This window comes from Cannabis sativa, chromosome 4 (assembly GCF_029168945.1).
Source record: "Cannabis sativa cultivar Pink pepper isolate KNU-18-1 chromosome 4, ASM2916894v1, whole genome shotgun sequence".
NCBI classification, from domain to species: domain Eukaryota; kingdom Viridiplantae; phylum Streptophyta; class Magnoliopsida; order Rosales; family Cannabaceae; genus Cannabis; species Cannabis sativa.
Genome location: NC_083604.1, coordinates 831,228 through 975,406, shown reverse-complemented (window position 1 = coordinate 975,406; position 144,179 = coordinate 831,228). Strand labels below are relative to the sequence as shown.

Sequence of the window (144,179 nt, the reverse complement as noted above, 5' to 3'; positions counted from 1 at the left end):
GCAACGCTTGCACAACGATCAAACAATTTGTCTCCCCTACAACTTGGAGAAAAAAGTAATATTTATTATAAGTCAAATTTGATATAATTTTTAGTATGTGTTAAATTTAGTATATTTTTTAAAATACTATGTTAGAGTAATAATTTTTATTAAGTGTACTAAAATATAACTTTTACATATAATTCAACACTTAATTACATTAATAATACTAGTAGTGCCAATAATATATTTTAGTAATTTTCAATATTTGGAGTGGACCTTGGAGAGGTAAGCAAAGAAATATTTCCAAAATATAAATAAAATAATAATAATAATTTTAAGAAATTATTCTACGCGTAAACGTGTGCACGTGTGAATCATGTAGTAGTTGTCAACTTATTAATACTTATATTTTATTCATTTATTCAAAATTTAATTATATATAACATTATTAGAGAAAATAGTGACAGAAAATTAATTTAATTTCATAGAATTTTGCGGAATGATTTTTTTTTTTTTTTGTGAAAAATGAACTAATAATCAATAACTTATACTACTGTTGAGAAAAGTTAAAATGTCAAAGAAATATATATAAATGGAAAAAACTTATGTTGTGAATTGAAATAATGAATTTTCACCAAACTTTTTCAACTAATGAACAACATCATCATCATCATCATCATCATCATCATCATCATCATCATCATCATATATAATCCCTTGGACAGAGACATGTGAGAATGTTTCACCACAATAAGTACAATGTTTGTGATCAGAAGAAGAGTTTTGGGATACATAGAAGAGCACGAGTACGAGAATGTTTGAAAGGAGTGAGATTCACAAATGGACTCCGTACTGTGTTTTAAATTTTCACAAAGAACATGGATCGAGCAGAAGCTGTATTCCAAACAGTACTTAAACAAATATATATATATATAGATATTACATGTCAAACATACACATTAATTAATTTCGAAGAATCAAACTCACCAATGTCGGATGCTGCTCAAAATGGTACAAACGTACAGTTAACATCACCAATTAATAATGGTGAAATTAAGATTCTGAGATGTCGAAAGCCATGGCATCAAATGGTGAAACATATCAAATGATGATATGCTGAAACATTGTCACATGTCTCAGGAGTCTTCCTATCTTTAATTATCTGAAAAATTATAAACACTCCCTTTGTTAATCTTGCTTAAACGACAACAAAGTGAAAATGATAATAGTAATAATAAGTTAATGATGGTGAAATTTGATGGAGAGAGTTTGAGTGGAGAGAACGAAAACGACGATGATGAAGACAGATTTTTTTAATATTATTTATTCAGTACTTATTTATCTTTTTACATAATATATTATTATCTTTTTTCCACTTTCAAATTTAAATTTAATAATATAATATATCTGTATATAGTTTTTTACAAATTCAATTAGGATTAGGATTAATTAAGTTATTATATATATCAAAGTTCAACAAAAAATTATTATGTGTTTTACTTAAAATGATCGGCATTGAAGACTTGATAATCATATTGACCATAATGTTGTTAGTTTGGTGGTGTTGCTACAAAATATTGTACGATTGGGATGACGAAGAAGAAATCCTCATAGTAGATGTTGGTGCCAAACAAAGTAGTATTATTCAAATGTTTAAAAATTGTTTCATTGGTGAAGAAAATTACGAAGAGAATCCAATAATAATAAGAGATGGACTTGAGGAAGAAGAGTGTGCAATTTGTTTAGAAAACTTATTGGATAATGAATTGAAAACGAGCAAAAAGGTTGTTGAGTCCACACCGTGCATGCATGTGTTTCACTTGCATTGTATCACTAAGTGGACTCGAATCAATAAAACATGTCCTATTTGTCGGCTTAAAATACATCAATTGCATGTCATCACCTCTCGGGCTTCTCACAAATTTATTGATCAGCGTGATATTGTAGAAAATAAAGTTTAAATGAACAAGTTTATGTTATTTATTAGTCTATGTGTTTTTAACTTTTAATCTAGTTTTGTAATAAATATTCTTTTGTTTTTGAAAGTATATTTTTTTGATTATGTATTTTTTTGGTGGAATTTATTTTCTTATTTAGAAAAATTTACGGCAAAACTCTTTTATATTTTAATTTTTATACACTTAACATCTTTATTTTTTTTTGTGGCAAATCGGTTACACCACGACCAAGCAAATTGATTTTCAGTGTCACATTCTGCCATTGCTTCATTTTAATCTAATTGAGTGCCTCGCGAACCCCTATTGTCTCATCTAATTTCGAATCCACATTGTCTTGTAAATATCTGGTTTGAAGATAATTACATGAAATACTCCTATACAAATAAATGAAAATTTAAAATAGCATATTTGTCCAAAACTAATAAAGAATTATTTATTTATTTTTGAGTACATATTTTAAATGTTTGAGACGGCAAGGCTTTTATTTTTTCAATTTTAGAAACTAACTATGTTTTCAATTATATAAAATCATATAGTGTTAAGCACTATGTATTAGTAACTAGTAACCATGCATACTAAAATTTGTACATCGGTCGGTTTAGTCGGTTTATACTATATATTTTCCAACCCGACATAAAGATCGGGTTATAAAATTCTGCATGCAAACTGCCCAATTTAAAAAAAAAAATTCTAGACCCGACCGACGGGTTGGGCGGGTTGGGCGGGTTAACCCGCCAAAACCGAATTAGGATTTTTTTTTTTTTTTTTTTCGATTCAACTAAAATAAAAATTAATAACATTAAATACATAATATTCCAAATCTAAATTCAATTTAGGGATTGGGTTTTTTTTAATATATATTATATATTATTATATATTATATAATATATAATATATATATAAAAAAAAAAAAAACTCTTAATCGGGTTAAATCGGTTTGGTGGTTCATTGGGCGGTTTGGGTCAAAATTCAACCCACCCAATTTACAGATTGGGCGGTTTAGAATTTTGTCAAGTTATGTCGGTTTGTATTTTTTTTCGGTTTTATCGGTTTGGTTTAGTCGGGTTATTCGAGTTGGGCGGTTTACGAAAATTTTTGTACAGCCCTAATGCATACATCTATATAGCTGTACACAACGTGTGCAAACAATATTTAAGCCCACCATAATGTTTGATTAGTTGTTTTAAATAAGATAATATGAATATACTATATATTTTTTATGATACATATTTATTTGATGATATATATTTAATTTGATATATATATATATTAAGAAATCATACCATTTTATTAATAATAATCAATTAAAATATTAATTTACAATTTAATCGAGACATCTCTTCTATTGGAAACACAACTAGAATTAAAATTTGAAAAATGAACCAACTAATCGGCTGTCTAATTCTTAGATCATTTGACAAAAGAAACTAAAATAAAGTTAGATGAAAAAAGTTGTATCATCCAATTAACTTTAAGCACATTTATATTTAGTTTTCTCCACCGCTCAGAAGACGCAACAATATATTTGTTGCAATAGGTTCATCCAACTTCTTAACTTGAGCACTCAAATAAGGTACGTAATTGCACCACTAACAACCTCTTCAGTCGCAGAGCAAGGCCCACGCCTAGGGCCCACTCATCTCAGGGGTCCAATAAAAAAAAACTTTTGATAAATATACATATATATTTTTTAAATAACTTTTTAAAATGTCATTTATTTTTATAAAAAGGGCCAAAAAATTGTTTTTCTTAGGGTTCAAATTAACTCAGTCCTGCTGCATAGAACTTGTTATTCTCAATCACTAATAGTAATTTGATGGTTAGGAATTGAAAAACAAAGAAGTCGAAATAATATAAAACAAAACAATATTACAGAGACAAGACTAAAATTACAAATCCTGACCAAGCCACATCTAAACTCAAAAAAAAAAAAAAAAGCTGGTAAACATGATCAAAGAAAAAAACAACCTAAGGGGATTAAGAATTTAGAAAGAAAAATCCTACCAGATAGAATATTATAATATGTAAGCTAAAGTACTATACTATATGATTGATTAGTTGTGTTGAATATAAGGTGATATCGTAATATAATATATATTTGATGATGATTTTTGCCCTTATGTATGGATTGTAGTTTAGATTTAAATAGAATTGTAATGTTTTTATTATTATTATAAAATATCAAATATATATATGGAACCACAGTTCGTGGTCTTCATCATCATCATCATCATCGGCGTTGGCAAACTGTAAAATCAACCCTCAGTTTAGGCGATCAACTTCGATTGAACTTGCTGCCTTTGCAAGTTTGCAACTACTTGCGTGGTGTTCTATTGAGCTTGTAACATGGCAATGGTGTCAACATAGCTCTGATGACCAGAACATGCAATAAGTTTTTAAACTTTCAAGTTTATTTTCTCTTTTGAATCTGAAGATATAGTCTTTCATACTAAAGTGAGATGGGTATGGGTTGGGTGATGGAAGAAGAGGAAGAGGGACAGTGTGGAAGAGAAGTTGAGGAGAGTGGAAGTAGAAGCCATGGTTGAGCTTGATTTTCCAAATTAATCTGAACGTAATTGCTGCCATTTCTGGGTCTCTCGATTCGGCTAAACGGTTCTCCACTTTGACCAATCTCAGATCAAAATCCACACCTTTGAGCTTCAAACCGATTACTCCGATCTCTGGTTAGTCAGCGACGTCGTTTTCTAGCAATCTCTCTTGCGCTTCGCGATCGGAACATTCAATGGCTAGCCAATCCCACTCCGGATCTGTTCACGACTTCACTGTTAAGCTAGGAGATTGGGTACAAAATATGGTTAAGTTTAGAATTGTTGTGAGTGAGGAGTCGGTGAATCCCGAAGCTCCATCACCGATGACGAAGGACCGAAAGCCAAGCTTTGAGAAGATTTGAGTTCGTCGTCGGTTGCCATCGGCCATTGCGTAAATGAGTAGTGGCTGAAGTGGTAGTCCGCTTTTCATGCGTGATGGTGACTTGGAGAGAAACTCTAGCTTAATTAGTAACTGCTTTTTTTTTTTTTTATTATTATTATTATTATTATTATTATTATTATCTAAAATGTCTTGATGAATTTATTTTATATAATCTTACTATATAATTTATTTTCTATTTTCGTAAAGCTTCTTAAATTAAATATTTTTAAAAATAAATTAATATTTATATACATTATTTTTGTTATAATTAGTTTTTAAAATTCTATTATTTAAATAGTATAAGAAATATTGTATTAATTTTTTACTCATTTTGATTTACGCATATTATTAATTTAGAAATCATATCCATTTAATGAATTATATTTTGGACGGTTTTATTTTTCTTATAGTATATCTTCTTAACAAATTTATATTTTTTTAAAATTATATTTTTCACCATATTTTATTTTATTTCATACTTAAAAGAGGGTGATATAGTATTCTCACAAGTTCTCAGTTTGTCAGTGTATTTTTGTTGTGTTATGTTTATTGTGTTATTTATTTTTTAAGTGTATAGATATATATTTAGAGACTTTAAAGATTATTGGAGGATCAGTGAATATCACAGATAAGTCTTTCTTCTTATTTTAATTGTTATATTGAAATTTTGGTTTTTAAATTTAGTTTTTTATAAGTTAAATCCTTCCCTCATTTATTTATTTATTTTTATTTTTATTTTTATTTTTTTTTGTATTTTGTAGGTTGTTTACCTATACTTCAAAGGTGGAAATTTCACACATTGCAGAAAATCTAAACTTATTGGTTACTTCTTAGTCATTCAAGCATGAGCATTAGCCTTAGTGGTAGTGCTGGATTGGTTTCACACGTTGTTCTTCCTCTTAGTTATGTGGAGTCTGATTGTTTAGCTTTGGTTTCTGCTTTTCAAAAGCGCTCTTTCTTTTGTATTGAGCTAGATTTTTTTAGATTTTTTGTAATGAGCTAGGTTTTTCAATTTTTTTGCTAGTTTGCTTTCCAGTTTTCCTGAGGCATCCCTATTCATGTTTGTTTCACATGAATTAGTTGTGCATGCACTTAGGGTGGATGGTGAATTAGCTTTGATTGAGAATTTTTTATCTTTTCTTATTGATTTGTATTAAATTCTGGTTCTTGTTAATAAGAGTTTAATTTAAAAATATATATATATATATCAAATATATATTGATTAATACATACGACCCTACTCATGAAGGAATGATGTTTGACAAATTTCATTGTTAAATTTTTTTTATTACTATCATAACTAAAGAGTTTCTTAACATTGAAATTGAATATTTCAAGTAATTATGGTTTTGTTTTATGCATTTTATTATAATTGTAACACCACATCGATTGAGTGTAGGGGGGATTCATTGAGTTCATGAGTTATATTGTTTGGAGAGACTTATATATTTTGAATATTTAATTACCCGTGATATTATTTCTATATAAAAAATATATATTGTATAATAATAATATAATATGATATAGAGTGACATGGCTATATATTGCTAATTATACAATATTATTTATTCAGTTATTTATCTTTTCACATAATATAATATAATATTTTTCTAATTCAAATTTATAGGAACCATACAAATCCAATTAGCACTAGAATTAATTAAGTTATTACAATAATAATAAGAGATGGACGAGGAGAAGAAGACTGTGCAATTTGTTTAGAAAGATTATTCGACAATGAACCAATAACGTGTGAAAAGGTTGTTGAGTCGCGCCATGCATGCATGTGTTTCACTTGCATTGTATTACTAAGTGGACTCAAATTAAGAAAATATGTCCGATTTGTCGACTTAAAACACATCAATTGGATGTCATCAATTGTGGGGCCTCTCAAAAACTTGTTGATCAAAGTGATATTGTAGAGAATAAAGTTTAAATGAATGAGTATATATTATTTTTAGTCCGTGTGTTTTAATCTAGATTTGTAATAAATATTCTTCTATTTTAGAAAATATATTTTTTTGTTATGTATTTCTTTTTTTTTGGAATTTTTTTTATCACCATATTTAAGTACGCATACATAAAATTTCACATGTAATAATCAATAGCCTACTTTAATTTACATGTTAGTTTCAATAATAGTCATCAACAAAATGAAGCGAAACTAGTTAGAGTAGAAATCACATTAAAAGGTAATTACAGAAAATTATTAGAATATTCTCTCTTTGAATTAGATCCTACAAATTTAAAAGGTAATTACATGAAAATATATAGAGAAAAAAAATAATTTCCAATACTTTAGTCAATCAATCTTTAACTTAGACCTCATTTGAATCTATTAATCATTGAAGACACTAAAAAAAATGTGGGATCTTATTTAAAAAAATTATGTGAATTTTTTAAAAAATAAAATATTTTTAGGTTTTTGGGTTAGATATGGACCCTAAGTATGGGCCTAGCCTGCTTTAACTTAAGTACAGCCTCAAAAAGAGATCCATTTCATAACAACGAATTAGTATCAGAGCCTAAGAATAGTTAGAGTTTTTATGAAGAAGGTTTTCACGTTTACAGTGTTGCTGACTTATATTTTAAAAAACCTATTGAACAAAATATGAGTGGTAGTGTGTCTTATACAAGAAAAAATATGAGTTGAGTCGTTTAGTGCAATATTTATAAATTTATAGGGTAGGTGTGATACAATCTTTAAGTTCAGTAATTCATATTAAATTTTAGTCGACTTATTCATTTTTCATAAATAGACTAATCTATTTTTTTTATACAAGTTCAAATTCCTACTACATATTTTTACTATACATTTAATAAGCAAACTACTAATGTTTTTTTTTTAGTTTTAATTACTTTTATATAATTTCTCAATAATAATTACGGCTTGTTAGGTGTTGTTTTTCATTTTTTTTTTTGGATTTTTTCTTTTGTTGTAATAATGGTATTATCACTTTTGTAATATCGGTTTTATGTCATTTTTGTAAACCATCTTATTTTTGCCTAATTTTTGGGCTTTGTCCGGTTAAACTGTTGATTGTTACCCATTGTTATTCTTCTTTTTCATAAAAATAAAGAAAAAACAAAAAATCTGCAGTATTATTATTTTGTGTTTTTTCTTTAATAAATAATATTTTTTTGTCAATATGAATGGAAGTCCATTGGACTAACCCATAAAATTAATAAACTTTCTTGTTTAGGTTGAATATTTGGGAGCATTGTAGAGCAATGCATCTACAATAATCTTGCCATATATAAATGAAGAATTACATTTGTATATCCATTTTACTTTATTTATTTTAATTTTTACTTTTATTTTCATATTTTTTTTAGATATACCTACTTTTATGGATGATGTTTCCATTAGACTCCTGAGGTTATATAAATTATATGCTAGACTTAAATAAAAAGTAAAAGTATATTACGCAATCCACTCAAAAAAATGAGTATATTTTAATATAAAAACAAAATAAGAGTATTTTTGATTAATGTATAAAAAAAGAAGTATTTTTCAACCAATCTCTATATTATAAGTTTTGAAAATATAAATATTTAGTGTTACTCAAAAAAGACAATGACCATGTCTATCAATTTTTTTTTAGGAAAAAAAAATATTTTTACCAAAAAACTTCATTAATTTAACATTTAAAATGTGATGGTGAGATTATAGTGGACAACTTTTTGAGTTATCAATTATTGGAGTATTTTTTGTAAAAAAAAATACCAAATCTTATGTGGATGAGAATGAAAATTAAAAAAAAAAAATATTTTGAGATGATGTGTTACCTTTTGACAACTATAAGACCTCTCATTAGAGATGTTCTCAGGGTGTTGGACACAAGTGGTGGGTAACACCTTTTACAAGTGACACCTTATAATTATAATTAGTAATATTTCTCGAAAGTTATTGTCTTAGATTATTTCTAATGCAAGATGTAAAATTTGTATTAAATTTGGCAAAAAATAAGTTTGTATTATATTTAGCTCATTATTTATAATTGTGCTTCAATATACAAAATGTAAAATAAGTAAATAAATACTCAATTATATTGATAGTCATTTGATATTTTATTGAGAATATATAAAAATCATTATTTTTTTATTATTATTTAAATAATGGTAATATAGTATATATAGAGTGTAAAATTTAGTAAAAGTTAATTTTTTTTTTTTAAATGAATATTGATAAGCTTTATTAAACTTCAAACTCTGCTACCAAACATGATAGCAGTTCAGTTGGAATATTCCCCATACTAAAAATACATTCAGGATATAAACTAGAAGCTCGAGCAAAAGCATGAGCTACCACATTTGCTGAACGCATAACAAAATGAAAAGAAACATTTCTTAATTCTGCAAGCAACAATTTATACTCTTTGATAATCAAACCAAACAAAGAAAACATTTCAAAAGAATTCCGCAACGCTTGCACAACGATCAAACAATTTGTCTCCCCTACAACTTGGAGAAAAAAGTAATATTTATTATAGGTCAAATTTATTTTAATTTTTAGTATGTGTTAAATTTAGTACATTTTTTAAAATACTATTAGAGTAATAATTTTTATTCAGTGTACTAAAATATAACTTTTACATATAATTCAACACTTAATTACATTAATAACAATACGAGTCACCGAATAAAATACTAGTAGTGCCAATAATATATTTTAGTAATTTTCAATATTTGGAGTGGACCTTGGAGAGGTAAGCAAAGAAATATTTCCAAAATATAAATAAAATAATAATAATAATTTTAAGAAATTCTTCTACGCGTAAACGTGTGCACGTGTCAACTTATTAATACTTATATTTTATTCATTTATTCAAAATTTAATTATATATATAACATTATTAGAGAAAATAGTGACAGAAAAGTAATTTAATTTCATAGAATTTTGCGGAATGAATTTTTTTTTTTTTTTTTTGTGAAAAATGAACTAATAATTATGAATAACTTATACTACTGTTGAGAAAAGTTAAAATGTCAAAGAAATATATATAAATGGAAAAAACTTATGTTGTGAATTGAAATAATGAATTTTCACCAAACTTTTTCAACTAATGAACATCATCATCATCATCATCATATATATAATATTCCTTGGACGAGGTAGATTTCGAACAGAGACATCTGAGAATGTTTCACCACAATAAGTTAAATCTAAGACTAAGAGAGTTACTTAAACAAACATATATATATATATATATATATATATATAGATATTACATGTCAAACATACATTTCGAAAAATCAAATTCACCAATGTCGGATGCTGCTCAAAATGGTACAAACGTACAGTTAACATCACCAATTAATGGTGAAATTAAGATTCTCAGATGTCGAAAGCCATGGCATCAAATGGTGAAACATATCAAATGATGATATGCTGAAACATTGTCACATGTCTCAGGAGTCTTCCTATCTTTAATTATCTGAAAAATTATAAACACTCCCTTTGTTAATCTTGCTTAAACGACAACAAAGTGAAAATGATAATAGTAATAATAAGTTAATGATGGTGAAATTTGATGGAGAGAGTTTGAGTGGAGAGAACGAAAACGACGATGATGAAGACAGATTTTTTTAATATTATTTATTCAGTACTTATTTATCTTTTTACATAATATATTATTATCTTTTTTCCACTTTCAAATTTAAATTTAATAATATAATATATCTGTATATAGTTTTTTACAAATTCAATTAGGATTAGGATTAATTAAGTTATTATATATATCAAAGTTCAACAAAAAATTATTATGTGTTTTACTTAAAATGATCGGCATTGAAGACTTGATAATCATATTGACCATAATGTTGTTAGTTTGGTGGTGTTGCTACAAAATATTGTACGATTGGGATGACGAAGAAGAAATCCTCATAGTAGATGTTGGTGCCAAACAAAGTAGTATTATTCAAATGTTTAAAAATTGTTTCATTGGTGAAGAAAATTACGAAGAGAATCCAATAATAATAAGAGATGGACTTGAGGAAGAAGAGTGTGCAATTTGTTTAGAAAACTTATTGGATAATGAATTGAAAACGAGCAAAAAGGTTGTTGAGTCCACACCGTGCATGCATGTGTTTCACTTGCATTGTATCACTAAGTGGACTCGAATCAATAAAACATGTCCTATTTGTCGGCTTAAAATACATCAATTGCATGTCATCACCTCTTGGGCTTCTCAAAAATTTATTGATCAGCGTGATAGTGTAGAGAATAAAGTTTAAATGAACAAGTTTATGTTATTTATTAGTCTATGTGTTTTTAACTTTTTATCTAGTTTTGTAATAAATATTCTTTTGTTTTAAAAAGTATATTTTTTTGGTTATGTATTTTTTTTTGGTGGAATTTATTTTCTTATTTAGAAAAATTTACGGCAAAACTCTTTTATATTTTAATTTTTATACACTTAACATCTTTATTTTTTTTTGTGGCAAATCGGTTACACCACGACCAAGCAAATTGATTTTCAGTGTCACATTCTGCCATTGCTTCATTTTAATCTAATTGAGTGCCTCAAGAACCCCTATTGTCTCATCTAATTTCGAATCCACATTGTCTTGTAAATATCTGGTTTGAAGATAATTACATGAAATACTCCTATACAAATAAATGAAAATTTAAAATAGCATATTTGTCCAAAACTAATAAAGAATTATTTATTTATTTTTGAGTACATATTTTAAATGTTTGAGACGGCAAAGCTTTTATTTTTTCAATTTTAGAAACTAACTATGTTTTCAATTATATAAAATCATATAGTGTTAAGCACTATGTATTAGTAACTACTATCCATGCATACTAGGGCTGTACATCGGTCGGTTTAGTCGGTTTATACTATATATTTTCCAACCCGACATAAAGATCGGGTTATAAAATTCTGCATGCAAACTGCCCAATTTAAAAAAAAAAATTCTAGACCCGACCGACGGGTTGGGCGGGTTGGGCGGGTTAACCCGCCCAAACCGAATTAGGATTTTTTTTTTTTTTTTTTTCAGATTCAACTAAAATAAAAATTAATAACATTAAATACATAATATTCCAAATCTAAATTCAATTTAGGGATTGGGTTTTTTTTAATATATATTATATATTATTATATATTATATAATATATAATATATATATAAAAAAAAAAAAAAAAAAAACTCTTAATCGGGTTAAATCGGTTTGGGCTGGTTCATTGGGCGGTTTGGGTCAAAATTCAACCCACCCAATTTACAGATTGGGCGGTTTAGAATTTTGTCAAGTTATGTCGGTTTGTATTTTTTTTCGGTTTTATCGGTTTGGTTTAGTCGGGTTATTCGAGTTGGGCGGTTTACGAAAATTTTTGTACAGCCCTAATGCATACATCTATATAGCTGTACACAACGTGTGCAAACAATATTTAAGCCCACCATAATGTTTGATTAGTTGTTTTAAATAAGATAATATGAATATACTATATATTTTTGATGATACATATTTATTTGATGATATATATTTAATTTGATATATATATATTAAGAAATCATACTATTCTATTAATAACAATCAATTAAAATATTAATTTACAATTTAATCGAGACATCTCTTCTATTGAAAACACAACTAGAATTAAAATTTGAAAAATGAACTAACTAATCGGCTGTCTAATTCTTAGATCATTTGACAAAAGAAACTAAAATAAAGTTAGATGAAAAAAGTTGTATCATCCAATTAACTTTAAGCACATTTATATTTAATTTTCTCCACCGCTCAGAAGACGCAACAATATATTTGTTGCAATAGGTTCATCCAACTTCTTAACTTGAGCACTCAAATAAGGTACGTAATTGCACCACTAACAACCTCTTCAGTCGCAGAGCAAGGCCCACGCCTAGGGCCCACTCATCTCAGGGGTCCAATAAAAAAAAATTGATAAATATACATATTTTTTAAATAATTTTTTAAAATGTCATTTATTTTTATAAAAAGGGCCAAAAAATTGTTTTTCTTAGGGCTCAAATTAACTCAGTCCTGCTGCATAGAACTTGTTATTCTCAATCACTAATAGTAATTTGATGGTTAGGAATTGAAAAACAAAGAAGTCGAAATAATATAAAACAAAACAATATTACAGAGACAAGACTAAAATTACAAATCCTGACCAAGCCACATCTAAACTCAAAAAAAAAAAAAAAAGGCTGGTAAACATGATCAAAGAAAAAAACAACCTAAGGGGATTAAGAATTTAGAAAGAAAAATCCTACCAGATAGAATATTATAATATTTAAGCTAAAGTACTATACTATATGATTGATTAGTTGTGTTGAATATAAGGTGATATCGTAATATAATATATATTTGATGATGATTTTTGCCCTTATGTATGGATTGTAGTTTAGATTTAAATAGAATTGTAATGTTTTTATTATTATTATAAAATATCAAATATATATATGGAACCACAGTTCGTGGTCTTCATCATCATCATCATCATCGGCGTTGGCAAACTGTAAAATCAACCCTCAGTTTAGGCGATCAACTTCGATTGAACTTGCTGCCTTTGCAAGTTTGCAACTACTTGCGTGGTGTTCTATTGAGCTTGTAACATGGCAATGGTGTCAACATAGCTCTGATGACCAGAACATGCAATAAGTTTTTAAACTTTCAAGTTTATTTTCTCTTTTGAATCTGAAGATATAGTCTTTCATACTAAAGTGAGATGGGTATGGGTTGGGTGATGGAAGAAGAGGAAGAGGGACAGTGTGGAAGAGAAGTTGAGGAGAGTGGAAGTAGAAGCCATGGTTGAGCTTGATTTTCCAAATTAATCTGAACGTAATTGCTGCCATTTCTGGGTCTCTCGATTCGGCTAAACGGTTCTCCACTTTGACCAATCTCAGATCAAAATCCACACCTTTGAGCTTCAAACCGATTACTCCGATCTCTGGTTAGTCAGCGACGTCGTTTTCTAGCAATCTCTCTTGCGCTTCGCGATCGGAACATTCAATGGCTAGCCAATCCCACTCCGGATCTGTTCACGACTTCACTGTTAAGCTAGGAGATTGGGTACAAAATATGGTTAAGTTTAGAATTGTTGTGAGTGAGGAGTCGGTGAATCCCGAAGCTCCATCACCGATGACGAAGGACCGAAAGCCAAGCTTTGAGAAGATTTGAGTTCGTCGTCGGTTGCCATCGGCCATTGCGTAAATGAGTAGTGGCTGAAGTGGTAGTCCGCTTTTCATGCGTGATGGTGACTTGGAGAGAAACTCTAGCTTAATTAGTAACTGCTTTTTTTTTTTATTATTATTATTATTATTATTATTATTATTATCTAAAATGTCTTGATGAATTTATTTTATATAATCTTACTATATAATTTATTTTCTATTTTCGTAAAGCTTCTTAAATTAAATATTTTTAAAAATAAATTAATATTTATATACATTATTTTTGTTATAATTAGTTTTTAAAATTCTATTATTTAAATAGTATAAGAAATATTGTATTAATTTTTTACTCATTTTGATTTACGCATATTATTAATTTAGAAATCATATCCATTTAATGAATTATATTTTGGACGGTTTTATTTTTCTTATAGTATATCTTCTTAACAAATTTATATTTTTTTAAAATTATATTTTTCACCATATTTTATTTTATTTCATACTTAAAAGAGGGTGATATAGTATTCTCACAAGTTCTCAGTTTGTCAGTGTATTTTTGTTGTGTTATGTTTATTGTGTTATTTATTTTTTAAGTGTATAGATATATATTTAGAGACTTTAAAGATTATTGGAGGATCAGTGAATATCACAGATAAGTCTTTCTTCTTATTTTAATTGTTATATTGAAATTTTGGTTTTTAAATTTAGTTTTTTATAAGTTAAATCCTTCCCTCATTTATTTATTTATTTTTATTTTTATTTTTATTTTTTTTTGTATTTTGTAGGTTGTTTACCTATACTTCAAAGGTGGAAATTTCACACATTGCAGAAAATCTAAACTTATTGGTTACTTCTTAGTCATTCAAGCATGAGCATTAGCCTTAGTGGTAGTGCTGGATTGGTTTCACACGTTGTTCTTCCTCTTAGTTATGTGGAGTCTGATTGTTTAGCTTTGGTTTCTGCTTTTCAAAAGCGCTCTTTCTTTTGTATTGAGCTAGATTTTTTTAGATTTTTTGTAATGAGTTAGGTTTTTCAATTTTTTTTGCAAGTTTGCTTTCCAGTTTTCCTGAGGCATCCCTATTCATGTTTGTTTCACATGAATTAGTTGTGCATGCACTTAGGGTGGATGGTGAATTAGCTTTGATTGAGAATTTTTTATCTTTTCTTATTGATTTGTATTAAATTCTGGTTCTTGTTAATAAGAGTTTAATTTAACAATATATATATATATATCAAATATATATTGATTAATACATACGACCCTACTCATGAAGGAATGATGTTTGACAAATTTCATTGTTAAATTTTTTTTATTACTATCATAACTAAAGAGTTTCTTAACATTGAAATTGAATATTTCAAGTAATTATGGTTTTGTTTTATGCATTTTATTATAATTGTAACACCACATCGATTGAGTGTAGGGGGGATTCATTGAGTTCATGAGTTATATTGTTTGGAGAGACTTATATATTTTGAATATTTAATTACCCGTGATATTATTTCTATATAAAAAATATATATTGTATAATAATAATATAATATGATATAGAGTGACATGGCTATATATTGCTAATTATACAATATTATTTATTCAGTTATTTATCTTTTCACATAATATAATATAATATTTTTCTAATTCAAATTTATAGGAACCATACAAATCCAATTAGCACTAGAATTAATTAAGTTATTACAATAATAATAAGAGATGGACTAGGAGAAGAAGACTGTGCAATTTGTTTAGAAAGATTATTCGACAATGAACCAATAACGTGTGAAAAGGTTGTTGAGTCGCGCCATGCATGCATGTGTTTCACTTGCATTGTATTACTAAGTGGACTCAAATTAAGAAAATATGTCCGATTTGTCGACTTAAAACACATCAATTGGATGTCATCAATTGTGGGGCCTCTCAAAAACTTGTTGATCAAAGTGATATTGTAGAGAATAAAGTTTAAATGAATGAGTATATATTATTTTTAGTCCGTGTGTTTTAATCTAGATTTGTAATAAATATTCTTCTATTTTAGAAAATATATTTTTTTGTTATGTATTTCTTTTTTTTTGGAATTTTTTTTATCACCATATTTAAGTACGCATACATAAAATTTCACATGTAATAATCAATAGCCTACTTTAATTTACATGTTAGTTTCAATAATAGTCATCAACAAAATGAAGCGAAACTAGTTAGAGTAGAAATCACATTAAAAGGTAATTACAGAAAATTATTAGAATATTCTCTCTTTGAATTAGATCCTACAAATTTAAAAGGTAATTACATGAAAATATATAGAGAAAAAAAATAATTTCCAATACTTTAGTCAATCAATCTTTAACTTAGACCTCATTTGAATCTATTAATCATTGAAGACACTAAAAAAAATGTGGGATCTTATTTAAAAAAATTATGTGAATTTTTTAAAAAATAAAATATTTTTAGGTTTTTGGGTTAGATATGGACCCTAAGTATGGGCCTAGCCTGCTTTAACTTAAGTACAGCCTCAAAAAGAGATCCATTTCATAACAACGAATTAGTATCAGAGCCTAAGAATAGTTAGAGTTTTTATGAAGAAGGTTTTCACGTTTACAGTGTTGCTGACTTATATTTTAAAAAACCTATTGAACAAAATATGAGTGGTAGTGTGTCTTATACAAGAAAAAATATGAGTTGAGTCGTTTAGTGCAATATTTATAAATTTATAGGGTAGGTGTGATACAATCTTTAAGTTCAGTAATTCATATTAAATTTTAGTCGACTTATTCATTTTTCATAAATAGACTAATCTATTTTTTTTATACAAGTTCAAATTCCTACTACATATTTTTACTATACATTTAATAAGCAAACTACTAATGTTTTTTTTTTAGTTTTAATTACTTTTATATAATTTCTCAATAATAATTACGGCTTGTTAGGTGTTGTTTTTCATTTTTTTTTTTGGATTTTTTCTTTTGTTGTAATAATGGTATTATCACTTTTGTAATATCGGTTTTATGTCATTTTTGTAAACCATCTTATTTTTGCCTAATTTTTGGGCTTTGTCCGGTTAAACTGTTGATTGTTACCCATTGTTATTCTTCTTTTTCATAAAAATAAAGAAAAAACAAAAAATCTGCAGTATTATTATTTTGTGTTTTTTCTTTAATAAATAATATTTTTTTGTCAATATGAATGGAAGTCCATTGGACTAACCCATAAAATTAATAAACTTTCTTGTTTAGGTTGAATATTTGGGAGCATTGTAGAGCAATGCATCTACAATAATCTTGCCATATATAAATGAAGAATTACATTTGTATATCCATTTTACTTTATTTATTTTAATTTTTACTTTTATTTTCATATTTTTTTTAGATATACCTACTTTTATGGATGATGTTTCCATTAGACTCCTGAGGTTATATAAATTATATGCTAGACTTAAATAAAAAGTAAAAGTATATTACGCAATCCACTCAAAAAAATGAGTATATTTTAATATAAAAACAAAATAAGAGTATTTTTGATTAATGTATAAAAAAAGAAGTATTTTTCAACCAATCTCTATATTATAAGTTTTGAAAATATAAATATTTAGTGTTACTCAAAAAAGACAATGACCATGTCTATCAATTTTTTTTTAGGAAAAAAAATATTTTTACCAAAAAACTTCATTAATTTAACATTTAAAATGTGATGGTGAGATTATAGTGGACAACTTTTTGAGTTATCAATTATTGGAGTATTTTTTGTAAAAAAAAATACCAAATCTTATGTGGATGAGAATGAAAATTAAAAAAAAAAAATATTTTGAGATGATGTGTTACCTTTTGACAACTATAAGACCTCTCATTAGAGATGTTCTCAGGGTGTTGGACACAAGTGGTGGGTAACACCTTTTACAAGTGACACCTTATAATTATAATTAGTAATATTTCTCGAAAGTTATTGTCTTAGATTATTTCTAATGCAAGATGTAAAATTTGTATTAAATTTGGCAAAAAATAAGTTTGTATTATATTTAGCTCATTATTTATAATTGTGCTTCAATATACAAAATGTAAAATAAGTAAATAAATACTCAATTATATTGATAGTCATTTGATATTTTATTGAGAATATATAAAAATCATTATTTTTTTATTATTATTTAAATAATGGTAATATAGTATATATAGAGTGTAAAATTTAGTAAAAGTTAATTTTTTTTTTTTAAATGAATATTGATAAGCTTTATTAAACTTCAAACTCTGCTACCAAACATGATAGCAGTTCAGTTGGAATATTCCCCATACTAAAAATACATTCAGGATATAAACTAGAAGCTCGAGCAAAAGCATGAGCTACCACATTTGCTGAACGCATAACAAAATGAAAAGAAACATTTCTTAATTCTGCAAGCAACAATTTATACTCTTTGATAATCAAACCAAACAAAGAAAACATTTCAAAAGAATTCCGCAACGCTTGCACAACGATCAAACAATTTGTCTCCCCTACAACTTGGAGAAAAAAGTAATATTTATTATAGGTCAAATTTATTTTAATTTTTAGTATGTGTTAAATTTAGTACATTTTTTAAAATACTATTAGAGTAATAATTTTTATTCAGTGTACTAAAATATAACTTTTACATATAATTCAACACTTAATTACATTAATAACAATACGAGTCACCGAATAAAATACTAGTAGTGCCAATAATATATTTTAGTAATTTTCAATATTTGGAGTGGACCTTGGAGAGGTAAGCAAAGAAATATTTCCAAAATATAAATAAAATAATAATAATAATTTTAAGAAATTCTTCTACGCGTAAACGTGTGCACGTGTCAACTTATTAATACTTATATTTTATTCATTTATTCAAAATTTAATTATATATATAACATTATTAGAGAAAATAGTGACAGAAAAGTAATTTAATTTCATAGAATTTTGCGGAATGAATTTTTTTTTTTTTTTTTTTGTGAAAAATGAACTAATAATTATGAATAACTTATACTACTGTTGAGAAAAGTTAAAATGTCAAAGAAATATATATAAATGGAAAAAACTTATGTTGTGAATTGAAATAATGAATTTTCACCAAACTTTTTCAACTAATGAACATCATCATCATCATCATCATCATCATCATCATCATCATATATAATATCCCTTGGACGTGGTAGATTTCGAATAGAGACATCTGAGAATGTTTCACCACACAATAAGTTAAATCTAAGACTAAGAGAGTAGTTACTTAAACAAACATACATGGTGAAAAAACATGAAACATTTAACTTATTCTCACATGTCTCAGGATCGTCTTCCTATCTTTATTTGAAAAATTATCCAGACTCCGTTTGTTAATCTTGCTTAAACCTGATAATATAGTAATAATATAAGTTAATGATGGTGAAATTTGATGGAGGGAGTAGTTTTAGTGGAGAGAACGAAAACGATGATGATGATGAAGAGAGATTTTTTTAATATTATTTATTCACTTATTTATCTTTTTACATAATATATTATTATCTTTTTTCCACTTCCAAATTTAAATTTTCGAACCATTAATAATATAATATATCTGTATATAATTTTTTACAAATTCAATTAGAATTAGGATTAATTAAGTTATTATATATATCAACTTCAACAAAAAAAACACATAATAATACTTAAAATGATCGGCATTGAAGACGTGATAATCATATTGACCATAATGTTGTTAGTTTGGTGGTGTTGCTACAAAATATTGTACGATTGGGATGAAGATGAAGAAATTCTCATAGTAGATGTTGGTGCCAAACAAGGTGGTATTATTCAAATGTTTAAAAATTGTTTCATTGGTGAAGAAAATTACGAAGAGAATCCAATAATAATAAGAGATGGACTTGAGGAAGAAGAGTGTGCAATTTGTTTAGAAAGCTTATTGGATAATGAATTGAAAACGAGCAAAAAGATTGTTGAGTCGACACCATGCATGCATGTGTTTCACTTGCATTGTATCACTAAGTGGACTCGAATCAATAAAACATGTCCTATTTGTCGGCTTAAAATACATCAATTGCATGTCATCACCTCTAGGCCCTCTCAAAAACTTATTGATCAGCGTGATATTGTAGAGAATAAAGTTTAAATGAACAAGTTTATGTTATTTATTAGTCGATGTATTTTTAACTTTTTATCTAGTTTTGTAATAAATATTCTTTTGTTTTAGAAAGTATCTTTTTTTGGTTATGTATTTTTTTTTGGTGGAATTTATTTTCTTATTTAGAAAAATTTACGGCAAAACTCTTTTATATTTTAATTTTTATACACTTAACATCTTTATTTTTTTTTGTGGAAACAAATCGGTTACACCACGACCAAGCAAATTGATTTTCAGTGTCACATTCTGCCCTTGCTTCATTTTAATCCAATTGAGTGCCTCACGAACCCCTATTGTCTCATCTAATTTCGAATCCACATTGTCTTGTAAAAATCTGGTTTGAAGATAATTATATGAAATACTCCTATACAAATAAATGAAAATTTAAAATAGCATATTTGTCCAAAACTAATAAAGAATTATTTATTTATTTTTGAGTACATATTTTAAATGTTTGAGACGGCAAGACTTTTATTTTTTCAATTTTAGAAACTAACTATGTTTTCAATTATATAAAATCATAGAGTGTTAAGCACTATGTATTAGTAACTACTAACCACCATATCCATGCATACATCTATATAGCTGTACACAACGTGTGCAAACAATATTTAAGCCCACCATAATGTTTGATTAGTTGTTTTAAATAAGATAATATGAATGTACTATATATTTTTGATGATACATATTTATTTGATGATATATATATATTAAGAAATCATACCATTCTATTAATAACAATCAATTAAAATATTAATTTACAATTTAATCGAGACATCTCTTCTGAAACACAACTAGAATTAAAATTTGAAAAATGAACCAACTAATCGGCTGTCTAATTCTTAGATCATTTGACAAAAGAAACTAAAATAAAGTTGGATGAAAAAAGTTGTATCATCCAATTAACTTTAAGCACATTTATATTTAGTTTTTTCCACCGCTCAGAAGACGCAACAATATATTTGTTGCAATAGGTTCATTCAACTTCTTAACTTGAGCACTCAAATAAGGTACGTAATTGCACCACTAACAACCCCTTCAGTCGCAGAGCAAGGCCCACGCCTAGGGCCCACTCATCTCAGGGGTCCAATAAAAAAGAATTGATAAATATACATATTTTTTAAATAATTTTTTAAAATGTCATTTATTTTTATAAAAAGGGCCAAAAAATTGTTTTTCTTAGGGCTCAAATTAACTCAGTCCTGCCGCATAGAACTTGTTATTCTCAATCAATAATAGTAATTTGATGGCGAGGAATTGAAAAACAAAGAAGTCGAAATAATATAAAACAAAACAATATTATAGAGACAAGACTAATTGCAGTAATTTAAGAAAAAAGATACTCAAAATCATGACACAGAAGACTAATCACAGTAACAAAACTACAAATCCTGACCAAGCCACATCTAAACTCAAAAAAAAAAAAAAAAAAAGGCTGGTAAACATGATCAAAGAAAAAAACAACCTAAGGGGATTAAGAATTTAGAAAGAAAAATCCTACCAGATAGAATATTATAATATTTAAGCTAAAGTACTATACTATATGATTGATTAGTTGTGTTGAATATAAGGTGATATCGTAATATAATATATATTTGATGATGATTTTTGCCCTTATGTATGGATTGTAGTTTAGATTTAAATAGAATTGTAATGTTTTTATTATTATTATAAAATATCAAATATATATATGGAACCACAGTTCGTGGTCTTCATCATCATCATCATCAGCGTTGGCAAACTGTAAAATCAACCCTCAGTTTAGGCAATCAACTTCGATTGAACTTGCTGCCTTTGCAAGTTTGCAACTATTTGCGTGGTGTTCTATTGAGCTTGTAACATGGCAATGGTGTCAACATAGCTCTGATGACCAGAACATGCAATAAGTTTTTAAACTTTCAAGTTTATTTTCTCTTTTGAATCTGAAGATATAGTCTTTCATACTAAAGTGAGATGGGTATGGGTTGGGTGATGGAAGAAGAGGAAGAGGGACAGTGTGGAAGAGAAGTTGAGGAGAGTGGAAGTAGAAGCCATGGTTGAGCTTGATTTTCCAAATTAATCTGAACGTAATTGCTGCCATTTCTGGGTCTCTCGATTCGGCTAAACGGTTCTCCACTTTGACCAATCTCAGCCCAAAATCCACACCTTTGAGCTTCAAACCGATTACTCCGATCTCTGGTTAGTCAGCGACGTCGTTTTCTAGCAATCTCTCTTGCGCTTCGCGATCGGAACATTCAATGGCTAGCCAATCCCACTCCGGATCTGTTCACGACTTCACTGTTAAGCTAGGAGATCGGGTACAAAATATGGTTAAGTTTAGAATTGTTGTGAGTGAGGAGTCGGTGAATCCCGAAGCTCCATCACCGATGACGAAGGACCGAAAGCCAAGCTCTGAGAAGATTTGAGTTCGTCGTCGGTTGCCATCGGCCATTGCGTAAATGAGGGATTGAAATCCTCTGTCCCAATTGAATGTCCCATTGCCTGTCCCAATAATCAAAAATTGACACATGTCTTCCTAATTAATTCTCTATTAAGATTTGTTTGGAAAGAAAAAACCCATGCGTGCCTTTTATTTTTCTGAGGAAGTTGGAAGACATAACTTAATACCAATAAATAAATCAAATAATAGGATCTCAATGCAATATATATACTTAGTATTATTTTCATATCTCATATTTACATATATATAAAAATACATATAATTCTGTAAATTTTCATATATTCTGCAATGTTGTGAATGATGTTCAATTAAAATTACCTAAAGCAATATGTTTTAATCTATATGCCTAAGGAAATTGATGCACTTGTAAAAAGAAATTAGTTGATGCATATTTTTTTAGACATAATATATACATGAAAAATATGTATGATTCAAGAGAATGAATTCAATATATATTAATTTAATCTATAGCTGATTAAAAAAAATATGGGCAAGTAGAATTAGTTCCATAAATTATCATCAGATTTATTTCATCCATCTCCAAAAACAGAAAAAACACTTGTCTTCATTTTTCTATCATCTATATATATGTATAAATATTTTAAACAGAGTAATAAATGATTTAATATGTTGTACTCTTTGATTATACCAAACAAGTCTTAGTTGAAAATTAACTAAGAAGACAAGTGTCAGTTTTTGATTATTGGGACAGGCAATGGGACATGCAATTGGGACAGAGGATTTCAATCCGTAAATGAGTAGTGGCTGAAGTAGTAGTCCGCTTTTCATGCGTGATGGTGACTTGGAGAGAAACTCTAGCTTAATTAGTAACTGCTTTTTTTATTATTATTATTATTATTATTATTATTGTTGACCGAGATTTTCGGCAACTATTAAAACGTAATTATAATAATGAGCTGTAAGAAAGTGAGATGAAGACTTTTTACGTGGTTGGGGCGTTAATGAGCCTTAGTCCACGAGCCACTGCTATTAATGGATGTATTTAATATAGATTTTACACTTGAGAGAATGTTTTTCTCTTAAATACAGAGAATGTTCTTGGTGAGTTTTTCTCTTCTTGCTCTTTTGCAACCAAGATTCTCCGACCCCATTAAATGAGCTTTGAGGGGGTATTTATAGTGTTTTGGCGGGGTAATCCCTAGAATTGTTCTTACACATGTGTCTGTAAGTATCCATAAAGTTGGGCATTTCCGATGAATATACCATGGGTGATGCATGGTCAAATCCCTAGGTGCTGTAGGGTTTTTATGGAGAATGTCCTTTTTGTCTTATGATTGACGTGACTCTTCGCAGAATAGCCGTCGCTAGACTTAAATGATCATTACTGTAGCGCTGCTGTTTGGGGGTTGTGCCATCAGACTTTATTGCGTGTTACAGTCCCAACACGCTTCCTCCCATGCAGCATTAAATGCGACTTGATTTCTCGAGAGAGACCTGACACATCCCGGAGGGCCTTCACGCTATACTAGCTTCCAGGAGTAACTTGTACTCCGGATATCTCCTCCGGGACCCATGCTAATAGCGCTTCCTGATGGCATAAAAAGACTTAGCAAATCTTTCCAAGTTATCTGATCCACGTGTCCCCTCTTGACTGGTCCACGTATTTTGGGCGAATTTTGGAGCAACATTTACCCCCCAAGCCTTGTTTACTTAGTAAAAATAAACCAAGGCTTGTTCGAGCGTCTCCGGTTGACCCCCCGTTTCCCTAGCTCGAGCCTCGAGCGCGTGGGGGCACATTAAATGATGTTATTTAATGCAGCAATATGCTTGTTCGCAGGAATGTTTCCAGCCGCCTCCTCGGTCTTATGATACGACTTGGGGGCGCGTGAAGGTGTGTCTAATAATGGCATTAAATGCGGCGATTCACTTTTGCAGAGGTCGATTCGTTTCACGCCCCATGATTGATGCGGCGCATTGATGGTGTCAGACGGATACTCAAACGTTTCCACCGCCTTAATGGTAGATTGATCTGGTCCGTTGATCTTTTGGGAATTCGAATCGTGCGTTTCCCCCACCGTACGATTGGTAGGTGAAGACGCCTGTTCCTCATGCACTTTTGCCTATAAAAGCCACCACCTTTCCTTCATTTCGGTTACTTTCCATTCCTTGCCATTTCTGCTCGAATTTCTCAGAAAGAAAATTCCTCAAAGTAGCACAAACTGCTTTAACACTTAAACACTTCCTTTAATTTTCCAGTGTTCGATTCTTCCAGTGCTTGTCAACTCTCACCCAACCACGCTCAGTACTCCCAGTTCAACAATCAACTGTAAGTTTCTTGCATCTTTAGATAATAACATGCTTACATTTACTTTGTTTGTTTTCTGGGTTCGCACTTAGAGACTTCTGGGTGTGTGATTGTTTAAGTTCTTCGAGTTCTGCTTTATGTTTACTGTGTTAGTTGTAGAGTCGCCATTGTCATGCCTCTGTTGTAGGCGTAAAGCTTTGTTTGAAGAAGGCCATGTGTTCTTCGATTAGCAATTGCTTAGGGCATAGGAAGACTTTTCTCTTTTCTTTTCCTTTTTGCAAAACCACTTTTCTGCGATTTTACTGCACCCGACACTTGTTCAGGGATTCTTTCTTGAGTTTCCCAGGCGACACGTGTCCGGAGGGGGCCTCTTTCCAGCGGTTAGGGGACCCCCACTCCCTTTTTTCTGATTTAGGGTTTGGTATGGGGCCTAACTGCTGGGTTTTTTCTTTTTGTCTTTCTCAGAACATAAAATGTCTGCTTCTGGCTCGAAGTCTTCGAAGAAGAAAGGGAAAAACATAGCCACCCTGGAGGAGGTTTCTCTGGGGCCTGTTGCCCAGGAAGGGTACAAGTCCCGTGCCACCGGTTGGGAAGCGGCCGAGCTTCGATCGACCCTGACTTGCCCTCACCAGCTGGAGAACATCATTAATGTGGCTGGGATCAAACCTTCTACCTCAGGGACCTTCCACCGGCCTCCTCGTGACTCGGAGACGCCTAATCACAACTATGACGGCTTCGGGGCTTGGAGTCAGACCCACTTGATGGCCGGTGCCATGCTCCCGCTCAAGGATTACTTTGTGAATTTTCTTGTTTTTGTCGGCCTTGCGCCATACCAACTTATTCCTCAAGCTTACCGCCTGCTCTCAGGCTTATTTATTTTTTACACCGCCCGCGGCTGGGGGGCTCCCAGCCCGGCGGAAGTTTTATATTTTTATGAACTTGTATCCGTCCCCAAGAAAGGGGACAAACTTAAGGATGGTTTTTATGGGTTCCGGATCCACCCTGCTAACGAGGGGATGGTTCCATATAATAGGCAGACTCATGTCAAGGAGTACCGCCACCGATTTTTCTTCTCCTCCGGGTTCAGGGCCGTGGACCACCCGGAGCTTCTCACGGAGTGGGTGCGGATCCCACCTTACCAGCGGACGCTCCCCACTCAGGCTTTCCTTCGAAGGGCCCAAGCCTTCGCCTCCTACGACCATGCCGATCTTGATGTCGGGGGCCTGGTCACCACGGAGAATTGTAGAAAGGCTAAACTTATCCTTTCTCATCAATCCGTGGATGACTCCAACCTCTCCAAGGTCATCTGCCCTAATGTGAGGGCGCCGGTTGCGGAGAAGGAGTACCAAGATTATCTCTACCGGAAGGCCCAGGAGAAGGCGTATTCTAAGGCCCAGGCTGCCTCTGGGAGAGGGCTTCGCGTGGGGAGTCCGGTGGTGCGAAGGAGCCAAGCCATCGGCGGGAAGTCCGAGGCAAAATTTTTTGACAAGATTCTTCAAGAAGAGATTGGGGGTCCTTCCGCCGGGGGGCCCCTTCGTCTTGAAGGTTCTTCTGAGAACCAGACTTCCCGGCCTCAGCCTTCAGCCTCCGAACCAAACTCGGGTGCTCCCGGTGCTAGCACTTCCGGTGCTGGTGGTAAGTCTCCCTTGATAATTCGCTATGTTCCTTCCGTTGATGAATATACCAGTCATAGGCCCATAGGGTTTGACGAGCGTCTCCGTAGGTTTAAGATGCCGTCGACCCGGTGGGGGGATCATTTGAAGGAATTTTATTTTACGAACTTAGGAGATTACCTAGGTCGGTCCCGGATGGGCTCCGGCCCTCCGGAACCTATTCCCTTAGGTCCGTCGGCTTACATAGCGTCCAGCTGGTTTCGGCCCTCGGATAGTTATCTCGGAGATGATGCTGCCAGCATTAAAGTTCGGGACTTTGCTAGGGCCGAATTAGGAAGTTCGGGTAGGAGTAGTTTATTTGCTGCACCTTTTATAAGCAGTTTCTCACGAACTTCTAACACTTGCTTATTTTATTGGAACAGGTACCTCCATGGATGCCATCTTGGAACAGCTTGCCGGGGTTCATACTCCGGTGGCTCCTCCGGCTTTCACCCCCTCTCCCCCGGCTCCTTCCTTGAAGGTTCCTTCCGGCGCTCCTCCCGAAACCATTGACTTAGTGGATGACGAGGAGGTGCTTCCGGGAGATGGCCAAGGGAAAGGGTGGGACTTCTCTGAGGAAGCCGCCGAGGGTACTGGAGAGCCTCAAGCCCTTCCGGTGGTAGCAGAGGAGGACGAGGAGGAGCCTGAAGTGGCTCTGATTCGCAAGCGTAAGGGCAAGATGATTGCCCAGGACGAGCCGAAGAGGCCTCGGAGGGCCGACACTCCTGCTCATGGCCTAGACGGCGGGGTTTCTCCGATGGAGGAAAATCCTGCTCCTCCTCATATTGATCTTACCCCGATTCCGGGGGATGAGGTGAGGCAGGAGCTTCGCATAGCCAAACACAACTACGCTATGGACGAGTACTCCCGGGGATATGCCGAGGTGGAGGCCCTTAGGAGGATTCTGCGAGCTGAGGTTGAGGCGAGCATCAACCATCCGGACTATCATGATCCGTGGAACCTCAACCTGGACCCTTTAACGGACTGGTTCCGTCCCCTCCTAGGGCCCACTTTGGCTCCCTTTGCCGCGGAAATGACCGGTGAGTTCGCTTCTCAGCTTACACGCTGTGCGCCCAAGCGGTTTGCCACTTGCGCTTCCCTGAACTCCATCTTCCAGGTCCAGGACCTCAGCCATTCCCTCACAGTGGTAAGTACTTTGCAATTTCTTGCGTTTCCTTTTTGTTGTTTGTATTTTGTTTTCTTCCTTTGAGAAATTCTTCCTTATACCCCATTATGGTTCAGCTTGCTGCTGAGGCTGGTCGCCTCTCCAGGAACATTATAAATCATGGCTTCGCTCTGTCCGACTTTGGGGACATGAACGACGTCAAGAAGGTCCTCCAAGACCTCATAGCGGAGAGGCAGATCTACCAGGAGGCTGCCGAGCGCCAGGAAGCGGCGGCCAAGGCCAAGGAAGAGAAGGCCAAGGCTAAGGAAGAGGAGGCCACCCGGAGGGAGGCTCAGGCGGAGGCCATGATCCAAGCCGAGGCCCAGCGGAGAGGCAGGATGGAGGCCCATCATCAGGAGGAACTAAGGGCTCAAACCGAGGCTGCCGAGAAGGCCAGGCGAGATCTTCGGGAGGCCAGGGAGGCTTTGGATGAAATGGCCGCCAAGGTGAGGTCTCTGGAGGAGACTCACCAGTCGGATATCGAATCCAAGGCCGCTCTAGCTGCGGAGTTGAAGGAGCTTCGGGACTACAAAGATCAGTCTACCAGGAAGGCCAAGAGGGCCGAGCTCCTTTCTCCTGTCTCCTGCGCCCGGTGCCCGAAGCGCTTTGATGACGGTGTCTACATGGCCCGGGCCACCAACGATCAGAGTATCAAGCTTACTTTTTATCCCAAACCCGAGGACATGATTGCCAAATTTCGGGAAAAGAAGAAGAGGCTTGATGCTGAGCTTGAGGCACGGATTGGACCTCGTCTTCCACCGCGGGCTGACTGAGCTGCCATATTATTGACCCAGATTTTACCCGTTCTTATAACTCTTTTTTTTTTCTTTTTTGTTTGTACATACTTGCTGCTGCCTTAGAACAATTTACATACAGGCGGCAGCTTTTATTTGAAGGGGAGACAATTTAAGGCCTGTCCCCGGGCCATTTACATGTGTATGACCTACCCTTCGGGCTAGGTTTTTTATTTATATATATATGCAAAAAAAAAAATTTCACACTTATATATTTCGACCTGTCCTTTGGCTCAGGGTTTTTATACTTACGCTTTTTATTTTTGCGCATATGTTTTGACCTGCCCTTTGGGTCAGGATATTTTACTTAGCTTGACCTGCCCTTTGGGTCAGGATATTTTACTTAGCTTGACCTGCCCTTTGGGTCAGGATTTTTTACTTAGCTTGACCTGCCCTTTGTTAGCTTGACCTGCCCTTTGGGTCAGGATATTTTACTTAGCTTGACCTGCCCTTTGGGTCAGGATTTTTTACTTAGCTTGACCTGCCCTTTGGGTCAGGATATTTTACTTAGCTTGACCTGCCCTTTGGGTCAGGATATTTTACTTAGCTTGACCTGCCCTTTGGGTCAGGATATTTTACTTAGCTTGACCTGCCCTTTGGGTCAGGATATTTTACTTAGATTGTTTTTGTTTGTCCGTGCGGTATACCCTAGTACCCCCCTGAGTGGCATAGAAACTTTGTTTTTAAGGCACTCAGTTTTATTTAATATAGAGGAGGCATACATTTGGACGGTACAAACCCTTTGAACAAAATCTAAGTTTAATTCGCTACTGGTAATATTTTACGAGGTGATCGGCATTCCAGCTCTTGGGACGGTAGTTCCGTCCATTCTTTTCGGTTTGTAAGTGCCGTAACCGATTTCGTCCTCGATTTCATATGGTCCTTCCCAATTTGGTCCAAGTACCCCCACTCCGGGTTCTTGGGTGGCTGGGAAGACCCTTCTTAGGACCATATCCCCAATAGCGAATTTTCTGTTTTTAACCTTGGAGTTAAAATACTTGGTCACCTTCTTTTGATAAGCGGCCATCCGTATTTGGGACTCATCCGGAGTTCTTCGACTTGATCCCGCAGCTTCTTGGAGCGGGGCACGATTGGTGGACGGATCGTAAGTCGTCCTCCTGTGGGATGGGAATAATGTTTCCACCGGGACCATTGCTTCACAACCGTACGCCATTGAGAACGGCGAGTGACGGTTGTGGTTACGGGGGTCGTCCGGTAGGCCCACAATACCCTTGGCAATTCTTCGGCCGATTATTTTTACGGGCCGGCGGCTTCTTTTTCAAGGTGACCTTTAGGATTTTATTGACTGCTTCCGCCTGGCCATTTGTTTGAGGCCGGGCAACCGCGGAGAAGCTTTTCACTACTCCGTGTTGGTTGCAAAAGTCAGTAAATTCCTCGCAATCAAATTGCTTTCCATTGTCTGAGACTATTTTGTGAGGCAAGCCGTATCGACACACTATGTTTTTAATAACGAAGTCCAACGCCTTCTTAGCAGTTATTGTCTTCATAGGCTCAGCCTCTGTCCACTTGGTGAAGTAGTCCACTGCTACTATTGCATACTTTACTCCTCCTTTTCCCGTAGGTAGAGACCCGATGAGATCTATGCCCCAGACCGCGAAGGGCCAGGGGCTGGTCATCAAAGTGATCTCATTTGGAGGAGCTCTCGGTATGTTCGCGTACCTTTGGCACGAGTCACACTTTTGGACATAGTCTATACAATCTTTTTTCATTGTTGGCCAGAAGTATCCCTGCCTCAATATTTTCTTTGAGAGGCTGGGTCCTCCCATATGATCTCCACAGAACCCTTCATGGACCTCCAGCATGATTTGTCTAGCTTCAGGGTCCGATACACACCTTAAATAAGGCATGCTGAGTCCTCTCCGGTAGAGAATTTGATCCATCATCACGTAACGATGAGCCTGATACTGAATCTTTCGAGACAGTGCCCTCTCTTGGGGCAACTCACCTGTGGTTATGTATTTTATGATGGGGACCATCCAGCTGGGTTCTTGCCCAACCGTTTGTGTGGTCTCTTTTATTTTGATGCTTGGCTCTGCCAAGCGTTCCACTGGTACTACCCCCAGCTCTTCGATTTCGCTATCCGAGGCTAACTTAGCCAGACAGTCCGCGTGAGCGTTCTTTTCTCGGGGGATTCTTTCTATTTTATAGTCCGTGAACTCGTGGAGCAGTTCTCGGACTATTGTTACGTACGCGGCCATCCTTTCGCCGCGAGTTTGGTATTCTCCGGAAACTTGGTTTACGACCAGCTGAGAATCGTTGTAGACTTCCACCCTCTTGGCTCCTACAGCTTTAGCCAATTTTAGCCCTGCTATCAGGGCCTCATATTCGGCTTCATTATTCGAAGCTGTGAAGTTGAATCGGAGTGCTGCCTGGAGCCGCAACCCAGTAGGTGATATCATAGCCACTCCGGCTCCTGAACCGTTTTCATTAGAAGCTCCATCCACAAATACTCTCCAAGTGGGGATGGGTGGCTCCGGTGTATTGGCTGTGGCCTCGGCTTCGTTACATTCGGTGATGAAGTCCGCCAAGGCTTGGCCTTTTACGGAAATCCGGGGCACGTAATGTAAGTCGAACTGACTCAGCTCCATTGCCCACTTGAGGAGTCTTCCGGATGCTTCAGGCTTCTGGAGAACTTGCCGGAGTGGATGATTGGTCAAAATTCTGATCGGATGGGCTTGGAAGTATGGTCTCAACTTCCGTGATGCCATCAGGAGGCAGAATACTAACTTTTCAATAACCGGGTATCTTGTCTCGGCCCCTATCATGCGTTTACTAACATAGTACACGGGGTGCCGAATTTTTCCTTCCTCCCGGACTAGTGCAGCACTGACCGCATGCTCGGAGACGGCCAGGTAGAGGAACAAGTCTTCTCCAAGGACGGGTTTTGACAGGATAGGGGGCTTAGCCATGTGGTCTTTTAACCTTTTGAATGCCTCCTCGCATTCATCTGTCCATTCGAACTTTTGGCATTTCTTCAGTATGTTGAAGAAGGGTATGCACTTGTCTGTGGACCGTGAGATAAAGCGGCTCAGTGCGGCTACCTTTCCGGTCAAACTTTGCACGTCCTTATGTTTCTTGGGGGATGGCATGTCCAGGAGAGCTTGGATTTTCTCCGGGTTCGCCTCGATCCCCCTTTGGCTGACTATGAAGCCCAGGAATTTTCCCGACTTGACCCCGAAGGTGCATTTTTTCGGGTTGAGTTTCATGCCGTATCTCCGGACGATATCGAAACATTCCTCTAAGTCGCTTGCATGGCTGTTGCATGCTTTGGATTTGACGAGCATGTCGTCTACATATACTTCCATGTTTCGTCCCAGGAGGCTTTTAAACATCCGGTTAACCATTCTTTGATAGGTTGCTCCGGCGTTCTTCAGTCCGAAAGGCATGACTAGGTAACAGTATACCCCCTTATCGGTCCTGAAGCTAGTGCACTCCTGGTCTGCCGTATGCATTTTTATTTGATTGTACCCAGCATAGGCATCCATGAAAGATAGCAGCTTAAACCCGGACGTGGCGTCCACCATCTGGTCGATCCTGGGCAGCGGAAAGCAGTCCTTTGGGCAGGCTTTGTTTAGATCTGTGAAATCTATACAAACCCGCCAAGTCCCGTTTGGCTTGGGCACCAGGACCGGATTGGCCAGCCATTCCGGATAGTATACGTCGCGGATCATGCTATTGGACAAAAGTTTATCCACCTCTTTCTCTAAGGCCTCGGCTTTCACCGAGTCGAGCGGGCGTCTCTTTTGCTGTACAGGGGGCATGTCCGGGTTGACATTGAGTACATGGGTGATGACATGAGGGCTGATGCCGGTCATGTCTTCTTGGCGCCATGCAAAAATGTCGATGGCGCCCTTCAGTGTTTTTATTATTTTATCTTTTTCCTCCGGATCTAGGCTTCTCCCTATCCGGAGTACTTTGGTGGAGTCGTCGTCGCACACTGGTATCTCTTCGACGTCCTCCATTGGTTCTACGACCCTTTCGGATCCTATGCGAGGATCCAGCTCGTCTTCTTCAGCCTTCTCTATTTCAGGGGGCCCCCGGACCATGAGTACTGGCAAGTGGGTGGCAACGTTGTAACATTGCCTGGCCTCTCCTTGATTTCCCCTCACCGTTCCGACTCCGGCTTCCTGGGTAGGGAACTTTAGGCATAGGTGTCGGATCGAAGTTATTGCACCAAAGTCGACGAGGGCCGGTCGGCCTAAGATTGCGTTGTAGGCTGTTGGACAGTCTACCACCACGAAGGTGCAATACTTGAAGGTGCTTTGGGGGGTATCCGGGCACAGGGTAACTGGGAGCCTGACTTTTCCCATCGGGATTAGCGTTGTCCCGTTAAACCCTGTGAGCTGCGATCCACTAGGAGAGAGGTCCCGGTCGGTCAACCCTATTGCAGTGAAGGCTTCTTTGAAGAGCAAGTTCACGGAACTTCCATTGTCAATCAAGACCCTAGCCACCACTTTATTTGCTATGGGGGTCTCTATGACCAGCGGGTCGTGATGAGGAAAACGCACCGTCTTGGCGTCTTCTTCCGTGAACGTTATGGGTTGGTCCATTAGCCGAGGCCTTTGAGCTGGGAGTTGAGTGACCTCCCACACCTCACTGTGTCTTGCGGCCTCGGCATATCTCTTTCGCTCCTTTCGAGTGTTTCCTCCGATATGGGGACCTCCGGAGATCATGGCTACCCGTCCATTAGGCCGGGGCGGTAGTCCGGGTATATCTTCGGTGTCACTGCGGGAGCAGTGGAGGCAATACTCCTGCTGTACCCCCTGGTGTTCCCGAAGGCATACCCCCTGCCACCTGCCCCGGGTTAAGGTGGGGCAACCTATTTTTGATCCACTCATAGAGGTGGCCCAAACGGATCAGATTCTCAATCTCATCTTTGAGATTTTTACACTCGTTGGTGCTGTGGCCAATGTCGTTGTGGTACTCGCACCTTTTACTCGGATCTCTCCGGGAGCTGTCTCTGTACAATGGCTGAGGTCTCCGGTAGTGCGTATTCTGCCTTGTGGCAAAATATACACGTTCCTGAGAGTCCGTGAGCTCTGTGTACTGGGTGTATTGGGGTGTGTACCCCTTCTTTTGGCGCTTCTCTCCCGTTCGGGTGCTGCCCTTGGAAGACCTTTTGCTTCTCGACCCTTGGGTAGGGCCTGTTAAGCTAGCGGTTGGGGCAGCTTGTGAAGGAGTCCGTCCATTCACCCCGGACGGGTTGCCGTAATGGGAAGATGCCGGGGGCAAAGCTTGGCCCTGGCTGTATCCGGGAGTAGCAGAAAACTGTATGCCACTTATCGGAGGGGTCGCGGTCGGGACAGTACCCGAGGGCGATACTCCTGGCATGTATCCTGCTATCCCGGTGGGATAATAGCCTCCGTAAGCCACGATCTGGGCTTCTTCGAGGTTAATATATTTTTGGACTCGCTTCTGGAAGTCCTGAAGGCTAGCAGCGCCTTCTTGCTGTAATTCGTTCCAGAAGGTAGTCCCGGTGCGAATTCCTGCTTGGAGAAGCGCAAGCTGTTGTCCGTCGTCGACCTTCTTGGTCTTCGAGGCTTCCTCTCGGAACCTCTTGATGTAATTCTTCAAGGTCTCGGTGGGCAGTTGCTTGATGTTGGTCAAGGCACTAACCTCCAAGTTGACCTTCCTGGCGGCGACAAATTGTCTCCGGAAGTTGGTTTGGAGTTTGTTCCAACATCCCACCGATCCTGGTTCCAATTTCTTGAACCATTCCTCTGCCGATCCGCTCAGAGTGAGGGGGAAGCATAGGCATTTGGCGTCATTGCTGACCCGCATGACTGTCATGACTCGGTTGAATCGTGACAAGTGATCACTGGGGTCGGAGTTCCCAGTATATGCCGCCATCTCGGGCATCTTGAAGTTTTTAGGGAGCTCCGCCTCCAGGATATGTTTGGCACAAGGCTCCCGATCCTCACTGTCCGAGTCGGAGTCATCTCCCTTCTGCCTCCGGGAGACTCGGGCAATATCTTTTTGAAGTATGGCAAGCTCTGCCATAATCCCTTCGTTTACAGTACCCGAGGAGACTACGGGCCTGTATCTTTTCTGGTCAAGGTGGTCCCGGAGGTCACCTTGATTCCCATTGATTTGATTTCTCAAATCAATGGGTGGACATCTCTGTCCTCCCCTTCCTCTACCCCCTGGTTCCTGGTGCACGGAAACGCTTTTCCGGTCCCCTCGATCCTGAGGGCCAAGACTCCCTCTTTGGGGCTTGCCCCTCTGCGGACCTTTCCCTTTAGGGAAATCCGAGCGGATCTTTTGCGGATCCTGCGCCTTTTTCTTTCGACCAGGGGCAGAAGTAGGGTTTTTTGTTTGGTTTTCCTCAGCAGGGTGCCTTATAGGGCTAGGTCCCCTAGGCCTTTGCTGCTGGGAATTAGGCGAAGACGTCGCTGGCTCCCCGTCGAGTCCAGCGGCCATCGCCTTGGGATGTACGTGAATACCAGCTGCCTCCATGGCTTTCTGCATGGCTAGCATCACTTCATGCATTTTTTGGTTTTGCACTTTCTGAGCTTCGATCTCAGCTTCATGATCGATAGCTTTTTGTCTGAGGAGCACCAGCTCTTGGTAGCTTCCATCATCGTAAGCGTACTCGTCGAGGTGTTCCTCGTGGTTTTCATCTGGAACTTCTTCCTCGGACTCCTCTGCTGCCCTTGAGGCTACATCTTCCTCATTGGGATCTTGAGCGTCTTCCAGAGGGCGAGGATGACGTGTAGCTCGTGTCTCCACCATTATCGTGAAGTTAAATGCTCGTTGTGAAGCAGCTTTCCTCAGCTCTCAATGAAAGCACCAAAATGTTGACCGAGATTTTCGGCAACTATTAAAACGTAATTATAATAATGAACTGTAAGAAAGTGAGATGAAGACTTTTTACGTGGTTGGGGCGTTAATGAGCCTTAGTCCACGAGCCACTACTATTAATGGATGTATTTAATACAGATTTTACACTTGAGAGAATGTTTTTCTCTTAAATACAGAGAATGTTCTTGGTGAGTTTTTCTCTTCTTGCTCTTTTGCAACCAAGATTCTCCGACCCCATTAAATGAGCTTTGAGGGGGTATTTATAGTGTTTTGGCGGGGTAATCCCTAGAATTGTTCTTACACATGTGTCTGTAAGTATCCATAAAGTTGGGCATTTCCGATGAATATACCATGGGTGATGCATGGTCAAATCCCTAGGTGCTGTAGGGTTTTTATGGAGAATGTCCTTTTTGTCTTATGATTGACGTGACTCTTCGCAGAATAGCCGTCGCTAGACTTAAATGATCATTACTGTAGCGCTGCTGTTTGGGGGTTGTGCCGTCAGACTTTATTGCGTGTTACAGTCCCAACACGCTTCCTCTTATGCAGCATTAAATGCGACTTGATTTCTCGAGAGAGACCTGACACATCCCGGAGGGCCTTCACGCTATACTAGCTTCCAGGAGTAACTTGTACTCCGGATGTCTCCTCCGGGACCCATGCTAATAGCGCTTCCTGGTGACTTATATATTTTGAATATTTAATTACGCTTGATTATTTCTATATAAAAAATATATATTGTATAATAATAATATAATATGATATAGAGTGACATGGCTATATATTGCTAATTATACAATATTATTTATTCAGTTGTTTATCTTTTCACATAATATAATATTATATTTTTCTAATTCAAATTTTTAGGAACCATACAAATCCAATTAGCACTAGAATTAATTAAGTTATTATAATAATAATAAGAGATGGACTAGGAGAAGAAGACTATGCAATTTGTTTAGAAAGATTATTCGATAATGAACCAATAACAAGGGAAAAGGTTGTTGAGTCGACGCCATGTATGCATGTGTTTCACTTGCATTGTATTACTAAGTGGACTCAAATTAAGAAAACATGTCCGATTTGTCGACTTAAAACACATCAATTGGATGTCATCAATTGTGGGGCCTCTCAAAAACTTGTTGATCAAAGTGATATTGTAGAGAATAAAGTTTAAATGAATGAGTATATATTATTTTTAGTCCGTGTGTTTTAATCTAGATTTGTAATAAATATTCTTCTATTTCAGAAAATATATTTTTTTGGTTATGTATTTCTTTTTTTTTTGGAATTTTTTTTTTATCACCATATTCATACATAAAATTTCACATGTAATGATCAATAGCCTACTTTAATTTACATGTTAGTTTCAATAATTAAGAAGTAATAATCTCTTTAGTTAAATGGGTTATTGCTAAAATAATAGTCATCAACAAAATGAAGCGAAACTAGTTAGAGTAGAAATCACATTAAAAGGTAATTACAGAAAATTATTAGAAAATTCTCTCTTTGAATTAGATCCTACAAATTTAAAAGGTAATTGCATGAAAATATATAGAGAAAAAAAATAATTTCCAATACTTTAGTCAATCAATCTTTAACTTAGACCTCATTTGAATCTATTGGTCACTGAAGACACTAAAAAAAATGTGGGATCTTATTTAAAAAAAAATTATGTGAATTTTTTTAAAAATAAAATATTTTTAGGTTTTTAGGTTAGATGGACCCTAAGTATGGGCCTAGCCTGCTTTAACTTAAGTACAGCCTCAAAAAGAGATCCATTTCATAACAACGAATTAGTATCAGAGCCTAAAAATAGTTAGAGTTTTTATGAAGAAGGTTTTCACGTTTACAGTGTTGCTAACTTATATTTTAAAAAACCTATTGAACAAAATATGGGTGGTAGTGTGTCTTATACAAGAAAAAATATGAGTTGAGTCGTTTAGTGCAATATTTATAAATTTATAGGGTAGGTGTGATACAATCTTTAAATTCAGTAATTCATATTAAATTTTAGTCGACTTATTCCTTTTTCATAAATAGACTAGTCTATTTTTTTATACAAGTTCAAATTCCTACTACATATTTTTACTATACATTTAATAAGCAAACTACTAATGTTTTTTTTTAGTTTTAATTACTTTTACATAATTTCTCAATAATAATTACGGCTTGTTAGGTGTTATTTTTCATTTTTTTTTTTTGGTTTTTTTCTTTGTTGTAATAATGGTATTTATCACCCTTATCGTTTGTAATATCGGTTTTATGTCATTTTTGTAAACCATCTTATTTTTGCCTAATTTTTGGGCTTTGTCCGGTTAAACTGTTGATTGTTACCCATTGTTATTCTTCTTTTCATAAAAATAAAGAAAAAACAAAAAATCTGCAGTATTATTATTTTGTGTTTTTTCTTTAATAAATAATATTTTTTTGTCAATATGAATGGAAGTCCATTGGACTAACCCATAAAAATAATAAACTTTCTTGTTTAGGTTGAATATTTGGGAGCATAGGCCATATATAAATGAAGAATTATATTGTATATTCATTTTACTTTATTTATTTTAATTTTTACTTTTATTTTCATATTTTTTAGATATACCCACTTTTAATGTCTCCATTAAACCTCTTAGGTTATATAATTTATATGCTAGACTTAAGTAAAAAGTAAAAGTATATTAGGCAATCCACTCAAAAAAATGTGTATATTTTAATATAAAAACAAAATAAGAGTATTTTTGATTAATAGATAAAAAAAGAAGTATTTTTCAACCGATCTCTATATAATAAGTTTTGAAAATATAAATATTTAGTGTTACTCAAAAAAGACAATGACCATGTCATCAAATTTTTGTTTAGAAAAAAGAAAATTACCAAAAAAACTTCATTAATTTAACATTTAAAATGTGATATGTGATTATAGTGGACAACTTTTTGAATTGTCAATTATTAAAGTATTTTTTTTTTGCAAAAAAAAATATCAAATCTGATGTGGATGAGAGAGAATAAAAAAAAAACATATTTTGAGATGATGTGTTACCTTTTGACAACTATAGAACCTCTCATTAGAGATGTTCTGAGGGTGCTGGACACAAGTGGTGGGTAGCACCTTTTACAAGTGACATCTTATAATTATAATTAGTAATATTTCTTGAAAGTTATTGTCTTCGATCATCTCTAATGCAAGATGTAAAATTTGTATTAAATTTGGCACAAAAAATGAGTTTGTATTATATTTAGCTCATTATTTATAATTGTGCTTCAATATACAAAATGTAAAATAAGTAAATAAATACTTAATTATATTGATAGTTATTTAATATTTTATTATGAATATACAAAAATTATTATTTATTTATTATTTAAATAATACTAATATAGTATATATAGAGTGTAAAATTTAGTAAAAGTTAATGAATTATTATGAATAGTGTGTATTATAATAAACAAAAAAGTAATATTTATTATAAGTCAAATTTGATATAATTTTTAGTATGCGTTAAATTTAATATATTTTTTAAAATACTATTAGAGTAATAATTTTTATTAAGTGTACTAAAATATAACTTTTACATATAATTCAATATTTAATTACATTAATAAAAATAAAATACTAGTAGTGCCAATAATATATTTTAGTATTTTTGAATATTTGGAGTGAACCTTGGAGAGGTAAGCAAAGCAATATATGTGAAGAAATATTTCCAAAATAAAAATAAAATAATAATAATAATTTTAAGAAATTCTTCTACGCGTAAACGTGTGCACGTGTGAATCATGTAGTAGTTGTCAACTTATTAATACTTATATTTTATTCATTTATTCAAAATTTAATTATATATAACATTATTAGAGAAAATAGTGACAGAAAAGTAATTTAATTTCATAGAATTTTGCGGAATGAATTTTTTTTTTTTTGTGAAAAATGAACTAATAATCAATAACTTATACTACTCTTGAGAAAAGTAGTTAAAATGTCCAAGAAATATAAATGGAAAAAACTTATGTTGTGAATTGAAATAAGGGAAATTTTTATATATATACATTATATACATTAATATTACAAAAAAAACGTTAAATGAAAACAATGCATTTGTATGCCGTGACACGTCATCAAGCTTACCGTGATTAGCTTCAATAATTTTGGAACCACCGGCGATGAAGGAGACGCGCCCACAATTCCATATTTCTCGGCCATCTCTGCGCGTGGTTCTACTGTTTAAAACAGAAATCTATAAATACCGTAAGAATAATACACGAAAACGAAAAACAGAAACCAAACCAACCTTGAACGAAAAAACACCATTGACGGAAAAATACAGATCTCGACGAATCTGAAAATTAGAGAATCGATCATCATATCTCTCAAAACTGTTGCTGTATACAACAAGCAAATCATCGTCTCTCTAATTCGACCTACAATTCAATCCATCAATAAACCTATGAGCTGATCACAACAAACAAAAAATCGAAAAACCAGAAATCGTTGCTTCGAGGAAGAAGAAGAAGTCCGTCAACTACAACATCGAAAACTAAATCTGAATAAGGTACCTATTATACATTACGATACATACTACTGCTTATAACACATTACACCTTCCAATTCCTGAAAACACCTAAAAATCCATCATGTTTGTGAATTCTGTTAAACATGATTATTTGACAATTAATCAGTACTAATCAGATAGTTTACCAGTTGTAATCATAACTGATAGTAAACTAATCAATACTAAGTACTTTAAAAAATACAGTACACTATAAACCTTCGTAATTGTAATCGCTCCAACATTATAGTTCAACATATAGTCATCTAATTAGTAAAACTGCATATAAACCTTACTATAAAAAATATAAAATTTAGTTTATGAACATCACACCTATTACATGTTTATTATTTTTGTATATACATAATGTTTACTGTATACAATACTTAACATGATTAAACTAAACAAATCACGCAGGAATATGGATGTTAGAACAGTGATTCTTTTTTACAATGGAACTTGGGTTGACAAAACAACATACGTTGATTATGAAGTCGAAGGTATACTAATTCCAACAGATTGTTCACATTATGAGCTTTCTCACATAGTATACGAAGCTTTGAATTTGGACAGAAACAAATATACGATTGATCTTCAATTTCAAGTAACTGAAGGCATACCACCAATAAGAATCAAAGACAATAGTGGATGCAAGTTTTATGAACAAATACGAAGGAAAAATGATGATGAGACCAAATATCCTATCTGTGTTAACATCTCAACATCCACAACCGACAATGAACACAATGATAGAGTAAACTATACCTACAATGGGGAAACTAGTTTACAAACAAGGCAACTGCTACCAACAAGAACAGAATATGCAACAAAGATGGCAGATTATGTGATTGAACAAACTCAAATATCGATGGAAGAAAGCTCCGAAGAAAATCAAATAATTTTAAATCCTCGGGATTCTTTGAGAAATACACATTGGCCAAGTTTTTGCAAACAAGGAAACCCTCCAACAAGCAGTAAGCCTTCACTCAATAAGATACAATCAACCTTTCAAGGTAAAAAGATCATCAAAACTAGACTATAAACTAGTCTGTATTGATGATAACTGCAACTGGACATTCTTAGCATCAAAACATGGAAAGACTGACATGTTTATCATAAGAAAAATAGAGCATACTCATACATGTTCATTGGACATCACTTCTGGAGACCATCCTCAAGCTACAAGCAACCTGGTTGGAAAGGTTATAAAAAACAAGTTTGTAAACCCAAAAAGAGATTACACTCCAACAGAAATTGTGGATGACATGGCAGATGATTACAGTGTCTCTATATCTTACCAAAAAGCATGGAGAGCTAGAGAAAAGGCAATTGTGGATGCTCGTCGCTGCCCACAAGAATCATACAGTGAGATACCATCAATTTTATACATGATGCAAATATCAAACCCAGGTAATAAAATACTTCATCAACATAAAGTACTAATATGCTATATAGGAATTTATACTATAAACTAATTGGTTACTTTTGAAACAGGAACAATCACAGACCTAGTAACAGATGAAGATAACAAATTCAAATATCTATACTTTGCAGTAGGTGCTTCAATAAAAGGTTGGCAACACTGTACACCAATAATAGTCACAGATGGAACCTTTTTGACAAACCAACATGGAGGCACTTTGTTGATAGCAAGTGCACAAAATGCAAATAGACATATATTCCCACTTGCATTTGCAGTAGTAGATTCCGAAAATGACAGCTCTTGGGAATGGTTTCTTCACAAAATAAAGGAAACTTATGGCGAAAGAGAAGGTCAATGCATCGTATCAGATAGACATGAGAGTATACTAAAAGCAGTAAAAGAGACCTTTCCAGATATAATGCATGGGGTATGTTGTTACCATTTGATGAAGAATATAAAAATGAAATTCAAAAAAGGAGGTGATGAGCTCAAGATTGCATTTAATAGTGCATCTAAAGCTTACAACATAGAAGATTTTGAAAAGAGCATGCAAGACTTGGACAATATAGATGTAAGAATAAGAGATTACTTGGTGAATGAAATTGGTGTCGAAAAGTGGACAAGACTATATGGCATGAACAGGAGATACAAAACAATGACATCAAATATTGCCGAATCAGTCAATGCAGCCTTGAAAGCAGTAAGAGACCTACCCATCGCAACTCTACTAGAATGCCTACATTCATTGGTGCAAAGATGGTATTGGGAAAACAAGAATAGAGCCCAAAAAACTACAACAACACTGGCAAAAATACCTGAAAAAACATTAAAGAAACAAAGAGATATGAGTTTAAAGTACAAGGTAATTATGTATACAGAAAAATAAAAATTGCTTACAAACATATTTACTCTGTTGTAAACTTAATAATCGTTTACTTGATTAATACAGGTTGAAACAGCAAACCTTCTGGTATACCAAGTACACGACAACAACAGATCTCACATAGTAAACTTGGAGAATAAAACATGCAGCTGCCAACGATTTGAATATGATGAAATGCCTTGCTCTCATGCAATGGCTGTACTAAGCAAAAGGAACCTGTCTTGCTACAAATATTGCTCATACTACTACACGAAAGAAGCTTTTATGGCAACATATGAAGACAGTATACTCCCATTAGGTGAGGCAACATCATGGAATATACCAGATTTAATAAGAAATATTGTAGTCCTCCCACCTAAACATAAGAGAGCTGCCGGAAGACCAAAGAAACAACGATACAAAAATGGACTTGAAGCAAAAGCACAAGTGGTATGCGGTCAATGTCACCAGAGAGGACACAACAAAAGATCATGTAAAAATGACCCAGTACTAAAACCACCAAGAAAAAGAAAAAGATCATAAGATCACCGAGGTAAAATGAATAAATGTTGGTAAGCATCAAACATGGTTACTAAATAGACAGTATACAAAAACAATTTACAATGATAATTGTTAGTTGATAAAGCTTTTCAATGTATTAATACAAACTTTTAATAAAATGATTACAATTCGCTTAGATTCAAGTAAGTTTTTTTTTTTCCTCCTCTATATATGAACAGTTACCAAATATATGAACAGTTACTAACTGTAATTTATTTACAACCATTTTAAAGGTTAATAAACCATCACATTGGTTTATATCACTTAGAATGGTATACAGAAATGTCATTGGTTTATAAGATCAAACAAAATTAAACAAAAATCACATAAAAAATGCCAGAACACTAAAACTAAATTCTAAATCCAAAAAATTAACATATTGTCTCACAGAAATACATAACATAAAAACTGCAAAACATACTGTGCCAGTAAACCAAAAGGTTACTTCAAAATTAAAATAGGCAAGAGTCTCCTAAAATATTACTGTTCCAAACAGTTTCTTAAACAAACACAAACATAAACCTAAAAACAAAACAACATGACATAAAAATACACATAAAGTTCAAAAAAATGTAAACTAGGTTTCCAACATGTTGTTCTATTACATAAAACTATGGCATCCTTCCTGGATGCTCCGAAGTAGACTCGTACCCACCCAACTCCTTCTTCTTTGCATGAACAAACAGATCAACACACAACTTCTTCCGAGTGAATGCAATGTCCAACTTCTTAGGAATCTTATCAATCAATCCATGCATGAAGAAATGAGCATACTTTATGATAAAAACACCACAATCACTACATCACAAAAATAAACCCATAGCAATTGTCAGATAACAAAAAATAAACAATAACATAGAATCATAAATATAAAAAAAAAAAACAAAGATAGTTACCTATCCTCTTGTTGTGGCAAATTATCAACCACGACAATATCAAACGCATCAGTATCTTTTTTACCTTGCCAGTGCTTACTACTCCTGTCAATATCTTTTCTCCCCTCATAGAAATTAACATGTGACAGTAAGATAGGAATTATTACAGCAAATGCACGAACAAAACTCTCTGAGTTGTTCTTGTACCTCCCAAACCTCATAGAATTCAACACTTTTAAGCATCTCATCTTAATGTCAAGAATACACAATATCCAATGAGCAAGAACAATCACGTTAACAGGCATTAGTACGAAATCAAGCTCAGCCCAGGGTTTATTGCATAACATATAAAAACCCGCTATGTATGCAGCTGCCTTAGAATCCTTCTTAACCGAATCAACATTTTCACCACTTGCAACAAACTCATTATATAATTCAAAAATTTGAGAAGCAAAGAAGCAATCAGTAGTATTACCAGAAATTTTCACAGACTGGTCATACTTTAACTTCTTTCTCAAATAGTAGAAACAAACATCAATATGCTGCAATAAACATAAAACAATCCAAAGTTATAAACAAATATACAGAAAAAGTATACAATAAACAAAAAAAAAATATATAATAACACACTAACCGAGCATGACAAGTTCTTCCCAACAGTAAGCAAATCATAGAACCACATCTTATCATCAATTTGACAAACCACAAAATCCAATGGAACCTTAAGCTTCCTATGACATTCTTTAAACTTCTTCACTTTGTTTTTATCATTAAACCCAATCTTAAACCACTGATCAAAAGATTTAGCTTGCACATCATCAATCACATTGAAAAAGCCAAATCCAAAAGCACATGATCCAGGACGTCCACCTTTTGGTTTACCAATACTACCTGAACCAAATTCTGTGGCATACGGACTGTTGTATACAGAACTAGGTTTCCTCTCTCTATTTCCAACTGTAGGAGTTTCTTCCTCCAATTTTATAGACTTTCCCTAGCATTCAAAACAATTACAAACAAATAAAAAAAAAAGTAAGTGAAAAGAAAAAAAAAATAAACTACCAAATAACATAAACAAAATAAAAATAAACCTTTTTCAAACTGTCTTCATAGGAAACCAAATGATCATTAACAACCTCCATGGTAGATACAGAAAAGCTTTCTTGAGAACCATGCTTCTTCTCAACACCAACAACATCAGTCTTAAAATATCATGCAAAAAAAAAAACAAAAAATATGTAAACATAGTAAACCAAAAATCAATACTCAGAACATAATCAAGAATAATAAAAAAAAAAAGTAAACAAACCTTGTCCAACCCATAGGTAGATAAAACATCAGCATTTGTTGCCTCTAATTTATTTAAAGACTTATCCTAAAAACAAAAAATAAAAATAATTAAACATGACAAAATGATTCAAAATATAAAATAAACTAAATAAACAAAAAAGTATACAGTAAACAAAAAATGACAAACCTTTTTAATGCTTCCCTCATAGGCATCAATCTTTTCATTTATAATCTCCAAAGCAGACACAGTGATACTATCCTCAGTGCCTTGACTATCAAACAACTTTCCCTTACTACAAACACCTTCAACATCATTTACACTTGCATCTACATCAACTGCTCTGCCCTCAACATTATCTTTATTACTCCCATCTGCAACATCTTTTGCTTCTTCAGTATTCTTTCCCTCAACATTGTCTTTATTTGTCCCATCTGAACCAATAGCTTTAACAGCATCACCACCCCCCAAACCCTGTAAATATACAAAACAAACATAAAAAACATTTGACAGAGACAACAACAACAATAGTAACAAATCATCTAAATAATGAAAAAACTAAAAAATAAATAAACTTGCCTGGTCATCACCACCATCATCTTCATCCTCCTTAGATTTTTTAACAACATCCTTAAATAGGCCATGATCATCAACAACCTGTTCTTCATCATTCAATTTATCAGTATTCTTTTTTTCTTCAGTAAACCAATCAGGTTTACTAGAAATAAAACTCATAATATCAAATGAAGGAGCATCATCATTAAAAACCTACAAAAAAATAAAAAAAAACCCATTAAACAATAAAAACATTAATAACATAAATAAAAAATATTCAAAAAACAAAAAATATTCAATAAACAAAAAACAATATACTAGTTTACAAAACAATAATAACCTGAGTATATTGGATATTCTCATCGAGTCCAACAGTTTCAATTGCATCTTGACTTTTCACATCAAAAACTTCAACATCATTTAAATCATCATTCTTGCAACAAAAAAAAAGAAAAAACCAACAAAATCAAAATAACATATGAAAAAACAAAGAAACATCTAATAAACTAATAAAATAAACATAATCAAACCTTGCCATCGCTCTCATCAGGACTATCATTTCCATCTTTAGAAATTTTTGCATTTTCAATAGCTTCCTTCAACTCATTAAACTTCAATTCCATAAAAAAAACCAAGCCTTCACTGATCTTTGAGTCAATATACGACTGAAGACTTAACTGCAACTCCTTGAATCTACCCTCCAACACATTATTCAATACTTCAATAGACTCATCAGTCTTCTTTTGCCTAGAAATAAACTCCTTCATCTTACGCATCACACCATCGACATCAAACCCACCAGTAAACTCCTTCTGTACACCAGAAGATCCAACTCTATCAACATTAAACTTTGAGAATGGAACATCATCAAAGTCATCATCTGACTCTTCTCGGCCAATAAACTCCATTCCAGTAAGCACCAATAAACCTTTTATTTCATCTTCAGTAGGCACAATATGTTTTCCTTTCAGCTAGCAAAACAAAAAAAAAATAATTAGTTTACAAAATATAATAAAAACAACAAATAAACAATTTACAAAATATAAAAAATACCTTATTTGAAGATAGAACTTTCTTCTCAACTTCACTTGAATTAGGATTTCCAATACTCTTCCATCTACAAAACCTATATGGTTTACCAGAATCATAGGAACAAAACTTTGCCTTCAAGCACAAAGGAATGGTTTCATACAACCAAACCAAAAATGCAAAAGGTAACCCAGGAAGTTTATAAGATCGAGGACCCTTTTCCAAATGTTTCCCTTTAACCTTAGCAAGAGGCTTAGCAACACCTTTTCCACTTCATAACACCCCTCGACCAATCTTTAAATTGTGCAAAGTTAATTCAAACACTGGTATACCCCATGGAAAACTACCATACTCATCAACCCCAATTATGTTCAAAATCTCAACGGGAACTTTTTTGAGTAAACACTACTAATCAAACAATTAGTAACAAGGTACAAAACGGTACCATCTTCACAAGATACTCATCGACTTGAAATCACTATACATAAACCTATGCTCAACAAAGACTAACAGATCCTGTTCGATCACAAAAATATCGATCAACAAAAGCATTTTCTCTGTGTGTATACTTACTCAAATCGGCATCACCAACACACAAGAAACTGAAACAACAAAGAAACTCAGCTAAACTGAATCTGAAATTCTCATCACCAAACTTAAACCACATTTCTTTTTCATTTTTCTGATATACCTCCCTATGTAAGGCATTATGAACTAATTGAGACTGAAAACCAACAGGATGGCTATCCAAAAAATAACCAAAACAAGTATCACTATACAACTTACGTTTATCTTTAGTCAACTTGGAATTAATATTTTTGACAACAATGTTATCTGATTAGGGAATAACATCACTTTTCCTCGAATCTTTTCACCAGGCTTGAAATATAAATCCCATTCCTGTAAAAAAAATGATATACAAAGAAATCCACACATTAAACTAAAAATAAGCATCAATAAACAACTTCACAGGATACAATAATCATTTAAATTTGTAAACCAATACTTTCCACTGTAAACAAAAAAAAAATACACATCAATACCTAAAAAACTATAATAAACCATAAACATACAAAAATAAACCAGTAAGCTTAAACATAAACCTAAATAAACAAAATCGAAAAAAATTAACAAATAAACTAAAAAATCAATAACAATAACCTAAAAATAAATAATCAAACCCTATAATAAACAAAAACAGAAAATATATTTGTAAGCCAAAACTTTCCATAGTAAACAAGAAAAATACCCATCAAAAATCTAAAACCCAAAAATAAACAAAATAAACAAAATAAAACAAAATAAACTTAAACATAACCTAAATAAACAAAATCGAAACAAATTAACAAATAAACCAAAAAAACACATAAACAGTAACCTAAAAACAAATAATCAAACCTATAATCAACAAAATAGATTACAAACATCATGAAAAATAACAAAATAAAAACAACACCCAAAAACCCACAAATAAAAACCGACTACAATATAAACCAAAAAAAATATTACAAACAAACATCAAAAACATTTAAAAACATAAAACAATAAACTATAAAATCTAAAAATAAATTAAACCCCTAAAAATCGTAAACCCAATACAACCAAATAAAAAATTAAAAATCATAAAAATACCTTCAAATCATTACGAACTTCAACCTCCAAGTCTTCACTATCATAATCCTCAGGCAAATCTTCAGCAACTTGCTTCATCTTTTTCACATTTCGAACATCTTCTTTCTTCACTTTATCAACAACTCTTTTTCTCTTTTGCAATGCCGAGCCACGGCTACCATCCGATGATCCACCAGAACCACCAGAACGATCAGAATCATCACGATCTCCATCATCGGAGACATTTTCCATTTTCTTCTTATCAGCAGCTACCTTTACAGAATGCGAAGGAGAAATTGAGGAACGAGTTTTAACCATTTTTTAGGTTTACAGATGATAATAACAAGGCAATAAACGAAAATGATGCACTCAAACTCTCTTGCTAATACAAAAATAAACCACCCCAAGAAGAAGAAACCCTAACCCCTATACTCTGTATAAAACGAAAACAGAGAAAAGAAAAGCTCAAGATGAATATTTATAAAACACACTTACTTTCCTTTTATACAAACACTTAAAAAACCATAAAAATGGTAAAATAGAATATAAAAATAAAAAAAAAATGATTACAATCCTCTAAAACCGTCCATAATTTGAATTACACATGCAAAAAAAGTGGCGCGTGAACAGTTGAACACTGCAACATGGAAGACGTGCAGGACGTGATGTGATGACGTCATCACACATCACACGTCCCATCCAGTTATTTAAAAAAAAAAATGAATTAAATTGAAAACGGTATAAAAAACGGTACATTATCATATATAAATGACAGCACCATATTTTTGTAAAAAGAATGCAATTAAAGTACTGGAGTGTAAATTTTCCTTGAAATAATATGTTTCACTTGCATTGTATCACTAAGTGGACTCGAATCAATAAAACATGTCCTATTTGTCGGCTTAAAATACATCAATTGCATGTCATCACCTCTGGGGCTTCTCAAAAATTTATTGATCAGCGTGATAGTGTAGAGAATAAAGTTTAAATGAACAAGTTTATGTTATTTATTAGTCGATGTATTTTTAACTTTTTATCTAGTTTTGTAATAAATATTCTTTTGTTTTAGAAAATATATTTTTTTGGTTATGTATTTTTTTTGGTGGAATTTATTTTCTTATTTAGAAAAATTTACGGCAAAACTCTTTTATATTTTAATTTTTATACACTTAACATCTTTATTTTTTTTTTGGCAAATCGGTTACACCGCGACCAAGCAAATTGATTTTCAGTGTCACATTCTGCCATTGCTTCATTTTAATCCGATTGAGTGCCTCAAGAACCCCTATGGTCTCATCTAATTTCAAATCCACATTGTCTTGTAAATATCTAGTTTGAAGATAATTATATGAAATACTCCTATACAAATAAATGAAAATTTAAAATAGCATATTTGTCCAAAACTAATAAAGAATTATTTATTTATTTTTGAGTACATATTTTAAATGTTTGAGACGGCAAGGCTTTTATTTTTTCAATTTTAGAAACTAACTATGTTTTCAATTATATAAAATCATATAGTGTTAAGCACTACGTATTAGTAACTAGTAACCACCATATCCATGCATACATCTATATAGCTGTACACAACGTGTGCAAACAATATTTAAGCCCACACTATAATGTTTGATTAGTTGTTTTAAATAAGCTAATATGAATAATGATACGTATATTTAATTTGACAAAAATAGAGACATTTAATCGAGACATCTCTTCTATTGAAAACACAATTAGAATTAAAATTAGAAAAATGATCCAAACGATCGGTTGTTTAATTCTCCGATTATTTGACAAACAAAAAACTAAAATAAAGTTGGATGAAAACAATTGCATTATCTAATGAACTTTAAGCACACTTATATTCAGTTTTTTCCACCGTTCAGAAGACACAACAATATATCTGTTGCAGCAGGTTCATTCAACTTCTTAACTTGAGCACTCAAATAAGGTACGTAACTGCACCACTAACAACTCCTTCAGTCACAGAGCTGGGCCGACCTTAGACTAAGACAGACTAAGCCCGCGCCTAGAGCCCACTCATCTCTCAGGGACCAAATGAAAAAAAATTGTTGATAAATATACATATTTTTTAAAATGTCATTTATTTTTATAAAAAATACCAAAAAATTATTTTTCTTAGGGCTCAAATTAACTCGGTCCTGCCGCATAGAATTTGTTATTCTCAATCATTAATAGTAGTTTGATGTCGAGGAATTGAAGAACAAAGAAGGCAAACTAACAACGAAATAAAATAAAAACTATGTCACAAAGACAAGACTAATTGTAGTAACTTAAGAAAATAGATACTCAAAATCATGACACAGAGACAAGACTAATCATAGTAGCAAAATTACAAATCTCGACCAAGCCATACCCAAACTCAAAAAAAGCTGGTAGACATGGTCAAAGAAAAAAAACAATCTCAGGGGATTAAGAATTTAGGAAGAAAAATCCTACCAGATAGAATATTATAATGTTTAAGCTAAAGTACTATACTATATGATTGATTAGTTGTGTTGAATATAAGGTGATATCGTAATATAATATATATTTGATGATGATTTTTGCCCTTATGTATGGATTGTAGTTTAGATTTAAATAGAATTGTAATGTTTTTATTATTATAAAATATCAAATATATGACCAACGCGGCAACAATGAAGGAATGATGTTTGACAAATTTCATTGTTAAATTCTTTAGATATTAAAATTTTGAATATTTGGGCAATTATTAATTGGTATATATTATATTCAATTAAGAAGAATTGTCCATAAAAATACAAAGCCTTTTTTATAGTTGGCATTAATTATTAGTGAGAATCTTGTTGGTACAACATTACAATGGTGTTAAGATTAGTATATATAATCCTTTCTTTCTTTCTTGAACCTTTTTATATGTATATTTGTGGAATTTATTATTTATATATTTATATATATTATTTTTCATATATACCACCAAAAAACCTGCATAAAACACGACCATTCATTTGCTTATTATTATTATTATGTAAATTTTTGTATGAGAAATGCTAAAGGGCACCACTGGTGCCTAATACCCTCCTACGTGTTAATATCGCTATTGGTGCAATTAAGTATTAGGTCCCATATAGTTTAATATAATATTTTTTATAGAGTATCGCTAGCCAATTGCAAGTCGACACATTTAGAAGGTGCTAAGCACCACTGGTGCCCAATAGCAATGCTCTTTTTGTATTTAGCTAATTAATAGGTATATCAGTGTAGATGTAAAGTGATAGGGGGAAGACTAGTCAAAGGTTGACCAGACATCCTCTTTTTTTCTATTTTAAAAGTAAGAGACAGAATTTGTCAAATAAATAAATTAAATGAAGAATTAGTAAAGGGTACTATAAGTTTAGCTTGTAACGTGTAATATCGTTGTATGTGTAACTTAATATCGGGTCCCATACATTTTAGTTTAATAAAAATTACAAAAAAATCGTTAACTATTTATAAGGTGTCACTTTATAGTGGTGCTGGACACTTTAATTACCCGTAGCAATGCTCTTTATAATGGTTAAGAAGTCTAATTTTATCATCTATAAAATGTATAAAAAAAATTTATAATGTACCTCTTTAAAAGAATTGCACCGATGCACTCTTGTTTGTTTTGGTATCCAAAATAAATTTTTAGTTAAATTTTTTCTGATTATCATGTACGTTATAGTTTTTTAAAATATTCTGTAAAATTTAACACGTTGAAAATAGAATTCAAATAGTGTGTTGCACACATGACTATTTTATTTTATATGCATATAAAATAGATTGTTTAAAAACTACTTTTTATATTGTAAATTATTCTGAAAATTTCTTAAAATTTTGTAAGATTTTTTTTTTTTTGAGCAAAAGATGATTTATTCATTCAGAAACATTCAGCATCAACCATAGACATTAGTTCAGGAGGAGCATTACGCTCACTAAAAATACGATCTGAGTGAAAACAAGACGCTCGAGCAACACAATGAGCAACCCTATTTACAGACCGTTTAACAAAATGTAAAGACACACAATTAAGAGACGAAATCAAAGACCGACAATCTTGAACTAAAAAACCAAATTGAGATGGCATTGAAACTGAGCCAAGAACAGCCTGCACCACCACTAACGCATCTGTCTCAATTTCCACCCCAGTCCACCCTTTGCGTTTGATCCAACTCAACGCTTCCTTCACCCCGATAACCTCGGCAATCTCAGGTCCCACAGCTCCTGTCCAACTACCTAAAATCCCCTCAATGAGCTTCCCATGAGCGTCCCGTGCTACATAACCGAACCCAAACTTTTGCTCCGCCGAAAATATTGCACCATCCACATTCACTTTAATGGAGCTTGACAGAGGCTTTTTCCAACGCTCCACACCGAATGTGAATTGAAAACCAGCAGCGGGCCGGTTCTTTGAACTTGAGCAGCAGACCACTGCTGCAGAGTGGCTCGGGCCGAGAGTACTACACCAGCTACAGTTTTTTTGCTTCCAAAACACATCATTGCGAGCATTCCATATAGACCAACTTACCATAGCTGTATCAACCGAAACCTCAACTGATTGGGTGTCCAAAATATTAAAAAACTAGCAACTAAAATCATTATGGACCCCAGAAATCACAGTCGGGCTGGCCAAATTCCAACATGCCTTTGCAAATTGACATTCCATAAGCACATGTGATATGGTTTCATAAAAGGTAAGGCAGAATTGACACTGAAGATCCACATTAACATGCTTAGTTTGTAATTGCACTTTAGTTGGCAAACAACTTGAAACGACACACCATAGAAAATGCAAAACCTTAGGAGGAACCCCCAATTTCCACAACCTTTTCCAACCAGAAACATTATCCATTAACCAATTACCATGAATATGTTGTAAGATATTTTAAATAACTATAACGTTCGCGAATATGAAAAAAAAAATTAATTAAAAACTTCTTCTCGATGTCAAATCAAGTGAATGATTTATTAATGCATCTCTTTTACAAGAGTGTCTTATAAAAACACCCAAAAATTTATTCAACTTTTTTTATTATTTTTTTAAAATAAATTATAGTAAATAAAATAAAAAAGCATTACTATTAAGTATGCAATACCAATGTTGATTAGTTTTGCTATTCGGCACCAGTGGTGCCTAGTACCCTTAAGACGTGTCGCTTTGCGATTGACTAACGATACTCCCTAAAAGCTATTATATTAAACTATATAAAACCCGATACTAAATTAGACTAATAACAATATTAACTCGTAAGATGATGCTTGTTATCGATGGTTCCTTTTAATATTTTTCTAAGAAAAAAGAGAATAGTCATATAATTGGGACAGGTGTCATTCCCAAAGAGTCTCATTTGATTGTAAATAGAAAAAAAGGTTTATATAGTTAATACAGCAAAAATCTCAACCGCTCGTCTCTCCCAAACCGCTTAATTTTCTTCAAATTAAGAATAAAATTCTTCTCTCAACCGTCGTATAAATTCATCATTACTCGGCAAACCCAAACCCCATTAACAACATCTCTTACGTCTTTGCATCGGTTGGTTGGTTGGGTTGGTGGGGTCCCCCTTTCATTTTCCCAATTATTTTTCTCGAGAAAGTTTCAAACATTTTCTCGAGAAAGTAATCATTTTCAAAAATTCTCAAGTTCATTATTTTCCTTCCTTCCCTAACTTTTATTAGCTTTACTAAGAAACCCTTTTATCAGTTTTATATAAATTTGCCATTTTTAATTACAAACATCAAAGTTTTGCTCTTTTGTTCGTTTTCATGGCGTTGCTTAGTCGTTTCAGATCAGTTTTTTCCTTTACAAACATCAGGCGTATCTTTCAGGTTTGTTGGTTTATATATTTTTTATTTTTTATAAATTATTTTTGTTTGGTAGAGAATTATTTTAATTAGGTAAAAAATAAAGTAACCCTAAATAAAGGTGTTACTTTTTTGCATAATTGTATTTTTTCTTTCTTTCTACTTTTGCTAATTATTAAGTTTTTTTTTTTTTTGAAACTTACACTTTTCTCTTTTCTGGGTGTTTAGAGTTTATTTTTTTTTTCTAATCATGGTCTGCAATAATCTTTTGAGCATTATAAAATAATGGTTTTAGTTATATTTGTTAGTTATGACTTTTCGAAGAAGAAAATTATAAATTAATGAATAATTCAGAATTTTTTTTTTATTTTTGATTCATAAATTACAACTTCTCTTACTCATCTTGGTTCTTTTTATAAAAATAAATAAATCAATAAATGGTAATCCAATTTTGATTATCATCATAATTAAATCTTTTGAGCCTTTTAAAAGTAACTGCATTATAGAATAAAGAATAATTGTTTTGTTATAACATAGTTATTACTTTTCTATAATTTAATTAAGAATTATTATTTTTTGTTATTCATACATTACAACTTCTCTTACTCTTCTTGGTTCTTTTTAGACAAATAAATAAATGACAATAACAAGATCATCATTGATAAGTTCATCCAATTTTGATTGATAATTGTTTAGAGCTTTTTTTCTTTCCTAATCATGGTCTGCATAATCTTTTGAGCATTATAGAATAATGACCTTTTCTATTACTAGTCAAAGAAGAAAATTATAAATTAATGAATAATTCAGCATTAATTTTTAGAAAAATAAATAAATGACAATAACAAGATTATCATTGATAAGTTCATCCAATTTTGATTAATTTAAACCAATTTGTCTCATTTTTTTTTATGTATATAATTTTATTTTATTTTTTGGATTTTTATGTATAGTTTGGTGGACCTAGAGAAATAGATCTTGGAGCACATACAATAAAATCTCATGGAGCATCAGTTGCCAGAAACCATATGCTAGATTGGCTTATATTAGTAGTGTTGGGAGTAATAGCGATTATTCTCAATCAAATTCACCCTTTTAACCGCTTTGTTGGGAAAGATATGATGGATGACCTTAGATATCCCATGAAAGACAACACTGTTCCTGTTTGGGCTATTCCTGTAAGTCTCTCTCTTTTTCGAGTAATCGGTTAAAACACCACTGACTATTTTATAATGTCGAGACAATCAGTCGGGAATTCCAAACACCATCTTTGGATTCCCGACCGAGACCATTTTACCAAGAATTTAACTCTTGAGAGTTAAATTACAATAGAGACAATTAGTCGGGAATTTTAGAGACGGTGTAAAAATACCATCTTTGGAGTCCCGACTGAGACTATTTTACGAAGAATTTAACTCTTAAAGAGTTAAAATACAATAAAAACAATCAGTCGGGAATTCTAAACACTGTAAAAATACAGTCTTTGGATTCCCGACTGAGACCAACAAAGAATTTAACTCTACGAGTACACAACAAAAAGACAATGAGTCGGGAATTCTAGACATAGTGTACTAAACATCGTCTTTGGATTCCCGACTAAGACCATTTTACAAAGAATTTAACTCTTTGAGTGAAAACACAACAAAGACAATTAGTTGGGAATTCTAGACACGGTGTACAAAACGAATTCCCAACTGAGACCATTTTACAAAGAATTAACTTTAATTGTCCTTACTTTTACGAGTAATTGGTCAAAACACGACTAAGACAATCAGTCGGGAATTCCAGAATTGGTGTTTGTATTGCACACACCCCGTCTTTGAATTCCCGACTGAGACCATTTTACAAAGAATTATCCATATTATTATTATTAATATTCAACTGATAAGATTATTTTTGTTTATTGATCAGATATATGCAGTTTTGTTGCCTATTTTGATCTTTGTCATAGTCTATCTGCGTAGAAGAGATGTCTATGATCTTCACCACAGCATTCTTGGTAATAATTTGAACCATATATTTGTTCTTAATTAATTATTTTAACTTAAAAACTAATTGTATCTTAAAAGCATTGTTCTAACAAGAGTTTTGTACTTGTAACAGGCCTATTATTTGCTGTGGTGATAACTGGGGTTCTTACTGAGGCAATAAAAAACGCAGTTGGTAGACCAAGACCCGACTTTTTCTGGCGTTGCTTTCCCGACGGTATAGATGTATGTGTTCATCTCAATACATACACACATATTTACATTCTTTTGTTGGTATTAAAACTTATTTTGTTTAATTTCGGTTAAGGCATATGATCGATGGGGCGATGTGATATGTCACGGTAAGGCTAGTGATATCAAGGAAGGACATAAGAGCTTCCCAAGTGGCCATACTTCATGTAAGTGAAATTTCACTTCATGTTGAGTAGCAACACTGCTCGGGACAGCCCTTAAATCAGGGCTGTCCATCATTTTGTTCATGATTGACAAGTATTGTGTGTTTGGAAATGCAGGGTCTTTTGCAGGGTTAGGTTTTCTGTCGTTGTACTTGTCGGGAAAGATTCAAGTGTTTGATCGAAACGGGCATGTTGCAAAACTATGCATTACTTTCTTCCCTTTGTTGTTTGCATCATTGGTTGGTATTTCTAGAGTGGATGATTATTGGCATCATTGGCAAGATGTCTTTGCCGGAGGCCTATTAGGTTTGCTCGTTCGTTTGTTTGTTTGTTTGTTTGTTTTGTATTTCGAAATCTTTAACATAATATGAAAATTTTCAGGGCTTGTTGTAGCAACTTTTTGCTATTGTCAATTCTTTCCACTCCCTTACCACAATGAAGGTGAGTAACAAGATTTTCCTTTCGAGTTTTACTTTGTTCGGTTTTTCAGTTCTTGAGAATTTTTTCGCGAATTTCAGGATGGGGGCCGTACGCATACTTCAGAGCGTTGGAGGAGACTCGTAGCAACGCTATCAATATGAACGATGTGAGCAGTGCTGTGAATGGACAGAGCACGGGGTATGTTCGTCGAGAATCGAATGCAGAGATGAGATCTAATGGCGAAACTTTCATGGCGTTTTCGGTTGACCAGAATTCAACTACCTCAACCTTGGATGAATTAGAATCTGGGAGGAGATAATCCAATTAATCAATCAATCACATATTCATGTTTAATTATGTTCAAATATATTTTTTTTGCTCTCTTTTTTCTTGATTGTTTTCCTCTGTATAATATGTATGTAAGATTTTTTTAGTAGTGTTATATAGTTATCTGAGCTTGCTTACATCATAGTAAAAAAAGTTTACTAAACTAACCATATTTTTTTGCCTTAACTTTAAGTTTAATTGCCTTGAAAAGAAAAAAAAAATTAATTGAAGAACTATTTTATAAACAATATTCAATGCCTATTACTAACTGTATTATTTTTAGCTTTGTGGCATTTTTAGGTATTTATGAAAATACCCCATGAATAAAATCACCCTAAATAATTTTTTTTTTATCAAAACAACATTGAAAATTGAATAGATATGAGATGAGACCACAAGATTTTGAGCTTGAGGCAATTAGAATTTTGGTCACCAACAATCATAACAGACAACTGTTGTATTTTCTTTATTGTCAACCTAAATTATTAGAATATGGTAATTTAATGTTAAAAAATAAGGTGTGGCATAAAGTTGAAACTTTTTTTGGTATGTAATTTGAATGTGTAATTATTATATATATTACTGGGTTGTCTCACTAGGAAGATATGGGGTGTGGTTGTACTAGGGTAGGGCCTATTTTGGATCATAAGAACTGGCCTAGTCCAACTCTTAAATTTCCATTATTGTCAACCATAGTTGTCATTGATTGCATCACATGGTCATGGTTTATTGTTGTTTTATTGCTATTAAAATTAAAATATTGCTTTTAATATAAGGATGTATGGTAGATATTTTGATAGTTTTTAGAAAATTCTCAAAATTTAAGGCCTATAGTAATTTAGAATCTTCCGAAAGTTAAAAGGGTGTTTGCTTTGCTATAATTACAATATACACAATGGTATAAAAGTATTTGAGTTATAATTTTTCTATGTACCAAATTTTTAATGGTAAGAGGAAAAGTGACCCATCTCACATAACTCTCTCGTATTAATATACATATATTAAGCTCGTTTGGTACAGTATGTTAAAATGTCTTGTATTGTACAATATTATTTAATATCGTACTATGATTAGTATTGACTTTATTAATACGTTGTGTAAAATTATACAATCTTTAACATAAATCTAGCCTTGACCCTAGACTCCACATTCGGACCTTGACCTAGACCCAGACCCAAACCTTAGACTTAGACTCCGGTCTTGACCCAAACCCATCCTCAAAGATAACCACAAACCCATACCCAACCCTAGACCTCGGAGTCACCCTCAATCCTAAACCTTCGCCCAGATGCTGACTTGACCGTGTCCTCAACTCCAGTCCTAGATCTAGGATTCCAGCCTTGGACTTAGATCCCAAACTCGGACCCAAACTGGGACACGAACCCAGACCCGGACTCGAACCCTAAACGTCGACCCCAGACTTCAACCCCAAATTCTGGCCTTGAACCCTAGATCTCGGCTCCAAATCGCAGACCTGTCCTTGGACCTCAAATCCCGACCCTAGCCCCAATCCTAACCATTTCTAAATACTATAATATAAATTAATACATATAATTTTTGATGTATTAAATAATATAATTTGCATTGTATTAAAATTTATAGTTGTGATAATTAATACAATACAATATTTTATTCAAACATAGTGTTGCTTGTTATATAATACAATATAACTCTTATAGGATCTATTAAATGAGCCCATAAAGTTGTGTCTTGTACGCTAATGGTATTGTTGCTAGTCCTGTGTTGGTAGTGATCATGATATTAGTATAGAAAAATGTCCTCAATTATATTGAATTTAATTATTATTTGATTAAATTCTTGAAAGTGCATTATTGAAGAAGAAAAAGTAATAGGCATTGTTTTTACACACCACATTAGTACATTACCTAGTCACATTACAATTTATAGGTAATGACTTTGTGGATTAGGTTTAGATATGCCTCTCAATTATTATTCAACATTGAGGTTATGTACTTCTTATGTATGTCATTTTCTAATAAAGAGGGTACCAACCCAAAATGACCATTTGTCATCTTTTTTAATGATAATAATCTTTAATCAAGTATTTTATAATAAAGTTATTTGGTGCGGCTGTTTTGATATTCTTCAACATTTGTGCACCAAAATTGTATTTTTATGATAATTGATATAACTTTATGTGTTTCACAAGGATAGTATTATTGGGGTAAGTTTTGAAAGGTGATTTTACACTATGAGTGCCTTAGCATAACACTTTATGTTTGGTATGATGGATGTAAATAAATGATAGGAAGGATAGAGAATAGGGGTAAGTTGAAAAATGTCTATTTTATTCATCAATTAATCAAATTTACCTTTAATTTCATATTTATTTGAAACATACCTCTTTTTATATGTATTGTACCCAAAATACCCTTACATAAGAGAATCACATGGAGAGTATCTTGAAGTGACAGAGGCAAAATTGGTACAATGTTTAAAAAAAGAGGTAAAAATGATAGATTTTAAAAAAGAAGGTAAAAATAAAAGAGGACAATATAAAAAGAGTATAGAGTGTAATTTCCTTTAGAGAATATGTTATAGAGTGGACTCAAATATTTGTAATAATAATAATAATAATAATAATAATAATAATAATAATAATAATAAATGGTATATTAAGATTACAATTTTATTACAAACTTCTTTTTGTTTAAGATTTATTCCTAAACTTTTAATTATAATTTTTTTATTTATTTATGTATAATGAAAAAAATAGGGTATTTTCTTTCAAAAAAAAAAAAATCGGGGCTTAGAAAATAGGGGTATTGTGTAATGGCACAAACTTTCCAATACTTAGGTCAATCTACTTCTAAGGATGGAAAGAAAAATAGCTCTCTTTATATTATTTGGTATTAGAAATAAATTTTTCAATAATATAAATTAACTACTAAAATTACAATATTATCCTTCTTAATATAATTGTTTATAATTTTTTAAAGACAAATATGATATTGTATATATATATTTTGTCTTTTTTTTAATCCCTCTATTTTAAGAAGGATTGAAAATTTTGATTTTCTCTTTTCTTTATCTTTTGCCAAACAAATGATTTTACTTATCCCTCCATTTCTTTCCTCTAATCTTTCTCCTTTCACTCTTTTTTTCACCTTACCAAACATAGTGTTAGTCTTTGTTGTATGATTTTGTTTGTTGGTGTAGTTGTCACCCCAAATCCAAAACTAATAATCAATTTTAATTATTACATATGATGTAATAATCAATTTTCATTAATGAGCATTGATATTTTGTTTAAGAAAAATGTCTCTTTATATATTGTTAATGCCTCATAACATTTAACATAAATGTAATTAATAACTTTTATATTTAGAATACTATAACACTTGTATTGCTAAATATAATTATAAAAATAAATAAAAACGTAGAATTTTACATCATTAAATAATTAAAAGAACATTTTATTGAAAGATAGAGCAAAAAAAGTCCATGTAAATATTATAATATTTATTTTTTTTTACCGAACATGTTTATTGTTAAAATATTACTATTCATTCGTTTACTTTATCTTATAATTTTGTTGCAGTTATATCATTTTTTAGTCGTTAAAAACACGTGACAACAAATTATTAGACCACGTACTAAATAAGCTAAAGAAGTATATTGCCACATATTTTTAAGCTGACACTTTGTAACGCCCCGATATTTTGCCTTATTTTACAAAAATACTATTTTCATGCATAATTTGAAAAGATAAAAAAAAAAAATAATTTAAATACAACAGTGGATTTTTAAAAAAAAATCAAAATGCAACAGAGAAGGATCCTTCATTTGTAAAACAAGATACAGTAAGTAAATAATTTTAAATAATGCATTTCCACTGTGTTAGATTTATCAACTGCTTAAAATAAAACTAAGGCACCACTGGCGTTCTAGATCGTTTGTCCGCCCGTAGCCGCTCACAGTATACGTACGTAACCGACCCCGCTCACTATACATACTTCTGTCTAATACCTGTAGGGGGAAAGTAAGGGGGGTGAGCTAAAAGCTCAGTAAGGAAATGCTTATCAAACAATACCATATAATATCACACATACCATTAATGTATTTATTAAGTTTTAGCAATATCATACATGCTCTTTTATAACTATAACCAAATAACTGTACATATAGAAACCTTTATCATACAAGTCTATACTATTTGTTCACACCGTACACATATACAGAGATCATAACTCCAATATCATACTCATAACATAATCATATCAATACTATAGATAATAATAACATTATCACAACATTGGCATATCATAGCCATTACTTACATAACCCGGCCTAGCTCGACCCTACAATATCCCGGGCCTAATCGCCCATATAATAACATGGGCCTATGCGGCCCTACCATTGTTATAGGATAGGGTATCTCTATATTCAACAAGAACATCACTGTATCATACCCACCATAACAATCTCATACACGACTCAGTAAAATGTAGGGTAGGGTATCTCTACATTCAACGGCCTTATCCCGTATCATACCCCACCATGGTCCCTCACTTTACCTGAGACGTTAGCATACAACATATAACATACAACATAAACCATACACCATACAACATACAACATGCAAGATACAAATACATCATACAACATGCAAGATACAAATACATCATACAACATGCAAGATACAAATACATCATACAACATACAACCTAAAACATACAAATACAACATACAACATATACAAGTCATACAACCATAATCTATGTATCAATTCACAACCTCATATTGTGTCCATACCACACATTCTCAGTACCATATACATATTCATAATAACAAATCATAAATCATATTTCAATACATAAAGATTAAATTTATGCAGATAAACACATACAAAACTATCTAATTTCCTTACCTCAAATCCCGCTGCTTAAACTTGTTATCTCGTCACTACTACCTATAATAACACATGGGTCAAGGCCCTAACATTAAAATTCACACTCTTACAGTACAGCAGAAAGAATACTATTTTTGACCAATAACTACACGAATTCAGTAAAAGTTTCCTTCATAAAAATTATAGGAAATTTAATTATCTTTCCAACGATATATAGATCATTAAAAATGGATTAAAACTGAGGGAGTTATGATAGTTTTACTGAAACTATTTCTGAGAAGGAATATGGAGTAACGAATCACAGGAGACATCGAAAATACAAAGTTTTGATACTGAAATATTCCAAATCAGAGAATACTCTCTTCATAAAAGTTTTAGAAAATCAAATTCCCTTTCTAATGACACTAAAATCTTTAAAATCGGAGTTATAACGTAAGAGATATAGATATTATACCGAAACAGTTTTCTAGAAATCCTGAAACAAATGGATTTCGAACTACAGCAATAAAACAATAATTTTGACTTAGAATAATCAATAATTAGTGAATGGTTTCTTCATAAAACATTTGGAAAATTGAATTATCTCTTCAACAGTACCAAGATCGCTAGAATCGGATCATTATTCAGAGAGATATTCGGATTTTACTGAAACAACTTATATAGAAAATATGAAAAACGATTTACAACAAACAGCGTAAAAATACTAATTTTTGACATAGATAAATTTCGATTCTGTAAAATCTTTCTTCATAAGAATTATAGGAAATTTAATAAGCTTTCTATAGACACCAAGATTGCGAGAATCAGATGAGTATTTAAAGAGATATGACAGTTTTACTGAGACATGTTTCATTCTGAAAAATAAGAAAAGGAGACCTACGAAAATTCTCCTATTGTGATCAATAAATAAGTTAATGTAGAGTTTCTTACCTCAAATACATCAAGCTACTTGGATCGATAGACATAAGATGATGGTGATCAAAGATGAGAGTGAAGAGTGGTATAGATTTGGCTAAGGATGTAATGGAAAGATGACTTGAAAATTTTTAGGGTTAGTCTTGCTCAAATAGGTGGGAAGAATAGAACGATATAATTTTAGGGTTAATGAAACCTATACTATTCTGAATCTTATTAGCTAATAATATTAACATAATAACAATAATAATATGATAAATTATTAAATAAACAAATATCTAACTTTTAAATTTAAATTGTAAGCTCTCAATCTCGTAACTTTAGGGCTTAGTTTTGACCTAGAAAAATTACGAATTCTGATATAGTTATTTCTACAAAATTTATAGATCTTTAAATTATCTTTCCAACGCCACTGAAATCACCTCAATCCGAGCTCTAGAACTCCAGATATGATCATTTTAGTAAAACAGTTTTTAATCCTGCGAATTTATCCAAACCTACGAATTTTTAACATTAATTAATTAAACTCACTAAATATATTATAAAACCCTAATGGACCTTCATATTGGGCTTTAATTAAACGATTACTTACTCTGTAAAAATACCATAATATTTTACTTTCGTAGTTAATACAACTTTAACTCTCTCTAGAAAATTGGTACAACTACTCTAAGCAATAATATCAACTCACTAACAACACAAAGAAACAAGATAATTATCCTCGCTCAATTAATATCCAAAAAAAAAAATTAAATACTATTTTAATCTGGATATTACATTCTACCCTCCTTAAAAGAAATTTCGTCCTCGAAATTTAACTTACCAACACTCGGGGTGTTGAGTCGTCATGTCTTTCACCACTTACTGCATTACCTCATTATCTACCATATATATATGGACCCAATAAACATGCATTTAACCTATGTCTTATCGGTCAATCCATAACACATAAAATATACACAACTTAATTAAGTATTATTATTTCTCTATACATTACTTTAAATACCAAAATATACTCCATCATAATAACTTACATATACATGCTTTGAATACATAAGTTTTGCAATCACATGCTCGTAATATATGAAAAGTTTTTCTTTCTCTTATGACCATCCTTACATGCCATTAAGAGTGAAATTATTTATTCTTCTATGAGCATCCTTACATGCCATTAAGAGTGAAATTATTTATTCTTCTATGAGCATCCTTACATGCCATTTAGAGTCACAGTATTTATTCTCTAAATGAACATCCTTACATGTCACTTGAGAACACATTAAACAATACAAAATAACAAACACAAAGAGTAGGGTAAAAGATCTTATGCAAACTTCTCTTTAATTATTCCCATTCTCTCGTTGAATGTTATTACAGACTAAAATCTTACTCTCTCTCTGTCTTTTTTTTTTCCACGTAAAGCTACGGTGTCATTCTTGCAGTTTCATAGTTGTTACTCATCGATAGATACTTTTTCCATGGCACTTGGAAATAAACATGGAATCTCTTTAAAAGGTCTTCTATGTATAAATATTTAACTATCTATCCGACCACCTTTTTGTCTAACGTTCACTTCTTAATTTCTTTTATCCATGCATTCGTTGCACTTGTCATGACTTCCCATTTTCCAAGATAATCGTCTTTGGATCCTTTTGTTGTCCGATTTTTGTATCACTCTATTGTATTTTCTTTGCTAATCTCTCTTATGGTGCTTGGTCCTCCATTACCCCTTCAATCAAGTTGACTTGATTATGAGATTAGCTAGTTTTCTATACTAACTTTTATCTACTTTGGTATTACATCGATATAGTGAAGAAGTTTAAATCGTAATGCCGATAGATTCTAATAGTTATGTTCAATGATTGATTCTTCTAATATACCAGCCATCTGAGGTATCACATAACTTCATACTTATCATAGCATTGATTATTCCAGCCATATTCATATCCTATATATATTGTAGCCTTCTTTAATTCACCAAAAAGAATATCTCAACTTCTTAATTGTACCTCTAAATCTTCCAAATCTCTTAAACATACATTCCAATACTGATTATTTACTTAAGACTATAACATATATGTATTAAAACATAGAAAGCACACTAATAACCCCTTTAAAATAAGTTCAATCCTACCATAGCTTATCGTAGCCCAACTATTTATTATTTGTTGACTTTTAACAATAAGTCAACCATACCAATCTCATAATGTATTGATCATCCAAGTTATCAGGGTAAGGATACTATATATATAATTTGCAAACTATGCCGAACAGACCTTACTCTGTCCATCACTATTATACCTCCTATACCCCTACTTGTATTTGATTTATTACTGGAGACTCACTATTTATAATTCCTTAGTCAGGAATTTTTTATTCTTACTTCCCATACTACCTTTAAGCACAAGTCAATAATTTGTTCAAGCGTCTCATTTTACATCCAAACGCCACCAAATTATCAATACCTATCTTGTTTTTTTTCTTCTTCTAACTTTGCACTTTCAATTGGACAAGACTTAGTAGTGTGCAATAAGTTAGTTATTGTCAGCTTGAGAGAGTCCTTCCAAAGATCTCTATTACTGGCTTTTTAGATTGAGAAAAATATCTAATATTTTTCCTTTTTTTTTTTGCTCTTAACAATTTTAGCTTTTGACAAATCCATAGTCATTTTCTTCTCGGGCACTATAGGGCCTAGAAACACCATCTCTTTTCAGCAGGGCTGGACTTTGTGAGTTTTCCTCTTAGTTTCTCATTAGATGACACTCCAACATACTTATACTATTGCCCATAATATAAGTCGTAATTGGATTGTAGTATCCATTGCTTACGTTGTGCCTTGAATTCCTTTATGTTGCATGAGTGTATTTTCTAATCCCAACACTTATCAAAAACTTGTATAGTCCTTGACATGCCATGACATTCTTCAATATATGTTACTTTGGTCCTAATTGTGTCTCACTTTTCTCCTGTCTCTAAGTGAGGCTTTCCTAACATTTTCTCATTGAGCTATACTCCACACCATTGTTGTTGCATCAGTGAGTATTTGGAATCTAGGGATGTCACCCTTGAATGCTAATTCCTCCTCTTTCTCAAGTTTTGAATTTGCGATCTACTCTCTATAGTTGTTTGTTGTACACCCGCCACAAAGCTGCATCCACAATCTCTTAGTTGTGTAGTTGTGATCAATTCCGAGTAGTCACCCTCTTAGTTGTCTCTCATTCATGTTGTACCCAAATTGTTAGCTGTGCCTGGACCTTTTTTTTGTCTTTCTCCTTTGAAAATGTCTCTGTCGAAGCCATACACATTTTTCTCTATTATCTCCTCCACCAAGTAGATGACCTTGAGTTTAAAGTTTACAACTTTCCTTCGGTAATCTAATATTTGTTGATGCTCTGCTTATCTCTTAGTGTTTAAGATACCTTCATAAGTTATTACCTCTAGTAATTTTATCATGTCTCTTTCTAACTTCTCATTTTGGATTCTATTCAGCACACTACACTCCTTTCTATATGATGGCATCGTCCTCTCCTGACTCATTTCTATAACATACTTATCTCCAATGTCTTTGCATACAGTACTCATACTTCTTACCATCTAACTTAAGAGTGTGTAACTTATAGAATATCCAACAAGATAGTACCTTCTCCTTAAAGATCTATTATTTCATCCTTCTTAATAAGTAGGTTTCGTAAATTATACTGTCCCAGTCTGGTATAACGTCTACTATTCTAAGTCATCCCTACTTCCTATATGTTGGGCTTCCATTCATGGCTAGGTGTAGAGACCGCTTCTTCAACCATTCATAGATAGGTGAAAATATATGCGTCGGTACTTAGTTGGCTATTGGTACATTTCATTATGTGCTTCAAGTTCCACTACTAGTGTTGGTGATATTTTGCTGAGCCTGTGAAAACTCTTCAACAAATTGCCTTAGTCATGCTCGTAGTCCTTCCAATACCTCTATTAGATCGTTAGCCTTAACTATTATTGGGTTTTCTAGAACATCAACCATCTGTGGGTCAGCGGAACACACATCCTTAGCCCCCACCTCTATTGGTCGTTCTTTTCACATTGATTCTAACTGATCTTCTAGTTTCATGTGTGAGCTCTTACAAGAAAGGTTAATTTAATAGAAACAAAAGAGTTCAATTATAGGGAGAGAAGATTCCATGAATATATCTAAACTTAATGTTGTCAAGCTTAACTAGTACTATTCTATTTATCAAACAAAATCTTATGAATTCCTAATATAATTTATTCTAAATTTTCAAGAAAGGAACACTGTCCTTCCTAGTTTCAATTCAAGACAATAAAGAAAAATAAAACCTATTCATATTCTTCATAAAAAAGTGTAATCAATCATAACAGGTAATATACTCTTAATTTCTCTAAGCACCCACTACAGATGAGCCACTAATTCTAGGAAACATATTTTAACAAAAATCTATGTATCACATATAAAACTATTAATGGCAATACCAAGAAAATTAAAACTAACACTTACATAATAGTGAGAGGGATCTTTTTCAGTCTTCTGTATGTATACCGTGAGTATCCTTCGGGCTAACGGACGATCGGCTCTGATACCAACTGTAACGCCCCGATATTTTGCCTTATTTTACAAAAATACTATTTTCATGCATAATTTGAAAAGATAAAAAAAAAATAATTTAAATACAACAGTGGATTTTAAAAAAAATCAAAATGCAACAGAGAAGGATCCTTCATTTGTAAAACAAGATACAGTAAGTAAATAATTTTAAATAATGCATTTCCACTGTGTTAGATTTATCAACTGCTTAAAATAAAACTAAGGCACCACTGGCGTTCTAGATCGTTTGTCCGCCCGTAGCCGCTCACAGTATACGTACCAGAACTGACCCTGCTCACTATACATACTTCCCTGTCTAATACCTGTAGGGGGAAAGTAAGGGGGGTGAGCTAAAAGCTCAGTAAGGAAATGCTTATCAAACAATACCATATAATATCACACATACCATTAATGTATTTATTAAGTTTTAGCAATATCATACATGCTCTTTTATAACTATAACCAAATAACTGTACATATAGAAACCTTTATCATACAAGTCTATACTATTTGTTCACACCGTACACATATACAGAGATCATAACTCCAATATCATACTCATAACATAATCATATCAATACTATAGATAATAATAACATTATCACAACATTGGCATATCATAGCCATTACTTACATAACCCGGGCCTAGCCTGACCCTACAATATCCTGGGCCTAATCTGCCCATATAATAACATGGGCCTATGCAGCCCTACCATTGTTATAGGATAGGGTATCTCTATATTCAACAGTAACATCACTGTATCATACCCACCATAACAATCTCATACACGACTCAGTAAAATGTAGGGTAGGGTATCTCTACATTCAACGGCCTTATCCCGTATCATACCCCACCATGGTCCCTCACTTTACCTGAGACGTTAGCATACAACATATAACATACAACATAAACCATACACCATACAACATACAACATGCAAGATACAAATACATCATACAACATGCAAGATACAAATACATCATACAACATGCAAGATACAAATACATCATACAACATACAACCTAAAACATACAAATACAACATACAACATATACAAGTCATACAACCATAATCTATGTATCAATTCACAACCTCATATTGTGTCCATACCACACATTCTCGCACCATATACATATTCATAATAACAAATCATAAATCATATTTCAATACATAAAGATTAAATTTATGCAGATAAACACATACAAAACTATCTAATTTCCTTACCTCAAATCCCGCTGCTTAAACTTGTTATCTCGTCACTACTACCTATAATAACACATGGGTCAAGGCCCTAACATTAAAATTCACACTCTTACAGTACAGCAGAAAGAATACTATTTTTGACCAATAACTACACGAATTCAGTAAAAGTTTCCTTCATAAAAATTATAGGAAATTTAATTATCTTTCCAACGATATATAGATCATTAAAAATGGATTAAAACTGAGGGAGTTATGATAGTTTTACTGAAACTATTTCTGAGAAGGAATATGGAGTAACGAATCACAGGAGACATCGAAAATACAAAGTTTTGATACTGAAATATTCCAAATCAGAGAATACTCTCTTCATAAAAGTTTTAGAAAATCAAATTCCCTTTCTAATGACACTAAAATCTTTAAAATCGGAGTTATAACGTAAGAGATATAGATATTATACCGAAACAGTTTTCTAGAAATCCTGAAACAAATGGATTTCGAACTACAGCAATAAAACAATAATTTTGACTTAGAATAATCAATAATTAGTGAATGGTTTCTTCATAAAACATTTGGAAAATTGAATTATCTCTTCAACAGTACCAAGATCGCTAGAATCGGATCATTATTCAGAGAGATATTCGGATTTTACTGAAACAACTTATATAGAAAATATGAAAAACGATTTACAACAAACAGCGTAAAAATACTAATTTTTGACATAGATAAATTTCGATTCTGTAAAATCTTTCTTCATAAGAATTATAGGAAATTTAATAAGCTTTCTATAGACACCAAGATTGCGAGAATCAGATGAGTATTTAAAGAGATATGACAGTTTTACTGAGACATGTTTCATTCTGAAAAATAAGAAAAGGAGACCTACGAAAATTCTCCTATTGTGATCAATAAATAAGTTAATGTAGAGTTTCTTACCTCAAATACATCAAGCTACTTGGATCGATAGACATAAGATGATGGTGATCAAAGATGAGAGTGAAGAGTGGTATAGATTTGGCTAAGGATGTAATGGAAAGATGACTTGAAAATTTTTAGGGTTAGTCTTGCTCAAATAGGTGGGAAGAATAGAACGATATAATTTTAGGGTTAATGAAACCTATACTATTCTGAATCATGATAAATTATTAAATAAACAAATATCTAACTTTTAAATTTAAATTGTAAGCTCTCAATCTCGTAACTTTAGGGCTTAGTTTTGACCTAGAAAAATTACGAATTCTGATATAGTTATTTCTACAAAATTTATAGATCTTTAAATTATCTTTCCAACGCCACTGAAATCACCTCAATCCGAGCTCTAGAACTCCAGATATGATCATTTTAGTAAAACAGTTTTTAATCCTGCGAATTTATCCAAACCTACGAATTTTTAACATTAATTAATTAAACTCACTAAATATATTATAAAACCCTAATGGACCTTCATATTGGGCTTTAATTAAACGATTACTTACTCTGTAAAAATACCATAATATTTTACTTTCGTAGTTAATACAACTTTAACTCTCTCTAGAAAATTGGTACAACTACTCTAAGCAATAATATCAACTCACTAACAACACAAAGAAACAAGATAATTATCCTCGCTCAATTAATATCCAAAAAAAAAAAAAAATTAAATACTATTTTAATCTGGATATTACACACTTAATGAGCTTAATTATCACTTAATAGTCAAAAAAAAAAAGTATGACTACAACACAATCGTAAGATTAAATATTATTATCATCACTTTTTTTTATTAAAATTATATGTGTAACAACTAGAAATATTAAGAGAGTTTCGTTGTAAATATTCCTATTCTTATTTGTTAATGTTGTTTTTCTTTTAATCCACAAACAAATCAAATGTTGCTAACCTATCTTTCTCTCTCTCCTTTATTATTTGTTATTTTTTTAAAAGGCAAAGTGTAAAGTTGGGGCTAACCTCAACAAGAAAAGAATATTAACACATATAAAAGAAAGAGATATATTGAAGTAAATAAATGCTATTGACTTATATGCTTAATTTCCCTAGTAATTAGGCTTTGAAACTTACTTGCTTCACTAAAAAATGAAAATATTATTATTATTAAATGAATTTGTAACAAAACCTAGCTATCTATGTGGTAAGTAAGTTCTAATTTGTTTTTATTTTAAAAAATGATGTTGAAATTAAAAAAAATGTAGTCTACCAAAAAAAGCATATTATATTACTTTGTTAAAAAAAAAAGCATATTACACAATAGAATCTATAATGACATAAAAAGAGAAAAAAAATAGTATTTATTATTATTATTATTTTCCTTTTTTGTTGAGTAGAAAAACTAGTTACTTGAGTTGAACTTTTGAACTTAAAAAAAATGGAGAGATTACTTCAAGTTTTACAATTATTTCCAATTAGGAAAGTAGTGAAATTGGTAATATAAAAAAGGAAAAAAAAAATCTTATCCAATTACACTGTATTAAAATTAGAGTAAAAGCTAAATCAATTTATATAATATTAAAGAAAATCCCTTTGCTTTAAATTTCTTCTCTTTTTGTCACTGTCCTAATTTTTTTTTTATTTACAAAAAAAAAATCCAAACTTTAAAGCAAACCCACTTTGATTTCTGTAATCGAAATCCAAAAATTTTTCTCAGCTGAAATTTAAATACCAAAAATCCTTCCTTCAAATGGTTTTTGGCGGTTTCATAATTTAACGCGCATTCTCTCCGAGCGTGCAACACACGCGCCTTTTCCTCCTCGTCTTTCTCTAACAGTCTCTCAGTAAGGTTTATTCGGAGAGAAAAACTCAAACTCAAAGGCAAGGCATGACATTTTCTCCCATTGAGATAGAAAATACCAAATTTGCAAGCTTTGTATTAACAATTTTCTCTTTCTATGATCCTTCCATAATCGATTACATGTCTTAGAATTGAAAAAAAATATATATATAAAAACTTTAACTTTACGCGTAATGTGTCTTTTAGTCCAAAAAAATCATCTTGGGTAGGTTTATTTTGGTCTTATTATTATATATAATCATTGATAATGTAAGTTTATGTCTTCCACCATCTGGGTTTTTCTGTTTGGTTCCTGAGAAAATTTGTCAGGGTTTGATTTTTTAGGTATTAATAAATAATATTCTTTGCTTTCCTTTTTCTTATACTGAACAGAGAAAAGAATAAAGATATGATAAGCTTTTAAAGTTTGAATCTTTCTTTTTCTCTTTTTACTGACTTGTGTTTTTTGTGTTTGTTTAGAGAGAAAATGCCAGATATTCAATTAGGTGCTCATACCATAAGATCTCATGGAGCTAAAGTTTTGAGAAGTTATATGCATGATTGGTTGATACTCTTTCTTCTTGCTGCTTTGGATCTTGGTCTGAATTTAATTGAACCTTTTCATCGATTTGTTGGGGAAGATATGATGACTGATCTTAAATACCCTTTGCAAGATAATACAGTTCCTTTCTGGGGTGTTCCTGTATGTTTTTTTTATTTTCTTTCTGAGAAAATTCAATATTGTTTGTTTGGATAGGAAGAAAGAAAAAGAAAAATCATTTTGTTTGTCTCTTAACTTTCTGGTTTTTGTTTTTGCAGATAATTGCTGTTTTGTTGCCACTTATTGTGATCACAGTATACTATTTTATCAGAAGAGATGTTTATGATTTGCACCATGCTATATTAGGTACTCTTCCTTTTCAAAAATATTTGTTTCTTTAATCTATTGAGATTGTTGAATTCAAGAGATTCTGTCAAATGTTGTTCAATTTTACTAACTGAGTACCTGATGTGGACGAAAGTTCGGGGGACATGATTTGATTAATGTCAAAATTTAAGGGGCATGAATTTGTTAGTAAAATTGAACAGAAGTTGAATCCAACAAATCTCAATAGCTCAGTGACACAATTTGGTACATGTCAAAGTTCAGGAGAAAAAACCCTTAATCAGCTTATCTATGTATAATATGATGTATTATGATGACACCCCAACCTAGATCATCACCTGGTTTTTATAGCTGTGATTGTTTTTGATTGATGTGTTGTGTGTGAGATCCTTAACAGTTTTACTGAAGTTTGTATGCATTTTCAGGTCTTCTATTTTCGGTGTTTATAACTGCGGTTTTAACCGACGCAATCAAAGATGGCGTTGGGCGACCGCGTCCTGATTTCTTTTGGCGTTGTTTTCCTAATGGCAAAGGGGTACAAACAAAACAAATTGCTCCTGTTTCTTTCGAAATGCAGTCTAAGCCTTATGATGTCTTCTTGGCTTGTTCAGGTGTTTGATCCTGTTACAAAGAATGTTATGTGTACTGGAGACAAGGCTATCATCAAGGAAGGGCACAAAAGCTTTCCGAGTGGGCATACTTCATGTAAGCAATCCTTAAACTCTGATGTTGTTTTGTTCATAACTTCATAATGACTTGAGTAAAGCTAGTTACAACTAACTTATGGAAGCCGTTAGGCCCCTTTGATGCAAAATTGCGAATAGAGATTTACTCGATACATTGCATGCCTTCTTTAATCTCTTACTCACCTATATTCTAGCACACCATATTTATCCTAGGGCCTAACTTACTTCTTCTCGGAAAATGCATGAATAAAGGGAAGGCCAAGGGAAATTACCCCATATACTATTTTTTAACTTTTTTTTCTTTTTAAATTTACAGTTTGGGTTTTTCTGGTAGTTTCTATGTGAGTTGCTATAAAAATTTTGGTATAGTAACTTACATAGAAACCACAAGAAAAACAACCAAAGCAACCCAAACTGTAATTTTTTTTTTAAAAAAAGGTTAAAAAATAGCATATAGACATGCCTATGTGTTGCTCCTATGGTTACTGGGATTCGAATGAAAAAGGGTGCCTTACAAACAATATGCTTGACTATAGGAAGAGAACTTTGCTTGGTTTCAATAACATTGCGTTCTTCTTTCTTTGATGTTCAATTCAAGTCTAAGGGTTGTTCTTTAGGCTTAATGGATCACATTGGAAATCATATTGAATAGAGAATTGTTTCGATTATGTTTAAATGCAGGGTCATTTGCAGGACTTGGTTTCCTTGCATTGTACTTATCGGGGAAAATCAGGGTGTTCGATCGCAAGGGTCATGTCGCGAAGCTCTGCATTGTTTTCTTACCCTTACTTGTTGCATCACTAGTCGCGGTTTCTCGTGTTGATGACTATTGGCATCATTGGCAGGATGTTTTCGCCGGGAGCATCATAGGTAGTTTCGTTCGAAATTTGTTTAGTTTGTTTTCTTGGTTGAATTCTTAACCTTTTTTTTTATTGTGCAGGACTTGCTGTTTCTTCATTTTGTTACTTGCAATTCTTTCCACCTCCATATGATGTAGATGGTATGTTTGGAATAAGTTGAATTTAAGGAAAATATAAGAAAAAAAATTCAATTTTTAATGGTTAGTTTTGAAAGAAAAATAATCAATTTAACAAAAAATTTCATACAAGCTTAAAAAATTGTTTTTCTTTTTCAATTTTTTCACACTTTTTCCTCACCAAAATCCAACTTTCGAACAAAACTTTAAACTTAGTTTGGATTGGACCACGTTAAGATGGAAAAAGTGTGAAGAAAATATTTTTGATGTGTAATTGTTTAAAATTTTATAAAAAGTTTTAATTTTGATAAAGTTACAATTTTTAATTTATTGATTCAATCCAAACATGAGAAAGAATTGAATTTTTTTTTTCCCTCTTAAAAATTGAAGGTCCAAACATGGCCTTAATCAAGGCTTGTTTGTTCCAATATGTTAATTTGTTTCTTACTTGTCAACTTTTCTTTGTTGTTTTTTCGTTCGAAATGAAGGTTGGGGGCCTTTCGCTTATTTTCAGATGCTCGCAGAGTCTCAAAATATTGATCCATCGACATCTAACACAGAGAACGCTCTCACCATACGCCAACCACAACTCGAAAGTATATGCATCCAACCGCAACCGCAACACAACATGGATGGTTTCGAACATGGTAATAGAAGAAATTGATTTTTTTAGGATAGAATAGAATTAATGACTAGTTGTGCATTCTTATGATCTCAAGAGGGATGTTTTGATTTTCATCAAACTCTCTTTCTTTCTCTAAACACGTTGAACTTTAGATTTCGAACATGCTTCGATGTTTAGTGTAGTTCGATTCATTTGATTTGTTCGGTTTGTTGGTGGTTAGGGTTTGTAGTTTGTTCATAGGCTTGTTCTTAGTTCTACTTATTTTTTCTATACATTTTGTTGTTTGAAGTTTCCACTCTTGTTTCCCATAATATTAGTATTTTTTTTGTTCTCATTTTCATTGTTAATTTGTTTCATTAGATTCGTGTAAATTGAATTTGAATGACCACTGAACTTTCTAATTTGATTGGTTTTGGACATGTCTATTATAGTACAACACCCCTCTAAATCAGCATAATTTGGTTAGTTTATTTATATTTTTTCTTGCGGTGTTTGTTGTTTAGGTGGTATTTGGTAATATTTTTATTTTTAATTTTTTAATTACAAAAATAAAAATAAAATTTTTATTTTGAAAAACAAAAATGTGTTCCATAACCACATTTGTTTGTTTATATATTATGACATCCTTATTTACTTGTTATTTTTCTTTAAAAAAAATGATATTTATTAGGACACAAATACAGCTAATATTGTCAAGAAAATACAAGCCAAATGGCACACAAAGAGAAAAAACTATATTCATTTTTTTTTTAAAAAAAAAAACTATCCTAAAATATGAGTTTTCCATTTTAATTAATTAAAAGTGTAACTATCTATATAAGAATACCGGCCAAAACACTATAGCAAGACTATGTGATCACTATTTGCTATATAAATTTGATTAATTTGCGATATAAATATTTAAGTTTAATTTTTAGTTGTAAATAAATATTTAAGTTTAATTTTTGGTAGTAATAATACCTAAATTATAATTCTAAAACTTTTGTAAGTGTTAAATTTCCACATGACAATGCCATATTGGTCTAAGTCAGTAAATTTGTATTTCTTAAAAAAATTAATTTAAATATACCAATAAAAAATAACACTTGGATAATGATTTAATATTTAATATTTAAGTACCTACAAAATTTCAAAAATATAATTTAAATATTATTATTGCTAAAAATTAAATTTAAGTATTTATTTACAACTAGTAGTATTTATATCACAAATTATATAAATTTTATATAAACCTACTTTTATAATTTTTTTTTCAAATTTTCAATCTATGTAAATTTTTCCAAAAAAAATCACTATATATAATAATAAACATACAGTATTCCAAAATAATAAATAAATTAATATATAAGCTCTTATTATACTAATCATGAGTCTTTTTGGCCTATATAGTCAAACCTTGCATTAAAAAATATATAAAAAAAATAAACCCAATATTCTTTTTAATATTCCATAATATATATACATCCAGCTATTACATGCTCATAATTTATTATTACAATATTATCATTAGACTATATATATTATATAATTAAGCTACACATATTTGACATATATATAAACCCTTTCACAACACTCATGATCCCATCAAAACTCAAACTCAAAAACTCTCTCTTAGAAGCTAGGGGCATAAATGGAAATTGTTCCAACAACATATTATGAAAACTTGAAGAAATATTTGAAGAGGAAGAAATACCACCAAAAACCAACAAAGAGAAAGCTTCTCATCACTAGGCTTGGCGGCGGCCGAGGAAGCGGGCAGCGGCGGTGGCGGCGGCCGAGGAAGTTGATGGTTGGACTGAGGAAAATTGTTGTTTCTCCGGTGAAACTTTTGGCCAAGTTTCATGAGACTTATGTGGACCAAATGATTCGGTTGGCCGGAAATATGGGCGGCGCCGGAGCTTTTTCGGGTAAGAAAGTGGCGAAAAGAAAGGAAATTGCTATGGTTTGTTGTGGAAGTAATCAAGAATTTGTGGATAGTAGATTGTTGATGGAGATTTATAAGAGGTTGGCACCTAATAATAATAGCCAAATGATTAATTAATTAATTAATTGTGTTATTAGTGCATGTTAATTTATGTACCTCATTAATATATTTATGAAAAATTTACAAAAAAAATATTTAAAATAAGATTTATTTTCGTACATTTCTTACAGATTTTTTACTTATTTTTTTTTTCAGTAAAAAAGTATTATTTGAATACAATGAAAAAAAAAATAATATTTTATATTTTTGTTAAAATAAAAAAAATATCTGTAAAAATATTAAAAATCTATGCATCCGTATATATGTAAATTTTTGTGTTTGTAAGACTTTGTGAATGTGTTGACTGTTGACTATATATAAATAGATTTAGTTAAGCAAATTCACAAGTCTATCTTCGTTGAATGCCTTTATTATTATTATTATTATTACTCCTTTAATTTAAACAAATAAAAGTTAATTTGAACTTGACTTTATTTTCCAACTTTAGGGTTAATTTTAAAACCAAGTTGACTAAGTTATTATATTTATTCTTTAATTTGAACTTGACTTTCATTGGGCTACCCCACAAAGTTATAGTTTTTATACACGAGTACAGCCCTGTAAACTAATAAGTGTTTTTAGCATTTTTTGCCTCTACTTGCATATTTCCTGTAAAAACTTCTCAGGAGATTAATCATCTCAAAATTATTTGAGATTAAACACGCTAATTAATTTTGAAGTTCTAAAGTGATGAGCTAAAAAAAAAAAGATGCACCTTGCTAATACAGTTAGTACTCATCAATCCATTTAAGTCTTTTTTAACTATGTAATCTCATATATATACACAGTCTCAGAATCAGCACACTTGATCATCCCAAGGTAATAGCTTACCTAATATTTTTATTTACGAATCACAGGACTACTAACTGTCACAAATAAATACTTATATTTTTAATTCACAACTCTTAAAATAAATTAATATATACTTTTAGATTTAAATTTTCTAATAATATAAACTATAGAATTATAATATACTTGGTATTGTATTTGAGTTTTATTATCATTTTAAATCACATCAATAAATAAATATTTATTATTACAAATATTATGATTAAATATTATCGAAAAATTTATTGTGTCGTGTCTTTCACTTGTTATGTTGTGTTGTGCCTAATTAGACTCATACTTTTTTCATATCAGATCGTGCTCAAATTTTTTAGGCTCATGTTAATTTCGTGTTGTATCAAAAATTTAATCCATACTAATTTACACAATACTAATTTTAAGTAAAATTTAGTTATCTTTGACAAATTTTATATTATATTTCTCATTAAAAGCTCCCCAACTTTGGCCATGTGAAACACCTAATTAATTAATGAGTAAAATATTTACGAGTTATGATTTGAAACAAATATAAAAAGGAGGCATGTGAAAATAGTGTTTCATCAATAAATATATGTATATATATAAAAAATATTAATTTGCATGTGTGATTATGTGAATATTAATTACTTTAGTTGGTAGAAGAAGATCAAACCACATGTGACAAAGATATAAAAGTGATCGTATGAGATACTTAGAAACAATAGTTATAATAGTTAAATGGATACTATTTTAGATCTGATTAAATTATCTATTTTATTAAATGATAAATTAATTTTTTTTTAAAATAATACTAAATATAAATAGTATTCTAAATTAGGTTTTTTTTTTGTTAAAACAAAACTTAATAAAAAACCAATCTATATGTATTATTACAAAATTGGTTACGTTTTGTCTATCTGTGTTAGGAATTATATTCAAGTTGGTTATATTAAAAAAAAATTCTATAATTGAGCTTAGAGTTCTATTAGTACAATTTTAAAAAATATAAAATTTATTTTATAATTTAACAAAATAGAAGTACAATCAATAACTTTTGTGAAATTCAAGTCAAAATAGTATTAACTGTAATTAATATAATGTTGTTTAATATATGTTTAATTAAATAAGATTCAAATATTTTATTACACTATTTTTTATGTATATATATATTTGTAAATTAAATTATTTAAATTTTATTTTTAATACTATAAATCATTCAAAATATTTTAAAAATTTACCTAATATCTTTAATAGTTATATATATTAAACACAATCGTATTTAAAAAAAATTTGATATACGTACGTACTATGTATACATATTTTCAAGAAAATTGTCGTTTTTATATAACATTGTCGTTTTTCAATAATATTGTCGTTGCTCATGAATGCTGTTGTATTATAATTAAAGAATATTTCTAATAAAGATGTCCTATTAAAATAATAAATGAACAAAAATTCTTAACTCAGCCACTAGTAATTAAATAAAAATTGTGGTGGATCCAAATTAAAAAAAAAAAAAATTACATAAAAAATTGTTGTTTCATTTGATAGTATCATGATCTTAATCTCAGATCTAACCACTCATAGAATAATATAATAAGGGGCGGACCCACATTGTAGCGAGGGGGGCAGTCGCCCCGTTGAAAAAAAAAATCGAGAAAAAAATGTATATGTATTTTAATTAGTTACAACATATATTTGTATTAAAAGATGATATTTATAGACATAATAGTAATCTTGGTGTAATGGTTAAGGTAGTTGGAAAATAGGTTTGAGGGTAAAGGTTCAAACCCTACTAACTCCCCTCACTTTAAATTCTGAGTCCGCCGCTGAATATAATCATTCAAACCTATCATAGAATAAAATAAAATAAAAACTAGAACTAGATTCAAATCAAACTATAAAGGGAACATATATAAATAATTTTGAAAAAATTTATAATACATTCTCTTAAAAAGAGATTATTAATAGACTTTTATCTATTTCGATTTTGCAAAAATTTTTTAGTTCAATTTTTTATGGTCATTCAACTTGTAATTATTTACGATATTCTGTAAAATTTTGAGAAATTAAAAAAAAAAAACTAACACACTAAAAATAGAGTTCAAGTAGTCTATTTCACACGTGTATAAAATAAAAGACTCACGTACAATAGACTGTTTGAACCATATTTTCAGGGTGTTAAATTTTTTTAAAATCTTTCAAAATTTTGTAAAATATCTTAAATTTCTACAAAATATACAATCATTGGATTAATTTTTTTTTTTCAGATGTATCGAAACAAATAAAAAATGCATCAATAGATTTTTTTTAAAAGGGGTGCACTATAAAAATATCTAATAATATTTAGCTTAGAAAAGTTCCTTAGAAAAGTTCCAACACAAATTCTCACTTAAAAAAATCTATTTTAATTAATACACAAAATCAAAATAATAAATGACTCGGAATTCAAAATGTATTTTTCATGAGAAAATATTATCCCAATTGGGTTTTCCCAAGAAAATATAGCACTTGGACAACAAAGATAAAGAGATTCACAATAGAAAAAGATATGGTAGGTAGGCACCACTTTTAGATTCTCTAATATATATATATTTTGGTGAAAAATATCTATGCAATGCAATCTTGCATTATTAAGAATATTTTGTATTTGCATGTTCACACCACATAGATTTGTATATTATTAAAAAGAAGGCACATGATGATGGTGTGAATATTACTTTATTACAAATCACCATCCTAATAAATTAATAATATGTAGAATATTTATTTCAATTATTGATTAAATTAGTGATATTCATCACATGTTTTCTTAAAAAAAAGAAAAATATGATGTATATACACATGATGAGGTGAGGTGTTCGTCCCACCTAAAATTTGAGTAGGTTCTAAATTATTTGGGACTTAGGTCTAAATAATTTTTTTGGGCTTTATATAAATACTTTTGAGGTTTTTCACTAGAATGTCTCAAAACTCCATTGATATCTCATGATCAATCTTCTAAGCTTATGTCATCGTTGAAGGGTAATTTTTCCAACTCTTGATCTCTGCAACAATAAAGATTGGGTGCTAAGCGAGATTTGATACGATTGGACTGGAGGCGAGGAGGATGATGGCGGAGATCAAAAATCAGAGGTGCAAATTGAGCCATTAAAGAGTTGTTAAGTGGGTACTAACAAGATTAACAGAAATATATAATTTGACTATTTTGCTCTTATTTTTAAAATTGGGGTAATTACTTGTAACAAAAGAGAGTGAGTATATTTATGCTCCAATTTTTTTTAATATATATTATAATTCAAAATATTTAAATTTTATTCTAAGAAACATTAATACTACACTAAGGGCTCGTTTGGAATGTCGTATTAGATTGTATTATATTGTATTGTATTATATTGAATTGTATTTTATGCAATATTTTTATGTAAAACTATATGTGGTATTAACTTTTATGGACACCTAAATATATAATATTTTAGTATAACTTAAAGTTTAACATAGTATTATATAAAAATATAATGTACAAACCAATTTAATATAATACAATACAATACAATACGATCTAATACGACATTCCAAACGAGCCCTAATAGTATTCAACATTATCGTCTTTGTGATAGCTATTTTAATTTGGATCTTATCTCCACTTTTAGATTAGGGATCTTTCCCATATCCCTTGAGTTTCACCCAATCTTGGGGATAATGTGGTGATGATTCTTTCCCATTTTTTTTTTTTAATTTTGCACAATTTGGAGGATCACTTTGCCAGTTATAGGAGGCTCTTACTACATTCTCTTTTGATCAAATTTTAAGAGTTTTCATCCTATTAAAAATGATACTGCCACAACAAGTTATCTTTCTAAAATACTAATCATAATTCTTAAAAAAGGCTATGATATGTTTCAAACCCTATTCATGAAATAAGAAAGAATAATGATGAAGACATCTTTACTACTACACCACACAACACGTGATAAATGTCATCTATAACCTTAATGGATACATTAAGTTCACCTACACAACACATCTTCTTACACCAAGTTATTTGTGTTGTGCCCACAAATATCCTATTTAACTAATTGATAGATTCTCCATTTTTTCCAAGTCCAAAAAAAGTGCAACTAATTTCTTGAATCAAATATGTTTTAACATTCAATTTGTTAGGTATTTGGAATACAATTATTGAAATGTGAACACCAACTTAAATGGAAAAGTATGTAACAATTAATTACTCTCTAATTTAAATCAATTTAAAGAACTTGAATGGACCACAACACTAATTGAAGACAAATTCAATTACTTTACACTACTACATATACATATACATATATTGGGAATGAATTTTGTCATTTTATTATAAGACAAAAAACACAACCAACTAAAAGTTTTATTTGATGTATTTAATTAAAGTACAATGTACTTATCAAGATTGAATGTATTTTCGTTTTCAACCGTTAAATCAACTAAATTTTAATCCAAATGGTTATAGTGACCACGGGACATGACCGAACAAAATCTAATTCATAATATATATAGAAATTTATGGTATAAATATTTAACTTTAATTTCTGATTTTAGATAAACGCTTAAATTTTATTTTTAACGTTAATAATACTTACAGTTAAATTTTTAAAACTTCAATAAATACGGCTATTAAGTGTCAAATTAATAGCCATAAAACAGCTCCAATTAGTACAGGCCATTAAAATTTTATTTTTATTTAAAAATTAATTTAAATATACAAATTAAAAAATAACAAATAATGACTTTACATTTAATAGTTAGGTACCTACAAAAGTTATAGAAATATAAGTTAAGTAATATTACTATAAAAAAATACTTAGTTATTTATCTCCAACCGATAGTTAAACTTAAGTATTTACACTATATATTACTATACATATATGTTATAGTGTGTTTCTATAATGCACCCTCTTAAAAAGGTGATCCACTCTCTACCTATTTCAGTATAAAAAAAATAGCCTATTATATAGAAAGCATTGTTCAAACAGTTCACATTGTTCAAACAGTTCACACACGTATAAAATAAAATAGTTACGAATGCAACAGAATATTTAAACTTTATTTTTATAGTGTTAAATTTTTTTAAATTTTTTAAAATTTTATAGAATGTCAGATAAAAATAGATAAAAATACATTAGTACATCCCTTTGTAGAATTTACTTATATTATATATATATAATTGTTTGACCATTAGCTTCACATGTAATTAACAATCTATATATATATATCTCTACACCTAAAATTCCTCCACACCCAAAATATCACATAATATCATAAAACTTTCTCCATTTCCAAACCCCAAACAACCAAAATGACCAAATCACCAAAAATGGAGATCATGGAAGATGGAAGAGGAGAAGGAGGTTCCTACCAACCACTACCACACACCGGAGAAGACGATTCTCGCTTAAACCAACTCGGTTACAAACAAGAACTCCGCCGCGGCCTTTCGTAATTAATTTCATTAATTTTCTCACTCTGACGACATTTTCACAAACACTTTCCGATCTGAAAAAGATAAACTTATTTTGTGTTTTTTTCGACAGGGCGATATCGAATTTTTCGGTAACATTCTCAATCGTATCGGTTTTGACTGGTCTTAACACGACTTACAGTATGGGACTCACCTATGGAGGGCCATTAACAATGGTGTATGGTTGGCCAGTAGTGGGAGTTATGACTTTGATTGTTGGGTCTTCCATGGCGGAGATTTGCTCTGCTTATCCAACTTCCGGTGGTCTTTACTTTTGGAGTGCTAAACTCGCCGGAGAACGGTGGGGACCTTTTGCTTCTTGGCTCACTGGTTGGTTAGTTTTTCTTTCTTTATTTATTTAATTGTTTTGATAATAATTATGAAATTAAATTAAGTGAAAAATAAATGATAAATAATTAAATAACTTATTATTTTTTAATGGAGAATTAATTAGTTTGGTATTTGGATTTTTAGTGGAATGATGAGTAGTTAATTGGTGTAAAAGCCAAAAGGGTAGAAATGATTAAATAATTATGGAAAATTCATGCACTTTTATTTATTTCGGGTTAATTGGTATTTGGATTTTTATGATTGTATATGTTATAGTTATTTAAAAAGAAATGTTAAAGGGTACCAGTGGTGCCTAGCACTCTCTTATGTGTCAATATCGCTATTGGTTTAACTAAGTATCGGGTTCCACATGATTTAATATAATAGTTTTTAGGGAGTATCGCTAGCCAATCACAACGCGACATGTCGAGAAAGTGCTAAATACCACTGGTACCTAATTGCAATGCTCTTATTTAAATTATGAGAAATTAAAATAATTAACACACTAAAAACAAAATTTAAATAATTTGTTGCACGTGTGATTGTTTTATTTTATACACGTGTGAAATAGATTATTTGAATATTACTTTCTATATTATAAATTATTCTAAATTTCTCAAAATATTATATAAAAAAAATTAGATTATTTTTTTTTGAATGTCAAAAAAGATAGTGTATCGATGCACATGTTTAAAAGATTTGTTGCGAAAGCACCCAGGGAAATTTGAATTTCCATACCTACATAACTTTATAATTTTTTTCTTAAATGCATACTTATTAAAATTTGTAATGTATGACTATTTTACCAATTTTCCAAAACTACCCCTCCCATTTGTAAATGCTCAGCTGACTCTCACCCACCATCAACCCCAACCCGAACCACCCTCACCCACGAAAACCCTCACCCACGATCAACCCCAACCCGAACCACCCTCACCCACGAAAATCCCAACCCGAACCACCCTCACCCACGAATCCCAACCCCAACCCGAACGACGGTCGAAGCCCAGGTCACCGCCGGTCCCACGAATCCCAGGCCCCCTCTTCACCGTTGGTCCATCAGTTCGAAAACAAAAAAAAAAAAGCCCCAGGTCCGATGGTCGGACCCCTCTCTCTTCGTCTCTCTCAAATCGAATGAAGAAAAAAAAAAAAAAGACCGGTCCGATGGGTCCGATTGGTCGGACCCCATGGTTCGACCATCGAACCCCTTTCTCTTCGTCTCTCTCAAATCTAATGAAGAAAAAAAAAAAAAAAAAGCCCGGTTCGATGGGTCTGATTGGTCGGACCCCATGGTCCGACCATCGGACCTGGGGTGTGGGATGCCGAGATAGAGAGAGAAAGAGAGATGCTATGAGAGTTTGAGGGTATTTTTGGGGTTTTGAGAAAAGTGTCATATTTTTGTTAGTTTAAAATGTATTGGTTTAAAAATAAAATATTTTAGTTTTTTAAGTATAGAAAATCAAATTTCCCATAATTATTTAGTATACGCATAATTATTATTGTACTATGTTTCATGATGGGTTTATTGTTTTGGGTAAGTTTATATTGAATTTCTTAAATAGGTCTAAATAGATGTTTTGATAGATCTTTTATATTTTTCGACATACAAGATAGATTTTTAGTTTAATTTTTTTATGATCGTGTACATTATAGTTATTTAGGACTATCTGTTAAATTTTTAGAAAATTTTAATTAGTTTACAATGCCAAAAATAAGATTTATATATTTTATTGTATGCATAACTGTTTTGTTATAAGTGTGGTAAGTAACTGTTTAAATCTTATTTTTAGCACTGTAAACTATTTTGAATTTTTTGAAAGTTTACAAGTTATCTTAAATAGTTACAATATATGCAATCATGAAAATAATTGAACTTAAAAACTCTCCTAAATGCTGAAACAAATAAGAGGTTCTACTAAAACGACCCTTTAATGGGTCTACTTTGAAAATTTCCAATTAACCCTTTAAAGTGGTTTTGTTTTATTTCATTGGGCATCTAATTTGAATGTAATTCCAGATGCTTATTCAATTTAGTGTGTTAATTACACATAATGGACTTATTTCAAAAAATTATGTAATTATTGTTTTGGGTTTTTTATATAAATCCACACTATATAGTATTTACTCAATTATTAAAACTCTACAATTATATAATTATTAAGTAATATAGTTACAATTATTATGTATAGAAAAATGAGCATAAGTTTTAATTTCCAAAAGAAGTTAAATTAGGGGTATTTATATAAGAGCATTGCTATTAGTTACCAGTAGTGCTTAGCATTTTCTTGATATGTTACGTCGCGATTGGCTAGCGATATTCCCTAAAAGCTATTATATTAAACTATGTGGGACCCAATACTTAGTTAGACCAATAGCGATACTGACACATAGGAGGGTGTTAGGCACCACTGGTGCCCTTTAGCATTTCTCTTTATATAATTCGCAATCCGCAGTTCCAAACTCCAACCAATTCAGACTAAATCATTTGAGACCGGACCAAATAATTTTGGTGTAAATGATTTGATCAATCCAGACCGTTTTAAATTCTCTTGTTCGATCATGATTTTAGAAATCTCCGTAACAGTTCAAACCAAATTAATCCGTATACTTATTATATATACTTAATTTGTGTCTTTTTGACGAATTGTTGATATTTGAAACAAATTTAGGTAAATAATAATGTTGAGTTTATATTATTATGATAATTTTTTTATTGTTATTTATGTGTTATAAACAAAAGTAAAAAAAAATCGAAAAAATGAATAATTATTGTAAAAAAATAAAACAATTACGAAATATAAACTATGGCTGGAACTAAACCAATTTATTTTTGAATTGTTTAGTTTAATTTGATTTGATTATTTAATTAATCATTTGGTTTGGTTTGAATTTTAAAAAACTATACTGGTTTAATTTAAAAAAATTGAAAATCCATACCAAACTAATGACACGTAAAGACATTATTTCTATGTGAATGAATTAACACTTTTTGAATTATATTTAAGATTCTTTCTATTTTTGGGGAGTGAATTAACACTCTTCAATTGTTTTTTAACTTTTTTCTTGAAATTGTGTGCATTTTGAAAACGTGGCAAATTAGTTTAGTTGGATTTATTTGGAGGGAAGATAAGTTGTGAAAAATTATGAGATGAGATGAGATGGTCCCCTTTGATGTCAAATGTCTCATCCTTTCTTCCATGCCTCATTAATATCACATAATCCAAACAAAAAATAATTTTACATCAATTGAATCTTTCATATTATTAATATAAGGGATGATGATGAGGTATAAAGGATGTGCATCACATAATTTATTTTTTTAAGGGAAGAAAGAATCTTACATATTAATGTATTATTAACTTGTATAGAAGCTTACATATTTTAAAATTGAGGAGTGATAATTATAATTTTTTATTAAAATTTTTTAGTCAATTTTTACACTTAAAATTATATATTAGAATATTTTTTTGGGGTTTTTTTATTTTTCATTTCAATATATATATTTTTTTATATTTTTACAGAATTCCACATAGAAACCCCTATAGCAATTAACGGAGTAACTTGAATCGCAACTAAAATTCGTATAGCAACCTGTATAGAAACCACCGGAAAAACCCAAACCGAAAATTTGAAACAAAAAAGTATATGGGATTCTCCTATTTTTTTTTTTATATAGAGGTATTTATTATAGTTACAATATATAAATATTTCAAATAGTTTTGGGTAGAAAATAAAGTTTATGATATTTCAGTTTATTTCAAAAAATTTCAAACTTATTTTCAACATTGTAAACTATTCAAATTTTTTTAAAAAATTATAAGGATGATGTTGTAACTATAATAAACACCGTCATTAAAAAAACTTTGAACACAATATTTTAAATACGGTAGACTAAAAATTGTAATAAAAAATTCACGGTAGCACTCTCCTTAAAATTTAATAAATAATAAAAAAAATTACTAACTAATTATCAGATGCCAAGATACCATGTATTAACACCAAATAATAATGTTTTTTTTAGAAATACTAAATGTCATTAATGATGTTTAGCACCCTATTCAATATCATATCAATTAAGTATTAAGATTCAAATCTCATATAATTTAAAATAATAATTTTTTAAAAAAATATTACTAATTAATCGTACACCGCTCATGTTAGATATAGCATTTAGAATATTTTTTTTTTAATAAAAATCATTAGATTTATTAATTAATAAATTTTTTCATAGTAATAGAGCGCACTTCAGAAGAACAGTCCTCCAGCTAAGCACACGACCTGTAGAGAAACAAGAATCTCTTGTCAAGCAATAAACTAACTTATTTACAGATAGTTTTACAAAACACAAATAAAAAAAAAAAATCCAAAAGTAAATTTGGAACATTTGAACAATAATTTTTTTAAGTTACGCAATCTCATAATAATTAATGAAAAGTACTCAAAAATGAATAATTCTCTCTGACCTTAAATTACTTTAATAACAGAAATCATCAAATTAGGACCAAAGATTCCCACAAAGACATATCAAATCATTTCCAATCAATAACTTCTCCTCTCTCTCTTCACCACCCAATAATTAAATAATAATAATATATATAAACATAATAAAAAATCCCCCCAAAAAAATGAAAATAATAAATAAATAAAGTCAAAGATGCAAGCCGCTGGATCAGTTGACTACATAGAGTTCCAACCAATCACAACAACAGAGCTGTCACTTTTTTGTAGAGACGTATAATTTCATTTTTGTTTTTTTTTTCTTGGGAACTTAACCAAAGCTTCAATCTTTGATCTCATTCTGTGTAAATTTCTTCAAAACTAAAGAGAAAAAAGAAGAAAGATGGTATCTTTCAGTGAAAAATCTGTTCTTCCATCTTCTCATGATGTGGATTCTGGCCATGCTCGTCTCAATGAGCTTGGCTACAAACAAGAGCTTAAGCGTGATCTTTCGTAAATTTTCTCAAAACCCTTTTCATTGTTCTTGGTTTTCTTACTTCTTTTATAGTCAAATTTGTTTGAAAATGAAAAGGGTTTTTTTTCTTTTTCTTCTGGGATTTGCAGGATGCTTTCAAATTTTGCTTTTTCATTTTCAATCATATCAGTTCTTACTGGTGTAACCACTCTTTACAACAATGGGTTGAGATTTGGTGGACCAGTGTCTGTTATTTATGGTTGGTTTATTGCTGGTTCTTTTACTATGTTAGTTGGTTTATCAATGGCTGAGATTTGTTCTTCTTATCCAACTTCTGGTGGTCTTTACTATTGGAGTGCTAAGCTTGCTGGTCCTAAATGGGCACCTTTTGCTTCATGGCTAACTGGCTGGTAATACTAATAATGCCTTTCTTTTCATATGGTCTTTATTACTCACACTCTTTTTTCTTTATTTGAAGTTTGTGTTTGGTTATTGGGAAAGTGCTGTAATGAATTAAACTCTTTGTTTTGGAGTTAGTTGATATGGGGTTCACTTGACTTGACTGAATTTTGTATTTCTTCATCAAAGAATATGAATCTTGATTTTGCAGCTCATTTCTTCACTTATCCTAATTTTTTGGTTGAGAAATGCTAAAAGAGTCTCGGTGTCATATCGCGATTGGTCCAATTAAATATCAAGTCTCATATAATTTAAGAAAATAACTTTTAGGGAATATCGCTAACCAATCGTAGGACGTCACCTATATAGAGGGTGTTGTTTGGTCTTTCTTTTAATTCTATTGCTTGGTCTTTTTGGACACTCTTTTTTTCTTTATTTGAATATTGTGTTTGGTAATACTAATTCTAAAACTTGTTTTAGAATTGGTTGATATGGGGTTGGCTTGAATGAATTATCTTTGGTTTGACTAAATAATCACCATTTTGGTTTTATTTTATCAAATCCACTTTTTGACTTTTAATTCCTAATTCTTGCTCTATGGTTTAGTGCTCTGCATTGAAAAGAATGTGAATCTTTATTTTGCAGATCATTTCTTTGGTTTGTTTTTTCTTTAAATTCTATTGCTTGGTCTTTTTGGGACTAAAAGCAACAAATATAGCAACAATAGAGAGATAAGTAAGAGGTTTTGAAAAATGAAATTTCGTTTGTTTTCGGGGAAAACCAAATGGAAGGTTCAGTTTCCATTCCCGAAACTGTTGAAAAAGAAAAATCATTTGTTTGTTCTTTCTTTTTCATCGGATTATTATTGAAAGAAGTTGAAATGAATACTATAATAGAAGAGTGTTTCTAACATAATCTTAAATACAATCATGAACTGTTACCAAATCAATCTTTTAGCTAAATCAGTCTAATACAGAATGAATGGTTTTTTTTTTTTCACTGCTTGCAGGTTCAACATTGTTGGTCAGGTACTTTTGGCTTCTGAGAAAAGAAAATTATGGACAGAAAGTGCTTAAAATTGTAGTAACCGAAATTTTCGGTTTTTTCTTATTGCAGTGGGCAGTGACAGCAAGTGTAGATTACTCCCTTGCTCAGATGATTCAAGTGATCATTCTTCTTAGCACAGGTGGGAAAAATGGTGGAGGATATGAGGCATCTAAATACTTAGTTATTGCTTTCCATGGTGGAATTTTGCTTCTACATGCTTTTATAAACAGTCTTTCTATATCTTGGTTATCTTTCATTGGACAAATTGCTGCTGCATGGAATATAGTTGGTAAGAAAAAGCTTACATTTTTACTATTTGTTGTTTAAGACCAGTTATAATTTCTTGAATCTGAAGTTTTCTTCACATGATTTTTTAGGAGTTTTTGTTCTTATGATCTTGATTCCCTCTGTCGCGACCGAGAGAGCTAGTGCTAAATTTGTTTTCACTCACTTCAACACTGATAATGGGGAAGGAATTGGCAGCACAATTTACATATTTGTTCTTGGGCTTCTAATGAGTCAGTATACCTTAACTGGTTATGATGCATCTGCTCATATGGTAAGTGTTCTTTGCTACTTTCTTTCATATTAGACTCCAACAGATGCTTACTTAGATTGCTTTCATTTTAAGTTGAATAAATAGGACATGCCCCCATCCTTGAATTATGTTTCTTGTAGAGCTTTGTTCACAATTTTTTTTTGCCGTAAAAATTCTCTCTGAACTATATAAATCATTGCAAATACCCTCTTACAGTTACAGTTACTAACGTGATGTTAATCCAACTTAGTTTAAGAATCCAAACAAAAATTACAGTCTAATGATAAATTATGAAAATGTCTATATGCATTCTTAGAGCTAATGTTTGTATGTTTAATGTTAATAAACTTGATTTTCGGTAGCTTAAAATTGTTAAATACATCATCGTACTATAACTATACATGTAATTCGTGGTCATATAAGTAAATTGTTTTAAAAGATGAGCAAATTGAAACTGAATGTGGATAGTTACAACTTGTAAGTCTTGTATAGTTCGGGGAAATTTTCGCAACAAAAAAAAATTAAGAGGTCAAAACTCTAGAAGGGTCATAGTTCAGTGGAAAAAATTTTAACTTTCAAAATTTTGTTTTATAGACTGAAGAAACCAAGAATGCTGATACAAATGGACCAAAAGGAATAATAAGTTCTATTGGGATATCGATCATTGTCGGATTCGGTTACATACTTGGCATCACTTTTGCTGTTACCAACATTCCATCCCTTTTGGATGAAAACAATGATGCTGGTGGTTATGCCATTGCTGAAATATATTACCAAGCATTCAAGAGTAGATATGGTAGTGGGGTTGGGGGGATTGTTTGCTTGGGAGTGGTTGCTGTTGCCATTTTCTTCTGTGGCATGAGCTCAGTTACTAGCAATTCAAGGTAAAATTACTTAGTCTTTTGAAACTTTTCTTATTGGCTTATCAAAGGGATATGTTTTGTAATTGATTTAGCTTTGATTCTCAGGATGGCTTATGCATTCTCTAGAGATGGAGCCATGCCCTTTTCTTCACTTTGGCATAAAGTGAACAAGCAAGAAGTACCTATAAATGCAGTTTGGCTTTCTGCTTTTATATCATTCTGCATGGCTCTCACGGTAATCACACCATTATTTTCATTTATTTGTTAAGTTATGGTATATTATACAAAACTGAAATCCATATATGGTAGTAGGGGTGTTCATATAATCTGTAATTTATGAATTCGGTGTTAATAATTTGGTCAATCCCGACTGTTTATATTCTCTAATAAGGTGAAGGTTTTGGATGGAATGTTGATGTTTGATATTGACTTCATATGAATAATTACTTAAAAGAAAGAATTAGAACAATTACGAAATACAAACTATGGTTTTGAACCAAACCAACCAGTTCTTAAGTGGAGTCAAGTTTGACTCGATAGTATAATTTATTAGGATTTCGAAGACTGAGTTGTCGAGTGCTTAGTGGCTCAAATGATTGTTTAAGTGTACCTAACCTAACCTATAAATTTAGAATTTTGTGTGAGTTATTTAAAGTAAAACATTGCTCTAGGGAGATACCAAACTGTCTCGAAAAGTAATCGAAATGCTAATGATATCTTTGTTCTTGCTTGTTTGCATTGCAGTCTCTTGGAAGCATTGTTGCATTTAACGCAATGGTATCCATAGCGACGATTGGACTATACATAGCTTATGCATTGCCCATCTTCTTCAGGGTAACTTTGGCACGCAAATCCTTCGTTCCAGGGCCTTTTAACTTGGGTCGATATGGTGTTGTCGTCGGTTGGATTGCAGTTATTTGGGTGGCAATCATCTCAGTCCTATTCTCATTGCCTGTGGCCTACCCAGTTACCATAGAGACACTCAACTATACACCAGTTGCAGTTGGTGGTTTGTTCATTATTACTGTCTCTACTTGGGTGTTAAGAGCAAGGTACTGGTTTGAAGGTCCAATTACCAACATTGAATGAAAGTAGTGCAAAAAATTTACAATTTTTTCAGTGCCCAAGATGGCCTTTTGTAAAATTTTTATGTGTATCTAGGTGACATTATACCAGAACTTGAGATGGTTTTGTTCAATTGTTCTTCATATTAATTCAATTCACATGAGGTTAGTTACTGTGAAATGATGCAGCTGAGTTCTTTATAAAACTTACTAAGAAACTTAACTTGATCTTCCTCGACTCCTCGCCCGGTTCGGGTTTGACTTGGAGAATACAGCTTGAACTCTTACTTCAAACTTAAGATAAAGAACTTGACTGATGTTTTTCTCAAATGTTTTATTTGTATTTTTTTAACTATCATGTTAAATTATTTGTAAGGAAAGTTACTGGTTTTATTATAAAATTATGAGTTTTAAAATGCGTTTGAGGCGTACTAAAAAATATGTTATTCAAAAGGAAAATGTTTTTTTTTGGGGCCTTTGGGTGGGCTCTAGGCGCAAGCCTAACACGCCTTAGCCTAGCCTTGACCTTGTGAGGTGTATGCCTTGAGGCTTAACCTTATGTATTCTACCAACGCCAACCTCGAACAATACCTGCAAGAAGAAGAAACGAAAGAATAAGAATATGAGGAAGCAGTGAGTGAGTGAGTGGCCACACATAGGCATCAAAGAAGGCGAACAGAACTTTGAAGACATTTGAGATGAGAAACTACTATGAATCTAAATCATAAAATTTCCAAATAAATTTCAATCATAAAACGCTTAGTATTTGGTACAATGATGTAATATTGTATATGACACATACCAAGATTGTTTTGTCTAGAAAGATTAGTTTTTAAATAATATTTGTGTTAGTGTACTTACCTTGGAACCTCAGCCCTGTCTAAGCAAGGTTGGGACGAAGCGGTACCTTGACAACCTTTCCAATTGACATGGGAGCATTTTTGTGTTAATCAGTATAATATTGTATTTTTTGTATTCTTTACTATAATAGATACAACCTTGTTTTGTCAAAATTAAACAACTCATTTTTTCTTAGAAAGGTCTTTGGTTGAAAAGTTTGATGAACCCTACACACTTACTTGATAACCCTGAAGATTTCTCGTAAGTAAGTTGTGGAAGTCCATTCTAAAAACCTCCAAAGTAACCTGGGAACAAGTTGAACAAAAAAAATAAAATAATAAATAAATAAAAAATAAGAGTGGATGAGTAGCTCTTCTTCTGACGATACCACTTCTGGTGAAACTTCTTCCAATCCATCCACTACTCCTTCTCCCGTTCACACGATAATCGTTAATCCTTTCGCAATGAATAACAATGATGAAATACAACATAGATTACTTAATAATTACCTTCACCCCACCCAAACTTCTATATTGTCTTATTTTATATTCCCGCATAATATGCCAAGTCTCAGTGTCAAATCTGACATTATTTAACTTTTACCAACTTTTCATGAAATGGAAAATAAAAATCCATACGTGCATATTAAAGAATTTGAGGAAGTTGTTTACATTTTCTACGACGAGCACCATCAATGATGTAAAGGTTATCAAATTCTAGCATACAAAAAGCTGTCAAGAAATAATAACAAAAAAACTCAAAACTCTCTTCTCGTCGGAAAGAACTTTATAATGTAAAGGTTATCAAATTCTTTAATTGAAATTTCCATTTGATCACTTTGTACGCATCTAACAAGTGTGTAATTTTTTATTATTTTTCACAATCATCTCTCAATGCATATATGTCTAAATACTCCCACATGTATTACTTACTGTAATACCAGTTAACTAATGACTTATAAAACCAAAAGTCGTTTGGCTAAGTAAATCATACCTTTCTCGGCCTTTTGGCTAAGATCAAGTGTAGTATCTGTTCTTATCAGTTTAATATCTGATATGTGAGCCAATGGCTCACACGATATTAAATTAATTTTTTAAGGGAAAGAGTCCATCACAATAGCTTGCTATTGGGATTCTTGAGTGTCGCCCGTGCTTTGCACTACTGCATGGGCTTGGCGCACCCCTCCAACTTAGTTCTTGAACAATTGGTCTTCAATATTCTATCTTTTTGTTTTTGATCTAAGTTTAATTTTGTGGTGAATTAAGGTTCACTTTGATTAGAAAATGCAATTTGACATAATCAACACAAATTTGAGATGAAACTCTAAACCAAAAATCATAAAATTGCATAACAAGAAAACTAAGCAATAGAACACAAACACACATACGTATACGAAGTTCGATCACAAGTCAATGTAACTTGTGTCTACTCCTCGAGGAACAGCAAAGCTTGGTTCTTTGTTTTATTGATGAATCAATGGAGGATTACAAGAATCGATCACTCGAAACAGAGAATACAATGACAAAAGAGACTTGCTCTTATATTCTCTCACAGCTCACTTTCTCTTAGTCTCTCCTTTCTAATCAGTTGTGTTAGATCTCAATGTACAAAGGAATATAGGGAAGCTTATATAGCTAGCTTCAATGCTGACTTAGACCAAGTTAGGCCTTAAAATTAGGCAGGTTTTACGAAAATAAAAATTATTGGGCATTTTATTTAAAAATTATGTAGTATTTTTGAAAATTACTAAAGAAAAATATTTTTTAGGCCCTTAGGCTGGGTGAGCCCTAGGCGCGGGCCTAGTTCGATTTAGTTCAGGCCTGGCCCTGCTTAGACCCTTAATTAAAATAACTGACTTAAGGCATTTTGAATGAAAATTGCCATTTTTGCTTTAAATTTTTAGTTGAGAAGGATGTTGCTTATTGGAAGAAGAAGTTTTGCTGAGAGTTGAGGCACTACTCTGGTGGCTCTTTTTGGTTTTTTTTTGAAATAAAGCGTATATATATTAGAAGGAAACAAATAGTCAGACCTCACGGTCATTACAGAAAATATTACTCGGAATAGTAGAGACTTCTACCATACCAGAAATATTGTTGGCAAACACCCACTTGGCCACATTATGGGCCGCAAAATTACAGTTTCTAGAAATATAAGAAAAATTACAGCAAGTGAAAGAATTAGAGAGATGTTTGCATTGTCTTGCGTAGTTCTCAAGCTGCCAAAAGGATTCGTCACCCTTTAGGTTCTTGATCACCATCTTAGAATCACTCTCCACTATAACAAAAGGGTGATGCATAGTGGCCGCCGTCTCCAAAGCTAACATACAAGCCGCCGCTTCCCCAATAAGAGAATCACTGAAGTGAAGCTTGTTAGTCGCCACCCACAAAATCGATTCCGTATGATCTCTGGCAATTGCCACCACACACATGGATTCCGCCCCGACTCTGACATCGCAGTTGATCTTGACCCAATCCTCAGGCGGGGGGGACCAATCCCGAGTATCAGCAACCTGTCGAGACTTGCGCAAACTGGATCCATAATCAGCGTAACAATAATTTATAGAATCAATGTAATGTTTCAAGCTACCCATATTGTTATTATGAACCTTCTCGTTTCGAGCCCTCCAAATCGTATCAACCACGATAGAAGCATAAAGGAATAAATCATCTGTATCCACTCCTCTGGTCCTAAGGTTCCACAGAAAACTAACCCAGTCCCACATACGGGCCCCAGATTCCACAACAGGCATAACTCCCCAAGGGGAAGATCTCCAAAGGTGAGACGCCAAATCGCAATAGAGAAATAAATGCTCCATAGTTTCGTCACCATTACCACAAAAGGGGCAGGTGGTTTCATTAATACCCATTCTCTTAGAAAGGATAGCCCTAACGGGTAGCGCATTGGAGAGGATACTCCACCAAAGGACTTTGTGACGCTCCAGAACTTTTGAACTCCACAGCTTGTTCCAAAGGTTCGGAGCAACATTACACAACGGAGCCCGTCTCATAGCTTGGATCAGATAGGCCGATTTGGTAGAGAATCGACCATTAGAGTTCTTTGACCAGATCCATCTATCTCTACCCTGACCACTCGGTTTACCGCCCCTCAAGATACTATTAACTGTTTCCCTGTGAAAGAGATCATTGAGCTTCCGGATGTCCCAATTCCCGTCAGGTAAAAGCAGATCCGACACAAATTCAGATGTTCCCTGGTAGTTGTGCTTGGGCTTAGGGTAAAAATCCCTGCCATGTATGACCCATGGGTCATTCCAAATGCTTGTATCGCTCCCATTAGCTATCAGTTTGCAAGCCCCTTCCTTTAGAATCTCTTTTGTACGCACCACATTCCTCCAAAACCAGGAGTCAGAACTCTTAACATCACAATCAAAGAATTGTCTACCCCGCAGGTATTTTGCTCTAAGCACCTTACAGCATAAAGACTGGTTCTCATTGAGAAGATCCCAACCCCACTTGGCTAAAAGGGCTTGGTTCATTTCCAAAGATTTGCGAAATCCAAGCCCGCCCTGAGACTTGGGTAGACACAGGTGGTCCCAAGCCTTAAGACAGATCCCTCTGTTACCTTGTTCACAACCCCACCAAAAGTCTCTAACCATCCCGTCAATTCTTGAAGCCAGTTTTTTTGAGAGTTTCGTCGTTTGCATGGTATAAACAGGCAATGCCAGGCCAACAGATTTGATCAACGTGGCACGACCTGCCTTAGAAAGTGATTTTAATTTCCACCCATGCAACTTCTTAACCAAATTATCCAGGATGAAGTTGAAATCAGCATCCTTCTGACGGGATCTAAACAAGGGGAGTCCCAGATAATTTATGTTTCCCATCCCACAATTGAGCCCCAGAGCCTGTTTAATACTCCTCTTCATCCCGATACTTGTATTACCAGAGAAGAAAATGGATGTTTTGAGCTTGTTAATACTTTGGCCCGACCAATTACAGAATTTCTCTAAGCACTGCCACATCCCCTTGGCTTCAATCAAATTAGCCCTGCCCACCAGAATAAGATCATCGGCAAAGAAAAGGTGGGACAAAGATGGGCCATTTCTGCTCAACTTAATACCTTTTATAGTTCCACAGTTTAGAGCATTCTCAAGGATGCGTGAAAGAATTTCCGCCGCCCAGATAAAAATGTAAGGGGAGAGGGGATCCCCTTGTCGAATGCCACATTCTGGGTTAAACCCACTAATCTTCCTACCATTGAGCAGGAGGTTGAAAGATGTCGTTGTAAGGCATTGTCGGACCCAATGGCGAAACTTCTCAGGAGCCCTGAAGCTGCATAGGACATGATCAATAAAAGACCAGCTTAACTTATCATACGCTTTAACTAAGTCAATTTTGATAGCAAAAAAACCCTCCTTCCCTTTCTTTTTCTTGAAAGAATGGATAATCTCTTGGATTAAGACATTATTATCCTGGATGCTCCTGCCCGGGACAAAAGCAGCTTGGGTAGGACAGATCAGTCTCGGGAGGATCACTCTAACTCTGTTAGCAATAACTTTGGAGATCACCTTATATATGACATTACAAAGGGCAATCGGTCTAAACTGAGACACTTTCTTTGGGTTAGGGACTTTAGGAATGAGTGTCACATTAGTAGTGTTGAAGCCTCTATGTAAATTTCCAGTGAGGAAGAAATCTGTCACAGCATCACAGAAATCTTTTCCTACCGAATTCCAATAATGTTTGAAGAAGAGAACAGACATTCCATCCGGCCCAGGAGCCTTCATACTACCCATCGAGAACAGTGTTTGTCTTATTTCTTCATAACAAGGGATAGCCTCCAGCCCTGCTTGTTCCGAGGGGAAGAGGTGGTCCGAAATCAGGTGATCTAATCTTTCCAACGGCCCTTGGGGCGGGTTTTTAAAAATATTCCCCAGAAAATCAGTGAATTCTTTTCCAATTGCATCTCGATCAGTTAACCAAACCCCATCCGAACTCAGGATGCTCTCCACTGAGTTCCTTCTATTCCGAATTGTAGCCGAGAGGAAGAAGAACTTAGAACATTTATCACCATCCTTTATCCACGAAACCCGGGATCTTTGCTGCCAGTAAATTGACTTCCGTCTTAGGGCCTCATTAAGATTATTCCTTATCTCCATCTCCTGAGCCCAGGCTCTAGTACCCGTAGGCATACTTTGGATAGCTTGTAACTGGTCTTGTAGCTTGGAAATGCACGTATCTAGCTTGCCGTATTGTTCCCGATTCCAATTGAGCAGAGCAAGGCGCGATGCACCCACTCTCTTATAAACTCTGGCCGGGGCCCAATCATGAGAAACAGATCCCCACGCATGTTCCACAATTAAGGAGCTACGGGGGTCCCTAGTCCACCAGGCCTCAAAGCGAAAAGGACGCCTGCTTCTGGAATCTTGGACAACAGACTTAATAAAGAGAGGCCTATGATCAGAATTGCAGGTGGCGAGAGATTGAACTACCACCCTAGGAAAGAGTCTTAGCCAATCATCATTGCCAAGAGCTTTATCCAGGGCTGACTTGATGTGCCTGCTACCATCTCTATGGTTGTCCCAGGTCATGCAATCCCCTTTAATTGGTAAGTCAACCAGAGCATGATCATTGATGAGGTTTGAGATAAAGGGGGTAAATTGGTCCTTTCCCCGGGATCCTACTCTCTCTGAGTCACTCAGCACAAAATTCACATCCCCAAGGATTAGCCAAGGTCCTCCGAATTTACGACCAAGCTCCATCAAGTTAGACCAAAAGAGCCTCTTTTCATGATAATAAGGGGGTCCATACACACAAGAAAGTAACCAAGGATTCCTAGGGGGGTCCGAGTAAACAATACCGGAAATCTGATTTTTTGAGATCATAATAGTTTCAAACATAAACCCCTCTTTCCAAGCCAAAATAATACCCCCCGCAAGCCCCACAGCCGGAAAAATAATATTATGATAAAAATGGAGATATTTAAGAGTACGTACCAAACTTGTAGCTTCCACTTTTAATTCGGAAATGAAAATGAAATCAGGATCGCACGACCGAATCAGGGCTTTTAATTCCGTAATCGCAAGTACGCCCAAACCCTCTACAGTTCCAAGCCACACCTCTCATGGCTCCTGTGGAGGAGGAACATCGTCCTCCTCCACAGGGGTCAAATTCACCTCATTAGCACCGACCGCCGAGCCCACAACAACAATTTGAACCAAATTAGTTGGCAGAATTGAGATATCCGCCAAACGGGCCTTGGCCTTCCAAACCGTCAGTCTAGAGGATTGTCCCAGAGACACTGGCATGTCAACTTGCAGGGATACATTTGCGGAGATCATAGAACTCCCCTGCTTGGTCACTTCATCACTATCCAAAGGCTCATCTTGTTGAAAATTAATCTCTTGGCCACCTCCCAAGGTTCTAATCTCATACAAGTCCAACTTTCCAAAATGATTAAGCTCTAGTAGCAATAAAAAAGAATAAGGAAGAATTAAAAGAAAAAAGTTAAACAAGGCCTTATCTTCATTGGTAGAGTAAACAGCCTTCTGCCCAATATTTAGGAAATCATATTGGCCCAATTCAATAAGAGGAGTGCACGGCCCACCATCCGCCTGAGCACTAACAACCAAAGGCCCACCAATAATACGCCTTTTACCAACCCGATCCGTAGCCAACCCACCTTCCACAAAGCAATTCTCCACAAGAGGCAAATTCCCAAGTCCATTTGGACCATTTCCAACAACATTCGGCCCATTAGTAATATTGACCGGCCCAAAGACTCCTTTACCACATCCACCATTCAAAACTGTTTGTGCACACGAGGAACGGTCACCTGGGCTTTCCTCTAAAATAGGAAAAATTTCAAGAAGCTTTCCCTCCTCCTTAACGTCAAAAGGAAACTTATTACCCAACAGAGAAATAGTCATTTCACAGTTTGCAGGTTTGTACTTGGACTGCCAGGCAGCACGCAGGGAAAAGCCTAGACCAGCTGGCTTTCGAGAAGTCACCATCTTCGCCCTTCTCGATTTGCGGCCAGGCCCAATCCTCACCGCCGGAGGCGATCGGAGCATAGCCACAGATGGAGAAAAGGTCGAGAAAATCAGTCGAAGAGCAATGAGAGCTCCATAAAAAATATCCTGGGAGGATGATGCAGATGGTATCCACGGTCCGTAAAGAGGAAACGGGGTGTCAACACTAATCACCAGCGTGGCCGGAGAACAACCATTTTCGATGCACGACACACCAGGAATCGCACTGCAGTTTCCACTTCGACTAAAGCTGCAGGGATGAAGCAAAGGGACGATGTGAAGAAAAAACAGGGACTGAACACAAGCCATAATCTAGAACACAACAGTCTCCACAAGCCCCGGCCATAGCAAGACCATGGAAAATCCTATTGGGTATCCAAACGCGATCAACATCAGGCCCATATTTAAGTGCTAATGTCCGTCCTCCGCATCATTTAATCCTCGCTGCCTCCCATTTAAAACTTTGTTGAAGACCGACTGTCAATGGCACAAAACGATTTATATTTCATTACTGAATCTCCTTCCCATCTCTCTCTCTCTCTCTCTCTCTCTCTCTCTCTCTCTCTCTCTCTCTCTCTCTCTCTAAATGATTTTTTAATTTGTTACTGCCAAAGTTACTCTGGTGGCTCTTTTTGGTTTTAATTAACATAACATTTTGAGTAATTTGTGACATAAGTACTTAAGTTTAATTCTCAGTTGTAAATAAATACTTAAGTTATATTTTTAGAACTTTATATGTACCTAACTATTAAATGTTAAGTCATTATATTCACGTGTCATTTTCTTATTGATATATTTGAACTATTTTTTTCAAAATAATAAAAAAATTAATAGCTTGGTCAGGGATTACCACGTGACAATTTATTTAACCAGGTACCTACAGAAGTGTTAAAATTATAACTGAGCTATTATTACCGTAAAAAATTAAACTTAGATATTTATTTACAATTAAGAGTTAAACTTAAATATTTATGTCACAAATTACTCTCACTTTTTTTTTTTAATTTTTAGTTACTCAAAACTGTCAAGATCAAAGTGTAATTATAATTTTTTTCTGCATTTTCTAAATTTAGAGTTGTTTTCCATGTATACTATTGGCTACAACACTCAAATCTAAGCTTATATTTGTAGACACACCATGTTTATGAACAATTCAACATGACACTTAATACCTGAAGTCGATAAAAACTGTAAATTACTAACAGTTTTCTAATTTTGAAGTTTTACTGCGAAATTTAAGTTTTGAGAATTAAATGTAAGAAAAATAAAAATATTAGAGGTTTTGGTGCAATTTATCCAATATATTTATGAATTTTATTTTTACACATAAAAATGAGAAAATACACAGAAAAACCCTAAACCCTAAATTCCCTCTATCCCTTCGTTTCTTCTTCTTATTCTCCTCAATCTCCGGCCACCGCCACGGTAATAGTACCAGTCGCCGTCGATCTCACTCTCCTCACTCCACCACTGTGTGTGTTCATCTCTTTCACATAAAACCATGAGAAAGCCCAAATCCAAGTCCTTACGCAACCAAAACAGACTCTCAGAGGTTAACGAAATCCAACTTCTCAACTCATGGATTGAATCGCAGAAGCCTGATTCCGGTTCCAACCCATTAGCTCTTCCTCCTCTCCGCTCTGGCGAACCCGTTGGCCGAATCGATGGCTCATTATTCTCCCGCTACTCGGGAGTAACCATGTTCGACCAGTTGCCGATTTCTCAGAAGACAAAGGATGGTTTGAAGGAGTCAAAATACATTAAGATGACTGATATTCAAAGAGCGGCTTTGCCTCATGCTCTCTGCGGTAGGGACATTCTCGGCGCGGCGAAAACCGGTTCCGGGAAAACTCTTGCATTTATTATTCCGGTGAGTTCGAATTTCTTTGTTGTTGATGCATTTTCGTTTAGAGTTAGGGTTTACGGTTCGTTTGGTATGTCTTATTGTATTGCATTGGATTAAATTGTGTTTAATTTATATTTATATAGTTTTAAATAAAAATATGATATGGTATACACGGCATACCAAACAAACGCTTAGACTATGTTTGGAAGTTGGATTTTGGTATGGAATGAAAAATTGTATAGAAAAACTCTAAATTCAACAAAGTTTTTCATATCGAACTTGAAACTTATTTTTTTCTCTGTATTTTTCTTTTTTCACTAAAATCTAACTTCCAAACATAACCTTAGTGTTTGAGTTTGCTGAGTAAATGAGAAGTATGAGTGAACTTTGAGAAATGAGTGAGTGTTTATAGTAATTAGCATGAGAAAGAAGAAGACAATGAATATTAGGAATTTTTACGTATCAGTTATAGTGTTTGGATCAAAACTCACTCATTGTATGTAATCACAAGAATATGTAGAAAATTAGAGTTGTTATGGATTAGTACTTGAGTAGTTTTATTATCTGAGAGTGATTGATATTGCTGCCAATATTGATAACTGATTATTGCTTAATCTGGTGATATATTTTTCATGGGTAGAAACGGCTTACTGGTATTATCTGGACTCGTTAATTAGGGTCCAGAAAAGATTGCTCCGATATTTCAACATCCATGAAAATTGTGTATGTTTTAGGTATTTAAGACATCTTGCAAAATTTTGAGAAATTCGGAATTATTTACAATATAGAAAGTAGTGTTACAAAGTCCACACGCGTATAATATAAAAGAGTCACGTGTGCAACAAATTGTTCGAACCCTGTTTTTAGTGTGTAAAATTTTTCTAAATTTATCAATATTTTGTAGGATATATTAAATAACTATGAGGTACATACACCCCTTTTAGTGGGGTGTACCATAGAATTTTCCCTTTAATTATATTGTCGAAGAATATTAGCATGAAGAAACCATCAGAAGCCGATTAGTGCTTCCTAACTATTCCTTGTTTCTGTCTATTTCTTTAAACTCTTTTTCAATGCTCTTAGAGAATCAACTTTTGTTGTACATTCTGTAACTCTGTTGATTTCAGGTTTTGGAGAAACTGTATCGCGAGAGATATAACCGTGAGGATGGAGTTGGCAGCATTATTCTGTCTCCCACAAGGGAATTAGCTAATCAAACTTTTGATGTATTAAGATCAGTTGGAAGGCACCATAATTTTAGTGCTGGTCTTCTAATTGGTGGTCACAAAGATGTAGACATGGAGAAAGAGCATGTGAACGATATGAATATATTGGTCTGCACTCCTGGTCGTCTTCTTCAACACATGGATCAGACTGTAAATTTTGATTGCTCACAACTTCAGGTCTTAACTTTGTTATTATTGTTCTTATTTCCAACATTTAATTGGTTTATTTGCACAAATTAAGGCAAAGATTTTTTCTTTTTATCTAATTTTGGGGGGAATTTCCTACCCAGGGAACAGGTTTTGATCCTTGATGAGGCAGATCGCATTCTTGATGTCGGTTTTAAGAAAGCTGTAAATGCCATCATTTCACAGCTACCGAAGAAAAGGCAAACGTTTCTCTTTTCTGCAACTCAAACGAAATCTGTTCAAGACCTTGCAAGACTTAGTTTAAAGGATCCAGAGTACCTTAGTGTGCATGAGGAGTCTGATACAGCCACTCCTACGAGTTTGAACCAACGAGCAATTATTGTTCCTGCAGAACATAAGTTAGACATGTTGTGGAGTTTCATAAAGTCAAATCTTAACTCTAAGATCTTAGTGTTCTTCGCAAGTCGCAAACAGGTTATCTTGTTGCTTTAATTTTATCAATGTGATATACTTTTCTGACTTGTTAGCTCTTTTTTCACCCTTTTTGGACTATTTTTGCAGGTAACATTTGTCTTTGAAGCGTTCAAAAAGCTCCGTCCTGGAATACCCTTGAAATGTCTTCATGGAAAAATGAAGCAGATAAAAAGAATGGCTATATATTCTCATTTCTGTGAGGAAAAACGATCTGTTCTGTTCTGCACCGATGTAGGTTCAAGAGGCCTTGATTTTAACAAGGCTGTTAACTGGGTTGTTCAGGTGAGGATAATAATTCATTCTTCAAACAGAAATTTACTATTGAATAATTTCGATTGGATCTAAGATGGGTCTTGTTGTGCATAGGTGGATTGCCCTGATGACATTAAAACTTACATACATAGAGTTGGTCGGACTGCTCGATATGATTCTTGCGGGAAATCAGTTATGTTTCTTTTGCCATCAGAAAAAACAATGCTCGATAAATTGCGAGAAGAGAAAATACCCATAAAAACTTATAAGGTACTATACTTGCAAGTACAGTATATTCATTCCAGTTTGAATTTGAATAGTTTTGTTTTGTGTATTATCACTTTAAAGTAACAGGTATTCTGTTTGTTTAGGTAAAACTAGACAGAGTGCAACAAGTTACGGGGCTGTTATCAGCTTTGCTAGTCAAGTATCCAGAGTTGCTACCTAAAGCTCAAAGGGCTGTCACAACATATGTACGGTCTATTCTTAAAAATCGAGACAAAGAGATTTTCGATGTGATGAAACTGCCAGTTGATGGGTTTTCAGCATCATTGGGTCTTCCGTTAACTCCAAAACTGCGTTTTCTAAATCAAAAAATTAAGAAAGGGAATAATATAGTAGGAAAACCTTCTCTTGTCGAACCAGAAGATTCTACTGATGAGGATGAGGATGAACTCGATCTTCCTGGAGAAGAACTTGATATCAGTGAATTCAAGACAAAGGAAGTGGACGACACCAATGTGGTTCTCGTAGACAACACCAAAATTGAAGATGGTTCAGCAAGCAAAATCGCAGATGTCGTGTATGTCATTTTTTTTTCATTCTTTGTTGGTTGCTAGTGCATATTGAGCTTTAAAGGTGTTTTTTTTAAAAAAAGAAATTCTGCTTGATTGTTATTGCAGACCACCGACTAGAGTCTTGAAGAAAAAGAAGTTGAAGATCAATGTGCATCGACCCGTGGGAACCAGAGTTGTCTTTGATGAGGAGGGCAACTCATTACCTCCACTTGCAAGGGTAGCTCACATGAACGGTAGCGATTCAGCGCTGCTTGATCAAGGTATGGCCTTCTAACTTCATATTATCATAAAGCATTGTTACGAGACATCATGATGCTTAACAACTTTATGTGGTTAAGCATTACCAAAGTGAAATAAGTTAGATTCGATATTGAATTGCACCCATAAAGATGCTTGGCATCATGAGTTTCCTTTAGCATTTCTCGTTATCATATTAATTTTCAGTCTTACAAAACAAAACCCCTTAATATCGATTTCCCATTTTACAGAAAAGAAGAAAGAATTTTACAAAAATTTGAGGGAAGAGATGAAGCTTGCGGACAAAGAAGACAAGCTCCTCGAACGCCAGCGTCTCCAAGAAAAGAGAACTAAGGAGAAGATGAAAAGAAAAGGTAGACTAGAAGATGAAGAAGAAGATGATGGCGAGGACGACTCTGATGAAGAAGAATCTAGGAAGAAGAAGGGCGCTAAAAGATCGAAGAAGTACTTCGATAGCGAGAGTGATGACGGAGAAGACAATGGGGGTAAAGCTAGTATCAACACTGACGCAATATCGTTACAGGAGCAAGAAGCTTTGGCTCTCAAATTGCTAAGCTCGATGAACAAAATTTAAGAGGGAAACAAACATGGATCGATCGGGTATTGAAATCTAATCTAAACCTGCCTAGTCCAACCAATTTTGTCTAAATATTTAATTTACTGTTTGAGCTTTACAAGTTGAATTTTGTTAATATATTCAATTTACTAATCCTTGTTTTCATAATTAATAGAGTGCTTTGACACTGACAGACAAGTTGTATTGTACCAATTTTGCTTTTAGTATAATAGAAAGATGAGATCATGAGAGTGCTCACTTTGTTTTCCATTAGATTTGGCCTATGTGTGAGTACACTATTAATTACAATAAAATAATGTATATTGTTTGCTAACCTATATATTTGAGCATTGTTATTGGACATTAGTAGTGTCCAGAATTTTTTATAGGTGGCGTCTTACGAATAGCTAGCGAATTTCTTAAAAGCTATTTTTTTAAGTTACATAGAATTCGATATTTAATTATACTAATAGCGGTATGACACCGAGGAAGGTGCTAGGCATCAGTGGTGTCTTTTAGTAATTCTCTATATATTTATATAAAAAGCATTGTTATTAGACATCAGTAGTGTCTAACACCTTTTAGAGGTGGCGACTTACGAGTGGTTAGCTATATTTCTTGAAAATTATTACATTAAATTATATGGGACACAATTTTTAATTGTACTAATAGTAATATGACACTTAAGAAAATGCTAGGTACCACTTTTTAGCATTTCTCTTACATAAAGCTATTTCTCAATTCTTTTTTCTTCTTTTTATATGTTTTAAATTATCTGAATAAACCTCATAGAAACCTGAATAGAACATACATGCTTATTAATTCTCCATGTCTATACTTGTTGTAAGTAACAAAAACAACTCTAAAATTCTCATTTGATTAACTAACAATCTCTTTTAATTCACTCTTCTATAGCTTTATATTAGAGAGGACCTAAAACAGAATATGTTGAAACTCGAGCTCGATCTCACATGACAGAAATTACTCCAAGAACAATCGGAGAACACACACCACAAAACTCAATTCACACAACTCAATAGTGAAAAGTATTTGAATGGTTTAAGCTTTATTTTTCAAAGTAGCTTATGATTACAATGTGTTCAACATCTATAAATACATAAACTCAATGACTATACTTGAAAAGAATTGAAAGGTAGAACAACAACAACAATTATTTATAATTCTTCACCAATTTTACTATAAATTTCTGTAAGAAAATATTTGAGTTGGAAAAATTATGACATACAGATGTAGTGTTTTCTTATGAGCATTTCTTAAGTGAGAGAACTCATACAAACATTAACATTATATCTTTACATATATATATATATGGTTATTTTGTATATATGAAGAGAAGAGATCAAACAAAGATTCAAAGTGATATTTTTTCTTCCATATATTATATCCCATCAAACTTTTCTCTATACACTTTGTATGTTAGTGTAAAATTTTGCTTTAATCTATCTAAAATCTCTTTCTTATATTGATTTAAACGACTTTTACAATCATAATCTTGAAGACCTTCTTAGAGCATTTGATGAAGTTGTTTCTTCAATCACTCAAAGATAATCTTCAAGATCTTCTTCATGAATTCTCAGTACCAACAGCAGGAGTAGCATAATCAATCACTTAAGTTTGTTTAATTGATTGGAAAACTTCATCTGTGGTAATGGAATTGAAGCCAACCTCCAAATTTAGATGTAAAATCTTTTCTGCACCTGATGATTATTAAACAATACCCGATGAAAGAACACTAGATGATAGCGTTATATGAAATTAGAGATGTTTGAATGAAGAAAAAAAGAAGCAATTGCGTTGAGGAAATTTAGCACATCTACATTAAAGTTTAGGATATGTCTAGTGTTCCCGTATTTTTTTAGAGCATTATTATAAAACACCATAGTGCCTGGCACTCTTATGCGGTAGCATCCTATAAATAGTTAATAGTTTTTTATAATCATTATTAAGACTCGATATTAAATTGCACCAATAATAATACAGCACATCTTTCTATTTTCTAACATATGGGAATGTTTTTTTTATAAGAAAGGTACAGTAGAACCTCTATTTAAGAATACTCTATTCAAGAATAACCTCTAATTTGTTATAAAAAAATCAAGTCCCGATTTGGGCCAGTTATAAATAAGAATAACCTCTAAATTGTAATTAGTTATACATTTTTTAAGTCCCGTATTAACAAAATATACCTCTATATAAGAATAATTACATCTTAATAAAATATATACATGTATTTTATAAATTTATTTATGTAAAATTAATAATTTTATTTTAAATTATAATACACATATGAAATTATATTTACTCTAAAATATTTCTATTATGATATAGTATTAATGATTATTTATTGTTATTATTGTAACATTGATATTTTTTGGTTTTTTAATTTTTTTTTTCTAGTGTAACTCTATTTAGTTATAACCTCTCAATTAGAATATAATTTACTTGGTCCCAAGTGTATTCTTGGATAGAGGTTCTACTGTACTACTAAACATGGTCAACGTTGTTTGTTGATGCATGGTATAGTCTCAAGATAATATTGCCAAAAAATGATACGTAATATTCTTGTTTAGTAATTCAATCAATTCTGAATACTCCCACATGGATTACACACTACACTAGCAGCTCATTAGTGTCTTACAAAACACAAAGTCCTTTGCCTAAGCAATTCATACCTTTCTCGGCCTTTTGGCTAAGATCAAGTGTAGTATCTGTTCTTATCAGTTTAATATCTGATATGTGGGTCAATGACTCACACGATATTAAATTAATTTTTTAAGGGGAAGAGTCCACCACAATAGCTTGCTATTGGGACTCTTGAGTGTTGCCTGTGCTTTGCACTATTGCATGGGCTTGGCGCACCCCTCCAACCTTAGTTCAAGATTGCTTGGAATTCCCACTCTTTACATCTTCTCCAAATTTCTAACACTCATCATTTTTGCTTCAAGTTTTCAGTTGACAAGGATGTTGTTAGCTTTGAATTGAGCTTTGGGCTCACACTACTCATTGGTTACTTTCATCAATAATGAAAATAGTATAGAGTTTCACAACTATGGTAGAGAGAGTTTAGAGTTGTTTTTCCATGTATACTATTGGCTGCAATACTGAAATCTAAGCATAAATATACTAGTGAAAAATGAGTACTATCATGGCAATGGCAATCATAAAGAATAAATACTTCTAACTAAGGTTGTAAAACTCATACACCTGAATTCGTCTTGTTTCTGCTATAATTATATTTTTATTCATTTTCAAGTAATTTCAAGCTTTAAGATAGTGATTTCATGAGAACTTAGCTGTTTTTGTCAGTTATGGTAAGAAAGAAAAGAACCACGCATTTGGAGAAATGAGCTTTTCAGGTGAAGTTTGATTGAATCTTAGTGGAATGAAATTAAATTTATTTGGAAAAATATTCATGTTCTCATATACATAAAACACTATTTAACACATAGCAGATAGCTTGGATTGTTTGTAATGGTCTTTAGTTGACTTGCATAAAATAAATGAATGACTTTCTAAGCCTCTTTTAATTTGGGGTGACATGATCAGTATATTAAGAAGCCTTGCTTTCTCCCACATTGATTACAAGCTATATTATCAGCTCATAATGAATAATAAAACCCAAGTCCATTGTTTAAACAAATCATACCTTTCTCGGCCTTTTGGCTAAGATCAAGTGTAGTATCTGTTCTTATCAGTTTAATATCTGATATGTGGGTCAATGGCTCACACGATATTAAATTTATTTTTTAAGGGGAAGAGTCCACCACAATAGCTTGCTATTGGGGCTCTTGAGTGTCGCCCATGCTTTGCACTATTGCATGGGCTTGGCGCACCCCTCCAATCTTAGTTCAATCTTTGTTTGTAGTTCATTGCTTTAATCGTTATCATGGTTTTAATGGAAAGCAAACAATGCTTCTTCAAGATGCAAAACACCTCAAATCTTTTTCTAGCTTCAATTTGACTCATGTTAAAAGAGATTGTATTGGTACTTTGTTGCTATCTCGGCTTTTATGCCTTTCAATGAAGATAAAAAAAGTTGTTTACTATGTTCACTTGTATTTTCAGGATTCAAGTGCTTTTTTTCTTACTTTTTTCACCATTAAAAATCCAAACTTGAAGTATTCCATGAGTCCTAATGTGTGGTTAATCCTATATATGATATGAGAACTTTGAATAGAAAGATATACATGCTCAATTCTCTATATAATTCGATTCCAAGATTCCCACACGCGCAGTTGAGTTAGGCTCGAGTGGTTCTCTAAAAATTTTGAATTTGACAATAAAAATAAGACAAAGTACCGTCATGACAATAAGAATAAGTTGAAGTATTTATATATTTAGATATGTCCCAATCTCTTTTAATTTACTTTACAATATTATAAGTGTCGATTAGAGAGAAAATAGCACATAATAAAGCTTCCATCAGCTTAAAAAAATTCAGAAACTCAATGACTACAACAACAATAATAATAGCACCAAACAAGACTCATCCAAGTTTTTGCACCACTGCATGGACTTGGGGCACCCCTCCAATTCAGTCTCTTATTGGACGTTTGGTATGAGATTTAGACTTGATGGGAATTGGAAATTTGGAATGTCAAACTAAATTAAATTTTAATGACCAATGGATTTGTGTTTCCAACTAGCTCCTACTTTTCAAATTAAAATAATAGTAATGTAAATCTCCTCCAACACTTGGGTTTCATATTCCCTCAAAGTCTATTCCGTCCAACTCAAACTCACTTAATAAATACCTCATCAAGGGGTGTTTGGTTGAAAGGAATGAAATCATATCTAGAATATGAATGACATTCCAATATTTTAAAATGAAACCAAACAAATGAATGAAACAAAAGTTGTTTTCTTTCCATTCTATTTCATGTCATTAACTCCAAACAAACGTCAGCCAGCCTTGAAACTTAGTGGGTCATAGGAAAAAAAATTATTTTTGGGTTTTTATTTAGAAAAATGTGATATTTTTAAAAATCAATAAAAAAATATGTATAATCTTAAAAGTGAAAAATATTTTTTTTGGTTTCTGGACTAGGTGAGCCCTAGGCACAGACCCAGCTCTCCTATGCACAGGACCGGGCCTGTAGTTCAACACATATAGATAAATGAATTTTTCATAGATTTTAAATTTCTGTATATTTTTTGAAGAAAAATTTACACAATACACTTAAAAATAATTTTTTTTTTATATTTATACAGACTTTTTTTTATTTATATTTTTACAGTTTTGTGTTGTTTCAACATTTCTTTCATGTTTTTGCAATATTATACTATATTTCTGGAGCTTAAAAATAAGGCTAATTAGGATTTTTGTCCCATGAACTTTGACATGTACCAAATCATGCCTCCTGAACTTTTAAGATCGTTAAAAATGCTCCCTGAATTATTGAAATTGTTGGATTTAAGGACTTTTGTCAAATTTCATTCAGTTTTACTATTTCAAAGACTGTTTATGTATTAAATTATGCTCCCAAACTTTGATATCTACCAAATCATGTCCCTTGAACTTTAACATGTACTAAATTATGCCCTCTGTTTTTTCATCCATGTTACACTTTTTTATTAAAATTGGAAAAAAGTCCTTTAATCCAACAATCTCAATAGTTCAAGGGGCATTTTTAACGACCTTTAAAGTTCAGAGGGTATGATTTGGTATATGTCAAAGTTCATGGGGTAAAATAGTCAGAAAAAAAGCCCGTAAAAATATAAAAAACTCAGAATTACCTAAAAACGTAATTTTTTATTGTTTTTGAGTATTTTTGAAATAACCCTTTTTCTCAAATTCCCCCCAAAAAAAGCCCAATAAAATAAAACAGGCCCACGAAGGCCCAACCAAATTGCCGACTGGGATTGAATCTTCTCAACCAAGTCAAACCAAAACTGTTTATTTTATTTTGAGTTTCCCAATTCAGCTCAAGGGTTTCGGCGCTATTTTTCGAATTGAGAAACCTTTCCATCATAATGGTAAGAATTCAGAAAAGCTAGGGTTTTTGAATTTCATTCTTCAATTTCTCTTTTCTTGTTCTTATGGGTCTTAATTCTTTGTTTTGTAGGATGATTTTACCGAAGAATTAGAGCCCTTGTTCGATTACAGGCGTATTCAACCACACAATTTCGTTTGCCTCGATGACGGTGAGTTTTAACCCTAACTATCTATTTTAAATTTGTAATGGTTTTTTTTATTAGGTTTGATTAGAAAGATTGAAGCTTGAATCGTTTTTGATTAGTTTCATGTAATAGTGATTAGTGTTGGATTTGGTTTTGGGGAAATAAGTGAAATTTGATAGTTTCTACTTGAAGGAGTAGTAGTTCTTATTGGAACTTTGAAACTATTACTTGTTAAGAAATGAATTTAACCATCTTTTACCACTGTAATATTTCCCTGTATTTACTGTGCTGAGGTGTATCTTTTACTTTTCCTAGGCTAACAAATTCTGTTAGGATTTGATTCTGCAATTGTAAAAACGTGTAAATATTGTACAATCATTACTCTAGAATATTCTTGTACGGTACAATGATTGAATATAAAAGTCTGGGCCAGCCTCAAAGTTTGGTGAGCTGAGCATTTCAACATTTCTGCATTTCTGCATTTTTTCTCTGTTTTCTCTGCTTTCAAACTTGGTATCAGAGCAGTACCTGCACCGGTGGTGCCTATTCTCAACTCAGCTCCATGGCAGATCAAACCCCAGCTCGTTCAGGTGAACAGAGCATCTCCAGCGTCATGGCTCAGTCATCAGTTCCTTCGGCAAGTGCTGTAGGTTCTCAGGTTGTCACCACTTTGAATCAACCCTTTGCCTTGAAGCTTGATAGAAACAACTATACGTTGTGGAAGACTATGGTATCTGCGATCGTCCGAGGTCACAGATTGGATGGATACCTAAAAGGTACCAAAGTTAGACCAGTGGAGTTCCTTCCTGCAGATTCGTCGACAGGAGAAGAAGGTGTTACAGTTAATCCAGAGTTTGAAATCTGGATCGTGAATGACTTCGATTCTTTGCTTGGATGGCTCTACGGATCGATGACGGAAAGCATTGCTACGGAGGTGATGGGCTGTGAATCATCTTCGAGTCTGTGGCAGGCCTTGGAGACGTTATTTGGTGCCCATTCTCGTGTGAAAATGGATGACTACCGAACTAAGATCCAAACAGCAAGGAAGGGTGCTATGTCCATGGCCGATTATCTTCGACAAAAGCGTCAATGGGCTGATGTGCTTGCTTTGGCTGGTGATCCCTACCCAGAAAAGCAACTAGTATCAAATATTCTCTCAGGACTCGACATTGAGTACCTACCGATTGTGCTTCAAGTTGAAGCAAGGAACTCTACATCGTGGCAAGAGTTACAAGATATTTTGCTAAGTTTTGATAGCAAACTTGACAGATTAACCACACTTTCGGGAGCTACCAAGAACTTGAATCTGTCTTCTCCTTCTGCAAATCTAGCTGCTACTAAACCTCCCAACTATCCTGGAAACAAAGGGAGTCACTCAGCACACATGGGTACTGGAAGCCGTGGCAATTCTAGTCATCAAAGAGGAGGAAGAGGTCCAGGCAGATTCAGAGGAAGAGGTGGTGGTAGGAGTAATAACTCGAAACCGACTTGTCAAGTGTGTGGCCGCTACGGACACTCTGCAGCTTATTGTTACAACCGATACGATGAAAGTTACATGGGTTCAGATCCATCGCCGGGAATTCTGGTTCGAATGGCAAAGGTTCTCAAGGTGGAAACAACAATGGTGCTTCGGCTTTTGTTGCAACACCTGAGATGGTAGAGGATGGAGCTTGGTACGTTGATTCGGGTGCTAGTAGCCACATCACTGCAGATACCAGCAACATGACTCAAAAGAATGAGTACAATGGTGAGGAAACACTTACTGTTGGCAATGGTAATCACTTAAAAATTGCTCATGTTGGCACTAGCTCTCTTGTTTCTGTGGATAACAAATGCTTAGTTCTTAATAATGTTTTACATGTTCCCAACATCACTAAGAACTTACTGAGCATATCTCAACTAACATCTGAGAATAACGTATTTGTTGAATTTTTTGCCAAACATTGTTTTGTGAAGGATCTGGACACAAAGAGAGTGCTTCTCCAAGGGACAATTAGAGATGGTTTGTATCGGGTTGGACGGACAAGGGAGTTTAGCCACCAACTCGCATGAGTCTTTAAGTTTTCAGTCTGTTAAACCGTTTACTGGTGTAGCTTTTCAATCAAAAGATCAGCATGTTGCTGGATCTAAGTCTGTTGTCTTGAGGAATAAGTGGCACAAGAGATTGGGCCACCCCTCTAGTCGTGTCTTGAGTCTTGTGTTGAATACTCTTAATGTAAAACCTGTTGTTAATGGAAAAGATACCTTCTGTGAAGCTTGTCAATATGGCAAATCGCATGCCTTACCATTTAATAACAATCCCAGTCGAGCCAAAGGTCCTTTAGATTTAATTCATACAGACCTGTGGGGTCCTGCACCTATTGTTTCCAACACAAACTTTAAGTTCTACATACACTTTGTTGATGACCACACACGGTACACCTGGATATATCCCCTCAAAACCAAAAACGAGGCTCTCTCAGCCTTCATTCAGTTCAAAACGCTGGTCGAAAACCAGTTTGAGAGAAGAATTAAATCACTCAAAACCGATTGGGGGGGTGAGTTTCAGTCATTTGCTGAGTGTGTTGTTCAAAATGGAATAGATTTCCAACATTCATGTCCCCATACCTCAGCTCAAAATGGGCGAGCCGAGAGAAAACATCGACACATTGTCGAGATGGGGTTGACACTCTTGGCACAAGCTCACATGCCCTTGAAATTCTGGTGGGATTCATTTCAAACTGCTGTGTATCTAATAAATAGATTACCCACACCAGTTTTGAAAAACCAGTCCCCTTATGAGATTGTCCATGGAAAGAAACCAGACTACAAGTTCCTTAAAGTCTTTGGAGTCGCATGTTATCCGTGCATTCGTCCCTATCAAACACATAAATTCCAATTCCACTCGGTCAAGTGCATAAATCTAGGATATAGTGATGCTCATAAAGGGTACAAATGCCTTAGTTCCACGGGTAGAATCTATATATCCAGGAATGTTATATTCAATGAAGAGGACTTTCCATTCAAAACCGGATTTCTAAACAATTATAGACCTGAACAGTCTGTGTGTGTTAGTGTGCCTTCTTGGTCTGTCTTGTTTCAGTCTCTAAACCAGTCCATGTCCAGCAACTCAGAAAAGAACAACTCACCTGATACAATGTCTCAAGTCCCTGGAGAAGGTGCTACAGCTCAAACAGATCCTAGTGATCAAAACCAGGTAACTCGGGTTAACTCTCCTTCTGCTACTTCACCTGGTTTCTTTGATGAGTTACCTGCAGATTCACACAGTCCAGGTGGTTCTACTGATAACTTGAGTGGTGTTGGTTACTCGAGACAATCTCTTGGTAATGTCAATGCTGGTTCTCTCGACTCTCCACAAGAAATCGTGCCTACAACCCCTTCTCACCCAATGATTACTAGAGCTAAGGCAGGGATTTTTAAGCCTAAAGTCTACATGGGACACTCTCAATGGAATTGTGATTATGAAGAACCTACCACGGTTGAAGAAGCTCTTAGACATAAAGGCTGGAATAAGGCTATGTCAACTGAGATGATTGCACTCAAGAGGAATGGAACTTGGATTTTAGTTCCAAAGTCTGAAGGAATGAATATTATTGGTAATAAGTGGGTGTATAAAGTGAAATTGAATGCTGATAGTACATTTCAAAGATACAAGGCGAGATTAGTCGCAAAAGGCTTCAATCAAAGGCCCGGCATTGACTTTGGGGAGACCTACAGCCCTGTTGTGAAGGCATCGACAGTAAGAATCATTCTTACCATTGCTGTAGCTAAAAACTGGGACATTAGACAGCTTGATGTGAATAACGCGTTCCTTAATGGCGAACTACAAGAAGACGTGTACATGGAACAGCCCCAAGGCTTTGTTGATGCATCTAAACCAGATCATGTATGCAAGCTTGTTAAATCCCTCTATGGACTAAAACAAGCACCGAGGGCGTGGTACGACAGGCTAAAAAGCACACTCATCAACTGGAAGTTCAGAAATTCTAGAGCCGACTCCTCTCTATTCTTCTACAAAGTTCCAGGTGTGATTATTATGGTGCTAATCTATGTTGACGACATTATAGTGACTGGAAATAATATTGCCAAACTTAACCAATTCATCGACAAGCTTCATGCCATGTTTGCCTTGAAAGATCTAGGGGCCTTACATTATTTTCTTGGGATCGAAGTTCATAGAGATGAAACAGGTCTCTATCTTAATCAAGGGAAATATGTCAAGGAATTATTAACCAGAACTGAAATGCAGCATCTGAAGTCATGTTCGACTCCAATGACCGTAGGCAAACCATTGTCAAAGTCAGATGGGGAGACTCTCTTGAATCCTACTGAGTATAGAAGTCTCATTGGTGGCCTCCAATACCTCACTCATACCAGACCCGATCTTTCATTTGCAGTAAACAAACTTAGTCAGTTTCTACAGACTCCAACTTCTTCACATTGGTCTGCTGCAAAAAGAGTTTTAAGGTATCTCAAAGGCACCATGTACCACGGCTTGCACATCAAAGTATCTGATAGACTTGCTATCACGGGTTACTCAGATGCTGATTGGGCGTGTTGTCCCGATGATCGAAGAAGCGTAGCTGGTTACTGTGTATATCTTGGAGACACACTAGTTTCTTGGTCATCCAAGAAACAAGCCGTAGTGTCAAGGTCTAGTACGGAGTCCGAATATCGTGCTCTTGCACAAGTTTCTGCCGAGATTGCTTGGATTCAAGCACTCCTTACAGAATTCGAGTTCCCTCTTCATCACACACCTATTACATGGTGCGATAATATGGGTGCAAGTGCCTTAGCTGCAAATCCTGTCTACCACGCACGCACAAAACATATAGAGTTGGATGTCCATTTTGTTCGAGATAAAGTTCTAAACAAGGCTCTTGAAGTTCGGTATGTACCATCCAGTGATCAAATTGCTGACTGTTTAACAAAAAGTCTTACCAACCACAGGTTTCATTTCTTAGTGGACAAACTAGGTGTTGTTGAGACACCATCTAGTTTGAGATGGGGTGTTAAGAAATGAATTTAACCATCTTTTACCACTGTAATATTTCCCTGTATTTACTGTGCTGAGGTGTATCTTTTACTTTTCCTAGGCTAACAAATTCTGTTAGGATTTGATTCTGCAATTGTAAAAACGTGTAAATATTGTACAATCATTACTCTAGAATATTCTTGTACGGTACAATGATTGAATATAAAAGTCTGGGCCAGCCTCAAAGTTTGGTGAGCTGAGCATTTCAACATTTCTGCATTTCTGCATTTTTTCTCTGTTTTCTCTGCTTTCAAACTTTACTTGATTAAGATTTTGAAATGAAATGAAAATAAAAAATTGATGCTTGAAATTTTACTTACAGATGATGAGTTGAGTCCCTGTCCAGCTTCTCCAAAAAGGAGGAAAGTTGAGGTAATGAATTTCTTCTCTGTTTGTGAATACATGGAAGTAGGATTGATTGGGAGAGGAGTGGTTTGAAATGGACTTCTCTCTCTCTGTCCTTTTTTGGTTTTTTTTTTTTTTTGACAGTTTGAAGCATATGGTATTAGGTTGAGAAGGTGGTGAGAAATGGGAAAGTAGTTGATATACTTGATAGTGAAGAAAAGGAAAATGAGGACTGGCTTCCGCCTCCACCCAAAATTTCTCGCAATGCTAGGATTCTTGCTGAGAATTCCACCATTAAAGAGTTGAGGTATAAAAAATAATTTAGCTTTCTTCTTATTATCCCTAAAATAATGTGTTAGCTCGGGCTAAACCTTCCAAGTATACAGATCTCTTATCAAAACAGATTGACAACTTTCCTTTTTATTATATCTGAATTAAATAGTTTTTGAACTGTTACTTGTTATGTTGCTTCATTTAATTTTCTCACAGTTTAGACAGTTTCAATTTAAGTACCATTCTGTTAGGCTTTAGGATTAGTATGGTGTGCTAGCATATAATAAATTGAAGTACCATTCTGTTTCGGCTACTGTTAAATTGTTTTCCTGAGCTTCACCACATTTTTTTTCTGATCAAATGCCCTTGTGCATGCAGATTAAAGAATAAAGAGCTAGTATCATTTGCTCAATCAACCCAAGATGTACTGAAAGCTATAGAAGAGTCTGCTAAGCAAGAGCTCAGTAAATCATTGCAGCTTTCTTTGGATGCTGCTGCTGAAGATAACCCAAAGCCACCTTCAAAACCATGTGCTGAAAGAGCTAAAATAGTTATTTCTATCCAGGACAAAGATGGACTAAAGCAATTTCGTATATACATGGTATATTCTCTTAGAAAATTGTGACCCTGATTTGTTTGTACTCTTATACATGATAACTTATTTTTCTAATTATTGGTCAAAGTTTGTGCTTTGGGTTTTGGCAATTTTATGGTTTTCTTAACATAGAGGTTTTAGGGAAGAAATATATCATTCTAATGTTAGTAATTACAAGTAGAAGCATTAAGTTTTTATCGGACTTTGAGAGAATTCAGGGAGCTGATAGAAATGGCATCCTTGAGGCCTGGAAATTGTGTAGGCTTTTCAATGAACGCAAACTATGATTAAAGCTGATACATTCAGGATTCAGCTGGCAAAACTTATCGCCTTCAAACTTGTGTTGGCTACTGCAATTTTCTTCAGTATAAATAGAACTTTATATGGTACTCACGTAGTGGCTTTAAGCTTGGATCTACATTTGGGGTTCTTCACTTCTCAGTCATCATCAAACCATTCTCTATGCGTGCAAGAACTTGATCCATGATTTTGCATTTTAGAATGCTTTGTTTAATTTATCTCTGGTTAAGCTGAGATTGTTTTATTTTATTTCCTTACAGTTGCAATTTTCCATTATACATATCCCAAAAATAGAATTTGAGTTTCCTGTTTTATATTATTGAGTAATTTAAGTTTCCTGTTTTATATTATTGAGTAATTTAAGTTCTTCAAATGTGTAGGATGATAAGTTTGAGAGGCTATTCAAATTATATGCCGATAAAGTTAAGCTTGACAGACAGACTCTAGCATTTCGTTTTGACGGTGATACAGTAGGTCCAGAATCAACTCCTGCAGCTTTGGGAATGGAGGATGATGACCTTATTGAAGTTCATGTTAAGTCAACCCGATAAGGTAATTCTCCATCACTACTGAAAAAAATTGTTTTGCATTGGTTGGAATATTTTTCTCTTATGATTTGTAAGATGCGTGTTTCCATATGTTCTAATCAAATTCATTTAATTTTAAGATGGTTCCTCTAAATTTAAAAGCATTGTGTGATAGGCATGTCGAGTGTTTTTATGTGAAAAGTGTGCAAATACCATTAAAGAATGAGACGATATTTCTGTGAAGTTTTTATTAACACCATGAATTACATTCGGAATACCTAGTAGAAATGACGATGATGTTTAAAAATTATGGTGTTCCCCCTTTCGTTACTCGTTTTGAATGATTAATGGTTGATAATGTTTCTTCATTTGGGGAGAATACAAATGTTTGATCGACATACAATGGACACTCACCCCTTAAAAAGGATTCTTATTCTATCATGATCGTTGCTGATTCTTTCGAACAATAGTCAAAGCATCTTTAAGTTTTTTGTAAGTTTGATTCGCATGCATATTTGTTAGTCTTGAAACTATAATGGAGAAGAATAACATGGAATTGAGTTCTGCTCTCGGTTGCTCAAATAGATTTTAGTTTTGCTTTACATCTCATTTTGTTTCTTTCATCATTCGATTTTTTGGTAATTCACAATCTCAACTGCATTGTCTATTTCAGGTTTAGAGGACATAAGCTATGGTTTTCGAAAGGCCAGAATGCACTCGGTGTTGAATCCTTTTTTCGGGTTATGACAACTATTGACTCGTTGTTTTTCTTCTTCTTCATTTTGGGGGGTTTAGATATATTATGGCCATAAGTGTACAGCTTCTTTTTAATTTCTCTATAGAACACTTTATTCTCTTTAGAACTTTGCTTTGGATAAATGGTATTCTGGCAATTTTGACAAGTCATATGTACTAATGATGATTATTGACTTATCTTTATCAATGTTTCCTTAAACAACATCATAACAATATAAATGCAAAAGATGGAAGTTTTCATTTTTAATTTTTTCTAGTTTTATTTTTACTCTTTATGAAGAATTGTTTGTTGTTTTACTAATTTCACAATATTTTTCATTTAAGGATTATTGGGCGAGTCTAATGTTTACCATTTTTTAATAATAAGATTTAAACTTGAAAACAAATTATGTGGTTTTGTATTTTGAGTGTATTTCATTGAAGGTAAAATTTTGGATTTTGTTTGTAGGATTTTTTTGTGTAAGATTAAATGACATCATTAAAATTATATGTACATCGGAGAGTAATCATTAAGTTAGTCTTTTAAAGGATCAAACATAAATTCATTAGGATTATTTCACAAAAACAAAAAAAAATTACAAAAATACGATTTCACAGAATTTTAAACATTTTGATGATTTTTTTAATTTTATTTACAGAAAATACAGTCTTTTTATGTTAGTTTTGTTGATTTATTGTTATATGCATGTTATTTTTTAGTGTTATTTTAATGTTATTTTTATGTAATTTTCTTGTTGATTTTATATTGTTTTCGTGTTATTTTTTGGAAAATCGTAAAAAAAAAAAAATATTCTTTGAACGTACAAATATAATTATTTTACAAAAAATAGTGTCTTATGTAATTATTCCTAAATTCTTTCATAAGAGACCATAACGGGATTCGAACCATTAATCCAAATAAGAAAAGATGTCAACAAAAATATCCTTACAACTACACTATACAAGATGTGGCATAGTTACCGATGGAGGAGGCAATTCGTGTTTGTGAGTTGTATTCGTGTCGTCTCGAAACCTATGTATAACATGTATATGCTCGACATGAATACAATCCGCTTATTAAACGGGTTAGACAAGTAAATCTGAACACGACCTGAACTCATTTAAAAAAAAATTCAAACTTATTAAGTCTCGTGCAGATTTCAAGTCATGTTATCATGCTTGATCCGTTTTGACAGTCCGAGTTATATAATTGTTGTTTTGGAATGTTTTAACTTTTCTTATGGGAATATTTAAGTGCAAAAAAAGAAAAAAGAGTAAATTCACCCATTTTTATCGTACCAACACTTTAGAATCAATCGAAATGTAACAATAATTCCACCAAAAAGAAGAAAAAAAAGAAAATATTCATCTTTGTATTTTTGTACAAAAATCACACAAAAGAATAAGAATCTAAAATTAGTGACAAAGGAATAAATAAATAAAATAAAATAAATAATCCGAATTGGCCAGGTTGACTCTTTTTCGTTGACCCCACAACAACAGCCGTTCAACCAATCGCATTAAGGCATGGTACACAACACGTGGCGTCTTCCCATTGGTTGAATCCCGGTAACTTTAAAGATCAACCTCGTTCCCAAACTTTTCCTTTCTGAGTCTTCACACAAAGTGGACACGTCATCACTTTAGTGGATGTGCATATGGATAACGCTGTGGGACCCACTTGTAAAAAAGCGCCACGTGTTCTCATCCATGCTGGAAAGTTCACGTTCATAAATGTACACGTCAGATCTAAACGGGTAAAGTACCAAAAAAAAATAAACAACGAAGATAAAGAGAGAAAAAAAAAAGCTCTCTCAGATTTTACAACTGGATTTTCTTTCCCTTTCTCGGGAAAATTCTGCTTATCTTTTAATGGGTTACTTGAAAGGACAATACAGAGTTTGATGATCTATCCCCACTTTTTTTTTTCCTTCTCCAGTTTTCCCGGGAAACAATCAGAAAGGTAAGATTTCAGTTTCTTTGATTGTTAAAGATTTGATTTTTATTTGAAGACTTTGAGCTAATTCATTAGTTAAGGTTAGATTTAAAACCCCTTTTGTTTTTTTACTTTAATCTCTTGAAAATTTAGAAGCTTTCACAGAAATATTGACTTTTTTTTTCTTCTTCCTTATCTCAGATCTTTGAAAATTGAAGTAAGATTAAACTAGCTTTAGTTAGTTTGGGAAGAAAAAAAAGTGTTTGGAGTTGAAATTCCAAATTTCTTGGAATGCAAAATTGAAAACTTTCCTGAGAAAATTAGTGAGAAAGAAAAAAAGAAAATGGAAAAAATATGTGAATTTTGCTCAGAATTTAGGCCAGTGATTTACTGCAAGGCAGATGCAGCACACCTCTGCCTCTGTTGCGACGCGAAAGTTCATTCCGCGAATGCCCTTTCGAGTAGGCATTCGAGGATGATACTTTGCGATTCTTGCAGATTTAGGCCATCTAGAGTTCAGTGGTTAGATCAGCAAATGTTTGTTTGTGGGATCTGTGATGGCGCCGCGCTCCACGAGGCCTCGGGAGGGCTTCAAAAGCGAGCCATCGGAAGCTTCATGGGATCCCCTTCTGCTAAGGATTTTGCAGCCTTGTGGGGTTTTAAATTAAGTGATAATGATGATGATGATGATAAACAAGTTTTTGTGGCCTCTTCTTCACATTCCTCTGGTGATACCAATGTGGTCAATCAACAAGTTAAGGTATGCAAAAAATTTGATTACTTAATTGAGTTAAAATTTCTTACCACTTAAACACACACTTCTCTTGACCACTTAAGTTGTCTAATAAGGTGATAATTCATGTTCACGAGTTCTGTTTTATGTCGTGTTAAGACTTATGTATTAAAAGTATATGTTTGATTTAAACTCGAACCATCTAATAATCGTGTAAAATATGATTCATTTATAAACGAATTGACACGACATGTCACATGTAATTTATTTATAACTGGATCTTGTTCGAATGGAAATGAACATGTCAATTCATTAATATACTAATGATTATTAACGAGTCAATCTCATATTAATTAAAGCAAATTCGAACTCTTATCTATGCTCCACTTGGCTCACTCTTAAGACTAATAAACTCTTTTTTGTTTCTTGCTATAATTTTGATGGTATTTTTTGTAGATAAAAGATGAAAAGCAGAGAAGCAGTAGTAGTTTTATTATGCAACAAATTATGGACTTAAAAAGGCTTCAACTCACTCAAGTGAGTAAACCTTCACCAACAACAACAACTACTAATACTAATGGCCAAGAACAAAGCAATGAAGAAAACGTTTCCAACAACACTTCACTGAACTCCCAAGATACCGGGACCGATTTTCGAGAGCTGAAATGTGATCCTTTCCCATGTCCATTTTCAAAACCTGATCAATCTCCTTCATCTTCAAATGTTGGGATTCTTCCTTTGAATGGTGGAGAGCCCTTGTTGTGGCAATGTAGAAGTCCAGTTCAGAGTAATCAGGTTCAGTTCAACTTTTAATAAAAATTTAATTATGTTATTGTATAAGAAATTCAAGGGTGTTTTGATTAGTATAGACAAACTTAGAATTTTTGCTATTTCGGAAGCATAATTGTCATAAAAAAAATTTAAGTCTAATTTATTTAGTTTTATAGGACCTTTTTTATTATTTTGTAGCATAATTATTAAACTAAAAAATATATATTTAATTTTCAAATAAAATATAATATTGTGCTAAATTTAACCCACAATAAATACTATTTTTTAATTACACTTTTACCATTATTTACTAATGACATACTTTAATACATATATTTTATTTACAATATTCTCATCAATAATTTTTTAAATGTTTTATTTAAGAATAGTCATTAACGATATTTACTTTCTTTAGACTAATTTGCTTCTTAAAATGTTATGGTGCATTAGAGCACAATTACAAATATATACATTTTGCATTGGAGATGACTTTATATAAAGTGTTTGTCATTAATTTTAATAGACCTTTTATCTGTTTCGATATCTAATAAAAATTTTTAGTCTATTTTTTTTTTCTCATGATTCCTCTATGTTATTTTTTTGTTTGAAGTTATGGACTCAAAATATGGAAGACCTTGGAGTATGTGAAGAACTTGTTTGGAAGGATGATTTTAATATTCCAGATGTGGATTTGACATTTCGAAACTTTGAAGAACTATTTGATCAAGATCCAAACAGAGCTTTATTGCTTGATGATAAAGATGACTCATACTCTTCTATGGAAAAGGGTTTGTCTCTTGATAAATTTCATAATCCTCACTCAAGAATCATGGAGGTTTGTGTTTTAACTTCAATTTTTATATTTCTTTTAAAATTGATTGGAAGAAAAGTTTTTATTGTCTAAATTTTCAAAAGTATCTCTCTTGTTTAGAATTTAAGCAGTATTATGACTAACAAATTAATTTAGTATATCTTTTGGTTAGACAATAAAATTTGTTTGTTCGACAATAATAGCTTCTATAGTCTCTAATTTTCAAATTGCATCAACAAAGCCTTTTTTTTTTAATAATAATAATATACTTAAAAAAATATTTATTTATTTTGTTAAATGATAATAAATCTAATTTTTATATTCATTTAAATATTATATTCTTTAAACTCTTTTCATTAATTTTAAATATGAAATTATTGAGAAAGTTTTTATTAAAAAATATTTGAAAGATAAATAGTAGTATCTTTATATATTAAAAGTGTCTATCTAACGGCATTTCTTGGTTTAACAGAATATACTTAAAAATAAAAGAATATTCTGTTAAATTTAACGATTAGGTTTGATCTCCCGTTAACAAATAAACCCAATAATTAAACCCAAAAAATTAAACAATCTTTTAAATATTAATAATCTATTTTTAAATTAAAAAAAAATCATCTACCTATATAGGGAGAATATTAATAATTTTTTTTATTTATTTTTTTTAAAAAATCTTTATTTTTTTGATTCTATGCATAATGTGATGTTATTCTTTTTAATTGCTTTATTAATTTCTTTTCTATTTATTTTTTTAAAAAATCTTTATTTTTTTGATTCTATGCATAATGTGATGTTATTCTTTTTAATTGCTTTATTAATTTCTTTTCTATTCTAATGTGAATAAATTTTTGGCAATAGAGAGTCATCAAATTAGTCCAAGTGTTTGCACTCCATAATCTATATATCTATCTATAATATAGGTCATTACTCTTTTTTTAACCTATTAATTATACAGGTATAATTATTAATTTTAATTGATGATAAAATTTAATTTTTCTATTTTTCTATCATATAAGGATAACTATTTTTTTTATTGTTATTATTTTTTTCACTATGATGTTTGTAAATATTTTTTTTGACTAAATAATTATTAAATATTAAATAGATTAATTAAAAATATCTAAATCATATACCATTTAAATTTAAATTTGATTAGATTTAATTCTGTATCTACTTTCTCATTATTTGTAATTGTTCTAAATCTGATCGTGCAAACTCATATATTAAACACAATACTCCACCTTGAAACTGTTCTCTGTTTTTTTTTCTTTCTTATTGGTTGGTGTTAATTCGTCCTGATGATTCAAGTGTCATGGTTTAGCAGAAATACCATTTCTATCTTTAATTTTTTCAAATATAAATATTTAATTTTTTCAAGAAAAAAATTTGTAATCTTTAAAAATAAAATACATTCAAAATCTTAAATAAAACTAGCAATACGTGGCTCGGCACGTACATTCACCTAGTATATGTAAATGTAGAGAAAACTTGTAAAAGAATATATAAGTAAAGTATTTACTGGAATTTTTTATTTTATTTTAAATTTCTTTTGTTTATCTTTTTGAAGTTATATATTTATTTTGCATCATCATACATTATATGAATGCTCTATGATACAAAATACTATTTTATTTTGATTTATATAAAATAGTAATTAACACTATTATATTGGACTAAAAATAGTGTAATATTAAGATTTTTATTATTATTATTTTTTGTGTGGTTAAAAATGAATTACTTCATTAGCTCTACAAAGTTTATATGTTTTGCAAATAATAATTTATTTTTTTATATTTTTTTTTGTTACTAATTATGTTGTTTAATGTAACCTATGCAGGATGCTTCAGTGGATTCCTCAATTTTTGACAACAATTCTAATCTAGCAAGCATGAACTATATGCCTTGTCCAGTTCAACCATCTTATTCAAACATGTCTCTTTCAGTTTCAAAATTTAGTGTCGATAGTGACGGTGGTGGTAACAACCGTGGTGAATCATTGGACAGCGGCCTTTCCCCGTACTTTGGAGGAGCCGAGTCTTCTATGAATTCTCCTGATTTCGATTTCGAAGCTAGAGAAAATGCCAAGTTGAGGTACAAAGAGAAGAAGAAATCTCGAATGTAAGTCTTCTAATCTTAGCCCTAAAAATAAGAAAATATACTATTTTATTACATATTGTTGATTTTGAAAAAATAAATAACTCATATATTAATTTAGAAAGAAAAAAATAATTAGTTTAAGGATGAGGTTTTGCTCTCAAGTCGATTCGAGTCGTTCTTTGAAGAATGGCCGTATGTTCGCCTTAATTGCATGTAGAGCCGATGATTTTTCCATCGTCACAGATGTCCTCTCTCTTTCAAAACAAATTTAGAAAGAAATAGTAAAAAATCATTATCTTGTTCAATAATTTACCTAGTGTTTTATAATAAGATATTTCTTAAATAATTATAAACCTAATAATAAGAAAAAAAAATTGAAGAATTTTTAAAAATTATCATTTTTTATGTTTTATTTATACTTTTATAACTTAAAAGTTTTTATTTACAAAAATATTTTTTTTTTTAAATTTTAAAATTATAAAAATATATTTTTTTTCAACAAAAAATAAGAAATCAACATCACGACAATTATAAATTAACTACAAATAAATTATAAAATAATTTAAAAAAACAACATCATAACAAAAATTATAATCAAAGAATGCATATAGTAGTCTAGAATTTGAAATTGAAATAGAGTACAATTGAAGGCTTAAGACATATCTTTTTTATGGTTAGAACAATTGTCACGTGTCATTCTATCATCAACTTTAAATTATTAGAGTTAATCCACATTAGACTTAATAAAAGAATTTAGGTGAATTATTATTATTATTATTATTGAGTTCATATATAACTTAACTTGAAGCCCAGGCCAGGACTCTTATTAATAATTTTAAAATCTAATAATAATAAAATAAATTAATTAATTAATTAATAAAACAGTAAGCAATTAAGTAATCATTATATGAAGAGATAAGTTCCAAAGTTTTGTGTTGTGTCATAATTAAATTTGGAAGGTTGATGAGTTTCATTATGAATAATTATGACCCGTTAGTTCTGATGTTTCCCTTTTTTATTTTTTTATTTTTTATTAGAGAAATGCTAAAAAAATACTAATGGTGTTTAATACCGTCTTTCGTGTCAATATTATTATTGGTGTAATTAAGTATCGAATCTTGTATAGTTTAATATGTAATATAGGAGAAAGTACCAAGTATTACAGGTGCAATAACAATGCTCATAATATTATCATCATTTATATATAATTTAGGAAATTTTTTATCTCTTTCAGTATTTAAAAAAAAATAATAACCTACATGATTTCATAAATTTCATAATATTATGATGCTGTTAATGATTTCATAAATTTCAAAATTAAATAATGTGTCTATTATATTTATATTATTTTTTGTTTTTTATATATATAATTTTCAGGCATAGACATGATAACCAAATTCGATACCCATCTAGGAAAGTAAATGCAGATGTGAGGAAAAGAGTAAAAGGGCGTTTTGTGAAGAGAGAAGGCTATAATTCCGATAGCGCCGACGTCGCACGAAGCTACTAAAGAACACCACCACCGCCACCGCCACCGCCACCGCCACCATCCGTTTGTAAAAATGCCACTGCATTGCATGTAAATTAAATTAATAAGTATACTGTAGCTAACTAGTCTCTCCAAAATTATTATTATTGGCACAATAATAATTGTGTACACTACTATATATATAGTCTCAATTAGTACTTGTCTTGTTTATATTAATATAAATGTGAAATATATCAATTCGATTATCATTTTGAATCAGTTAGTAGTTCATGGCTGAGTCCCTTTCATCTTGTATATATAGTTTTCTACTTAATTATTATGTTTTTGATTCCACCAGATCATAAATTATAGTACTATTTAAATAATTGAGGTTATTATATGAATGAGACTTAGAAAATATCTATATATTTTTTGTTCCCTTAAATTGAGATGTATTAAGTTATCATTGCACGAATTTTTTAAATTATTATTGAAATTGTTGAATTTAATGATTTTTATTTAATTTTTACCAATGCAGTAATTATATATATACAAAATTATGTCTTTTGAATTTTAATAAATTATCAAATCATATACCAAATTATACTCCTCAAGTTTCAACAAAAAATTTTAATGGTCTAAAATATTCAAAACACATAATTTGTTACATATTAAAGTTGAGAGGAAAATATCGAAACAGATTTTGATAGAACAACTCAACTCGAAAATAGTACAAATAACTAGTGTACTTGTAGAACATATTATTATGTTAATCATAACCTGGTAAGTAATTAGCTCATGAATAATATAATACAGCAGTTTTTACAAGTACACATAAAGCAAATAACTTCAATATTGTTTTATATTAAGTAGTTGTATTATATAATTAAAAATTAATGGACAAAATAAAACAAAAAGAGACAAAATGGGATTTGTAATTTTGTATGTATGCATATAGTAGAGTACTTAAGAACTTGTGTTATCAACAAACCAAAATAGGCTAATAATATGATTTGATTAATTTCTAAGTCAGATAAAAGACAAATGAAAACATATTAAGATATTTAATTAATATGGTTTTTAATTATTTTATTTTGAGTAATAATTTGCGACGTAAATACTTAAGTTTAATTCTCGTTTGCAGATAAATATTTAAGTTTATTTTTTTACAGTAATAACACTTAATTATATTTCTGAAACTTTCGTAGGTATCTAATCGTTAAGTGTTAAAATTACTATCTATATATTATGTTATCATTGGTATATTTAAATTAATTTTTAAATACAAAATAAAAATTTAATAATTTGGACAAATCATGAATTATTACGTGGTCATTGCCTTAACATTTAAGTATTATCACTGTTAAAAATAAAAATTAGATTTATCTACAATTAAAAATTAAACTTAAGCATTAATTAATTTATACCACAAATAAATCTTTTACTTTTTACAAGGGCAATATTAGAAAATATATTATGGGAAAATGTAATGAAAATGAAAGATAAATTAACCTAAAAAAAAGACACATTTGTTCAACGATTGAGATATATATAGGCTATAGGCTTATTAGCTTATATTGAAAATAATGTTTTGCTGAACTTAGCAACCTAATGGAATGAGTTAATAATTATAAGTGTGGGGTTTGTTTGTTTTTTTGTACACATTCTATTATTTCACCAAACACTAACATTTCATTTAGATGTTGATGGTGGAGCTAGGTAGTTATAGTTGTCATAAAGAAGCAAACTCCACACTCCAATTGCCAAAAAAAAAAAAAGATGATAATGATATATTTTTGGAAAAATATTGTACTCTTATTGTTTCTGTATTCGAAATAATTATTTAGTTTAATTTTTTTTATAGTCGTATATATTATAGTTATTTAAGATATTTTATAAAATTTTAAAAAATTAAAAAAAAATTAACATATCGAAAATAGAAGTCAAACAGACTATATGTTACACGTGTATAATTATTTTATTTTATATGCACGTGAAATAAATTGTTTGAACATTGCTTTTTACATTGTAAATTTTTCTTAATTTCTCATGATTTTACAGGATGTTTTATATAACTATAATGTATACGGATATAAAAAAAAATAGAATAAGAAATTCTTTTGGATGCCGAAACAAATAGACGGTGCATCAGTATATTTCTTTTAAAAAAGTGCATTGTAGAATCACACTATATTTATATGGGGTTAATACTATTTTGAACCCTGTATTTTACAAAAGTTACCGACTGAACCATCTGGTTTGTTGAATAACAAAATATGAACCCTATATTATCCAAAACAGTACAAATAGGATCCATAGCTCAATTATCGACAATTTTTTTTAATATAACCAGCTTGGAGATAATTCATAATACGAACAGATGTAAAAATTATAACCAGTTTTTTCATATCATCTTTAAATCGGGTTATTATTATTATTTTTTTTTTTTGACAAGAAACAGTTTAAATTACTATTATTAATTAGTATTATTTTAAAAAATACAGAGTTCAATGCAAATTGTAATTTAATAAAATAGAAGATTCTAATCAATAATTTTTAGAAAACATAAATTTAAAATAATATTATAGATATTTGTTCAAGTAATTCAAAACAAAACCCAAATGGTCAAAAACACACATAAATCCCTTTTCTTTGTTCATTTACAATATTACAAATTGCATTTTAAAAGCTTGCAAACCAAGCAAAAACTTAAATCAAATTATGCTTCTCTCTAACACCAACCGGACTTTATTCAAATCACCCTATTTTTTTTTTATTTATTTGTTAATGTATTTAAATATATTTATTAAGAGCCTTACAATAAAATATATAATTATATATTTATAGAAAATTCTACAATACATCATTTAAAATAGGTGTATCGATGCACTCTTATCTATTTCGATATATAAAAAAAATACTTGGTCTAATTTTTTTTATGGTCGTATACATTATAATTATTTAAGACATTTAGCAAAATTTTAAAAAATTCAAAAAAATTTAACACGTCAAAAATAGTGTTCAAAAAGTTTATTACATATGCAACTTTTTTATTTTATACGCGTGTGAAATAGACGGTTTAAACATTGATTTTTATATTGTAAATTATTTCGAAGTTCTCAAAATTTTGCAGATATCTTAAATAACTATAACCTACACGGCTATGGAAAAAATTAAACTAAAAAATTCTTATAAATACTGAAATAATTAGAAGTTCTATCAGTACACTTATTTTAATGACGTGTATTATAAAAGTACCTTATATTTATTTAGTAAAATTACAAATTTTACTATGTAAAAGTGGCACATTATAGCATGTGCGTTTATATCAAAAGTAAATAAATAATTTTTTTTATTGGAAAAAGTTAAATCAAATACAACAAAAATATTTATTGCATTTTTTAGTTTTATATATCACGTAAGTACCATTATTTTATGTTACATAGATTTATAAAATCACTAATAAATCTTATTAATTATATTCACTCACTATAGTCACTACACTATCATTATCATATGATAATAAAACAGGTCCAAACCAAGCACCTCAACCTAATTATTTACATTTTACCAGAAAACCATCGAAATGACCAAAATACCCTTCCTCAATTAATGTAAAAGATAGATAAGAGTAAGGGTAAAATAGGAAATTAGAAAAAAATAATGGGTTCCGGTCTCTCTTAATAACGGTTCGAAATTCGTTGTTCCTACACAATTGACACTCCTTCCAAGCCTAACTGACTCTCTCTCTCTTTCCCTCCAAAAATAAATAAAAAATAAAAAATAAAAAATAAAACAAATAAATAAAAAGAAATCTATAAAAACCCATTTTCTCTCTTAACCATTTTCTCTCAGAAAAACTTTCTCTCTGATTTTCCCAGGAAAATTCTTCGACCGATTCTCTCAGCTTTATTGATTTGTTTGAATTGAAGATGCAAAGCCAATACTCGATCAACAATGGCGTCGTTTCATCAAACTCATCATTCTTCCTCGGTGGAGACGATGAGTTCGACTCAGATTCATCAAACTCATCAACCACCGCCACCGCCGCCGCTATTGACGATCATCATCGTCGTCGTAGACTCTATTACTACAACTCTCTTCTTGTTCAAGAACGTCAAGAAATGGTGAACCGACGTAGTCTCTGTCTTAATCGGCTCCGAGAAGTTTCAGTCGAGGTTGCTTCTCTTCGTAACGAGAATAGCTATCTCAGATCGATTAATGTGGAGTTGAGAAAGCAGTTTCGTCTTCTGTTACAATCGGCTTTACAGAATCGTCTTGGTTTTGGTAATGGTGTTTGGAACAGAGATGAGGAAGAAGGAGACGATAGGGATATATACTCGCGATTGCCTAAGAGTATTTCAGTGAAATCTGAAGATTACTTGAAAGTTTCAGCTCCGGCTGTTATCAAAAATGGCGGAAGGAGTAGTCGAGATTCTTCTTCAAGGTCCAGAAACTGTTCTACTGCGACTCTGCAGAATTTAGTTAAGGTAATATCGAAATCGAAATAGTTCTTCATTGTTGTTTTTAATTAATCTCTGTACGTAATAATGATTTTAATTTTCAATAATTTTATTAATGATGATTTTGATTGTTAATTAGTTTTTAATTTTCGATTACCTGTTTGTTTCTTATTAGTAAAGCAAAGATAATAATCTCACACGTGTGAATATATATGTTAAGAAAATTAATTAATATATAATATATTGTGTATATAACGTTATATATAATATACAATCTAAGTAAAACCAATTTTCTACCCAAATTTATTAATCTTTTTGATTAATCACTTTCTGAACATTAATATATATATAAATTTTAGGTACGTAATGGATCTTTATCTGATCATTATTATTATTACTATTATTATTATTATTATTATTTCTGCTGAATGATCATTTATTGTTTGTTTGATAATTAATCGATCACATATGTGTGTGTATAATACAAAAGGAAAACCAATTTTATCAAGCTTTTGATTAATCACTTCTTAATCAGTGGATCCTGATCTGATCATGTATTAAATAAATTTTCACATCTTTGAATTTAAATTTTCCTTCAAATTTCCCCATATCTTGGCTAATCCCTATTTACATTGGTCAGTTTTTTTTGATAGAAACATTGGTCAATTTACATCATATCATATTAGACTGATGATAGTGATACAGCAAAACGTGCATATGTGTGTAGAACATTATGTATTATACAATAGTATCTACAATGGAGGAAAACTTATTTGTATCCAAAGTTATCAATCTCTTTGATTAATCAGTTCTTTAATCTAATTTTCTTGAACAGTACTAATAACGTTTAGATACGTAATGGATCCTGATCTGATAATTTGTGGAACTCCAAATCCCCTGTTTAGATACAAATTGAAAACAATTACAATAATCAATTTACATCATACTTGTGATACAAACATTGTGTATTATATTAACACTTTCTGATCAGTTCCTTTTTATCTAATTTTCTTACATAATTTTTCACAAATTTTCTTGGCAAATCCTCTGTTTAGATACAAATTGACAATTGTATTATTTACAATGACATGCAGCAAAAGGTGTACGTTGGAGGAGGGAACAAGAAGAAGGAGAATCATAATCATAATCATGGTGATGTTAATGGGAATGAAAACCCAATTGAGGTTGATGTATACAAACAAGGAGCTTTGAAGACTGAGATCTGTAACAAATGGCAGGAAACTGGTGAGTGTCCATATGGAGATAACTGCCAGTTCGCTCATGGAGTCGACGAACTTCGCCCTGTGATGCGCCACCCTCGTTACAAAACCCAAGTTTGCAGGATGGTCTTAAACGGTGCCGTTTGTCCTTATGGTCATCGATGTCATTTTCTTCATGCACTCCCTCCTCGTCACCACAGCAACAAGGTAAAATAATCCCCACATATTTTACCATATCTATCTATATATATAAAATAAGGATTTTGGGTCGACTTGATTGATGATGATGATGATGATGGAGATTACTTTTCGAATAGGACAAGATATTTAGAGTTGGGAACATGTTTATAATGAAGTAAATATATATTGGTGGGCATATGATGATGATGATGATGATGATATAATTATTATTGTTATGTTGGATTAAGATTTGATCAAGGGGGAGAAATTATTTTGTAATAGTGGATCGATGTGGCTTTGTGGCCTTAATTAAGAAAGTTGAGGATTAAGATTTATAATATGAGAAAAATGTGATGTTATGCTCTGTAAAATGTGTTATTATGTTAAATTGAATTCGTTGTGTTACTTTGAGAAATTTTTATTTGAATGAAATTGGATACTTCATTAAACTATAAGCCATTACACAAAAATGTACAGTAGTAGGAATATTGCCTCCATTAAAAAGATAAATGAAATTTTTATTTGAGCTTTGAATGGTTTGGACAGAAACAAGTGAATCGGTTTCAGCAAGGATTGGCACTGAGTTTTAGTGGATCATAAAAAACAAAATATATTGGGCTAAGAAGTGTAGTATTTTTAAAATTAGTAAAAAAATATATATTTTTAAAAAGGTAAAAAAAATTGAGATCTGGACTAAGTGGGCCTTAAGTACAAAATTAGCCCACCAATTTTCAGGGCCGGGCTTCTAGTGCCGTAAGTTGAGAAATATAACTGTAAAATAATTTTAATTGGTAAATATCCTCTTTTATAATTAAAGTACCAAATATAACTTCATATAATTTATCAAAATTAGAGTTCCAAATGTACATAAGGAGGATATGACCTATAAAATTGAGTATAAATTAAAAAGTAATAAAATAAAGGTAAAAATAAAATAGAAAAAAAAAAATGAGTACATTTATAATGGGAAAGACCGACCCTTATAACTTCTGGGCTTTAAAAAAAAGTTTTAAGAAGTATTTTTATTTTTATGGTTTTTAAGGTAAAAGTTTGTAAAATATAATTTTTTTTCTAAAAAAATTTATTTTATGGGAAAAATTTAGAAAAAGGTTAAAAAAATATGAGAAAAATAGTGTAAAATAATTGGTTACTCCCTTATATTAACTTATTATCCGGTTGATTACCTTAAGGTACTTGTTTTTTATTATTTTTTTTAATTTTTTCTTCAATTTCTCTCATAAAATAATTTTTTTAAGAAAACAACGTCATATTTTTGCAAAAAAATAAGAATAATTATCTTTTTTACCCCTTGTACTTATGACACTATACTATTATGGCCCTTAATCTATTCAGCTTGTTATAAATAGTCCTTGTATAATTTTATATGAATACATTTAGTCCTTCTGTTTATTTTGTTTAAAAATACTATTTGTATTGATGATGTGGTATTATAACAAAGGATAGAGTAGTAATTTCATCTCTTTTTAGAGGGAAAATTGACTATGAGGTGGCATAATAACTGACAATGAAAGATGATTAAAAAATGATTTCATAACCTTTTTAAAAATTTAATAAAAATAATTTTATTAAAATAATTCCAATCGTTTTTTAGCAGTTCAAATTAAAAAAAGGTGTAAAATTAGGATTCTACAGTATTTGAAGAAATGGATATCACTAGAAAGAACATGTGATTTTTGGAAAATTAAGGTAATGATATTCTATTTTTTTGGATGTTATTTTTCATTTTTTTTTCCTGTGATTGTAATTTTTATGACTTGTAATTTATTTTCTTAATAGTATATAATTTTTCAACTACTATCTATGTATAATGCCACATTATTAATTTAACAGTCAACTTTAGTCAATTTTAACAAAATTAGATAGAAGGATTATACTATTCCAACTGATATATTTTAGGGGTATTTTTAACTACACTTATAAATTAAGGGGCATCATAGTATAGTGTCATAAGTACGGGGACTAAAAAAGCTAATTATTCAAAAAATAATATAAAAACTCAAAAATTTGTAATTTTCTCAAAGTTTAATAAGGTTGGATTTCAAATTGAGCACTTACAAAAATTACGATATGTAGTCTTACTTACACATAGTTTACAAAAATACACAACAAACAAAAATGTGAAACTTTCTTTTTTGGTCCTTAATTTGGACGATCCTTAAGCACAGGCCTATCATTAGCCCAAGGCCAAGCCTGAACAGTTGTGTCGTTTGATTTGAGAATGCTGCCAATTTTGTTCATAGATTGTCGTTTTTTCAATTATTTAAATATAGGGATTGTCGTTTATTGTAACTTAATAGTATGTTATGGTAAGAACAATGTCGTTTTAGTTTAGGTTTTTTTTTATCTTATTGTTGTCGTTTAAGTTTGTAAGGCTTTAAGGTTTTTTTCTTCTTTTATGAGGTTTGTTTGTTGTGGTTGGGTGGATAGTACAAGTTGAGAGAATCCAAAGACAAACATCAATATGTGGGGCTCACCATTCCCTTAATTATTTTTGAAGAGGATTTTCATTATGGCACGTTTATTAAATGATTAATTTGAATTTTTACTTTCGAAATTTTGATATGTATTTAATTATATTTTTTAATTTTTTAAGTCGATAAATATTCTTCTCTTCTTAAGCTATTAAAATTATTGAATTTAAGAATTTTTGTCAGATTTTACTGGGGAATGTTTAACGTGGATGAAAATTTAGGAGTATAATTCGGTACATGTTAAAATTTAGGGGTATAATTTTATAAATATTAATGTTTGAGGGTATGATTTAGTATATAGACAATTATCATATTAGTAAAATTGAATGAAATTAGACAAAAGTTCTTAAATTCAACAATCTCAATAGTCTAAAGAGAATTTTTAACGACTTAAAAAATTCAGATGCATGATTTTATACATGTCAAAGTTCAAAGGTATAAAATAATCATAAATAATATTTTATTATGTTATTTACTAAATTGTTCGAAAAAAAATTAAAATTATTTTATTTTATTTACATAACTAGAAAAGGTAATCAGAATGCTAAAATTTGACTAAATTATCATTCTTAAGTAATATAATGGCTTTTAATTTAAAGTTTTTAGAAGGGTATATTTGTCTTTTAATATTTTAATTAATAAAATTAAAATATAAATAAAATAAATAGTATTAACACCATAAAATGTCAAACAACAATGCTCTAGTTTCTTTTACCTTCTTTTGTTAATTTGCATTAATCAAAGAGAAAATTGGAACAAGGAAGATAGAAGCTAGGAAAGGAATCATTCCATTCATTTTCAATTTTCCACCAATTTTGATGATTCTTTTCTCCCTTTTGTTTTTTTAAATACATATATATTTATGCACACAATGGTAACAAGATTAATTTCATAGTTATTAGGGTTTAGTAATTAAGTGAAAATTTGATCCACTCATTTTAAAAAGTGTAGAAGAATTTCTTAGTTTTGTGTTGTAAATTGTATGGTCTCTCTCACCCTCAAATGCATTAATCATTTCATATTATTATTTGTTAATTCTATTTGTTCAACTGCACCCAAAAGATTATTCTAATTTTTTATTTTTTTGAAAAAATTAAATTTATTATTCTAATTAAATTATATCACTATTCTACGGTAATGTATTGTAAATTAATAGGAAATTATTGTTAAAAAACAATTAAAGCATGGTTATAGCTATATATATACTTTTTCCAAGTTATCTTATTTAACATATTCTAAAAAATAAAAATAAAAATAAAATGGTCAAGACTCAAAATATAGCCTTGGATTCCATTCTAGAAATCAATAATTTTTATAAAAGAAAAAAAGAAAATAAAAATAAAAAAAGATTCCAAATTGATTTTCTCTCTCACACAAACTTTATAGTTTCCCAAGAGTGAGTGTGTGTGACCAATATATAAAACGTCACTCAAATCTCTTATAGTACTCCAATTACTCCCTTTAATTTATTATTACTTTTTTCTAAGCAAATTTCAACTTTTGATTTGAAATAATTAATAAAATAGTATAATAATAATCAATTAATCATAATAAATTAAAACATACTCTCAATTTTTAGGAAAAGATAAAAAATGACAAAAAAATTAGATGTTCAATAAACTCAAAACTCATTTATTATATCAATCCTAACACACTTTAGATATTTAAAAGAATTTTACAAGATTAAATATTAGAAAAATTATAAGTATATATAGGGAAGAATTTAGAATAAGGTGGATAAAATTTCATCTTAAAATTAATTGACAATCAAAGAAGTAGTTTATTCATCTTATATATGATAATTTATTTCTACACATTAACAATATGAAACTAACTCTATTATATAGACTACACATTAACTATCATCCATTACTTCACTCGTTTCATGATATAATTAAATAAAATGCAATAAAAATATTATGTTATCATAAAAGTTATACTTCGGAGAGTAGTAATATTATTAACAAACCTTATACTATATTAAACACAATTTCATAGTATAAAAAGTTCACCAAAACAAAATTAAAAGGGTAAATACCTTGTGTTTTGCAAAAGTTAACGATTAGACCCTCTGTTTTGTTAAATGACAAAATTAATTATGTATTTTTCAAAATGGTAAAAATAGGACTTGAGCTTAATTTTTGACAATTATTTTTAACATAACCAACTTGAAGACAATTCCTAACACAAATAGATATAAAAAATATAAACAGTTTTATCATAACACCTTTAGATCGGATTATTATTAAATTTTATTTTAATAAAAAATTAATTCAGAGTCTTATTTATACCATTCTAAAAAATATAAAATTTATTTTATTATTTAACAAAATATAAAGTCCAATTAATAACTTTTACAAAAATAGTGAATCTAAAGTACGGTGGAGATACCTTCTCCTTTTGGCCTTCAGGTGGCGGTTTGTCGTTCTCTTTTGGCCGATTTGCCGTTAGTCTCAACTAATTTTGTTAAACGTTCTGTAAACAAAGCTGCACATTGTTTTGCTCGTAGCTCTTGTTTGTATCCGGATGGTATTTTTAGTGAGGATGATGTTCCTCCTGATTTTCTTTCTATTGTAATGGTTGAATCTTCTTATTAATAAAGTTACCATTTTTCTTTAAAAAAAATAAAAATAAATAATATTTATCCCATTAATAATTATTCTATTATTAATTTGAGAAGATAAGGTGAATATATATGTGCATCATTTCTATCCACATATCCCACTTGTCTATAAAATTACTCTCTTCTCTTTCCTAGAAACATCCAAATATTCCAAAACCGCGTTTTCTTTTTCTCTTTTTTCAATGAAGTTTCTTTCTTTTTCTTTTTCTTTTTCTTGTATATAAATGAATGAGTCTTATTACATCAAACTCATCACTTTACTTCACTTCACTACAATCAATCAATAAGAACACATTTGTTTAGAGATGAAGAAAATAAAATAGGAACAAGAGGAAAAGGGAATGAGTTTTCTGGAAGTTATAGGAATGGGGGGTTTGGGCAAAGCTTTAATTAATAAATATTCCTATTCATATATATATATTTATATATTTATATATATATAGCTTTTCCCAACACCTCCCATTCCATTCATTTTCAGGCCTTCTTCCCTTTTCCCTTCTCTGTTCCAATACTTTACAATCTTATTATCCTCTTCTCTATTCTCAGGTATAATTATTGTTGTTGTTATTGTTGTTATTATATATATATATAGTATATATATGATTTTATGATTTCATTTTCATATTATTAACTGTTTGTGTGTAATAATTTAGATCTACTATGTTTGGTTATTTGTTAGCACAAATTTATGTTTTTAGTTTCATATATTTATATATTATATTTTTTAAAAGATTAAATATTGAATATTACATTTTAGGTATTTTTGTTACTATTAATATGTTAAAGTGTTAGTTCTGATGCAGGCTAGTCTTCTTGGACTAGGCCCATGTTTAAAGCTTACAGGGTTAGGCCCAAATAATGATGAACTTTGACATATATCAAATTATGCCTTTTGAATTTTTTTGGTTGTTAAAAATTCTCCCTGAACTATTGAGATGGTTAGATTTAAGAATTTTTGTCTAATTTCATTCAATTTTACTGTTTTAGTGATTGTTTATGTATTAAATCACGCTTTCCAAACATTGATATCTATCAAATCATGCCCCTCAAACTTTGATATGTATTAAATCATGTTCTCTGAACTTTCATTCATGTTATAATTTTTTTACTAAAATTAGACAAAAAATTTTAAATCTTAACAATTTTAATAGTTTAGGGAGAATTTTTAACAGCTAAAAAAATTCAAGGGGCATGATTTAGTACCTGTCAAAGTTGAAGAGAAAAAATTACTAATTAACCTAGTTATTATATTAATGTATAACCCTTTTGTTCAAAAGAAAGACAAGGGAATTATTTTTAAAAAAAGAAAATATAAATATATAATTATAAATAAAAATCCAATTTTATGAAATTTTAAATATTTTAAAATATTGTTTACACTAAAAAAAGAGAATATATTTTCAAAACTAATAAAAGTAAATACACAACCAATTTCGAAAATACTATAGACATTATTTTTGTCTATTTTATCAAATATGTCAATAAAAAATTTTAGGTCAAAGCAATGGTCAAAAAGCTATTTTAGGATCAATCGATTCTGGCACTCTAACATTGAAGTTTAAGAGCTCATTCTTGGCCTAACCATGGGGGCATGACCTAGTTTGGTTCAAGTGGGTTTTGTCTGAGGCTTCGGTCTCCAAATCTCCAGAGATAGATATAGAGCTTCTCTGTTTATTAAAAAAAAATATTTTTAAAGTTTCAAATTATTTTTTATTTTTATATATTTATTTACGTGGATCAATTAAATTAAATTGTACTATGTGTATATTGTGTCTATGTGGATAATACAATATATACACATGGCAGTTGACAGTAAAAATTGATGAAAATATTATATTGCTACGAGTTTTGGGGCTTTTTGCTATCAAAATTTAAATTTTTAAAATTTTACTGACACAATTTAATTTTGAGAGTTAATTGTTAGTAAAGTGATAGTATTGGGCGTTCATTGCTAGCAAAGTAATAGTATTGAGAGTTATGCCACAATTTATTCAACAACAAAAAATCTCTATACAAAAACATATTAAGAAGTTGATATTATTTTGTTCATTGCAATTAGGTCAATATTTTGTTAGTTTTATATTGCTTTGTAGTTATGTTTTTATTGTTTTATAGTTATTTTTATGTTGTTTGTTAAGTTGTTAAAGCGTTATTTTTTAGTTATTTTTTTCTTTTACTAAAACATTGTATTTTTGTAATTTTAAAACTTTAAATACAGATATAATAAAAACGGTGATTCTACAATATACCCCCTTAAAAAGGATGTATTGATGCAACCTCTACTTATTTCGGCACCCAGAAAAATATTTTAGTCTAATTTTTTTTTATATTCATGTATGTTATAACTATTTAACATATCCTATAAAATTTTAAGAAATTTGGAATAATTTACAATATAGAAAATAATGTTCGAACAGTCTATTTTACACGCGTATAAAATAAAATAGTCACGCGTGCAACACACTGCTTGAACGCAATTTTTGGCGTGTTAAATTTTTTTGAATTTCTTAAAATTTTACAAGATGTCTTAAATAAGTATAATTTACATGACCATAAGAAAAAATTTGAGTAAAAAATCATTTCGGATATTAAAAAAGATAGAGATGTATCAGTGTATCCCTCCTTTTAAAGGGTTACATTATAGAATTTCCTAAATAAAAATATTAAAATTCCGTATCATAATATTTTTATAAAAAATTTCTAAGTGTAAGTTCTCCAAATATATTTGCATGTAATAGAGTCTTATTAATATAGAATTAATTTTTAGTTTTATTAAAATTAATTTTGATTGATTAAAATGGAAATTAACGAAATATTAAAAGAAGGAAAAATCGCTAGAAGGAGGGTTCGAACCTCCGACCTTGTGGTTAACAGCCACACGCTCTAACCAGCTGAGCTATTCCAGCTTCTTATTTTGAGTTTTCTTTAAAAAAATATAAAACTACTAATATTTGAATCATTAAGACTGGCCAACTTAGGATTTTTGACCTGTCAAAATCATGATTCCTGAACTTTTCTAGTCATTACAAATTCTCCCTGAGCTATTGACTTCATTCAATTTTACTAATTCGATAATTATTTTTGGCCCCTTCATTCAGTTTAAGATTCAACTTTTGTCTAATTTTATTCAGTTTATAGACTAAATCTTGACATGTACCAAATTATGACTCCTAAATTTTTTTGATTTTTAAAAATTCTTCCTGAATTTGAATTTGACGGTAAGAATACTTAAGTTTAATTTTTGATTGTAAATAATTACCTAAGTTTAATTTTTAGCGGAAATAATACTTAAATTATATTTTTGGAACTTCCGTAGATACCTAGACGTTAAATGTCGAGTCATTATCCACGTGTCATTTTTTTATTGATATATTTACTATTTTTTTTAAAAAAAAATAAAAATTTAATCACTTGTACCGATTAAGAATTGACACGTGATAATTTGCTTAACATTTTATAGTTAGGTCTTACATAAGTTCCAGAATTATAACTTAGGTATTAATTTTATTATTGCTAAAAATTAAACTTAAGTATTTACTTACAACTAAAAGTTAAAATTAAATATTTATACCACAAATTACTCTAAATAAAATAACATTTTTAAAATTTTGTCCCAGGCCTAATAAAAATTAAAAAATCACTTCCTGCAAATGTAGTTATCTGATAAATTACCTAATTATTCAGTAATATCGATTGTTCCTCTTTTATTTTCAGTAATAGTCTGTATAACAAATATATAAATTTAATTTATATTGTTATATACATAATTGAATATTGAAATTTATTAAATAAAAAATGAGTCATTAAATTATATATATTATTTTAATAAAATTTATTATTTCGTAATTTCTACTACAAACCACTATACAAAATGAGAAATAAAAATATAAAAATATAATGACTCTTAAAACTTTGCAATAATATATATAAATATTTTAAGAATGTATATATTAGAAAATAATATATATATATATAGAAATTTTATCATAACAACTTTCCTATGTTAAATTTTAGTTACTATATAATAAGAATTTTTTTTATGTAATTATGTAAAATAAAACAATTGAAATTTATATACAATTGCCACCTTTATAAATAAATATACCATATACTATAATTTTGTGTACTTTTTTTTTTTAAATCAAATTACACTCTGAATGATATCATCCACTCTTAAATTATACCCTGAATGATAATGAGATGCTTTTACAATAGAATAAGCAACACCATTAACAGAGCGCTTAGCAAAATATAAAGAAACATTAGACAGCTCAAATAACAATAAACAACAATCTTCAACCAAAAAACCAAATTGAAAAACCATACAAATTGTGCTTAATATTGCTTGAACACTCACAAGATTATCAAACTCTAAAATCACATTGCACCAGCCACGACCCATGATCCAAGTCAACGCTTCCTTAATTCTCATTATCTCAGCCATAATTAGGTCAACTAAGCCTTCTATGCAATCCCCCATAACACCCAAAACAACCCCAATGTGATCTTGAGTACACCCGACCCCAAACTTATTCTCATTTTGAAACATCGCAGCATCAACAATAAACTAATTATTAAATTATCACAACTTAGTAAAGAATCATTTTTGTGTTTCTGAGCAAAATTCTATTGTCTAAAGACCAACAAATCCTTGCAACAACTTCATTCCACCAAAACCAACAATTTTCCTCAACATTATTACTCAATTGAACAATAACTCTCATTGAAAAGATCCTTAATAATATCATCATCCAAAATATATCCCAAATATTATTAATTTTTTCTTCTTCATTTGAGATTTAAGGAAGTATTAAAGAAAAAAAAACAAAAACAAAAAAATAGAGACTAAAGTATAAATGTATACTTGATAGGTATCTCTCATATTTTGGCTTAAAATACTTTCTATCCAAAAATTTTAATATAGGATAAATAGACCCAAAATTTTATATTGTATATACAACATAAATAAACACAATACTCATTGAATTGTTGTTCTATTAATTGAATATCACAATATATAATGCCAAAATAGTCGTATATGTGACTTAAAAATGTATTATTTCATAAAATGAAAGACACGAAAGTCCCACATTAGTTTTTTCTTAAAAAAAAAACACAAATATAATACTATATAAAAATTAGAAGGAAACACACAAAACATATTAAATTAAAATAAAATAAATGTTACCAAATTTACTTGAGCAATGAACATTTGAACAGCTGCTTCAATCAGTAAACTCTTTCTTCCTGCCTTATCAACAATAATATTTGCAACAAAAGTTGACGCTACATTCACACTACTGATGCATCACTCCCAAAACTGAGTGTTTGAAACAGTACAGGGGCATAAAACATAATCACATTAATTCCGGTAAATTGCTGAAAAATCTGTAGTGTCACGATTACCAAAAGTTGGGGTCTGTTGGAACGATGCATAAGTTTTTTGTAAGAGTGCTTCTCTTGAGAAGCTAATTCAGTGGCATGTGTGATCATTTCATATTCTTTGTGAACATCTTCCAACCCTCGAATTTTTCTTAAAATTTTTAAACCTTCTTCAATGTGACCTCGCTCGATAAGTCTAGTTGGAGTCTCTACAATCAGTAAAGATCCCACCAATAATATTAGAACGGGGACTCTAGCTACTCCTAATGAGATTCTCCATCCGTATGGATGGATTCGTGATGTACCATAATTTACGAAATTGGCCGACAATATTCCAACTGTAATTAATAATTAAAAACAAAGGTTGAGAGTTCCTCGATATTTTGTCATGCTATATGGCAATGTCCTCGGCTCAAGTATGTTTGGAAAGAAACGGGGCTCTGACATCTTTTTCCTAAAAGTCTTGGACTGATGACGGATTTGATGGAGTTTCTAATGTTTATGAAAAACAAATGCTCTAATCAGGAGTTTGAAAGATTTGTGGGTATGAGTTGGATGGTGTGGAGCCAACGAAATAATCGAATCTTCCAAAATAAGAATCCCCCTTTGAAGAGCTGGACACCTTGGGCTATCGACTTTGTTAACCATGCTCTTACAAAGGACACAGACATCAAGGATAAGAAGATAGATAAAAGTGTGAACAGATGGAAGGCACCTCCGAAAGATAC

At 31.9% G+C, this 144,179-nt stretch overlaps 11 protein-coding genes, 1 long non-coding RNA gene and 4 other non-coding genes across 22 annotated transcripts; 12 read left to right on the top strand and 4 right to left on the bottom strand.

Annotated features, from left to right (window-relative positions):
• The first annotated feature begins 40,747 nt into the window (after positions 1-40,747).
• Positions 40,748-42,644, top strand: LOC115720983 (uncharacterized). The gene is made up of 3 exons (XM_061113042.1): positions 40,748-41,226; positions 41,311-42,101; positions 42,189-42,644. Exons 1-3 carry the CDS (start codon positions 40,923-40,925, stop codon positions 42,642-42,644), a joined length of 1,551 nt encoding a protein of 516 aa, XP_060969025.1. The 5' UTR covers positions 40,748-40,922.
• A 369-nt stretch (positions 42,645-43,013) lies between these two features.
• On the bottom strand, positions 43,014-46,612 carry LOC115720246 (uncharacterized). Of its 2 annotated transcripts, none has more exons than XM_061113128.1 (9): positions 45,911-46,612; positions 45,721-45,813; positions 45,405-45,593; positions 45,015-45,299; positions 44,847-44,912; positions 44,629-44,739; positions 44,172-44,531; positions 43,559-44,079; positions 43,014-43,460 (listed from the first exon to the last, which is right to left on the bottom strand). In XM_061113128.1, exons 1-9 carry the CDS (start codon positions 46,286-46,288, stop codon positions 43,274-43,276), a joined length of 2,190 nt encoding a protein of 729 aa, XP_060969111.1. In that variant the 5' UTR covers positions 46,289-46,612; the 3' UTR covers positions 43,014-43,273. The 2 variants fall into 2 exon arrangements, with proteins under 2 accessions (XP_060969111.1, XP_060969113.1); XM_061113130.1 differs by having other exon boundaries at positions 45,405-45,482.
• A 5,288-nt stretch (positions 46,613-51,900) lies between these two features.
• On the bottom strand, positions 51,901-52,872 carry LOC115712332 (uncharacterized). Its single transcript, XM_030640606.2, has 2 exons — positions 52,662-52,872; positions 51,901-52,574 (listed from the first exon to the last, which is right to left on the bottom strand). Exons 1-2 carry the CDS (start codon positions 52,870-52,872, stop codon positions 51,901-51,903), a joined length of 885 nt encoding a protein of 294 aa, XP_030496466.2.
• Positions 52,873-53,366: 494 nt separating this feature from the next.
• On the top strand, positions 53,367-57,194 carry LOC115715013 (lipid phosphate phosphatase 2). The gene is made up of 8 exons (XM_030643792.2): positions 53,367-53,846; positions 54,773-54,997; positions 55,731-55,818; positions 55,923-56,032; positions 56,115-56,205; positions 56,320-56,508; positions 56,584-56,643; positions 56,721-57,194. Exons 1-8 carry the CDS (start codon positions 53,784-53,786, stop codon positions 56,939-56,941), a joined length of 1,047 nt encoding a protein of 348 aa, XP_030499652.1. The 5' UTR covers positions 53,367-53,783; the 3' UTR covers positions 56,942-57,194.
• Positions 57,195-65,345: 8,151 nt separating this feature from the next.
• LOC133036600 (uncharacterized) lies at positions 65,346-69,650 on the bottom strand. Its single transcript, XR_009687178.1, has 2 exons — positions 68,551-69,650; positions 65,346-67,648 (listed from the first exon to the last, which is right to left on the bottom strand). It is a non-coding gene; the product is annotated as an uncharacterized LOC133036600 (long non-coding RNA).
• Positions 69,651-71,141: 1,491 nt separating this feature from the next.
• LOC115712005 (lipid phosphate phosphatase 2) lies at positions 71,142-74,797 on the top strand. 4 transcript variants are annotated; one of them, XM_030640206.2, is made up of 8 exons: positions 71,142-71,331; positions 71,771-71,993; positions 72,110-72,197; positions 72,602-72,711; positions 72,788-72,881; positions 73,544-73,732; positions 73,803-73,862; positions 74,327-74,797. In XM_030640206.2, exons 2-8 carry the CDS (start codon positions 71,778-71,780, stop codon positions 74,500-74,502), a joined length of 933 nt encoding a protein of 310 aa, XP_030496066.2. In that variant the 5' UTR covers positions 71,142-71,331; positions 71,771-71,777; the 3' UTR covers positions 74,503-74,797. The 4 variants fall into 4 exon arrangements, with proteins under 4 accessions (XP_030496066.2, XP_030496065.2, XP_030496063.2 ...); XM_030640205.2 differs by having other exon boundaries at positions 71,142-71,336; XM_030640203.2 differs by lacking the exon at positions 71,142-71,331 and adding an exon at positions 71,354-71,516.
• Positions 74,798-76,018: 1,221 nt separating this feature from the next.
• On the top strand, positions 76,019-76,546 carry LOC115714763 (uncharacterized). Its single transcript, XM_030643519.2, has one exon. The coding sequence runs from the start codon at positions 76,094-76,096 to the stop codon at positions 76,502-76,504; it is 411 nt and encodes a 136-aa protein (XP_030499379.2). The 5' UTR covers positions 76,019-76,093; the 3' UTR covers positions 76,505-76,546.
• A 5,974-nt stretch (positions 76,547-82,520) lies between these two features.
• Positions 82,521-92,121, top strand: LOC115714023 (amino-acid permease BAT1 homolog). 2 transcript variants are annotated; one of them, XM_030642533.2, is made up of 8 exons: positions 82,521-82,765; positions 82,861-83,121; positions 89,438-89,456; positions 89,545-89,764; positions 89,853-90,034; positions 90,608-90,897; positions 90,982-91,111; positions 91,621-92,121. In XM_030642533.2, exons 1-8 carry the CDS (start codon positions 82,626-82,628, stop codon positions 91,963-91,965), a joined length of 1,587 nt encoding a protein of 528 aa, XP_030498393.2. In that variant the 5' UTR covers positions 82,521-82,625; the 3' UTR covers positions 91,966-92,121. The 2 variants fall into 2 exon arrangements, with proteins under 2 accessions (XP_030498393.2, XP_030498395.2); XM_030642535.2 differs by lacking the exons at positions 82,521-82,765; positions 82,861-83,121 and adding exons at positions 87,577-88,067; positions 88,179-88,439.
• A 1,648-nt stretch (positions 92,122-93,769) lies between these two features.
• On the top strand, positions 93,770-93,965 carry LOC115715390 (U2 spliceosomal RNA). The gene has a single exon (XR_004011264.1). It is a non-coding gene; the product is annotated as a U2 spliceosomal RNA (small nuclear RNA).
• A 7,109-nt stretch (positions 93,966-101,074) lies between these two features.
• Positions 101,075-105,594, top strand: LOC115714022 (DEAD-box ATP-dependent RNA helicase 32). Its single transcript, XM_030642531.2, has 8 exons — positions 101,075-101,638; positions 102,742-103,017; positions 103,138-103,461; positions 103,549-103,743; positions 103,828-103,983; positions 104,085-104,515; positions 104,616-104,770; positions 104,999-105,594. Exons 1-8 carry the CDS (start codon positions 101,270-101,272, stop codon positions 105,340-105,342), a joined length of 2,250 nt encoding a protein of 749 aa, XP_030498391.2. The 5' UTR covers positions 101,075-101,269; the 3' UTR covers positions 105,343-105,594.
• Positions 105,595-108,013: 2,419 nt separating this feature from the next.
• On the top strand, positions 108,014-108,209 carry LOC115715401 (U2 spliceosomal RNA). Its single transcript, XR_004011275.2, has one exon. It is a non-coding gene; the product is annotated as a U2 spliceosomal RNA (small nuclear RNA).
• A 778-nt stretch (positions 108,210-108,987) lies between these two features.
• On the top strand, positions 108,988-109,183 carry LOC115715424 (U2 spliceosomal RNA). The gene has a single exon (XR_004011295.2). It is a non-coding gene; the product is annotated as a U2 spliceosomal RNA (small nuclear RNA).
• Positions 109,184-111,190: 2,007 nt separating this feature from the next.
• On the top strand, positions 111,191-119,543 carry LOC115714020 (uncharacterized). Its single transcript, XM_030642530.2, has 7 exons — positions 111,191-111,321; positions 111,411-111,489; positions 116,823-116,872; positions 117,010-117,152; positions 117,497-117,719; positions 118,394-118,565; positions 119,214-119,543. Exons 1-6 carry the CDS (start codon positions 111,319-111,321, stop codon positions 118,562-118,564), a joined length of 669 nt encoding a protein of 222 aa, XP_030498390.1. The 5' UTR covers positions 111,191-111,318; the 3' UTR covers position 118,565; positions 119,214-119,543.
• A 1,486-nt stretch (positions 119,544-121,029) lies between these two features.
• On the top strand, positions 121,030-127,370 carry LOC115714019 (zinc finger protein CONSTANS-LIKE 10). Of its 2 annotated transcripts, none has more exons than XM_030642528.2 (6): positions 121,030-121,238; positions 121,413-121,971; positions 122,401-122,739; positions 123,326-123,550; positions 125,364-125,644; positions 127,001-127,370. In XM_030642528.2, the coding sequence occupies exons 2-6, from the start codon at positions 121,555-121,557 to the stop codon at positions 127,131-127,133; spliced, it is 1,395 nt and encodes a 464-aa protein (XP_030498388.2). In that variant the 5' UTR covers positions 121,030-121,238; positions 121,413-121,554; the 3' UTR covers positions 127,134-127,370. The 2 variants fall into 2 exon arrangements, with proteins under 2 accessions (XP_030498388.2, XP_030498389.2); XM_030642529.2 differs by having other exon boundaries at positions 121,030-121,312.
• A 3,313-nt stretch (positions 127,371-130,683) lies between these two features.
• Positions 130,684-133,369, top strand: LOC115712081 (zinc finger CCCH domain-containing protein 15). The gene is made up of 2 exons (XM_030640310.2): positions 130,684-131,581; positions 132,649-133,369. Exons 1-2 carry the CDS (start codon positions 131,024-131,026, stop codon positions 132,988-132,990), a joined length of 900 nt encoding a protein of 299 aa, XP_030496170.2. The 5' UTR covers positions 130,684-131,023; the 3' UTR covers positions 132,991-133,369.
• A 7,532-nt stretch (positions 133,370-140,901) lies between these two features.
• Positions 140,902-140,975, bottom strand: TRNAN-GUU (transfer RNA asparagine (anticodon GUU)). The gene has a single exon. It is a non-coding gene; the product is annotated as a tRNA-Asn (tRNA).
• Between the last annotated feature and the right edge of the window lie 3,204 nt (positions 140,976-144,179).

Bases quoted from the DNA above. Each gene is read 5' to 3' on its own strand.
- LOC115720983 (XM_061113042.1), top strand. From the start codon at position 40,923: ATGTTTATCATAAGAAAAATAGAGCATACTCATACATGTTCATTGGAC. The intron at 41,227-41,310 runs GTAATAAAATAC...CTTTTGAAACAG, and splicing joins GATGCAAATATCAAACCCAG to GAACAATCACAGACCTAGTA. The intron at 42,102-42,188 runs GTAATTATGTAT...TGATTAATACAG, and splicing joins ATATGAGTTTAAAGTACAAG to GTTGAAACAGCAAACCTTCT.
- LOC115720246 (XM_061113128.1), bottom strand. From the start codon at position 46,288: ATGGAGTTTATTGGCCGAGAAGAGTCAGATGATGACTTTGATGATGTT. The intron at 45,814-45,910 runs GTTTGATTATGT...TTTTGTTGCAAG, and splicing joins CTGATGAGAGCGATGGCAAG to AATGATGATTTAAATGATGT. The intron at 45,300-45,404 runs GCAAGTTTATTT...GTATATTTACAG, and splicing joins ATGATGGTGGTGATGACCAG to GGTTTGGGGGGTGGTGATGC.
- LOC115712332 (XM_030640606.2), bottom strand. From the start codon at position 52,872: ATGGATAATGTTTCTGGTTGGAAAAGGTTGTGGAAATTGGGGGTTCCT. The intron at 52,575-52,661 runs GTTGGAATTTGG...ACACCCAATCAG, and splicing joins ATGTCAATTTGCAAAGGCAT to TTGAGGTTTCGGTTGATACA.
- LOC115715013 (XM_030643792.2), top strand. From the start codon at position 53,784: ATGGCGTTGCTTAGTCGTTTCAGATCAGTTTTTTCCTTTACAAACATC. The intron at 53,847-54,772 runs GTTTGTTGGTTT...TTTTATGTATAG, and splicing joins ACATCAGGCGTATCTTTCAG to TTTGGTGGACCTAGAGAAAT. The intron at 55,819-55,922 runs GTAATAATTTGA...TACTTGTAACAG, and splicing joins TCTTCACCACAGCATTCTTG to GCCTATTATTTGCTGTGGTG.
- LOC115712005 (XM_030640203.2), top strand. From the start codon at position 71,485: ATGTGTCTTTTAGTCCAAAAAAATCATCTTGG. The intron at 72,198-72,601 runs GTACTCTTCCTT...ATGCATTTTCAG, and splicing joins TTTGCACCATGCTATATTAG to GTCTTCTATTTTCGGTGTTT. The intron at 73,733-73,802 runs GTAGTTTCGTTC...TTTATTGTGCAG, and splicing joins TTTCGCCGGGAGCATCATAG to GACTTGCTGTTTCTTCATTT.
- LOC115714763 (XM_030643519.2), top strand. From the start codon at position 76,094: ATGGAAATTGTTCCAACAACATATTATGAAAACTTGAAGAAATATTTG.
- LOC115714023 (XM_030642533.2), top strand. From the start codon at position 82,626: ATGACCAAATCACCAAAAATGGAGATCATGGAAGATGGAAGAGGAGAA. The intron at 89,765-89,852 runs GTAAGAAAAAGC...ATGATTTTTTAG, and splicing joins TGCTGCATGGAATATAGTTG to GAGTTTTTGTTCTTATGATC. The intron at 91,112-91,620 runs GTAATCACACCA...TTTGCATTGCAG, and splicing joins CATTCTGCATGGCTCTCACG to TCTCTTGGAAGCATTGTTGC.
- LOC115714022 (XM_030642531.2), top strand. From the start codon at position 101,270: ATGAGAAAGCCCAAATCCAAGTCCTTACGCAACCAAAACAGACTCTCA. The intron at 103,018-103,137 runs GTCTTAACTTTG...CCCAGGGAACAG, and splicing joins TTGATTGCTCACAACTTCAG to GTTTTGATCCTTGATGAGGC. The intron at 104,516-104,615 runs GTATGTCATTTT...TTGTTATTGCAG, and splicing joins AGCAAAATCGCAGATGTCGT to ACCACCGACTAGAGTCTTGA.
- LOC115714020 (XM_030642530.2), top strand. The intron at 116,873-117,009 runs GTAATGAATTTC...ATATGGTATTAG, and splicing joins CAAAAAGGAGGAAAGTTGAG to GTTGAGAAGGTGGTGAGAAA. The intron at 117,153-117,496 runs GTATAAAAAATA...TTGTGCATGCAG, and splicing joins TCCACCATTAAAGAGTTGAG to ATTAAAGAATAAAGAGCTAG.
- LOC115714019 (XM_030642528.2), top strand. From the start codon at position 121,555: ATGGAAAAAATATGTGAATTTTGCTCAGAATTTAGGCCAGTGATTTAC. The intron at 121,972-122,400 runs GTATGCAAAAAA...TATTTTTTGTAG, and splicing joins TGGTCAATCAACAAGTTAAG to ATAAAAGATGAAAAGCAGAG. The intron at 123,551-125,363 runs GTTTGTGTTTTA...TAACCTATGCAG, and splicing joins CTCACTCAAGAATCATGGAG to GATGCTTCAGTGGATTCCTC.
- LOC115712081 (XM_030640310.2), top strand. From the start codon at position 131,024: ATGCAAAGCCAATACTCGATCAACAATGGCGTCGTTTCATCAAACTCA. The intron at 131,582-132,648 runs GTAATATCGAAA...AATGACATGCAG, and splicing joins CTCTGCAGAATTTAGTTAAG to CAAAAGGTGTACGTTGGAGG.